The sequence below is a fragment of the Punica granatum genome, chromosome 8 (genome assembly GCF_007655135.1).
Source record: "Punica granatum isolate Tunisia-2019 chromosome 8, ASM765513v2, whole genome shotgun sequence".
In the NCBI taxonomy this organism is placed as follows: Eukaryota; Viridiplantae; Streptophyta; class Magnoliopsida; order Myrtales; family Lythraceae; genus Punica; species Punica granatum.
The window spans coordinates 20,058,024-20,182,687 of NC_045134.1; the positions used below are offsets into that span (position 1 = coordinate 20,058,024).

At 38.3% G+C, this 124,664-nt stretch overlaps 12 protein-coding genes and 3 long non-coding RNA genes across 34 annotated transcripts; 11 read left to right on the forward strand and 4 right to left on the reverse strand.

Moving 5' to 3' along the window:
* Positions 1 to 6,695: 6,695 nt before the first annotated feature.
* Positions 6,696 to 7,931, forward strand: LOC116189186 (B3 domain-containing protein At2g31720-like). The gene has a single exon (XM_031518739.1). The coding sequence runs from the start codon at positions 6,747 to 6,749 to the stop codon at positions 7,725 to 7,727; it is 981 nt and encodes a 326-aa protein (XP_031374599.1). The 5' UTR covers positions 6,696 to 6,746; the 3' UTR covers positions 7,728 to 7,931.
* Positions 7,932 to 12,741: 4,810 nt separating this feature from the next.
* Positions 12,742 to 13,683, forward strand: LOC116188826 (putative B3 domain-containing protein At2g27410). Its single transcript, XM_031518292.1, has one exon. It carries the CDS (start codon positions 12,742 to 12,744, stop codon positions 13,681 to 13,683), a length of 942 nt encoding a protein of 313 aa, XP_031374152.1.
* Positions 13,684 to 18,497: 4,814 nt separating this feature from the next.
* On the forward strand, positions 18,498 to 19,572 carry LOC116188227 (putative B3 domain-containing protein At3g49610). Its single transcript, XM_031517441.1, has one exon. The coding sequence runs from the start codon at positions 18,552 to 18,554 to the stop codon at positions 19,422 to 19,424; it is 873 nt and encodes a 290-aa protein (XP_031373301.1). The 5' UTR covers positions 18,498 to 18,551; the 3' UTR covers positions 19,425 to 19,572.
* Positions 19,573 to 20,000: 428 nt separating this feature from the next.
* LOC116188228 lies at positions 20,001 to 23,373 on the forward strand. Of its 8 annotated transcripts, none has more exons than XR_004152218.1 (4): positions 20,001 to 20,807; positions 21,725 to 21,866; positions 22,018 to 22,762; positions 23,345 to 23,373. It is a non-coding gene; the product is annotated as an uncharacterized LOC116188228 (long non-coding RNA). The 8 variants fall into 8 exon arrangements; XR_004152221.1 differs by lacking the exon at positions 23,345 to 23,373 and having other exon boundaries at positions 20,003 to 20,807; positions 22,018 to 22,329; positions 22,619 to 22,960; XR_004152219.1 differs by lacking the exon at positions 23,345 to 23,373 and having other exon boundaries at positions 20,003 to 20,807; positions 22,018 to 22,329; positions 22,625 to 22,960.
* A 335-nt stretch (positions 23,374 to 23,708) lies between these two features.
* LOC116188226 (fatty-acid-binding protein 1) lies at positions 23,709 to 26,306 on the reverse strand. 2 transcript variants are annotated; one of them, XM_031517439.1, is made up of 5 exons: positions 25,795 to 26,304; positions 25,135 to 25,384; positions 24,650 to 24,741; positions 24,292 to 24,430; positions 23,709 to 23,946 (listed from the first exon to the last, which is right to left on the reverse strand). In XM_031517439.1, exons 1-4 carry the CDS (start codon positions 26,198 to 26,200, stop codon positions 24,294 to 24,296), a joined length of 885 nt encoding a protein of 294 aa, XP_031373299.1. In that variant the 5' UTR covers positions 26,201 to 26,304; the 3' UTR covers positions 23,709 to 23,946; positions 24,292 to 24,293. The 2 variants fall into 2 exon arrangements, with proteins under 2 accessions (XP_031373299.1, XP_031373300.1); XM_031517440.1 differs by lacking the exon at positions 23,709 to 23,946 and adding an exon at positions 23,989 to 24,123 and having other exon boundaries at positions 25,795 to 26,306.
* A 948-nt stretch (positions 26,307 to 27,254) lies between these two features.
* On the reverse strand, positions 27,255 to 30,700 carry LOC116215891 (N-terminal acetyltransferase B complex catalytic subunit NAA20). The gene is made up of 6 exons (XM_031551702.1): positions 30,537 to 30,700; positions 30,321 to 30,411; positions 28,648 to 28,780; positions 28,263 to 28,332; positions 27,670 to 27,730; positions 27,255 to 27,572 (listed from the first exon to the last, which is right to left on the reverse strand). Exons 1-6 carry the CDS (start codon positions 30,612 to 30,614, stop codon positions 27,481 to 27,483), a joined length of 525 nt encoding a protein of 174 aa, XP_031407562.1. The 5' UTR covers positions 30,615 to 30,700; the 3' UTR covers positions 27,255 to 27,480.
* Positions 30,701 to 50,568: 19,868 nt separating this feature from the next.
* On the forward strand, positions 50,569 to 55,434 carry LOC116189148 (DAR GTPase 3, chloroplastic). Of its 3 annotated transcripts, none has more exons than XM_031518690.1 (10): positions 50,569 to 50,973; positions 51,769 to 51,909; positions 52,180 to 52,296; positions 52,915 to 53,058; positions 53,142 to 53,228; positions 53,742 to 53,857; positions 54,031 to 54,212; positions 54,380 to 54,437; positions 54,892 to 55,039; positions 55,117 to 55,434. In XM_031518690.1, the coding sequence occupies exons 1-9, from the start codon at positions 50,839 to 50,841 to the stop codon at positions 55,010 to 55,012; spliced, it is 1,101 nt and encodes a 366-aa protein (XP_031374550.1). In that variant the 5' UTR covers positions 50,569 to 50,838; the 3' UTR covers positions 55,013 to 55,039; positions 55,117 to 55,434. The 3 variants fall into 3 exon arrangements, with proteins under 3 accessions (XP_031374550.1, XP_031374552.1, XP_031374549.1); XM_031518692.1 differs by having other exon boundaries at positions 55,129 to 55,434; XM_031518689.1 differs by having other exon boundaries at positions 54,892 to 55,434.
* Positions 55,435 to 56,150: 716 nt separating this feature from the next.
* LOC116189113 (cystathionine beta-lyase, chloroplastic-like) lies at positions 56,151 to 62,444 on the forward strand. 2 transcript variants are annotated; one of them, XM_031518646.1, is made up of 15 exons: positions 56,151 to 56,404; positions 57,114 to 57,171; positions 57,356 to 57,435; positions 59,355 to 59,523; positions 59,600 to 59,712; positions 59,834 to 59,904; positions 60,081 to 60,172; positions 60,266 to 60,353; positions 60,431 to 60,542; positions 60,731 to 60,827; positions 60,914 to 60,995; positions 61,301 to 61,418; positions 61,565 to 61,672; positions 61,762 to 61,864; positions 61,965 to 62,444. In XM_031518646.1, the coding sequence occupies exons 3-15, from the start codon at positions 57,412 to 57,414 to the stop codon at positions 62,138 to 62,140; spliced, it is 1,353 nt and encodes a 450-aa protein (XP_031374506.1). In that variant the 5' UTR covers positions 56,151 to 56,404; positions 57,114 to 57,171; positions 57,356 to 57,411; the 3' UTR covers positions 62,141 to 62,444. The 2 variants fall into 2 exon arrangements, with proteins under 2 accessions (XP_031374506.1, XP_031374505.1); XM_031518645.1 differs by having other exon boundaries at positions 57,356 to 57,376.
* Positions 62,445 to 70,455: 8,011 nt separating this feature from the next.
* On the reverse strand, positions 70,456 to 71,510 carry LOC116187034. Its single transcript, XR_004151964.1, has 2 exons — positions 71,380 to 71,510; positions 70,456 to 71,225 (listed from the first exon to the last, which is right to left on the reverse strand). It is a non-coding gene; the product is annotated as an uncharacterized LOC116187034 (long non-coding RNA).
* Positions 71,511 to 74,966: 3,456 nt separating this feature from the next.
* On the forward strand, positions 74,967 to 77,756 carry LOC116189625 (serine/threonine-protein kinase 10-like). Its single transcript, XM_031519375.1, has 3 exons — positions 74,967 to 75,080; positions 75,703 to 75,817; positions 76,890 to 77,756. The coding sequence occupies exons 1-3, from the start codon at positions 75,064 to 75,066 to the stop codon at positions 77,262 to 77,264; spliced, it is 507 nt and encodes a 168-aa protein (XP_031375235.1). The 5' UTR covers positions 74,967 to 75,063; the 3' UTR covers positions 77,265 to 77,756.
* A 725-nt stretch (positions 77,757 to 78,481) lies between these two features.
* On the forward strand, positions 78,482 to 81,257 carry LOC116188465 (pentatricopeptide repeat-containing protein At4g02820, mitochondrial). The gene is made up of 3 exons (XM_031517846.1): positions 78,482 to 78,575; positions 78,611 to 78,792; positions 79,541 to 81,257. Exons 1-3 carry the CDS (start codon positions 78,482 to 78,484, stop codon positions 80,795 to 80,797), a joined length of 1,533 nt encoding a protein of 510 aa, XP_031373706.1. The 3' UTR covers positions 80,798 to 81,257.
* A 2,496-nt stretch (positions 81,258 to 83,753) lies between these two features.
* Positions 83,754 to 88,430, forward strand: LOC116187505. Of its 3 annotated transcripts, none has more exons than XM_031516250.1 (5): positions 83,754 to 84,130; positions 84,292 to 84,402; positions 85,157 to 85,364; positions 86,074 to 86,163; positions 87,812 to 88,430. In XM_031516250.1, exons 1-5 carry the CDS (start codon positions 84,017 to 84,019, stop codon positions 87,958 to 87,960), a joined length of 672 nt encoding a protein of 223 aa, XP_031372110.1. In that variant the 5' UTR covers positions 83,754 to 84,016; the 3' UTR covers positions 87,961 to 88,430. The 3 variants fall into 3 exon arrangements, with proteins under 3 accessions (XP_031372110.1, XP_031372111.1, XP_031372109.1); XM_031516249.1 differs by having other exon boundaries at positions 83,758 to 84,130; positions 85,154 to 85,364; positions 87,812 to 88,425; XM_031516251.1 differs by lacking the exon at positions 86,074 to 86,163 and having other exon boundaries at positions 83,755 to 84,130; positions 85,154 to 85,364; positions 87,812 to 88,429.
* A 7,038-nt stretch (positions 88,431 to 95,468) lies between these two features.
* LOC116187050 lies at positions 95,469 to 99,133 on the reverse strand. 6 transcript variants are annotated; one of them, XR_004151970.1, is made up of 6 exons: positions 98,969 to 99,133; positions 98,721 to 98,888; positions 98,479 to 98,589; positions 96,498 to 98,104; positions 96,044 to 96,360; positions 95,469 to 95,977 (listed from the first exon to the last, which is right to left on the reverse strand). It is a non-coding gene; the product is annotated as an uncharacterized LOC116187050 (long non-coding RNA). The 6 variants fall into 6 exon arrangements; XR_004151969.1 differs by having other exon boundaries at positions 95,470 to 95,977; positions 98,721 to 98,851; XR_004151968.1 differs by lacking the exon at positions 98,479 to 98,589 and having other exon boundaries at positions 95,473 to 95,951.
* A 2,648-nt stretch (positions 99,134 to 101,781) lies between these two features.
* LOC116188931 (preprotein translocase subunit SCY2, chloroplastic-like) lies at positions 101,782 to 111,339 on the forward strand. Of its 2 annotated transcripts, none has more exons than XM_031518383.1 (14): positions 101,782 to 102,176; positions 104,348 to 104,827; positions 105,003 to 105,091; positions 105,937 to 106,016; positions 106,132 to 106,221; positions 106,500 to 106,591; positions 108,390 to 108,473; positions 109,107 to 109,248; positions 109,420 to 109,536; positions 109,720 to 109,849; positions 110,125 to 110,248; positions 110,350 to 110,456; positions 110,641 to 110,763; positions 110,845 to 111,339. In XM_031518383.1, exons 1-13 carry the CDS (start codon positions 102,116 to 102,118, stop codon positions 110,728 to 110,730), a joined length of 1,686 nt encoding a protein of 561 aa, XP_031374243.1. In that variant the 5' UTR covers positions 101,782 to 102,115; the 3' UTR covers positions 110,731 to 110,763; positions 110,845 to 111,339. The 2 variants fall into 2 exon arrangements, with proteins under 2 accessions (XP_031374243.1, XP_031374242.1); XM_031518382.1 differs by having other exon boundaries at positions 101,783 to 102,176; positions 110,848 to 111,339.
* A 359-nt stretch (positions 111,340 to 111,698) lies between these two features.
* On the forward strand, positions 111,699 to 117,370 carry LOC116189164 (general transcription and DNA repair factor IIH helicase subunit XPD-like). Its single transcript, XM_031518711.1, is given in 17 exon segments — positions 111,699 to 111,851; positions 112,015 to 112,550; positions 112,893 to 113,173; positions 113,581 to 113,663; positions 113,757 to 113,878; positions 113,880 to 113,970; positions 113,973 to 114,260; positions 114,263 to 114,353; positions 114,494 to 114,609; positions 114,612 to 114,673; positions 114,810 to 114,934; positions 115,323 to 115,412; positions 115,541 to 115,619; positions 115,703 to 115,779; positions 116,321 to 116,429; positions 116,917 to 116,953; positions 116,956 to 117,370. Coding segments are annotated over 16 exon segments (2,265 nt in total). The 5' UTR covers positions 111,699 to 111,851; positions 112,015 to 112,016; the 3' UTR covers positions 117,036 to 117,370.
* Positions 117,371 to 124,664: the final 7,294 nt, after the last annotated feature.

Sequence of the window (124,664 nt, forward strand, 5' to 3'; positions counted from 1 at the left end):
AAGGAGTCGCCACTTGCCATTTTACGACCCGAAAGTCGAGGGCCGGCAAGTTACCCGGGTCTAGGGGTATGGGATACACCTAGTACGTTAAGGCAATGGTCTGTACGGAACCGGAAATTCCGAATTCGGGGGTTCTATTACGTGTGGGCCTATATCCCACACGCTCTTTCGGTACTCTAACTTGCTAGGCTTGCCATTTTATTTATTTACCGCATGATTAAGTTTCGCTCTTCTTACGCGTTTTGACATCGTAAATTCGAAGAAACACTCTGATCATCTACTCTCCGACCGAGATTTTACATGAATATATGTATAATATAAAACCTTACATTATTCTCTCAAATAAATAAAGACAAGCTATAATGACTAAATCCCGGTCGGTTCGCATTTGGCCATGATTTCACTCATGCTCACCGTATAGTTTGGAAAAGACCGAAAATTAAATTAAATGCGCACTCAGTGTATGGGGGTATTGGACCCCGTGATCGACAGTTATGGGCGTTGGACCCAGTGTGAATTGAGTCCTAAAAGATCGGGTTCGATCCGCATAACAATCAAGTGCAAAAGATGTAACAAGCAAGCTCAAATAAATAATCAATGGGGTTTTGTTATCGCCGAATTTACGTGAATTAACTGATTATTACCCGAGGTATCTTGGCATACAAATCCTACCTTAAAACAAGCAAAAAGGGGTGATGGATAGGGTATGTAGCATCCGGCATTATTTTAACGGACTCGACAGACGTGATGTCCATAGTCAAGTCTCGAATGTGTGGGTTGTTTTTAGATTATTCTGTATCGTGACAATAAGGCTTTTACCAATTAAGAGTGTTTTTTCACCTAAAAACCCAAAACCTAACCCTCTATTTGACTATTTGACCATGTTTGATTAAGCCGAGTTTGAGATTAATCCGTTTTCCCATGTTTTAACCCGTTCTAAACACAAACCTACACTAGAGTGACGGCATGACAAGAACCGGTAATCATGCCCTTAAATCGGTAAATATGTGTGTGCATGAAAATCAAGATTACGTTGTACGTATCTCGGTGCTTTTGAAATTGTGAATTTTGAAAAAGGCATGATTAACAGTTCTTGAACTGTCGATGCGATTACAGGTAATTAAATCGGTTCGTGCAATTCATTTAAAAGTGTCAAGTGATTTAATTTAACCAAATTTAACGTCCCAATTATCCCGTATGTAGAATTTTAGGTTAGTTAGAAATTTTCCGAATGCTTCAGTCTACGGATTTCGAGCCGTCGAGATAGTCATTAATTGACCGCCCGATAAACTCTAATTTCCGACATAATCACATAATTACAAAAATGAAATATTTAAATGGGGCACATGCATTGTCGGTGGGTGATCTAAGTAGAAAAGGGCCGGATATTTTAGAAAATGTCCAGGGGACTGAATTGAACGATTTTAAAAGAGCAGGGACTGATTTGAAAATTCTAAAAAAATTGGGGACTGATCTGAAAATTCTAAAAGATTGGGAACTGATTTGAAAATTCTAAAAAAAGGGGAGTGTGTAAAGAATTACTGAAAGTGTCCTAGGGCTTATTTGAAATGAATTTGAAAATCGGGACTGATCTGAAAAATAAAAAAAATGGCCCCAGGACTAAACTGAAACAACTCGGAAAGTTTTTTGGGATGCTTGAAAAATTCTGGGAATTCCAGGACTGATTGGGAAATAGTAAAATGACTGGGACATGATTGAAAAGAAATTTTGAAATTCGGGGCAAATCTGAAAAGGGCGAAAAATGGCCCCGGGACTAAACTGAAACAACTTGAAAAGTTATTTGGGATGCTTAAAAAAAATTCTGAAAAATCCAGGACTGATTGGAAAATAGTAAAATGATTGGGAATTGATTGAAAATAATTTTAGGGTTCGGGGAAGATCTGAAAAAAAATAAAATGCGTCCTCTGGACTGAAATGTGACAAAAGGGAAAGTTCGTAAAATCGAATTCGGGACAAATCCGATCACCCACGCGACCCAAGAACACTCATTTCATATAATATCCATCAAGCAAGCAATAATATTCATGAAAGGAACCCTAATCATGCCACTAAGTCGAGAATTTACCTAGTTTGGAAAGTTGAAGGGCTTCTCTGTAAAAAGTAAAAAAATCGCCGGATGAAATCGGGTCGGATCGGATCGCCCGCCCGAAGGAGAACTCGGCCGGAAGAGCGCTGGGCCGGACTGGAGCGCGTTGGGCCCGGCTGGGCTTGGGCTGGGCCTGCGGAAAAAAAAAGGAACTGGGCCGAGGCCCGTTAACCGGAGGCGGTCGGGATCGGGGGGCAGCGGCGGCGACGGTGCCGCGGGAGGTGGTTTTCGCCCCTGGACGCCGCGGTGAGGGCCGGGATGGACGCCGGTGACGGTTCTGGACACCGCCGACGCTTCGCCGAGGTCGATATGGGCCTCACCGGAGTTAAAACGGTCAGGATCGGGGAGAATTTTGGGGTTTTCCGGCGAGGGTTTTCGAGCTCAATCGATCTTCAAATCCGCCGAAACGAGAGCAAATTGTTCGATTCCTTTCACTGGGTCTTGTTCCTCCACACCCGAATTGTATTTCTGTCCATTTAATTGCGATTCCATTCCCTTTTCCGTTAAGATTTCGGCCGATTTGGCCGAAAATCGCGAAAATCGCGATTTGGGCGTTCTGGGCCGGCGGGAATCGCGGCCAGCCGGCGAGAGCTGCCCGGCCTGCCCGAACTGCCCGAATCGCTCTTTTTTTTTTTTTTTAAATTAGGGCCGGCGGGTCACGGGCAGTCGGTCAACGCTGCCCGGCCTGCCCGACTCTTTTTTTTTAACATATTTAATTTAATTAAAAATAATAATAATAAAAATAATTTTATTTTTTTTTAAGAAAAGGTGATAAATTGGGAAATGACAATTTTGCCCCCCTCGGAGCCGATGGACCGAAATTAGGTGCTGACAATCGAAATACTACACACTCGTCACGGCTCTGCTATTTTCACAAATTATGGAAAATAGATGTAAACACTTACTTACACCACTCGCATTATCAAATTAAAAAAAAAAAGGAAAATCCAACCAAAAAAAAAAAAGAAAAAGAAAGCAGAAAGTGTTCGTATGAATTCCAAGCATGCGGTCATGTTCAAGTTATTTGGTCATTCCGAGGTGGGTGAGCGTTCAATCCCGCTCTCGTCATGTCACGTATACTTAAGCACTTAGGATGATCACTAAGCAACCGATCACCTAATCGTATTGAATATCACAGCAGAGCAATAATTTTACTGAAATCAGATTGGAAGATTTCATATTAACATGGATTCTTTTTCTTATTTTGATTCTTTGTAAGAGTACTATATAGCAGATTCAATGTGAAGAAGGCGTAGTGAACGAGGGAAGCTTAATTGCTAATTGCTGTGACGACATCATAAAGAGAGTCGTTCTATTAATATACGTAATGTATAGATTAATTGCTTAGATCAATAAAGAGTTCAAATTATTTGAGATTAGTTCTCCTTTACGAATTTTTTTTGCAATTTCTCTAAATTTTTTATGTATTAATAATTTGATATGAAATTGTTGGGGATTTGTACTTTAGGGCGGATGGTTTGAAGACGAACGGAATTGAATTTGGAGTCGAAGAAGACAGATTTTGGACATGGTAAATGAAGACGATGTCGATCCATTAACTCGGAGTCAAAGAAGATATTAAACACAATCTTCAATGTTGAACAGTTGCTTCGAGGCACAGATCGACGTTTTTCGAAAGGAGTTGTTTGCCTCCACACTAGTTTGCTAAAGGGTTCGACATGTCTTTTCAAAGATACAACGAAACTTTTGTATGTTCTACGATTAGCAAACTCGTAGAACATTCTAACTCTCTCACTCTATCCTCGGGAATTGTTTCGAATGATTGACACTTTAAATTTGGACACCAACATCTCTATTTATTTATTTTTAATGGGCACAATCGGGGAAAAAGAACGTGTCTTTGGTTTTGAGACGTCTCCTCGAACAAACTTTTATGGTTTAATTAATTAAAAAATAATTCTTTTAGTTAACTATTCGGTCAAATGCACAACGGTTGCATCAAATATATAACCGCTTGTGCCCCCAATTGAAGTCCCACGGTTTCGCTCCAATTCATTTCAGTTAAAACACACGTTGACATATATAATAGTTTCAAACTATATATTTGTAATATATATATATATATATATATATTAGCTTCAAACTGAAATTTCAATTACGCCCACTTAGTACGAGAATTACATTAAGTAATTTACTAGTAATACAAGCCTATTGAATTTGCAATCTACTTTATTCATCAGAAATTGGAACCTATCAATGTCATTTTAGTTTCTTACGTGTTAAATATACATGAATATATATATATATATATTTCTCTATATGAATAATATGAAAAGATTTTCTAAGCTTTTTAATCGATACTTATGTGCTATTATATAAACCCAAAACTCATCCTTTGATCTCAATTTCACATTCCTGAAGTACACTTATCACATAAATTTCCTCCTCATGCAGTGTTTATTTATCATAACGCAACATGATTTTTGCAAACTTTAGATAAAAGAAAAGAGCAGCAAAGAGTTGCGGCAGAGATGGACGGTGGAGCCCAAAGTCGGCCACCATTACTTGGGCGAGGTCGCCGACTGCCTAAGATGTCCCCCAACGACTTCGATTGGGGGTGGTGGCCATTGTTTGGGCGGCCACTGCCTTGGTCGAGGTTGTCGACAACTTCTGAGAATGCCGACGACCTCTTCTAATTTGTCCCAATATTGACAATGATATATTCATATGATAAAATTACACTAAAATGAAAAGGTAAGTTTTAAAAAAGAAAAAAAAAAGTAAAGTAAGGATAAACTTTCATTCACGTCATGTTCTCATTTGTACATTACATAATTATCAAGCGATACTTATTATCATATCGTTGGAACTTAACATAAAATTTTTTATTTATACTCTGACATACGATGATAAATTTCATGGTATTTCATTGTCATTGGCATGATTTAAATTCGTCTTGGTAGAAATAATATTTGATTAAGAGTTATTTGTACCCCTATATAAAGTGAAATCTAAATTTGTAGCAAAAATTGGTAAAAACTAAAAAATAAAAAGTTGCGAAGGAAAAAGAAGGCCAAATATGAAGAGCCAACACATGGCTTCATATGGATTAGGATAGGGACCTGTTTGAATTTGTTGTATAGAAGAAAGATAGATAAATAGATAGATATATAGATAGATTGATTGATTGATTGTGTGAAGATTAGTGCAGAAATAGTGAAAATAGTATGTATCTTTCATACATAATTTTATTATATTACTATTTTTATAAATTCCTCACTGGTATTATAAATTATTGAGCTCATTTTCAATTAAAAAACTCAAACTAATAAGTTATGATATCCAATTTTTTATGAACTCATAAATTTCTAATTAGTATTTCAATGCGAGACAACAAACTCTCAACAATTCTCGGTAGTACTTATGCTGCTACTTAATAAAGCAGAGTATTAAAATTTTTGAAAAGAACGTGTAGTACCGCCCTAAAATTGTGCCATCAATAGTCACTTAAAAATATAATTATTATCATAAAAAATAAAATCCACAATTACAAAGATTCGAGTTGCCAAGAGACATGAAAGCTTCACGTATGCACAAGAACTATCTTCTAACATTACTCTATTAGTCGTATATTGCAATAAATATTGAGGGAAAAATTATAAATTAGCTAACATCCCTCGTCAAATTAGAGTTGCACTGCAAATTAACGTAACAGCATGAAACAAAAACGAGTGAGGTGAACTTGCGAATACTATTAGCCAGCTTACAATATAATACAAGAATATATTATGAGCCAGATAAAATTCAGAATTCAGGTTAGGTTGTGTATATGACTTGAATCAAGTACACAGTGGCAATAAAATGTGTGAATGTGAAGGAATTAGGAGACAGGTGATTGCATTATATTCAATTTGGAGACGAAGTAGGTGGCTGAATGCCACTAGCTAGCATTTTTAAATCCAGGTTGGAAGTTTAAGTCAAGATATACATACATATATATATATATATATGTATATATATAAAAGACGTTGGAACTAATTAAGCGGGTAAAGCCTAATTTTGGATTCGGTAAAACGATGCCACGTGACCATTGTGGATCTTTTGTATAATGCAAGACCTGATTAATTATCGACCCATATATGTAGTAATTTAATATCGATAATTAGAGGAACAAGAACCTCTCATTTTAATAGATATAAAAATAATTATGCCTATCAAGATTGTCGAAGAACAAACTCTCCTGGTGTTGGATTCCTTTCTTATTCTGAAAATATATTCAGAACAAGATTAACATAACAATATTTTCTTTCCGGAAAACTTTGTCAACATATTTTCAAATTTTGTTTTTCTTTTAAATTCTGAAATAGCTATTTTTTTGGGGGAAACAATAGAAGGATCACGTAGAGATATATTTGCTCCAGATTATATTAGGAAATTTCTGATTTCCTCATAATTAGTTCAAATTAGGAAATTGAATAATATTTGCAAAGCTTTGAACTCAGTTTCTGGTAAGGAACTTTTGCCCTAAACAATCAGATTCCCCTATATACTCGTGGGGTATCTCTCGATCTATATATATCCATGTCTGTGTCCAGTATAGAGCATATCTTCTCCTCCTAAATATTTATGTCTTTTCTATCTTAAATCAACTCTCCTCACGTTCTCCGTGAAGTCGACGATGAAGAAGCTGTTGGTGGCCGAGGAAGACGAAGGTCGAGTGATCAGTCAAGATGAAGAAGGCTGTCGACCCATTGTAAAGAAGAAGCGTATGCAATTCTCTGCTTCGGAGATGGAGGAATGGGAGAAACCTCTGTCGTCCGAAGATTTTACTGAGGAAGATACTGACGGTTGGATCAAGTGTGACTTCTTATTTTGCACAGTGAAACGTTACAAGAAGCGAGAACGGCTAATGAGAGAGAAGAGGTTGAAACAGAGTACCCTGTCCCGCCCGATCGACGTCTACTCCAAGACTGATGCTGCTGCTAATGAGAAGCAGGAAAATTCGAAGGGAGGGCCAAAATCGAAACAATCTAGGGGATGCGTCAGAGAGAAGAAAAAGGCCAGCGACGTCTTTGAGATGAAATCAGTACGACTGATCGACGAAGAACGCCAGGAGCCTACACAAACCATGATAAAGAGGCCGAGGAAGGCTGCTGTCGGGACGCCCGAGCCAGACAGGGAGATCCCTCAGGACATCAAGAACAAGATTATTGAGGGCCTGGGAGGGATGCTTCTCAGGAACAGCATCGAGGGCAGTGGAGGAACTGACATTCTACTTGTCTGCGAGAAGTATCTGACTGCGAGCGACGTCAAGAAAGAAGAAAGCCGTCTCTTGATGCCCGAGTCGGTGATCAAATCGTCCTCGTTCCTGAATGATCAAGAGCGGGAATTACTCAAGACCCGTGTCGGGAACACGAACAAGATGAGAGAGATTCCGGTCAAACTGCTAGAGCCCACCCTCACGAGTTGTGATCTGGGACTGAGGAGGTGGGAGATGAGGAAGAACGGGGGCAAGTCCTCCACGGTCTCGTACGTGCTTGCTCGCGGGTGGAATGGAGTGGTGGCGCGGAATGATCTCAAGAAGGGCGATCTAGTTCAAGTGTGGTCATTTCGGGTCGGGCTGGAACTTGGTCTCGCTATGATCGCAAAGCATAATTGAGGGAGAATAGATCAGATCACGTATGATCGATCATTGTCAGTCGGCCACTAATTTGCATGCGGATCTAGAGCTGAAGGATCAATTGATTAGGGTTTCAGGTTAAATCTTTAATTTGTCGTGTCTTTTGGCTCCTAAGTTCTTGAATGGCGGCTTCTTACTTAGTTCGAATTCATGTGGTGACGAGAGAAAGACTCTGACGTCCACCGATTACACAATATAAAGATCGATTTCTTTTAGTTTAATGGATGCTATCGTTGATATTTCTCCTACTTTGTTTGCAACTTTTGTTTGATTAATATTTCCGTTGATCAATCTTTTATCTCCCCTTTTGCATATATATATATATATATGTATGCGAGTTGCAATTTTGGGTCGGTTTCTAATTAAACGGGATCTCCATACGCACTTAATTATGTTATTTTGGCACCAAATTAGAACCCCGAGTTAGTAATGAGATGCAGTTCGTGCAGAAGGACCTTGTTTTCAGTAGAGGATCGAGTCGCCGGTGCAGTATGGCGTGTTGATTTTCGTAGCTACTGGGTTGGACGCGGTTGCTTGTTGGGGACCGTTGTCGTCAAATTCAAAAACTATCGAGTTAACGGCTAGTATAAGCAGAAAAACGAAAAAGGGCCCAATTCAGCCGGTCCAAGCCCTGGACCGACCCGACCCATAGTGAATCGGGTTGACCACTATCAGTAGAAGGCGCGAGCTTTCAATTCTTTCTCCCAATCTCTTTCTCCAATTCAATTCTTCGAAATTTGTTAATTTCATTGAACAGGCGATTGCCTCTTTGATCATTGAACATCGATTAGTTTAGTTGCGTGGAATGATGGGGAACATTGCCCCTCTTGATTTTGTGGGTATTTCATATGTTTGATGGATGGTGGATTTTGATCAATTGGACATCGATTGTTTCTGGGTTTTCCTGCGATATCGATTATTTCTGGGTTTTCTTTGAGAACTCGCAACGATATCGTATTAATGTATTCTGATCGAATGGTTTCTTCAAATGCAGCTTAAATGTTCTCTTGTCCTGCGATATCGATTATTTTTATCACACGGATTTTGGTTGATTGGGCATCGATCAATCCGGCACCGATTATTTCTGGGCTTTCCCGCTATATCGATTATTTCATCACACGGATTTTGATCAATCGGGCATCGATTATTTCTGGGTTTTCCTGCGATATCGATTGAATCTGGTGCAAAGTTGATAGCTTACTTTGAGAACTCGCAACGATCTGTTAATCTCGATCCCCTCCCTGAAACTGATGATAGTGAGTGAAAGTTAGGTGGATGAACTGATGAAAAATTTACCGGATGATTGCTGGAAGTGGGCAAAGTGGCTCGTGTGATTTTGTGATGGAAATTTTTGAAGCTTGGAAGGTGCCGCAAATTTTCGAGCTCTGCAAATCAGTTTTAGCAAATCTGTAGCTAAGTTTGCTTAGGGAAGGTTCCCTTTGGTCGTTTTAGCCTACTTCACTTGTAAGTCAGAACATAGACATCTTTATGTGTCCTGCGTTGAGATTTCAGTGGCAAGGGGAACATTTCTCCTTATGGGCGTGTTGCAGCAATGTCTACTCTGACCATGAATTTGTGCCATAAGTTTTTATTTCATTTTCTTTTTAATTTCTTATGATGTGGCGAAATTATTATAATGCATATTACAGTTATACTATGGGAAAAAATGAAGACCAGGGAGAATCATGGTACAGTCATGTAACTGCAGCCACTGTTGCTCCCGATTACCGGAGGCAACAAGTAGCCAAGAAACTAAAGAATCCGCTTGAAGACATTATTTAGTGACAAAATGTAAGAGCTATGAACTTAATGTTGAACTATCCTAGATTCATCTGTGACCTCTATATCATTAGAGAACTTATATGATTTATCTCCTGCTTGCTTGTAATTTTTTTTTTCTTTCTTTTTCCTTTTTGGTGTGTACCCTTACTTGTATTTTACCTGGAGGGAGAGGAACTTGGTGGTTCATACTGGTGAGAGGCCTTCCGTAGATAGGATTTGGCATCGATAAGATGCTCTATAAGATGCAGGATAATGGGAATCACCAGAGGAAACTGTTATCTGATTGGGGCATATGTCGGTCTCAACAGTTTTCCTAATGCATTTCATCGTGGAAAGCAAGTGAAAAGTCTTCTGAGCAAACAGTTTTACTAGTTAGGTTCTGTAGAAAGAGTCAAAGATTATCTTGTAATGGCAGCTTATTATTGTATAACCTTATAGTACTCCTGGCTTCTTCCGCTTGAATTTCAGCTTTTTAAATGTGTCATAAGTAACACATCTAACAATGATCAGCAAACATGGGAGCTAATCTGGATTATGGATTGCCTTCTGAAGGTGAAAAACTTCTTTTGAAAGGTATGTTAAAACATTCTTCCTACTTTTTCGAATTTAGCAAGAAGGAAAATTCCCGTTGCCGATAGATATCAGTTTTGTGGAGAGGAAGAACTGCAGAGCATGCCTTGTTGTTATGCGAGTTGGGGAGATGAATAGTGTTTGCTGTTATGGGGACTAGGATTGAAAGAGAGAAGATCAGTAGACTCATTATTTGGATAAACGAAATGGTGGATGAATGCAAAATGAAAGGGTCTTGACAGAATTGATCTCACAAGAAAACTGTCCTTCACACTATGGCTTTTGTGGAAGGAGAAGTGTGCTGCTGTGCGTGAGGCAAGGAATCCAATGCCTAATACCTGTTTTTCAGAGGCTCGACAGGGATATTAAAGGATTTGAAAGATAAGCAAACTGAAGGAAAGAAGGCCGATCCGTCGGCACATTGACACAAGGCAGGACCTCCTGAGAAGCTGCAGAGACCGGCGGCAGGGTTCCTGAAATTGAATTGTGATGCAGCTCTTGATATGCAAGTTTTTTTGAAGCTGGAATTGGTGTTGTAGCCAGGAACTCTTCTTCGGGGGACCTTGCGGGAGGCTATTGCAGAAGGACCTTGTGCTGCTGTTGGAGGCCGTGGCCACTTTCGATTAGAGAAATGGAACCAAAAGTTCTATTCAAATTGGCTAGCAGGAGAAATGGACCCATCCTGGCAGATCAGGCGAACTGCCGCCGAGATTAGAGAAAGCAGGATGTTCTTCTCCCATCTACATATGAGTCTGATCAAGAAAAGTGGTAACGAAAGGCAGATTGGATTTCCAATCAGTCCAGGAAGGGAATGAGTGAAGAAAAATTGGGCTTCTATTCCCCATTTCCTTTTCCAGTAACTTTAATTTTAATAAAATGAGGTTTCCTTTGGCCGAAAAGAAAACAATGGGAAGCAACTCTGTTCATTTTTCTCTTATTTACTAATATACTAATTTGCTTATGGGGTTACTTCTTTGTTAGTCCCGCAGCTTGGTTATGTAATCTACAGACGAGTGCAACGCTATTATTCCGGGGAAGAAGATGCATTAGGTAAGAGGAATACCCTTCAAATCTCAACATGTTCTTCATTTTCAGATATGTGAAAAGCGGTATCTCGGAATGTTGAGAAGAAATCTTTTTTCAATCCCTCAAACGCTCATTTACTCGTGACGAGTTGGAGTATGATCAGATACGGTTTCACTCCCCTTCTAAAAATCTTTTTCTTTAGCAAAGATGGTAGCGATCTAATTCCTTTGTTTGGGCCTACAAAGAGCTATTTTAGGACTTGCAATGTTCGGTGTACAAGCTGGACGTGATTGTGTTGGGTCTGAGCAAATGTTCATATCGTATCTCGCAAATCCATTCCATTTTCGTCGATCCTCATCATTCGTGCTCTGTTTATTATCTAGGGGGACTTAACATGCGCTGTTCCGCATAAAATCCTGATGTGATTTCTTGTGAACATATATATGTATCCAATGAGGTACATTGAACGTGCATATATATATGTATCCAATGAGGTACCATTAATCTTTTCATAGGAGAAACTAAGCCGAAGAAAAGTACTCATGCGAATAGCACCACGGAGCGTCCAGTCATTTAACCGGTCCTCAATGGCCAGTCACTATGTGATTTGCACCAGATGCAATCAAGCCGGTGGTATCGGCATTATTCGTCTATTTCCTTGCACTGAATTGTGATTAAGCGTATCCTCTCATTATAGGACATGATTCAGAAACGGAGAACATGACTCCCAACAACACAAGGACGAACAGAAAGGGGAAAGCCTTTTTTGGACATGCAGAATGGGTAAAGCCGTTTAAGTCACGATATACATATAAAAGACGTTAGAATTGATTAAGCGGTAAAACAATGCCACATGACCATTGTGGATCTTTTGTATAATACAAGACCTGATTAATTATCGACCTATATAGGCAGTAATTTAAAGAACATGACTTAGGAGATGGTAATAATATGGATAATTAGAGGAACAGGAACCTCTTATTTTAATAGATGTAAAAATAATTATGCCTATCAAGATTATGGAAGAACAAAACCTCCTGGTGTTGGATTCCTTCTAGCACCATAAGATATGCCGCAGTTGATATCTTTACAAATACGCAAAAGGAAAAAAAAATCACGTACGGCTATTATGTTCTATAGTCAATATAATTTTCTCGGTGAGGTTAACTTATAGGTGTGTTCTTACCTTACTGAGTAATACTGCTTTCTCTCAACGGGTCCTTCCGGGGAGATCTCGATATTTCTTTCCGGAAAATATTGTCAACATATTTTCAAAGTTTGTTTTTCTTTTAAATTCTGAAATAGCTATTTTTTTGGGTGAACAATAGAAGGATCACGTAGAGATATATTTGCTCCATATTATATTAGGAAATTTCTGATTTCCTCATAATTAGTTCAAATTAGGAAATTGAATAATATTTGCAAAGCTTTGAACTCAGTTTCTGGTAAGGAATTTTTGCCCTAAACAATCAGATTCCCCTATATACTCGTGGGGTATCTCTCGATCTATATATACCCATGTCTGTGTCCAGTATAGAGCATATCTTCACCTCCTAAATATTTCTGTCATTTCTATCTGAAATCAACTCTCCTCACGTTCTCCGTGAAGTCGACGATGAAGAAGCTGTTGGTGGCCGAGGAAGGCGAAGGTCGAGTGATCAGTCAAGATGAAGAAGGCTGTCGACCCATTGTCAAGATGAAGCGTATGCAATTGTCTGCTTCGGAGATGGAGGAATGGCAGAAACCTCTGTCGTCCGAAGATTTTGCTGAGGAAGATACTGAGGGTTGGATCAAGTGTGACTTCTTATTTTGCACAATGAAACGTTACAAGATGCGAGAACGGCTAATGAGAGAGAAGAGGTTGAAACAGAATACCCTGTCCCACCCAATCGACGTCTACTCCAGGACTGATGCTGCTGCTAATGAGAAGCAGGAAAATTCGAAGGGTGGGCCAAAATCGAAACAATCTAGGGGATGCGTCAGAGCGAAGAAAAAGGCCAGCGACGTCTTTGAGATGCAATCAGTACGACTGATCGACGAAGAACGCCAGGAGCCTACACAAACCATGATAAAGAGGCCAAGGAAGGCAGCTGTCAGGCCGCCCGAGCCAGACAGGGAGATCCCTCAGGACGTCAAGAACAAGATTATTGAGGGCCTGGGAGGGAGCGAGATTCTCTTTGTGTGCGAGAAGCATCTCACCAAGAGCGATTGTGACCGGAATGAACACCGTCTCATGATGACCGAGAAAATGATCAGCTGGTTGCCCTCGTTCTTGAGTGATGACGAGAAAGAATTCCTCAAGATTCGTGGTGAGAAGAATAAATTGAACGAGATACCAGTCGAGATGCTGGAGCCCACGCTCAACACTTGCAGACTGGCACTTAGGAGGTGGGAGATGAAGAAGCCTGGGAAGTCCTCCTCCGTCGCGTTCGTGCTCGCAGACGGGTGGAATGATGTGGTGGCGCGGAATGGCCTCAACGTGGGGGATCATGTCGAGGTGTGGTCGTTTCGGCGCCTGTCGCAGCTCTGTCTTGCTCTGATCACAACGCGTAATTAAGGAAGAAGATCGCAAAGCGCAAAGTGATCATCAACACATCTGATCAGTTGGCCACTTAGTTAATTGCATGCGGAGTCGAAGCATTATTAGGGTTTAGTTAATCTGCCGGTGTTTTCGGATTGTACATATTAATCGTTAATACACAATGTAGACAAATTTGGATTCTCCCTTACAACATCTATATCTCATGGGAGATGACCTTCTAGCAATTATTGGTTGTGGTAAGAAATTATAGACTTCAAAATAAAAATTAGGAAACTCAATTACATTCAACATGCATGCTTAGTCCAGATCGTGATCGATTGGGAAATTCCCTATTCACACGTGCACCAAAATGTGGGCGAAGTGACGGACGCAGGGGTGGAGGAGCATATCATAATCAAATGATGTATGGCAGAAGTGATACTGATAGATCCACTGCCCACCTGAGACCTCAACCGTGGCGTGTGATTGTAACCGATGTTGAAGAATCGAAGCGGACTTAGAAATGGTTGCAGAGAAATGATGTCTTGAAGGCTTTTTTTATACATATCGGGGAGTGTTAAGCTTTTGGCGGGTACTATGCTATCAGTTTTCTAGGGTTAAAGAAGAGTAATTTTTTCCAAAAAATAGACGGTACTATGAGCTCGAACAAGATTAGCAGAACGTATATGAGACTTGTGCTCTTACTGATCCTACATCATCGGTAATGGTTCTAATGGACAAATCCTATATTTGTTTAAAAGAGCTTCCACATTGACACCGTGTCACTGGAATACGTGGTTCCCCCGCATTTGATACGTGCGGGGCCCGCAAAGCATTTTCTCACCGTGTCAAGTGAATGGTCATTCCTAGTCAAACTAGAAATTGAAAATAATGTTTCAATGGGCGTTTAGTAAAACAAGTACACAATCTAGAAATGAAACATGACCATCCAAATGTAATGAATGACCATTCATTCCGAGGACCAACCTGCCGGGTAGTACTTGCTTAAAAGTACTAATTTCTCAAAATTGCACTTATATCAAGAACTCATATAGTAGACTAGCTAAATGGACAATTAGAATAAATAAGATGCAGACATACCTTCTAAAGGCATCTCCTTTTTCCCTTATTTCGTTTCAATCACGCTAAGTACTCAGAGCAAATTTTTATTCTAACGTCCATATTTGCTATAACAGAAACAATTTCCTTTGTTTACAACTACCTCTATCAGATATATAAATAAATTTAATGAAATTAATTCATTTTATACTTACCAAAAAAGGAGTTAACTCATTTTAATATATCATAGATATTAACTTTCATAGATTGATTTTTTTTTTGGTTCCTAATTATCGGGATCTTATAAATTTATTAGGTATGAGTTATGACGTTAATATATATATATATATATATATATAGAAAATGATTAAATAATAATAATATTTTGCTTAAATAAAAAAAGGAAAAGATGGACGAAAGGATTGAGAGACCGATTAAAACCAAAGATAACATTGTGGAGAAATATTCTAACAATCTAATCACACCCACTTCATCATTATTTTTTTCCATAAATTTATAGAGATAAAAGTTGATTGTAATATTGTTTTGAGAAAAAAATGCACGGGTATCAAAATGACAATCTACTGCTCTTATGTAGGATGCAATGGATAGTTAATTAATATATAGATAGTTAAGATGTTAATTTTGAAATTTTTTAGGATGGTATAGGAAGAAATAAAAAAGGGATGGAAATGAAAATAATCAAAACTTGTGGGTAAAATCAGAAAAAGTAAAAAAAAAAAAAAAAGATGAGTGAGAAAAGGAAATATGGGACAGGTATCCTATTGTAGCTTAGCATTGAGAAACAATAGCTTTACTATATAGAGAGAGATTTTGCGAATTCAATGCACATGAAGTCTAACTGAATGTAGAAAATCGAACGTGAATTTGTTCAAGCGATTCGATACTTATTTCGCTTAAGTAAAGTTTTAGGTTAGAGTATTTGTGAATGTAAAAAATTTACGCTGTGCGAGCTTTATCCCTTAATGGACCGACTCAGATCGACTGTATTAATCGTGGTTTAATTGGACTTCTAAATACTAAGATTTACACCGAAAAAAAAGCATACGAAGTCTATGTGCCTTCTCAATAGAAATCATGGTGTCATCAACCCATGCAAATTTCAATTTTAAGTTTAAGCAATTTATTACAGTGGCATTGTATTCTACAAATTAATTTAATAAATGCTATACAAGAATGACGATCTAACCCCGCATGTCGACACTCTCAATCAAGCAAAATGAATAATGAAGGCAGAGGCTTAATGACTCTGTTGCCAAATGTGGGAGCAAACACGAAATTTCCACTGAATATTTAGAGCGCCCGATTAATAGCTGAAGCAAGATTTAGAATAATTTTCAGGGAGGTTGGAATAATGTGGTGGCGCGGAACGGCCTCAAGGAGGCTGATCCTGTCCAGATGTGGTCATTTCGGCCTGAGACTCGGCTCTGTCTAGCTCTGATCGTGTCACATAATTAAGGAAGAAGATCACGAAGTCAAGTGATCATCAGCATTCTGAAACGCATCCGATCAATTGGCCACTTAGTTAATTGCATGCGGAGTTAAAGCATTCTTAGGGTTCTTGTTGGCTTCTTCGGATTCTTGAAGATTTAGTAGATAAGTAGAATTTCAGTAATTTTCAATTCGTTCATGTGATTCAGTGACCGCATGAATGTCGATAATGGGTGTGAATATTATTAATAGTTGTTTTAGTTCAGTAAAGATCTTTAATTTCTAACTTTCTTGCAACTTTTGTTAGCCTAATGAGCAATTTGTCTAAATTGTGTATTCTAATTATCTTCCTAGCGGGATGGACATCAAATTTTGTGCCAATTAGGCTTTTTTCTTATTACATAGGCGTGAATCTGTGAAGCGTGCCACAATTTCGTGATGGAGATTCGGCTTCTAGCAAGATCGGATCCTCTAAGATTCTTATTGGCAACATGATACTGCATGTGTTTCCGTATATTAGCTGTTTTCTACAGGAGAAGGGCGAGTGGGATCACAGTATGTATACATGTACACATACAATTCTTCCTGTTGGAGTGAGCAAGGTGTCCATGACCCTCATCATGAGGTTTTCTCGGTGATTTCAATATTTTTTTTGTTACAATATTGTTAACATTTTCAGTTCTTGATTTTTTTTTGTCCCTCTTTTAATGTTATATCAAAACAACGTCAATATCATAACGAAAGAGGGTATAGTACAATGGCGCACGAACTCGCTGTCACTAACATATTCCAGGTTCGATACTCAGTGGATCTACTTGTGTCCATTTATTAACTTTAAAAATTTTTATTTTATTATACTAATCTCACAGCCTCCCATGAAACTGGAAAAAAAAAGAATGCTATTGTTTTCGAATCATATATATATATATTAATCGTTAATACACAATATAGACAAATTTATATTTTCTCTTACAACATATATCTTAGGGGAGATGACCTTCTAGCAATTATTGGCAGCGCTAAGAAATTATAGACTTTAAATTAGGAAATATTTAGTTTTCAAAATCCGTATTAGGAAATCGATTGGGAAATTCCTATTTACACGTGCAATAAATTGTAGGCGAAGTGACAGGTGCAGTGGGTGGAGGAACGGATCATAATCAAAAGATGCATGGCAGAGGGGACGGGGCTCGATGAAGGTCCATGGCCACCTGAGACGTCACCGCAGCGAGTGATCGTAACCGACGTTGAAGAATCGGAGAGGAATTAGAAATGGTAGCAAAGAAATGATGCCTTGTTTAGCAGCACGTAGATGAGACTTAAGTGCTTAGTGATCCTAGATCATCAGTAATGGGCAGATTCAATTACAATTAAAAATTCAATTGAGGCGCATACGACTTGCGGATCTTAAAGCACTAGAGAACATATGAGGGTTTTCCGTAAAACCGAGTCTCTTAGAGGAGACATATGCCCCAGCCTTTCGATGTATAACCGGAAGGAAGCCCGATATACAAATTAATTAAGATGAGTTGTAATTTTTCTAGACGCCAATTAGAAGGACGACAAACAAGAACAACGTTTATAACCTGACGTATTAGACGTCAGGTGATTTGATGTGCTCTCTACTTGTCATGTCTGATGGGCAAAACCGGCTGTAATATCAAAAACGGCAATTATATATATGCTTACCTACATATATATATATATATAAGTGTGTATATACGGATATACGAACATATATATGTGTCTCTGTGTGTGTTCTATTGTCAATGTTTCTAATTCTTGCTTAACGTAACTTTAATTTTTATTATTTTCAAATTGTTTTATAATACTAATATATATGATTTAGTTAAATTTCAGGTGTCTCGTTGTATTCCGAAATTTGTGATCCAGTCTTAACTAACAAGTTACATACTACATAGTACGTACTTATAATGTACTTGTTACTAATCAATGGTTGATTTGTTGTTATAAAATGAAAAGATTTCTTGGCAAAAAGAAAAAAAAATGAAATTAGCATATAATAAATAAATATTCTCTCGTGCACGCCCATAATATAAATAAATATCCTCTTGGAATTTGATATATAATACTAGAAAATGACTGCAGCAATAATCATCAGATTTAGAGTTGGAAATATAATATCTTATGTATAGTTTAAATTAGGAAACTAATAGAGATTTCCCTATGTGAAATTTCCTAAATTATATGCGTGAGACATACGGAGCAACATACATATATATATATATATATATATAAAACGGTAGTATTAGTAACCCTTCATCACTAGCTTAGGGCACCGACTTCCCAATCATTGAATTCCGAGATATATTCCCCGTCGTCTCTTTTCTTGATTGCGGGCACTACGTTCAGTTGCCAATTAGTGTGGACTAATGTTATTGTCTGGTTCTGGGAATATGATGAAGACCGAGGAGTTGCTGGAGAAAGACCTGTGCCTCGATGATTTCGACGGGATTGATGACACTCGGGGTTGGACGAGTTTCGATGTCTTGGTGCACGTTTCCTTGGTGGCACGGGATCGTTACCTGAAGCAACAACAGGCTATCGTTGATCAGTACGCTACTGACAACGCTGATGACAAGCGGCAAAGCTCGATGATGGCAAGAGAAACGAAATCGAATCCACCCCGTGGTTGCATCTTGGGAATGACAAAGAAGAGGACCAGAGGTGCCTTTGAGGGACAATCTACAGCACCGACCAAAGAAGAGCCTTCACGTCATCTGACCATCAAGAAGCCGAGGAAGGCTGCTGTACTTGTCTGGAATGTGATGCCCTCCATTGACTTCCGGATCGGGCCAGACAGGGATCTCCCTCAAGATGTCAGGAACAGCATCGAGGGCTCTGGAGGAACTGACATTCTACTTGTCTGCGAGAAGTATCTGACTGCGAGTGACGTCAAGAAAGAAGAGAGCCGTCTCCTGATGCCCGAGTCGGTGATCAAATCGTCCTCGTTCCTGAATGATCAAGAGCGGGAATTACTCAAGACCCGTGTCGGGAACACGAACAAGATGAGAGAGATTCCGGTCAAACTGCTGGAGCCCACCCTCACGAGTTGTGATCTGGGACTGAGGAGGTGGGAGATGAGGAAGAACGGGGGCAAGTCCTCCACGGTCTCGTACGTGCTCGCTCGCGGGTGGAATGGAGTGGTGGCGCGTAATGATCTCAAGAAGGGCGATCTAGTTCAGGTGTGGTCTTTTCGGGTCGGGCTGGAACTCGGTCTCGCTCTGATCGCAATGCATAATTGAGGGAGAATAGATCAGATCACGTATGAACGATCATTGTCAGTTGGCCACTAATTTGCTTGCGGATCAAGTGCTGAAGGATCAATTGATTAGGGTTTCTGGTTAAATCTTTAATTTGTTGCGTCTTTTAGTTCCTAAATTCTTGAATCGATTACCCAATATAAAGATCGATTTCTGTTGATCAATCTTTTATCTCCCCTTCTGCATATATATGCAAGAATCGATTAAATACGTCGCAATTTTGGATTGGGTTCTAATTAAACAAGATCTCCATACACGCTTAATTATTTTATTTTAGCACGGAATTAGAACCCCATGAGATGCAGTTCGTACACTAGGACCTTGTTATCGGTAGAGGATCGAGTCGCGGGTGCAGTATGGCGTGTTGATTTTCCTAGCTGCTGGGTTGGACGCGGTTGCCTGTTGTGGACCGTTGTCGTCAAATTCAAAATCTATCGAGTTAACGGCTAGTATAAGCAGAAAAACGAAAAAGGCCCAATTAGGCCGGTCCAAGCCCTGGCCCGACCCGACCCATAGTGAATCGGGTTGAGCACTATCAGTAGAAGGCGCGAGCTATCAATTCTTTCTCCCAATCTCTTTCTCCAAATCTTTTTCCAATTCAATTCTTCGAAATTTGTTAATTTGGAAATGAACAGGCGATTGCCTCTTTGATCATTGAACATCGATTAGTTTAGTTGTGTGGAATGATGGGGAACATTGCCCCTCTTGATTTTGTGGGTATTTCATACATTGATGGATTGTTTCTGGGTTTTCCTGCGATGTCGATTATTTCTGGATTTTCTTTGAGAACTCGCAACGATCGTCTAAGGTTCGGTCCGGTAAATCGTATTAATGTATTCTGATCGAATGGTTTCTTCTATTCGTGTATTTTATTTTTTATTTTTATTTTTTTGGGTGGGGCGGTTTCAGCTCAGCATATATTAATTTTATCACACGGATTTTGGTCGATTGGGCATCGGTGTTTTCCTGCGATATCGATCAATCCATTATTTCTGGGTTTTCCTGCTATATCGATTATTTCATCACACGGATTTTGATCCATCGGGCAATGATTATTTCTGGGTTTTCCTCCGATATCGATTTAATCTGGTATGGATAACGATCTGTTAATCTCGATCCCCGCCTGAAACTGTAAACACTTCCTTCTCTCATATCTTGCCCCCGCCACTGCTCTGCATTCTTATTGAATGGTTTCTTCTATTGCAATGCTGCTGAAATGTTTTCTGTTCATATCCCTTTGTTTTTTCTTTTGGGGTTGGGCGGTTTCAGTTCGACATGTGGTTCTGCGTGACGGACTTGGGGAGACGGCCTGATTATTTTCATGTAACTGAAGGCCCCGGCAAAGCAATCGAATTTTGGGCTACAGTTAAGCTTCTTTCCCTCCCTCTGTCTGTCTAATGTACACTCTTCCTTATCGGGAATTGTAATCGCTTATCATAATCTTGAATTTGAGTTCAGTCTATTGATGCTCTCTCGATTCAATTCGGTATAGTAAAATCCTGGATTTGTGTTCGGTTTTATTTGAGTGTGAGATTGGAAATTCGGTGCTATGTCCGTGTTTATTACGGCGAGGGCAGTTGGGTTCCTACTAATAGATAAAAATGAGCTGTTGGTACTTGGGTGAATTGTAAACGAGTCTGATCGGTGAGTAAACCATGCTGCAGAGGTGAAATTATTTGAGTCAGGCATGCCTATGCTGCAACTAACGATAGATTCAATAGAGTTGTAATGTCGAAGAGGTATCTGTCCTTTTCTCCCACTTCCCCCTGCCTGAAGTCTGTCCTTGCTGTGTAATATGTGGGAGTGGAACTATGAGTTTGAAGCGTTTGCAGTATTCAATCTTAAAGGGGGAAGTAAAATGATAGTGAGTGAAATTTAGGTGGATGAACTGATGAAAAATTTACTGGATGATTTCTGGAAGTGGGCAAAGTGGCTCGTGTGATTTTGTGATGGAAGTTTTTGAAGCTTGGAAGGTGGCTGCAAAATTTCGAGCTCTGCAAATCAGTTTATCATGTAACAATAACATAATCTATAGCTAAGTTTGCTTAGTAAAGTAAGCATCGCAAGGTTTCCTTTGGTCGTTTTAGCCTACTTCACTTGTAAGTCCGAACATAGAGATCTTTTTCTGTCCTGCGTTGAGATTTCGGTGGCAAGGGGAATTTCTCCTTATGGGCGTGTTGCAGCAATGTCTATTCTGACCATGAATTTGTGCCATAAGTTTTTATTTCATTTTATTTTTAATTTCTTATAATGTGGCGAAATTATTATAATGCATATTACAGTTATACTATGGGAAAAGATGAAGGCCAGGGAGAATCATGGTACAGTCATGTAACTGCAGCAACTGTTGCTCCCGATTACCGGAGGCAACAAGTAGCCAAGAAACTGATGAATCCGCTTGAAGACATTATTTAGTGACAAAATGTAAGAGCTATGAACATAATGTTGAACTATCCTAGATTCATCTGTGACCTCTATATCATTAGAGAAGTTATATGATTTATCTCCTGCTTACTTGTATTTTTTTTTTTCCCTTTTTGGTGTGTACCTCAATAAGATGCTCTACAAGTTGCAGGATAATGGGAATCCAGGAGCTCCACAAGGGTTACTCGGTCTCAACAGTTTTCCTGATGCATTTCATTGTGGAAAGCGAGTGGAAAGTGTTTTGAGCAAACAGTTTTACCAGTTAGGTTCTGTAGAAAGAGTCAAAGATTATCTTGTAATGGCAGCTTATTATTGTATAACCTTATAGTACTCGTGGCTTCTTCCGCTTGAATTTCAGCTTTTTAAATGTGTCATAAGTAACACATCTAACAATGATCAGCAAACATGGGAGCTAATCTGGATTATGGATTGCCTTCTGAAGGTGAAAAACTTCTTTTGAAAGGTATGTTCAAACATTCTTCCTACTTTTTCGAATTTAGCAAGAAGGAAAATTCCCGTTGCCGATAGATATCAGTTTTGTGGAGAGGAAGAAACTGCAGAGCATGCCTTGTTGTTATGCGAGTTGGGGAGATGGATAGTGTTTGCTGTTATGGGGGCTAGGATTGAAAGAGAGAAGATCAGTAGACTCATTATTTGGTTAAACGAAATGGTGGATGGATGCAAAATGAAAGGGTCTTGACAGAATTGATCTCACAAGAAAACTGTCCTTCACACTATGGCTTTTGTGGAAGGAGAAGTGTGCTGCTGTGCGTGAGGCAAACTGAAGAAAAGAAGGCGGATCTGTCAGCACATCGAAACAAGGCAGGACCTCCAGAGAAGTGGCAGAGACCGGCGGCAGGGGTTCTGAAATTGAAACACAAGGACATACAGAAAGGGTAAAGCCTTTTTTGGACATACAGAATGGGTAAAGCGGTTTAAGTCACGATATAATTTTTAAGCCTTTTTTGGAACTGATTAAGCGGGTAAAGCCTAGTTTTGGATTCGGTAAAACGATGCCACGTGACCATTGTGGATCTTTTGTATAATGCCAGACCTGATTAATTATCGACCTCTATATGTAGTAATTTAAAGAACTCGACTGAAGTGATGGTAATAGTATCGATAACTAGAGGAACAGGAGCCTCTCATTTTAATAGATGTAAAAATAATTATGCATATCAAGATTATCGAAGAACAAACCCTCCTAGTGTTGGATTCCTTCTAGCACCAAAAGATATGCCAAAGTTGATTTCTTCACAAATCGTGAATATATTTTCAAATTTTGTTTTTCTTCTAAATTCTCAAATAGCTATTTTTTTGGGGGAAACAATAGAAGGATCATGTAGAGATATATTCGCTCCAGATTATATTAGGAAATTTCTGATTTCCTGATAATTAGTTCAAATTAGGAAATTGAATAATATTTGCAAAGTTTTGAATTCAGTTTCTGATAAGGAATTTTGGCCCTAAATAATCAGATTTCCCTATATACTCGCGGGGTATCAACACTCGCAAATTGGCACTAAGGAGGTGGGAGATGGAGAAGCCTGGGAAGTCCTCCTCCGTCATGTTCATGCTCACGGACGGGTGGAATGATGTGGTGGCGCGGAATGGCCTCAACGTGGGGGATCATGTCGAGGTGTGGTCGTTTTGGCACCGGTCGCAGCTCTGTCTTGCTCTGATCACAGCGCGTAATTAAGAAAGAAGATTACAAAGCGCCAAGTGATCATCAACACATCTGATCAGTTGAAGCATTATTAGGAATTTTGTTTGCTTCTTTAGGTTCTTTCCTTATTAATTTCGTTCATGGCGCTGCTAATTGTAATTTGAGGGATTGGTAGATGAGTAGAATTTCAATATTTTCAATTCGTTCATGTGATGAAGAGACCATATGAATATAGATAACAGGTGTGAACATACAGAAGATAGATACACCTCTCAAACATTCGATAAGCTTTTCCAAGACAAAGAATTCTGCTTTCTTGAATTTTTCTGGACGAAACATCGCGTGCATACTCAACTCTTGATTAGCGTGTCTTCGGCCGATACTATGTCTGATAAAGTTCAGATGATGAGTTCCCTGCAATCCAGTATAAAACTCAGTTAACTCCGAATCTTCTGCTGACAAAGCATGGAATGGAGCTCAATTGCAAGTGAGTACTGTACTACGGCAATATTTGGCTCCAGAAGCAGCCTGCTCGTGCCTGTCACCAATCTTTCAGTAGAATAACAAAATCACCCCGAAGACTAGTCCGTCCTATTTTCAGAAACTCCCACAATCGGTAAGGTGTTTCATTCAAATTATGAAAGCCTTCCAGGTGTTTTTGCAATTTCTCGCTATAGGAATTCGGAAATGGTTCAGCAACCTGACTCTAATCCGCTTGACTTATGACCCGTTATTCAGTAATTACTTTCATGTACTTACTGTTACTGAAGAAGGGATGCCAAATTCTGCTTCACGTCTTCTCTGGCTTGCTTATCGAAAGAATCGTCTCCTATATACAAGTCGAGAATTGACCGGCAAAGTAGCTTGCTCTCGATGCTTCCCACTTCCTTCCCATCAACTGCAAAAGATTCCAACAAAGGAACGTATCCCTTGAATACTAAATTCACTATTTAACCATCACCATATCTGCTCAGTTAAGATCCAACACTACTGCACGCGATAGACTGGACCATAAGTCAAGCAGTAAGCCAATTCTTTACAATCCTATCTGCAAGCATTTACTAATTCTTTTATCAATCATTAAAATTACACTACTACTCTGTAAAAAAGATCTTACTTGTTGTGCGAAGCACGTGGCCTCGGTCTCTTGAAAGATCTATCACCGATCCCCGTGGGATTTTGTACTCATCCTTGAACTGGGAAGTAAACCTGCACATTCATTTCCGAATAAATTGAAACAGGCTGTTGAAACTTTTAACAGGTAGAGAAAGAGTAGACAAATAACATAGCTGTGTAGCAAAAGGCCCGTAATTGGCCACAACCAAAGGAACATAACAGTTCAAAAGCTCTCACTTCTGACATTCGTAAAGTCCAAATGTCGAGATCAATATGAGGACAGGGTACAGATATAACTGAATAGGCAACAGAAAATGGTTTCCCTTTCTACGATGACTACTTCCTTTCGGTTTCCATTTCTTCACAGCAAATTTGGCAGTAATCAAATATCACTATTTTAATGTTCAGAGTATGCAATAACAATTGAAATGCCACCAGCAATATGGCGAAAACAAATCAGTTGAATATTGCACCAGGGGGCTCTACCTTTGTAGCAATTCCTTATTGTCTCCTTCACCGAACTTTTTGAGTCTGCTTCCTACGGATTCCTCAAAGGCGCTGCGAACAGATCGAATGCTCAGTTTCCCGTAGACTATCTGAAGCCTGACAGTCATGCATATATCGCTTTCCATGAGATCTTTCTGGACCCCTTTGCTTTCCTTCAGCTCGGCAGTGGAGAGTTTCCCATATTTCTCCTTGAGCAGTTTATTTACGTCCTTATCGTCAGCATAAACACCTTCACACATGACAAAATCTGCCAGTTAGAAGAACATCACCAGGCAAACGAACCATCCTTTACGGCTCAAGAAGAAAAAATCCACCTGGAATCCCCCATTACATCACATAGTCCCTAGTCCATAAGGCTACTAGCAAGTAGCGACCGAAAAGAAATCGGCACCTAAAATGTCCGGATTTATGCTGGCATTCCTTTCCGAGATATCTCACTTCCCCTAACCTGTACTTTTTAAGTGGCCTAACTCCCATTAAATTCATACATACCAATCATGAACTGGATATCGAACTCAGGCCACAATTTTGCCACATATCGTATCGAACAATCCGATCGTATCTAGAGGATATTCCAAATCCATCCACTGCCGCAAATTGTAATCAAGAACTTATGTTGGGATTGGATGAAATAGTTACCAAATGCGTAGACATCAATGTTCTTGAGCCCCAACAAGCTCTTCCTCCTCAGCCCGATGCCGAGAAGCTTCCTCGACCCGCCAAGGACCGAAGGGAACGAGAATCCGGTCTTCGATTCGACCACCGGAGGGGAGCTGCCAGCTAAGGAGAGTGAGCCCCAAGCAGGGAAGGACGAGCGCGCGGGCAAGAGAAAGCCAAGGGCGTCTCGGAGGAACGGGTGCTGCTGGTGTGGGTTCTGGAGGGCGGCGTAGACCGTGGCTCCGGCAGCTGTCGCCGCGGCGGCGGCACAGGCAACGGTGACGGAGAGGGCGAGGTTGGAGGCGGAGGGACGAGGGGCGGAGATAGGAGGCGGCTTCTTGGGGGTGGGGGGCTGAGAAAACGAGAAGGGAAAGCGGAGGGAGACCATGGCATTGGTTGGGTGTCTGTCAGCCGACAACAGTGATCTGCTTCTTGAAACTGTCCCCCCCAAAATCTTAACTAAACGCTTGGCCGTTCTGATGATGATGAAATGCGATGGCGATGATGTCGATGTCGATGACGATGTTTAAAGTGGGCACGTGTTGCTTTGCTTGTTGACTCCTTTTGCATTGCATGCATTCAATCATTTTACAATTCTCCGACGTTTTTTTTTTTTTTTCAGCCGATCCTACTAGCTTCGCTCCAATCAGACCGGGTCATTAAATAATAAAACTTTTCCATTCAAAGAATTTTTTTTTATTTATTATAAGAATCAACCTCGAAATTTATTTAAAAAGAATGAGTGTCATACGTACCGCTTAAATCACTTTTTATTGATAGTGTCCAACTTTTTCTATTCACGGAATTGAACGGCGCATTTAGTTTTCGTGCACCAAAAACTTTACTTGTAAATATAACTTTATGACCAGAACTAAATTGATATTCTTAAGCAATAAATTAAGTACATCTCATCTCATGGCCTCGCAGGAAAAATCATTCATACATTTTTTTTTTTAAATGATGCCTTGTTGGGAGAGATATGGGTGAGTATTATATGGTAGAATCAATTGGTTGGTGTTGGTGGGAAAGCTATTTGGTTTTGGAGAAATCTTTTCTTGTGCTCGCATCCCGTCAACCTTTTGCAATACTAACTACCATATATATAAAAAGAAAAAAATTCGAAAAAAAATTAATTCAACGGCTTGCAGAGGGTTCTTTTAAAGAGACCGAGTCATCATAATGTGAAGTAATAATTATATTTTATGTTTTTAACGGAAAAATAAGTGAAGTACTCTATATAAGCTTGAAATGAGATTCATGGCATATCACCTTTATGAATCGTGCAACCAAATTATCGAAAGAGTCTAGACCACATTCAAGTCATTTAAAATACAGCTGCATAAATCCAATTTGTGGTTGCAAACTCTCATTAGACAATCACAGACAATCACAAGAACTCACATCCAACAAAACTTGTGGGCAAAATTTTGAGATTTTGCGCGGTTGCAAGAGATATTCGATCTTCCTGAGGTAGTAAACAAAAACACGAGTTACAAGAGCAAGTAAAGATGTACCGAATACAATATGAACATTTCCTTACCGACCCAAAACAGTCACATTGAAGTCGTTTGAACATCGAAAAGAGTCCGAGGGAGCTCTTTATAGGTACAATCAATCTTTGCCAAACAGAAAAAATATTTTCCAGAAGAAAAGGGAGTGAAACTGCATCTAATCATACTCCAACTCGTCGGGAGTGACCGGGCGTTTGAGGGGGACAATCGATTTCTTCTCAACATCCCGAGATAATGCTTTCCTCATATCTGAAAATGCAGAGCATGTTCAGAAGAGTTGAGAGGGATAATTATAAGTAGTTAGTGCATGGAATCGAATTGCTAAAATTCGAAGTGAATTCCTCACCTAATGCATCTTCTTCCCCGGAATAATAGCGCAGCACTCGTCTGTAGATTACATAACCAAGCTGCAGGATAGAGGAAAAAAAAGAACGATAAGCAGATCACTAATTAGTAAAATCGAGAAAAAAGCACGCCACATGTTTTCTTGCCATGATAAACCTACGTAATATGCTCATTATTTTATGACACGTTATAAAAACTAATATTCAAGTGGAAGGACCCAGAAAGACTAGGAGGTTATAGAAAGATAGAGCAGCCATTTGTAGATTATCTCCAACTATTTTTTAGAACCCTTTTGGGTAGATTGTTTTCTCAAAACATTTTTCACTTATTTTCCACGATGAAATGCAAAGTTGCTCTTTTCTTAGTCGGCAAAGAAGAATGAACTGACTTGAGGAAGTGAGAAATTTCTGAAAGCACCTTCTAATCTCCTGAACAAGTACTATAAAGGAAGAGCTCTTTTGCAATGAAGATGAGGAAAAAACAACAGCGCATCCAAAATATAAGACCTTGCGGGAGGGGGAAAGAAACAAAAGAGGACAAACAAGTTCTTCAAATGCTTATGAATTAGTTTCGAGTGATTAAAGAAAACTTCACCTTTTCATACATCTTTATGGCTGGTGTATTGGATGCCCTCACGAATAGATCGACAAAGTAGGCCTTATCACTGCGGAACGAGACAATAGAAGGTAAAAGGAACAGAAATCAAATTCATCTGTACAGCTTATACACCAAGTAGAAACAGATACAATTTGGAAGGAAAAAATTATTTTTAAAATATATCTTATGCATTATACTATCCTAATTTAAGCAGTACACAAAAATCAACAAGTTCCACTGACATGGTCAGATTGGTCAGCTTGCCATTTAACAAAAGGTTCAGAGGTGGAGGATACTCTTTCTGATAATACGCACAAAATAAATCATAAAAAACTGCAACAGTGAATTTAGGACAGTTCAACATAATGTTCATAGCTCTTACATTTTGTCACTAATTTCTTCAAGCAGATTCATCAATTTCTTGGCTACTTGTTGTCTCCGATAATCAGGAGCCACAGTCACTGCAGTTACATGGCCATGCCAAGACTCTCCCTGGCCTTCAACTTTTCCCATAACTGCAAAATTCAGACATAGTATTATAGTTTTGCCACATTAAAAGATAAACCAAAGAAAGAAAAACTTCTGGTGCATATTCATGTTTAGAACAGAAATCGCGCCAACGCTTCCACAAGGAGAAACATTCCCATTCCCACTGGATGCAAAATAATAGCCGTAAAGAATCATCAAGACAGAATCAGCAGGACAGAAAAAGATCTTTAAGTTTCTAACTTAGAAATTAAGTATTCAAAATCAACCAAAGCAAATTCTTATAAAGCAAACCTACAGATCCTCACCATCATCAATCATTGAGAAAACTACCACATTTCGACATAATTGAACAGAGCAGTTCTTTTAACCTGCCTACTTGGCTATGCAAACTTAGCTATATTACATGATAAATTTGTTTGCAAAAGTTGAGAATTGTTGGGATGGTATCACATCTAAATGTAGATAGAATACTAATTGCATCTACGGATATTATATACTAATTTAGTGAATGACCTGCAGTTGCAATAACATGACTTAATTCTTTTGGCCGAATGCCATGACTTAATTATCTATGTACAAATTGCAAAGACCATCTAACATAGTATAATTTGAATTTATAGTTGTTCTAATCAAGCGGGAACTTCAATTGAAACATAAGCCCAGGTCTCAGGAACAACAAGCCCTTCATTTTAGTCCTGTAACCATGCAAAGCTAGCAATCCCTGAAGTTTTATATAGAATTTAGAGCGAGATTGAAGGTGGCTGCAACTCGCAGTACTTCCTAGACTTCCATCAGGATATCATGCAATGCAAACCACTTTACCCGCTTACAGATGTCATCCGTTCAATTTTTCATCAGCTCATCACGTCAAGTTTCACTTACTATGAGTTTGCTTCTCCTTATTAAATCTCATGCAGCACATACTTCAAACTTCAAGTTCCATCCCCACATTACAGTTATGCAGATCTTAGGCCAAGGACAGGGGAATCCCCATACAAGTCTGCTACATCTATCATTAGGCGCAGTAAAGGTGTACGCGAGGTAAACATTTCACATATGCAACAAGTTTACTCATTAAATGGACCCTCTGGCGCTCAAATTTTTATCCTGCCCGAACATCCATCAACGAACAAAGAGAATCATTTATTAACAACAAATTCTAAACATGTAATTAGCCCGCCCATGCCATGATAATCACAGATGTTGCATCGTATTGAATCGAACCAAACGGACTGAACTGAAATGAGACTGAGCTCAAATTCAAGATTGTTGAACATCTATCATTTCAACTCCGAGCAAACAGCTGATCAAGAACAAACCATTTATTAACGAAAACTTCTAAACCTGTAATTAGCCCGTGCCCTTGCTGTGATAAAACATAAACCTTGCACCAAATTTTGCCCATTTCCACACTCAAATGAAACTCTGCTCAAATCCAGGATTACTAATATATATCGAACAGAATTGAGAGAAAGAAACATCAATAGACTGAAATCAAAAGCTATCTCAAATTTATTAGTGACAGTACAATAGAGAGAGAGAGCAGACGGGGAAAGAAGCACTAACTGTAGCCCATGATTTGATTGCCGGGGGCTTCTGCGACGTGAAAGTAATCAGGCCATCTCGCCAAGTACGTCATGTAGAACGACATGTTAAACTGAAACCGCCGCCGGCCAACCACAAAGTCCGAGCAACAAAGATTGAACGGAAATCAGTGAAAAGCTGCCATAGAAGAAATCGTTCAGGCTGAACAAGGTGATCGAGGTTAAGAGGAGCTGTTACAGTTTCAGTGAGGTGATCGAGGTTGACGGGAGCGAAGCGTAGCAGATCGTTGCAGCAGAATCTACGTATCGTCGTCATCTTCGCCCTCCTCGTCCTTCTCCTTCCCTGTCTCCTCTTCCCTCTCCTTCTCTCCCGTGCCTTCCCTTCTGTTTCGCCTTCGCCCATCCCATCCCATTTGACGGGCCTTATATGGGCCTCAGCCACCCTTGGGCCAGCCCAAGGGTGACAACCGCGTCTTGAGGTGACAAGATGTATCGTGTCGTGTTTAAATAGGTTGTTTCTAAATGGATTTGTATCAAAAAACTTCAAACCCGAACACGACAAATTTAATAAACATGTCAAAATTTTCAAACACAAATACGACACGTTTAATTACGGGTTGACACGAATACGACACGTCTAACCCGTTTAACTAAGTGTATCTATATGTGTATGTATATTTACGTACATGATATGACACTATTAACCGCGTCTCACTCAACAGCAGGAAAAATCAACACATACTGCTACACCGCGACTCGATCCTCTACCGGAAAAAAGAGTCCTAGCTTTTGAACCGTACCCTACTAACTTGGGGTTCTAATTAAGAAGATTGATATGAAAAATATGCCAAATTTACTGTGAAGAAATGGAAACAGAAAGGTAATTAATCATCGTATTAAGGGAAATCATACTATGTTCCCTGTTCATAAATGTTCTTGATTTTGACATTTGGACTTTACGAATGTAGGAAGTAATAGCTTTTGAATTGTGATATTCTTTTGTCATCCTATCAGTTTTCAGGTGAGGCCGTTTACCGGAATTTTATCATCCCGCTTATCTTTTGTCTACTCTCAGTTCACCTTTTAAAAGTTTCTGCAACCAGTTTCAATTTATTTTAAAAAATGAACGTGCAGGTTTACTTCCTAGTTCAAGGATGAATACAAAACCCCACGGGGATTGGAGATAGATCTCTCAAGAGACCGAGGTCAGATGCTTCGAACAATAAGTAAGATTTTCTTTTTCTTTTACAGAATGGAAGTGTGATGATTGATAAAGAAAGTAGTAAATGCTTGCAGGCGGGATTGTAAAGAATTGGTTTACGGCTTGACTTCCTAGTCTGTTGGGTTCAGTAGTGTAATATCTTAACTGAGCAGATATGATGATGGTTAAAGAGTAAATTTAGTATTTAAGAGCTGTGCTTCTTTGGCAAAATGTTTTGCAGTTGACGGGAAGGAATTGGGATGCCGTTTGATTCTGGACTTGTATATAGGAGACGATCCTTTTGATAAGCAAGCCAAAGAAGACGTGAAGGCTTGAAGCTTAACTTGGCATCTCTCCTTCTGCTCTTCAGTAAGAGTAAGTAAATGACTGTAATTACTTGATCATGGGTAATAAGTAATGCAGATTAGAGTCAGGTTGCAGAACCACTTCCGAATTCCTTTAGCAAGAAAACTGCAAAAACACCCTGAAACTTTTCATAATTTGAACGAAACTCCTGCCCGACCTCTTCCGTGCCGGATAGCCTGGAGACAGAACTCAACCTTTTGGTAATAAAACTGCCTTGTCATGCTTGACATTGTCCTCGAACAGCCAAATCCAGGCCATGCTATTCCCATCCTTGACCCTGTCGATCACTTCTGGCCTCAGAAGGCTAAGCACGAAGGCCAACCAGTGGACAAGAAACCCTGGGAGTTGGTTGTTTGACGGAGATGTTGGGTCATTTTGTTATTATACTGAAAAATTTGGCAAGGGGGCACGAGCAGGCACTTTCTGGAGCCAAATGTTGCCATAGTACTCACTTGTAGATTGAGCTCCATTCCATGCCTTGTCAGCAGAAGATCTGAAGTTAATCGATTCTGATACTGGATTGCAGGAAACTCATCATCTAAACTTTATCGGACTAGTATCGGCGGAAGACACACTAATCAAGAGATGAGTATGCACGAGGATATTTCGTCTATGAAATTCAAGAGAACGGAATGCTTTGTCTTGGAAAAGCTTATCGAATTTATGGGAAGCACATCTGTCCTCTATTCCCTTTAGGTAAGTCCATTGTGTTTGAATTGGGGGTCTTGTTCATTGTAGCTGAATCATGTCCATATAATGGAACGATACGCTTGATCCCATTTGGTGCAAGGGAAAATACAAATAATGCCGATTCGATGGAATGATCGACTTGATCGCATTTGGTACGAATCAAATCATGGATGGCCCCTCAAGGACTGGTTAAATGACTGGACCGTGGACGCTCCCTGGTGCTACTCGCGGTAGAACTTTTTGTCCCCCGAGATTTTGCATCCGAGACACTTGGATTCGTGACGCAGCGTACAACGCGGGTAACCGTCACAGACCCGTTGATTCGCGCACGAATACCGAAACTACAACCTTCTATACCTGTTGATTTTACGAATACCAGGAAATAGGCATCAAACTTGAATCTGAGATTGGACAAAGCACGAAAGCTCTGAATTTTATTGATAATCCGAAAAGACGACTCTCTACTTTTGCCCTAGGGCTTACATCGTTTAAATAGAGAAAACGAGAATATATCGAAAGAAATAAAAATATTCTTAAAGATAAACTATCTCCTAAAATATCGAAATATTCTTAAAGATAAACTAACAAAATATTTTTAAAGATAAACTATATTCTAAAATATCGAAATATTCTTAAAGATAAATTATTTCCTAAAATAGAAAAAAAAGCCCTAATTAACATAAAATTGCCCGTTTGAGGCCTTAAACAATCGAATTCGGCCAAAATCTCGTCTTTTCACAGCCAAAAGCTATGAGTTTTGCTCTGGAGGCCGTTTCCTTCGAGATAGGGTTGTCAGAACCTATTTTTCTCCAAGTACCGACTTGCCAGGTCATCTGCCGCATCATTCTCCCATGGGTGGAGAGAATTCGCCCTCGAATTCGCCCTAGGAGTTTAGAGATAAAATCAGCAGCATGATTTTCCCCATGCCCATCGAAGTCAAAATCAAGAATATATTCCATTATCTCAAACTGATAAACGACATTGCTATCGAAAGCTAAACGTGGTCCAGAGCGGGTGCAGTCAAGGTTCCCACTATCAAGATTCGACAAACATTCACCAAGATCCCGCAATTCCTTGATAGATTTAGTTATCGTCACCGCTGCCCCAATCCCAATTCTTGTCACAGTCTCCTCCTCCTCGTCGAACTTGGGCTCTCCATCGCCTCCCGCTACAAAGAATGCTTCATCAGATGGATTCTCTTCGGAGAACAAAGTTGCGCCCCCTTCAAAATTGGAATCATACTCGATTTCCTCTCGATCAGGGTTAGAATTCATATTAGGGTTTCTCCGATTCTGACTCTCCAAAAGTGCAGCCATTTGCTGTGTGAACTGCTCCATCATACGATCCATCCTCTGCTCCATCCTCTGATCCAGCTGATCCAGCTGATCTAGCCTCTGCTCTAGATATCGCATATATTCACAGTCATGAACATCTTCCACACGATCCCTCCTCCTGAGCGGCATCGTTGATCCAAGAACGAACTTGGCTTTGATACCAACTGACGCAGCGTACAACGCGGGTAACCGTCACAGACCCGTTGATTCGCGCACGAATACCAGAACTACAACCTTCTATACCTGTTGATTTTACGAATACCAGGAAATAGGCATCAAACTCGAATCCGAGATTGGACAAAGCACGAAAGCTCTGAATTTTATTGATAATCCGAAAAGACGACTCTCTACTTTTGCCCTAGGGCTTACATCGTTTAAATAGAGAAAACGAGAATATATCGAAAGAAATAAAAATATTCTTAAAGATAAACTATCTCCTAAAATATCGAAATATTCTTAAATATAAACTAACAAAATATTTTTAAAGATAAACTATATTCTAAAATATCGAAATATTCTTAAAGATAAATTATTTCCTAAAATAGAAAAAAAAAGCCCTAATTAACATAAAATTGCCCGTTTGAGGCTTTAAACGATCGAATTCGGCCAAAATCTTGTCTTTTCTCAGCCAAATGCTGTGAGTTTTGCTCTGGAGGCCGTTTCCTTCAAGATAGGGTTGTCAGAACCTATTTTTCTCCAGGTACCGACTTGCCAGGTCGTCTGCCGCATCAATTCGTGCCTTAGATTGTCAAATATCCATAATGATCATCAACCGATCGACAAATCTCTTTGACATTATAACTCTGCTAAATCTATCATTAGCCGGAGCAAAGACATGACTGAGTTGAACATTTCACATGTGAAATCTTCCTCCCTTTTTTTCCTATCATCACGACTCTGACCGAGAAGAAGCAAATTTTAAAGTTGTGATAATAGCTTACCCTTGCCGTGATAAGCATAGTCCTTGCAACAAATTTTCAATATCACATACAAATGAAACTCTACTCGAATCCAAGATTACTAATATCGAACTGAATCAAGAAATAGAAAGCAAAAATGGGTTGAACTCAAATGAAAGTGAGCTCAGATTCATGATCATGGCTTCGACAAAAAAGACAGGAATAAAGCAAATTAATTATTGACAACCCATTCCACCCCATTTGAGGTTAGTCGAAATGGTCCGGACCTGGGCTGCAGCCAGGCAGGCCCGGGCCTCGTCGAATATGGCCCTCCACGTTTTCTGCTTATACTATCCCAATAATAATAGTTGTTAACTCGATAGCTTTTGAAATTGATCAACCAACTGTCCACGATCAACCTCATCCCCTCGAACAGGAAAATCAATACAAAATTGTGTTTGTGCAAAAACATTACAATTAAGTTTTGAAGTGGTCTTTTTAAACTTTTCTTCTCATTTTGCCCTTCAATAATATCATTACAATTTGTCTATTCATACAAACAACACAAGTGAAAGCAACTTCTCACAAAAGCCCTTACGTACATGTTTTAGGACTAACTATAATTTGCATATAACTCAGTTTTTTATTATTTTAACTAGAAATTATGTTTTTCAAGAATAAACCAAAAAGATTTTCTTTTTTAAGGATTTCACAGAAACCTGTAAAGAGATTCTAAAATTTCATTAGGGTAATAAATCTAATTGTTAAATATAATAGATGCCAATTAACTCGTATAATTTTGAAAATAAGTACGAACAATTAAAATTAAGTACCTAGCACTCGAGAACTTATCTATTTATTCTTGAAAGTTTGCATTCATACGTGTGATCCCCAGGTGCTTTGTCGGTTCTCTGATTCGATGTGCTCCCCAAACGATAATCATAACTCGGGGCAGAACGAGGTACTTACAACTGCCCCTCTTTAGCTCAACGTCCATAGGGCGATGGGTCAAAAACAAAAAGGACTCGCTCCAAGATCGGGCTTGGCTTGTTATTCGAATATTACTCTCGTGTCCCTTTTCTTAAATGAAGGTGTCATACTTGAAGGACTTTTGAAAAGAATAAGAAGTCACGCATGGCGGTTTTAAGAAAAACTAAATTAGACGATCCATGTATGAAAGGATTTGAAAGTTTAAGTGAAAACTGGTTATGTATGAATACATTTTTTGATGATCACGCACATGGGCGATTTGAAAATCGGTCACGTGTAAACACAGTTTAAAAGAAGCTAAAAAATTTTGATAACGTGCGAATCATGATTTGAAAACATTTTTAAAGTTGGGATAACGTCCGAAAACGATTTGAAAATCACGCACAAGGACGGTTGGAAGGGTCATATGAGAATCACTGTTTAAGAGGTCCCATGGGAACCACGATTCGAAGTCACATTTTGAAAACGGCTTGAGTCATGCACAAGGGCGGTTCGAAAGTCACCTGGAAACCACCGTTTTGAGACCACGTTAAAAATGGTTGAAGGTCACGTCCGAAGACGGTTTAAAGTCATGTCCGAAGACGGTTCAAAGAGGTCACGTGAGATTCATGATTTTGAGTCATGTTCAAAAATGGTAAGGTCACGTTCGAAGACGGTTTAGAGAAGTCACGTGAGATTCACGGTTTTGACAGTTTAGAAAAGTCACGTGAGATTCACAGTTTTGAGTCATGTTTGAAACGGGTTAAGGTTATGTCCGAATATAGTTTAGAGAAGTCATGTGAGATTCACGGTTTTGAATTCTCAAGTTTTGATCACGTTTAAAACACTTTTAAATTTTGGTCACATCCCAAGACGATTTAAAAATCTTGATCACATCAAAAGACGGTTTGATATTTTGATCGCGCTCGAAAACGATTTTCTTGAAATTTTTGATCACATCCAAGGGCTATTTGAAATCTTGATCATGTCAAAAGACAGTTTGACATTTTGATCACATTCAAAAACAATTTTTCTTAAAAGTTCTGATCACGTCCAAGGATGATTTGAAATCTTGATCATGTCAAAAGATGGTTTGATATTTTAATCACGTCAAATGATCATTTGAGATCACGTTGTGAAAATGATTTGAATTTTTTTCTCCAAATTCTTGGTCACGTCCAAAGACAGTTTTGAAATCATGATCACATCAAAAGATGGTTTGAGATCATGTTGTGAAAACGATTTGATTTTTTTTTCAAATTCTTGGTCACGTCCAAAGACGGTTTTGAAATCTTCATTGCGTCAAAAGATGGTTTGACATTTTGACCACATTCGAAAACGATTTTTCTTGAAAGTTTTGATCACGTCCGAGGACGGTTTGAAATTTTGTTCACTTCAAAAGACGGTTTGACATTTTAATAACTTTTGAAAACAATTTATCACGTCCGAAGGCGATTTCATCACGTTTGAAAACGATTTTGTCACGTTCAAAAATGATTTTGAAGTTTGAGGTTGACTTCTTTAGGGTCTTCAGGAGATCGCTAAATCTGGATCTTCTTGGGGTACTCAAATCATTGGAGCTTGAATATGGCAACGCGTTTCCTTGGCGAATCTTGAGATTGTGATTTCTGACTGGTTAAACTCTTTTATGAGAGTTGCAATTTCTGTCAAATAAATAAGAAAGACAATCGGTAAACCCATAAACTGGGCGAGGGACTCAAGAATTTTTTCACTCACATCTCCGACACTTTGTTAAAAAAGGTGAGCTTTTTCCTTTTCCTTTTTTTTTGTTTTACGTAACCCAAGATTCATTTCGGGATTCCTTTTGTTTGAAAATCGTTTTGAAACTCTTTTATCGGCCAAAACAATTTGGTTGGAAACATGCCCCGATGTAAAGGGTTTTTACAAATGATTTTCCTTATTGTTAGCCAACAGGAGCACTCTTGCGTCTCATAGAATGCTACTTGAATCAAGAAATAAGATTGTGAAACGATACCTAGTGGTTCATTTCAATAGGCAAGGATCTTGGGAATTGGCATTTGCCTTCCCAAAGACAATTTTTTTTTTTTCAGCACTTTTCGCTTATGCTAACTGTGTAAGGATAATTCGTCTCATTGAGCAATCCTGGATATTGGAGCAACTTTTGCTCACCATTGGTAAGATCACTAAACTCTCATACTCACTTTGACGAGGTTGATTCTTCTCTCAGTCATCCCTCGAATCTTTGAGTCTATGAGGACATTTCAAGAGCTTTCAACAAATGTACCTGACGAAAATTTCGATATACATGTGCATGACCAATCATAGGGGTCTCCAAGGTGTGGAAGACGTCGTCGATTTATGAAGAAAATGTCATGGTGGAAGGAAGGTATGCTTTTGTGGATTTATACTATCAGGCCTGATAGTTGCCCCATTCGTCACCCAACTATCGTTCATCTCCTATAGATTTTAAAAAAAGAATGGGTTATCGTGTATGATATGATGCGAAATACATCATGCTTTGGATGGGATTCAACACATAAGATGGTAACAACAGAAGACGATGTTTGGGAGACTTATGTTGCGGTAGTTTATACTTTATCTATTTATTGTTATATTCATCTACATGTAGATTGATGATGTTACAAACGCTCTCGTGTTTCTATTTTCAAACTCACAAAGAAGCCGCTCCATTTAGACTAAAAGTTTTTCCCTATTTCTAAGAATTATCTTTGATATATGCGAATGATCGAGCTACTAGAAAGGATGCTCAAGCTGTTGAAGATTTTCTTAAAGAGATGGAGATTGAAGATATGACAAATGAAGGAAAAGATGATGTTAATATTTCAAATCAAAATGAATCTACTGATGTGAATACCCCCATGTCAGAAGACACTTCTCGTGTTCATCTGCCACCTAGAGAGGAACCAAGAAGCATAGTTGTTAGAATCGCGATTCAGATCGTAGAGGTGTACGATTCTATGATCTAAGGGGTGGCTAGCGATTTTTATTCCATGGCATAGATCGGAAATGTACGATCGTGGTTGAATCGGAAGGAAAATCGCAGAATCATAGAATCAGGCCGATTCTGCGATTCTGATCTAAAGTCGAGCCAAAGCTCAACTCATAGAGCAGCCCAACCCTTTTTTCCCCTTTTCTTCTTCTTCTTCTTCAATCAGTTGATTGTTTGTCACTCTTGTTCTTCAGACTTTGCCCTAAGCTCCGACTGCTCCAAAACACCTGATCGTTTGCTTCTTCGTGCCTTATTCCGGCAAAGGAAGTGCTATACTGCTTCTTTGTTCTTTCTCTGACGGTCGCGAGCTCTACTTCAGTTCTACGTCCTCGAGCTTCCTCGAGCTTCTTCAAGCTCTGCTTTAGCAATTGGCTTTTTCGAGCTTCCTCGAGCTTTTTCGTTCTTTCTGGTGCTTTTTCGTTTCCAAGCTTCCTCGAGGTACTGCTCTATTTTGTCATCGAGTTTTTTGGTTTTTTTTCGTCCTCAAGCTTCTTGTTTTCCTGCAGCAATCATGAGAACTTCAACATTTCTCGGGAAAATTTTCTGCATCAGCTCATAAGTCTCTGCAGCTCTTTGATAGTCTCCAACCTCTAAATAAATGGATGCAAGTTGAACTCGCAGAGCAATATTTTTCGGTTTTGCTGTAGTAGCTTTTGAGAGGCAGTGTTTAGCCTGGCCACTGTTTTCTTGTTTTCTGCATTTAACAAAATAAAAAATAGTCTCACTGCTATATGACTATGAAGTACAAATCCGACGTGAAATATGATGAATATGGAAATAGGATAACAACGAGACTCCGAGAATTTTACATGGACCAAGTGTACAACAGCTCCCATAAAGAAGAGTCTTTTGGCTTAAGGCTTTCAGCTTCCTGTTCTGGGCTTAGGTCTTTGTGATCCTATGAAATAAATTTTCTTTTGAATTATTAGTCCTCAGAGTGATCTATATTCAAGCTAAAATAACAAAATAAAAAATAGCCTCATTGCTATATGACTATGAAGTACAAATCCGACGTGAAATATGATGAATATGGAAATAGGATAACAACGAGACTCGGAGAATTTTACATGGACCAGGTGTACAACAGCTCCCACAGAGAAAAGTCTTTTGGCCTAAGGCTTTCAGCTTCCTGTTCTGGGCTTAGGTCTTTGTGATCCTATGAAATAAATTTTCTTTTGAATTATTAGTCCTCAGAGTGATCTATATTCAAGCTAGTTCTCTATCTTAGGTCTCTCGTCTTTCTCATTCGACTGCTGCTGTTGGTACTAAGACACAGAGGGACAAACTACAGAGGTACTTGCTTAGTTTATCTACTCTTTCTCGTTTGCCATTGTCTATTGGTTGCCTATGTCTTCTTTAGTTGTTACTGAACACTTGTTTGAAGTGTGAACTACTAAATGATTGTGTTGTACACTGCTGAATACTTATGCCACTACTGAATTGATCGGTTGAGTTGAGTTTGTGTCGATTTGTTGAGTGAGTGATTGTTGAGTTTGGGTTAAACAGAGATGGCTTCTGCAAGTGGATTTGGGAGTGCATCAGCAAGTAATACCGAAGTACTGACCAAATCTAAAAAAAAATGCAAGTAGAGTTAGAGATGATCCAGCATGAGTACACGGTTATGAAGTTCCTAGAGAGAGGCTAGATATTAAATGTAAATACTGTGTCAAGATAGTTTCTGGAGATCCCTATAGATTGAAGCATCATTTAGGATATACCAAGATTAACGTGACACCTTGTCCACCTGGTCCTGATGATTGAAAAATAATATGCTCACGATTTGTACGCGTTCAGAGGATCTTACAATGAAGAAAAAACAAGCTAGTAGTTGTGGGTTGGAAGATGATGATGTTGTAAACCTTGATAATGATGATGAAGATGTAGGGGCTAATGTAAAGAAGAAGGGAAAGGAAACAATTGGAATTTCTAGTTTGTTTAAGAAGAGAAGTTTGAATATTCAAAGTAAGCAAAAGCAATCAACAATTAATCAGATGATGAAGAGAAATTTGAGATGGGATGGGTGCATGCAGATTGCCCTTATTTTTATACAAGTGCAATTCCATTCAATTGTGTGAAGAATCCCGAGTTTGAGAAGATGTGTCATTTGATTGGCAAGTATGGCATTTGATTTAAACCTCCATATTATCACGAGATTAGAGATAAATATTTGAGAAAAGAGGTTGATAATACTATGTCTTGGCTTGAGAAGTATAAAATTGTGTGGAGAAAATCGTGGTGTTCCATTATATCAGATGATTGGACTAATAAGAAGATGAGATCCATATGCAATTTCCTAGTGTATAGCCCCAATGGAACAATTTGTTTTACTTCCATTAACACATCATACATCTCCAATAGTACAGATAAAGTATTTGAGATGATAGATGCTATAATAGAGCAAGTTGGGGAAGAAAATGTAGTTCAAATTGTCACGGATAATGCTACCAATTAGAATGCGACATGTGAAATGTTAATGACGAAAAGGAAAAAGTTATTTTGGACTCCTTATGCGGCTCATTGCATAGATCTTATGCTGGAGGATTTGGAGAAGAAAATTAAGGTACATTAGCTGATGATAATGAAGAATAGGAAGATCATGATCTTCATTTACTCGAGAACACTCTTCATCACGATGCTGAAGCATTTTACCAAGGGCAAAGATTTGATTAGACCGATTGTGACTCGCTTTGAAAACGTTCTAAGGACTATGTTTGCATCCAAGCAATGGAAATGGAGTCGATTTGCGAAGTTAGAAGGTGGAAAGTATGCGGAACATGTCGTTGTGGATAATAACATTTTGGAATAATGTTAATACATGTTTGAAGGTTGCATATCTTCTCATTAAAGTGCTCTGCATGGTGGATTCGGATGAAAAGTTCGCGATGACCTTTATTTACAATGAGATAGAGAAAGCTAAGCAGAAAATCAAAGCAAATTTCAAGGATAATCGGAAGAGGTAAAATTATTTACAAGCTACTATATACTTAGTCTTTAATTATATTTGAAATTTGTAAGTACCTAATAATGGTTTATTTCATGATTTTAGCTATGATCCTATTTTGAAGGTTATTGATGAGAGATAAGAGGTTCAACTTCATAGGCCATTGCATGCTACTGCTTATTGCATGAATTCCAGTTGCATTTCTCTTCTGAATTTAGAGCTAATAAAGAAGTCATGCGTTTATTATTTAAGGTTATGGATATAATGCTATATGATGAAGAGAGGGATAGGATTGATTTACGACTTGATGAATTCAAACATGAAAGAAAGTTCTTTGGATTCTCATCTGCAAAGTCTATGAGGTTCAAGAAGACATCGGTAGATTGGTGGGAGTCATAATAGTAGTTTGATTCTTTTTTGCAATAATAATAGCTGTGAAAGTGATTTGATATTTTTATTTTGGCAGCTATCTTTTGAGTGTTGTGATAATTGGTGCAATGGAATAAGCTATGAAGTTTCTTTAGTGTGACTGCTCCTTTTTGTTGGTGGAAGAATGAAATAATATTTGCAAGTGATGTTTTGTCAAAGTATGGAGCGAAGCTATGTAATAGGCTGGTGGTGTTGCCGGAATTATGATTAATATAGCTCTTATACCTTTTGAAATGTGTAGTAGATGCAGAAATGACGCAATTGTTTTGTAAACTTATCGTCCATGAGCAATAATTCTTATTCTTGTTAGGGGTGAAACATAAGTTATGGTGTAAAACATGGTAATAAGTTTGTATATAAGTTTCTAGGGTTAATTTAGGACAAAATGGTCCCTGAAATATGCACCTCGGGACAAGTTCATCCCGGAAATTTAATCAGTGGACAAATAGGTCCGGACGTTGCAAACGTTTGGACGAATTGGTTCGGACATTGCAAACGTTTGGGCGATTTGGTCCTTCCGTCCGAAAACAGGAGAGGTCCCTGACGGATTACCTCTCACAGCTGAATTTGCCGTCCCTTGCTGTAAACCCCCAACCCCCCTCCCCTGCGAATTTCTTCTCGCCCCAATTGCCACAGATTGGAGCTTCTCTTCTCCGCCTTCTTCCCCAAAATGCGATGAAACCCTATGCTTCAAATTCTGGACAAAGCTTGAAATTCGATCAAGCTTCCTTCTGCAATTGATAGTTTCGTCGGTGAGTTCGAAAAGCTGCGCAAGGAGGTCAGTTCAGTTCGTTTTTGCCAACGTTGAGCTGATTTCAGCTCATCTCGAGCTGGAGATCCTGCGCGAGGAGTGCTTCTACATTGTAAGCTCAGTTCAGTTCAGTTGTAAGCTTGAGCTCATCTCAAGCTGGAGATCCTGCGGAGGGAACCTTCTTCATTAATATTGGGTTTTTTCCTGCTGCATTGTCGGGTCAGTTGAAATTCTAACTTGAAATTTTCAGGGGGGATTTCATTTATTTCTTCTTTTGTGTGTTGTAACCAGGCGGCACTATTTCCTGTACTTGGGGAGGGAATTGTTTGGGCATTCCTGCTGCAGAATGTGGCTTTTTGGACTGTGTTTGTTTAGTCGTAATGAGACGATGATAATTGTGGTTGTAGATGTTCTGGTGTAGGATTTGTATCTTACATTGCTGTAGGTTGAAAAGGTCTTGATTATGTTTCGTTCGTCTTATTTGGGTGGGGAATTTCTAGCAATGAAGGTGATGTTTACGTGTATGAAATCATTGATGCAATAACTATATGGTTACTTCAGAGGTAGTAACTTGTTGTAACTAGGAGTCGCATTTAAAGGCCATAATTTTTAGTAAAACAATGACTTCGAATATCCCAGTTCCGCACCAATCATTCAGATAGAGTGGATAAAATGTTTAACAAGATCTGAATAATTACTTCTAAAATAAGTTAAGAAAGTCCATTCATCGCCCTCATACATATAAAAAACAACGCAGCTAAGCACAAGCTGTATGATAAATAAAAGTGATGGGGTGGCACAATCGAATATATTGCCAAAAGTTTTTGCAAAGCTCTTCCAAATTTGGAAAATAATAATAATAAAAGTCAAGGTAATATACTCCCAGGTATTTTGCTTAAAAATATGTGATATACTTACCAACAATATATATATATATATATTTGTAATTAATTTGGTATTGAGTGAATTTACTACAAGTTGAAATCATTTACTTTTCATGTATGATAAAACCATTGTCAAAAGTAATTCACTTCCTAGCAGTTGATATTATAATATCCTTAGTTTCCTAAGGCACTTTGTTGTGAGGGGGTGCTTACGGTTGTGAACTTTTTATGATTATTAATTCGTTAACTAAAATTAGTAATTTTGTATCTTTTAGATTTTATAATTATTTTCTTATAAATAGTATTGATAATTGAGATCACCTCTATAAAATATTTTCAAGGAAGAGAAGGGGAATAACCCCGAGAAGATCCGGGAGACCCAGTGGGTGCAGTTGTTGATTTGCATTGCACATGGCTTCCAGGTCAGTTATACGATTGTTTGTTGAGAGATCTTGCCCTTTTATGCCGCTTGCCAATTATGAATGTGTGGTTTAGCATTTGCAATCAAATTATACTTTGTGTTTGGCATGAGGAGATGGATTTTTTAATTGGTTTTATGAAGGAATGATGATGAGGTATGTGAGGAAGAAAATATTGAAGGACATGATGTAGATGGGCAAGAGGATCATTTTTCAGTATGAAGGTACTGAGCATGTTGATTCAGAAGTTTAGTGGGATTCAGAATATATATTCAATGAGGATGCTGACGGTCATTTGGATGAAGAAGATGAGCATATTGGTGATGGATCAGATCCCGAAAATGGAGAGCATATAGTTGTGAGATTATCACCAACAACAGCGGATATGGTCATCTTTAGTGATGAAGATGAAGGCTATATTTCAGAAGAGTTAGTGGACAAATGTATCTCTGATGATGAGAAGAGTGAAGGGGAGTTCAGAAAGTACCCCGAGTTTGATGAGAATGCCACATTTGGGGAGGTTCAATTACAGTTACACATGTTATCCCCAAACTTAATTATGTTCAAGAAAGCTGTGACAAATTATAATATAGCAGTAGGAAGGGTATTCAAGTTTATGAAGAATGACAACGAAAGGGTTAGGGCAAAGTGTAGATCGGAAGGGTGCAAATGGGAGATCTTCTGTTCTTGGAGTAATGAGGTGAAAAACTTTCAAAGTAAAGAAGTTCGTGGAGCCACATATTTGTGCTAGGGGGTTCAAAAACAAGTAAGCTAATAAGAAGTGGTTGGCTACTCAGCTTGTTGATGAATTAAGGTCATACCAGACAATGTCAGCACATGATGCTTTTGAGTGGTTCAAGAGGTATAGAGGTATTCGTGTAGATGAACACATGTTATACAGAACAATGAGGTTGGCCAGAATAATTGTTGAGGGATTTGAAAAGTTGCAATATCAAAAATTGTATGACTACTGTGAGGAACTTAGGAGGCAGAATCCTAATTCTACGTTTGGTTTGCAAGTAAATAGACCTACTCTAGAGTTGCCACCAACATTTGATAGGCTATATATTTGCTTTAATGCAAATGCTCAAGGGTTTCAAGCAGGATGCATACCCCTCATTGGGCTGGATGAGTGTTTTCTAAAGGGGTACTACGGAGGACAGTTACTGTCTGCGGTTGCTCAAGATGGCAATCAACATTTCTATGTGATTGCAATAGCTGTTGTTGAGCAAGAAAGTAGGGATACATGGAGTTGGTTTTTGAAAAATTTGCTTGGGGATATTGGACAGTACAGTGACAATGGTTGGAACTTCATATCATATCAACAAAAGGTACCTATCAACCAAGCAACTCTAAATTTGTTAATATTAACTAAAACCAGAATTTTATTTGACAATATATATTCTTGCAGGGTTTGAAATTGGCTTTGGAGGAATTATGTCCTGGCGCTCCACATAGGAATTGTGTATTGCACATATGGAGGAACTTCTACAGCAAGTACAAGAACATGAAACTAACCAAGCAACTCTGGAAATGTACAAGAAGTACCACAATGGTGGAGTTTGATCAAAATATGATGATAATAAAGAGAATGAATGAGGATGCATGGGCATGGCTGAAAAGATTCAAGCCCGACGCTTGGAACAAAGTTGGATTTAGTGATTATCCTAAGAATGATAATCTACTAAACAATACTTATGAGCAGTTTAACTCGAAGATTGTGAAGTTTAGAGGTAAGCCAATCATTACGATGCTTGAAGAGATTAGATGTTATTTGATGGGGAAGATGAATAAACACAGATTGATGGCAAATAGTTTTGTGGGTCCAATTTGTCCAGTAGCACAAAGTAAGCTAGACAAGTGTAGAAAAGATAGTTCATATTGAACCCCTGAATAGGTTGGTGATGCAGTGGGTTACAAATTTCAAGTATGGAAAAGGCCCCAATGTAAGGTGGTAGATTTAGGTGCTGGGACTTGCAATTGTAGAATGTGATAGTTAATCGGGATACCATGTGCACATGCTATTGCTTGCATGGCTTACAATAATTTGGAACCCAAAAAGTATGTTCATTCATGGTATTCCACTGAACGATGGAGAGTCACTTATGTCCCATACATTGAACCAATTACTGGTGAAAATGACTGATACTACACTGAACTGCCACCAATTGAGCCAACTGCATTTAAAAGACCGTCTGGAAGGCCTAAGCAAAGGAGAAGGCAATCTGAGGGTGAGGCAAGCAGCTCATCCAAGGCAACAAGAAAGTATGATGAGACTCACTGCTCTAGATGTGGAAAGGCCGGGCACAATGTTAGGAGATGTACGAAAGAAGCCAATAATGATGCTCCAAATAAGAGGGGAAATAGAAGAACAACTAGGGGTTCTAATGCATCTGATTTACAGGTATACTAATTGTTTATTATGTTAACTATGATAAACTCAATTGGTTTTGTCTTATAAAAGCTCTTTTGCTGTTTTGGTAGGTTCAACCCCCATTAGGTCCCTTAGGCCCCTCAGGCCCCATTGTAGGGTCTCAAGACTCTATCATCCTCAGGTCTAGCGTATCTGTTTCAACTTCACATTCTTCTGCTTAGGTTGATTGAATATACTTGAAAATTGAAATTATTTTTACTTAGGGAAGCTAACATATAAAGCATGTCTTTATAGGTTCAAAGAAGGCCTTTTAGCTCTGGAATGAGGATACCAGCAAACCAAGGTCCCAATTGGAGGCCTCCAACACCATTTAATCCATCTCCAAGTCCAAGCACATTTCCATTCAGGTTACCTGCAGCAATGATGGGTAGAGGCAATTGGAGTACTCATACTTATAGACCCCCCTCCTATAAGGCCGAGAGTGCTTCCACAAGTTTCAACAGCTTCAGCGTCGACTTCCCATTCAAGCTCACCGCAAGGATCAAACACTATCAGTCAAAGATCTTGAGGAGTTAGTGGACATAACAGTTTTTACTGTTTTGATTGTAGTTTCACCGAATTAAATGTCAACATGACCTACAATAGTTGTATGTATATGGTTCTATATTCTGATGAAGAAGTTCATTTGGTTTTGTATTCTGTTGGAAAACTCTCTTTTGTTATGTATTCTATTGGAAGATAATCTTTTGTTAAGTTTTCTATTGGAAAAGTGAATTATGTTATGTATTCCATTGTAAAAGTCTCTTTTGTTATGTATTATTTTGGAAAAGTGAATTTTGTTATGTATTATGTTGGAAAAGTGAATTCTGTTATGTATTCTATTGAGAAAGTTCATTCTGTTATATATTATGTTGGAAAAGTTCATTCAGTTATGTATTATGTTAAAGAATTGCATTCTATTATGTATTCCATTGTAAAAGTCTCTTTTGTTATGTATTCTGTTGGAAAAGTGAATTCTGTTATGTATTCTATTAGAAAAGTGAATTATGTTATGTATTCTGTTGAGAAAGTTCATTCTGTTATGTACTCTGTTGGAAAAGTTCATTCGGTTATGTATTCTGTTGAAGAATTGCATCCTGTTATGTATTTTGTTGGAAAAGTAAATTATGTTATGTATTCTGTTGAATAGACAACAATAACTGAATGGACACTTAGAATAGGCAACAATAACAGAATGCCACAAGAATTGCTAAACATTGTATTATATTAGCAATAACAGAGTCATCTCAATACAAATTAGAATATCACAATCCTACAGTATCCCATTTACACGAGGAAACACGTTACAATATCCTAAGACAAACACAAACTAAGACTACAACAAGGATGAAAATCAAAATGCCACATGCAATCTTTAGCATTTTGTTTTCATGTTCATACAATTGAATTTTCTTCTTCATCTTCTTCATGAGCTTGTTATCTTCTCCAGTTCAGGGTCTTGCAGTCTGCTGCACTTCAAGCTGCTCCTCGTTATCAACCCATTCAAATTTTCCACAGGTAAGGTCGCTTCTTTTCCATAATGGACAACCAAGGAAACGCCTACCATAACTTTGTTTCTTGGTTGATGTTTGCAACAAGAGCTTCCTTCCACAACCACACAAATTGATTGATTCCTCAACCCATGAAGAAGCTGTGCACTTTTGGACATATTGCTTTGTCCCACTCCATTGGCTTCCCTCACCTCCCATAATTCTAGTAGCAAATTATCATCGGCAGCAAATTCTCCAACAACATATGCTCTAGCAAATTCAACAGCAAAGCAACAACAACCAACATATTTTCAGCAATTAATGTAGGTATCACCAAGGTCAGATCATTATCACTCGACAACTATGCGAGTATCGAAAAGTAGTATATTTTTACTGTTCAGGTAAGTATTTCAGAACATAAATGAGAAGCTGATGACGAACAACAAAATTTAGTTGCTCCCTAGTTCAGAGCAATTTGTGATACCTACATTAATTGCTGAGATAAAGAGAAACTCATGATTCAATAAAGATTCAAATCATCTTCTGGGGTAGAATTCTGTTATGTGACCAACTCATGATGTATGGAGCTCATGCAGTACAGAAAGAACAGGTGAGGATAATAAAAACCAAAACCAATCCAACGCATGGATAAACCAAAACCAATTCAGCAGCAGCAACTTCCCTAGCAGCAAATTCTCCATAAACTCTAGCCAATTCAACAGCAAAGCAACAAGACACAATTCAATCATACAAATCAAATGAACAAGCAAGATCGACAGCCCCAAAGTCCACACCTTTTTCGAGCAATTAACAACACAATTGCAAAATCTATGCAGCAACAATGGTTGTCCCTTAACTTCTAATCCACCCCACAAAAAGAAAGAAAACAAACTCATGATTGCACACTTCAATCAGGCCAACAATTCCTTTTCATTCCGCCTGCTTTCCTTTTAACCAAGAATCAAATTCCGATCACTGAGCTGGGGAACAAGCTCACTAAGCTTGTACCTGATGAACAACCTCATTCCTTTTCACACCCATCTCCGGAGTCAATCAGAACAAGCAGTACCTGATGAATCACTGAGCTGGGGAACGCAAGAGGAGCTGCCTGAATCCCAAATCAACGATCTTGAAACCTCCTCTGAGCTCGCTCTTGATTTCCTCAAGTCTTCTCGGAGGTCAAACTCATCGTTGCCCGACCTGAGCTGCTGTCTCCGATAGAACGTCGAGCCAGCAGTTCACAAAACCCTAAGCCCTACACAGCGACAGAACAGAAAACCAAGTAGCGGTGCCGATAAGTGATCAAACTCACCTTTGCCTGCCATTCTTGGAGCTCTGGGCCGCGAAGTTCCCAACTACTCACCAGCAGCAACCACAATTTCAACTTCTCATCGGAAACAACCACCAGCAACCATGATTTCACCTTCGGATCACGGACAACACATTCAATTGCAGAAAATCTTGATGTGGGTGGGGGAATTTGACGACTGAATCGGAAGAGAAGGCACCTCAATTAGGGTTTCATCGATTTGGGGCAATTTTGACCGGGAAATCGAGTTGAGCAGGGGGGCAAACGAAGTTCATCACGGCGTCTGGGGTTTCCGTCAGGGACTTGCGTTTTTTCGAACGTAAGGACCAATTCGTCCAAACGTTTGCAACGTTCGGACCAATTTGTCCACTAATTAAATTTCCGGGATGAACTTGTCCCGAGGTGCATATTTCAGGGACCATTTTGTCCATTTTGTCGTTAATTTATTATCGTTGCTTTATCAAAAATATGTTTTGTGTGAAGGTTGTTCTAAGTAGGGTTATTTATCATTAGAGGCACCATCCTTAAGTGATCATTATTTTTATTAATTTATATATTTTTCATAAAAATTAAAATAATAACTTTTGTAATTTTTTTTATAATTAAAATAATTTTTACTATAATAGTAATTTATATTTCTAATTAAAATAATTATTCTTTATTAATTATTTAATAATCGTTAAATAATAATTTACTGTAATTTTTTTATTAAGAGAATAATTTTATTAATTATTAAAATAATTATGCTTATTAATTTATTAAGATAGTAATTTATAATAATTATAATGAATAAAAATAACACTTTTTATTCATTATTATTAATAATGAAAATGTTAATAATTTTATTAGAATAATTACTTTTATTAATAATTAAAAATTTAATTTTCTTTAATTAAAATAATTATTTTATTAAAATAATTAGTTTTATTGATTATTTAAATTATTTATGTTTTATTATTTAAAAAATTGCCATCAAAGTTATCGGTTGTTAGTTTGGCATGATAGATATTTTTGTCTTTTTATTTGTATTTCTCTTCTTTTCAATTTTTATTCAAGCCAATTAAATTTGAGAATTATAATTTTTCAGTTTTATTATTCTCTTTAACTAAACAAATAAAATTTTATCAAAATTTTTATTTTATTATTTTTCTATTCGAATCCATATTTTATCTGAAGGTTTCAATCGGAGAAGAAAGACGAAGGCTACGCTTATTGCTTCTCTCCCCTATTCTCATTTCTGTCCCAACCTCATTGCTTTCCCCTCCTCCTCCCTCAACCGCCCACGGCCTCTTGCCCCCAGGCGCTGCTCCTCCGACAACCCGAACCTCATCTCCATATCCCGGCGGTCCTCGCCCCTTCTGCCTCTCCTCAGGCCTTCCTCGAGCCTCATCTCCACGTCTGTAAGCAGACATCCTGCTCCTCCGTCCTTCTCACCCAGAAGCTGAAGGAGAAGATGGCAGTTCAGCTCTCCGGCCTGTGGCTGCAGCACTGTCCTTTAATCCCCCTCGGCCGCCGGACGAAGCAACTCTGGCTCCCGACACCCTCCGCCTCCATGTCCTCCTTGTCGGCTCCCTCCTCCTCTATTCAGGCAAGCTCCCTCTCTCCTCTGTACCGTCACTTCTAGTTCCTGTTGAACTTCTTGTTTTTAGCCTCTACACGCAGTTTGGGAAGTTCTGCTTGTTGAAGAAAGCGCTAGCGTCTCCCTTTTTTATTTTTATAAATGGACTTTTAAGGGTAGTTCGCGGGGGGCGAGGAGAGGGGAAGTTGAGGGGATTTCACATGAGATAATCTTCTCTCAGATTTTGAAATGGGCAAGTGGTAAATGTGAGAGAATTACTGGAAATTCGGGAACCCAGTAGCTTGGCCGGCGCGGTATTCGTCCCGGTCCTCTGAAGATGGCATAACAATGCTACTTGTCCTAAGAAGATGGTTGAAGATGTCTCCCAATTCATTGTTTATTCACTTTCCGGGATATGAAATGGTTTTGAAATGGGGAAGTGGTAAATGTGAGTGTTTTATTGGAAATTCGGGAACCCAGTTGCTCGGCCGGCCCCGCATTCATCTCGGTCCTCTGAAGATGGCTTAACAATGCTAACCTGTCCTTGGAAGATGGTTTAAGATTTCTCCCAATTCATTGTTGTTTCACTTTCCCTGATAAAATCTTGAAACGAACGAATACATAAAGTGGGCAGCGTAGAATAATAGACATTACGTGGGACTTCTATTGCTATTGAAGCCCTTTTTTATATATTTTTTTGTTACCTTTGCTTTTGTTAACGGCCTCTTTCTCCTTACCATTTCCAAGTTTGCGAAAAAATTATCAAGGAGTTTGGGGTGTTAAGTGATGGTCAGAGCATGATTATGAGGGAAAATGCTTTTGCAGATAGTTGGCGGAAGGAATTCAGGTTGGCATGGACAGGGGAACGTTAATCTTGGTGGCGTGTCAGACTCCGAGCAAGAATTCAATTGGGTTGATCTGGATGCTGATCTTTATCACTGGACAAAGGGACTGCGTCCTGTTCAGGTATAACGAAAAATCCGTCACAGTAGGTTGTTGATCGATAGATGCAAGGCATGTGCATAAATTCTAATAAGTTTACCTAGGTGCAATAAATTTATGTGTGGATCCTATTTTCGATGATTCACTTATTAGTACTTTCAAATCATTTCACCAATGAATCATATCCATACTCCAATTGGCTGAATGAACTGATTGGGGATTCATTTGAACAGTGCTGTTCAAAGTAATGATTCGAGTGCTCATGTTTTTGGCCATATGCTGGCATTTTTGTAGTGGTACCCGGGTCACATTGCCAAGACAGAGAAGGAACTCAAAGAACAACTTAAGTTGATGGATGTTGTGATAGAGGTCCGAGATGCCAGAATTCCCATGTCCACAAGCCATCCACAGGTCAGTTCTGCTGTTTCAAGCCAAGAGAAAGAACATAACTGTGGTAATAGATGGTTCTCGTCCATCGCTCTTTTCTCTCTCTCTCTCTTTTAATTTTCTTTTTCTATGGATCCTCTGCTGACTCAAACATTGAAGAAACTGGCACAAGCAGAAAGCATCTATAGTAACTAGAAATGGCAGATATACACGAGTTGGCACTGTTTCTTGTGGATAGCTTTTGTGTGTAATCTTGGACATTTGTCTTTGGTTCTAGTGCATCTTATTTATGTACGTATCAATTTCGTGCATAATCGTGGACATTTTTTCTTAATTCTATTACATCTTATTTATGTCTCTTGAAAAGTTACTCTTGCCTCAATAGATATGTTGCAGATAATCAAGGACCTTCACTTTTTTTGTTCTTTTTTAATTACATTTAGCACTACCCCCAAATTAGGACAAGAAGGCTACCGCACCGTTTCACTATATATGAGTTATGGAGATTGAAATATGAGGTGTATACAGTTTTACAAAAGCTGTAATATTGGTTGTTTAAGCTGTTAAGTCAATGCAAATAACTGTTTTATTGATGTGTATACTCCAATTGTAATTTTTCTTCTGTTATGCTGACATGAATAGATGGACTTGTGGCTCGGTAATAGAAAAAGAATCTTAGTGTTAAATAGAGAAGACATGATATCCACGGCCGACCGCAATGCTTGGGCAAATTACTTTTCAAAGCAAGGAGTGAAGGTTGTCTTTTCGAACGGGCAATTGGGAATGGTACTTACTTGTCAAATGTCCCTGGGGGTAGAAACTTCTTTATTTTTCATTTTCCATTATTTATGATTTGTTTAATACCTCAGGGAACCATGAAGCTAGTCTGTCTTGCAAAAACACTTGCAGCAGGCGTAAATGTCAAAAGACGAGCAAGGGGTTTACTTCCTCGTCCTGTAGGTTTCTCTGAAACCTTTTTTAAGATAATAATTTGTCAATTTATGATGCTCTTCATCAAAGTGTTTATAATTCAATTGGAGAGGAATTGGTTGGGCTTTTCTAAATCAACAAAATGATTTAATGGGTCTGATCTGACTTATATTTGAATATAATTTATCAGTCAGCTAGTAGGGTAATTCGCTAAATCGTCTAATCAGCAAACTTGACAAGCCAGAAAGGAAGTTACAGGTTTTCAGCTTAAGCTTTTGATCAATTGATCTCCAGCCATTCTGTCCAGTGGTTAGTTCCAATTACTTGCCATGCAACATTTGCAATGTAAACCATCCTCACATTCTTAAGCTGCAGTAGAATATTGGACTTATGCACAGTTTCTTGGTGATTTTGTATAATTGTGGTTTATTAATTGCCAAAAAGGTGCCATAGTTCCATCAGAATAAAGCAGTCCAGGAAACTTCAGTGAGCAGAGCAGCTGCTTTCATGCTTACATCATCGCATTTTGTTGCCAACAGGTCCGTGCTGGAATAGTTGGGTACCCAAATGTCGGGAAATCTTCTTTGATTAATCGTTTGCTGAAGCGAAGAATGTGTCCAGCTGCTCCTAGACCTGGTGTTACGAGAGAACTAAAGTATTTGTCTTATCATTTTCTCTTTGAAATATAAATCAAATATTTGAACATTAGCTTCAAATAGATAGAGATTCAAAGTCAATTATAGTCCTCCAAAGTCCATATGATCAATGATGTTAACAATAGTGTTGATATTATTTTCTGGTTTGATTTCATCGTCTTTACTCTACAAGATGGGTGAGATTTGGGAAGGATCTTGAGTTGCTCGACTCTCCGGGAATAATCCCTATGAGGATCAGCGACCAGTCTGCTGCTATAAAACTTGCCATATGTGATGACATCGGAGAGAGATCCTATGATGTTACTGATGTGGCAGCAGTTCTCATACGGATTCTCTCGAGGCTTCCTGCAGCGGGTAATTCAATATGGCCCTGTTTTCTGAACGAGTAACCAATGCAAGATAATAATCTTTGGCTATGTTTCTACTTTCTTATCTTGAGATGTATAATGAGTGTTTTACTTGACCCAGAGCACTGTTGCATCATAATCCATTTGCTTGAATATGTCTTCTGTTATTTCCAGGTTTGAGTGTCCTTCAGAAGCGCTACAAGATCGATGCTGATGGTCATTCTGGACATGTGTAAGTCGATTTTCCTAAGGCAAACTTATTTTCATCAATGGCCTGATGACAAATGAGATAATAGTTAAGCCCGTGTCTTGAGGGACGATTTGGGAAAAAGTCCTAAGGAAAACTGAGAAAAGATATGTAAGGTGCCAGCAGCTGCTTCGGTACAATCAAAATATTGTACAATGAAATACAAATTATAATTTCGTGCAATTATGTTTCCATTTCTATTCACCAGTGTATCTAATAGGCTACTAGTGTCATAGTACATTTCGACAGGTGTTTTCTGATCAAATCTTATTCCTATCCGACTGAATTTAAGAATAAAGGAACCTAAATTTATTGCTCGCGCCAGAAACGAGTCACCAGAGTCATTTTGGAGCCTAAGAAAGGTCTCTTATCGAAGTTTTTGTTGCTTTATCTATAAATGTTGGACTAATCCATTCTCTTGATGTCTGATGTATTGCAGATTTGTTCAGAAGGTTGCTCTGAACCTCTTCAATGGGGATACACACCAAGCAGCTTTCCGCATTCTGACAGATTTTCGTAAAGGAAAGTTTGGTTGGATTGCACTGGAGAGACCTCGTTGAAATCATCAACATCCCATCTCCTTAAATGTAAATGATTTGTGGTTCCCGACACTTCTCAACGATCGGGACTCCTACCTATCGCGAATAACTGAAATATTTTGCAGGGACTCATGAAGCTTTTCTAAGATAAGGAAAAGAGGAGAATGTTAAGATCATGAAAGAGCGGTGCTGGGCACTGAATTAGCCATAATTGATGTGGAGCCCTGCGCCTGCCATAGTTATACGGATTTTCGGCTCGATTTATCATGATACCGAGGGAAACTCGAATTTTTAGAGGAAGTAGTCGGAGGAAGGAGCCGATCAGGTGTCACCCTTTGAAGGAATCGAGCTTGTATTGTATCGGTATAGCTGTAATGCTAAGATAACAGTGTTATACACGCACACATATGTATATATATGTCCCTTTCAAGTCTTACGGTGTATCTTCCATACTCTACTGTTTTTTTTTTTTTCCTTCCTGAATAATGCATATTATTATTAATAAGGATCAACTACATAAGTATTAGTTTGGATACCCTTCAAAAGTATAAAGCGACTAAAAATTTGACTTTGCGCTAAATTGGCCAAGTCATGTGCAAAGGTATTATCTGACCAGGAATAAAGGATAAAAAGCGGGCTAGAAGGATTATGGAGGTGTGGTTTTGGATGATTGTTTTACAAATTTGTATGATATAGTCTTTCGTAACCCTTATTATACCAATTTGTATAATAACCCTTTCCCTTATCTGAACAAGCTCTTAAGATCATATTTACTTTCAGGTCGCAGAAGGCTCCGGCAATTGAATCATAAAAAAAAAAACTGAATTTACTATTTCGCTCTTGAATTGGTCGGCAAAATGCATGGAGGACTACTTAATACACTAATAAATTGTTGTTCGACAAGTCAAGTTAAGCGGTAAACATAATCGAAAGCAATGATTTGGACAGTAAAAGCAGTATTCGAGTTGGCTCCCGAGCCCGAAAGCAATCTGAGCTTGCCTGAGGGCTTAGGATTAGTAAAAGGGAATTGTTGAAACCGTAACCGTTATTTCAGTTCTGCTGACGTAGTCTTGCAAAAATAATTACAATAAATTGCAAAACAACCCCTGACAAAAAGTACAAACATTGCAAATAAGCCCCTCCTCCATTCTTCCAATCGGCTGCTCCCGCTTGCCCGCCTGCCTGCCTGCCTGCCTGCTGCTAGATAGATACTTCCTTTACCGTCCGGCCGACCACCAGAGTCGAATCCGGCGTCAGTCCATCTGGAAGGATAGGAAGAAGAAGAAGAAGAAGCATTCACGACAGAGAAGCTCGGAAGCATATTCACAACAGGGCTTGTCTGCTACCCTCGCCCTCTCTGTCCAATCGGTTTTCCCTTGCAAATCCAATCCTCGGCAGAAACACGTTCCTCAGGTAAGCAGCAGCGACTTTGATTACTTGCTTTTCCTTCCGTTCTTTGCTATCCAAATGACATTGAACTGAATCATAGAAATTATGCCCATACGTCTGACATCTAATTTAATCTATGCGTAAGAAGTTCATACAACATTGGAAATGAGGGCTTACAAAAATTTTCATCTTTCTTTTCTGTTACGGGTTACATATATCCTTAAGAACTTCATAGAGCATTTGAAAAGACGGCTTTTTGGAAAAAAAAATATTCATTTTTTTTTTGGGATCTACTGTTAAGTGATATACCCTGAGCCCATATCAACATTGCCCATATCATCAATATGAGAAATCTAAGATTTGTTGGATTACCATCTTCAACTGTTCTTATTAAATAAAATTCTTATGCCCAAGTTTTTTGCATTGTAACTGAAAGTTGCCATAGATTCTTACATATGAATGAAAAAATGTACACAAAATCTCAGATTATTAAGTGAAATAGCATACCTATGTCATACCCCCTGATTGTTCTGAGCTGTTAAGGGACGCTTTCTAAGCTTACATATGAAGGCTTTGCTTTCCTCTGTTATCTATGTTGTCAATACATTATCCTGTGAAAGCAAATTATTGTCCTCTTCTATTTACAATTTGTACTCATCTGTTGTTAAATATTAATATACACTTCTTGAGGCACAGAGGCTAACTTTGCCTTCCCTCTTGACCTGCTTCGTAGGGTTTGTATGATGTCATTGTCAATGGGGATCAAAATTATTGGGACAACTGAACACCAGGTGACTATACCTCTGTCCCTCGACCAGATGCACTTTTTTTATTTTTTTCAAACTGTTCGCCATATGACTGCTGCCTGCGCTATCCTGTGTTTGAGCTATACTAATGGAATGAGCTCAGCTTTATGTTGAAACAGCTTTTCATTTTGGTTTCTTACTTTACGCTTCCATTAATCTTTGTCTTCAGGTGCTGGCATATGTTTCAGAGGTATGTGAGATTGTACTTCCTCAAGTTAGTCGATCATGAAACTCTTAACATTCAATCAGGTATTGTCTAACATCATACTCCAAATCTTTGTTATCTTTGGCTGGGGGACACACGTAATGAACTGAAACTGAAAAATATAGGTATTGAAGTACTTGGTGAATAAACGAATAAGCGAGTTTGCTCCAAGGCTTGAAAGCAATTGCGCATGCGTGAGGGCTAGTTTTAATTTAAGAAAACATAATCTCGTGCAATAGTAATTTGAAGGCACGTTTGAAAAATAATTTAGGACTGACTAAAACATTATAAAGTAATGTTATTAGCGTACCATTTGTAGATTGATTAAGATAATGTCTTTTTTCCAATTATTACTTGATATTTTGGTCTGTTGTTCATGTTCAACGTTTATTCTGTTGGCTGTTGGAAAAGATGTCATTGTCGAGTTGAATAAAATTAGCCAGTCTTCAGAACGAACATTGAATGGAAAAGATTTAGATGTGATTTGAATTTGGTGAGTAGAAGAAAATGGGCAGTTTTTTGTCTACTGGGGAACTTTACTTCCCAGATATTGGAGCTTTGATTAAAGTTATACTGCTGCACCAATAAGAAAAAGAAAAAGGAATCATGTGCTTACCATTAATCTGTATCAAAGTGAAATCATAAAGACGTGTGAAAAATTACCTCATCTATTCGTTAATTGTTTATTTGACCCTCATATATTTAATTTGTTAATTGTTTCTATGTACGCCTTCCATGCATAGCGCGGGTATCCTCTAGCTTCTTATAAGTTATCCTTTGTTGTCCTTTTCATGCATATTAAATTTGTCTGAAGTGTTGGACATTCATTAGATGCCAATGTGATTGTGATAAGATAGAATAATCCATTGATAGAGTCGCCCCCCATGTAAGGGAGATTTCATATTCGCAAAGATAAGAACTTAAAACTTTATGATGCATTTTTCCTTCTGTTATGAAGAAACAATTAAGAACAATGTTGAATCTACAAATCACGAAATCGCCGGCTATGTAAATGCACAAACTCTGGTATTCATAAAATTCGTCTTAAAGTTGTATGAAGGAGCTTATACAGTCATTTACTTGCTCTGTGATGTCCCTTCTCATTGTGTATTGTTCCTTTCCTGCATTATATTAGTAGTTAGATGTGAGAGGTTGGGTCGGTTTAGTTTGAGAAGCAAAAACAATAACTTGCTCCTACTTGCACATAGATCGATATTTAGACTTTGTACTCTGCAAGATGCATCCACTTTATTGCAGACCTCGTCCCCTTTAATCACCAAGCAACTCCCTAGCCAAAAACCAGATAACCCATTAGACAACATTCCTGTAAATTGGATGGTTGATCCAGATAGTAATCGAAAAGAAGATTGTTAAGCTTGCGTTTGGTTTTCGAATTGGATAAGTGATCTAACTCAACTTGATTTTGTGCAATGATTATAAGTGTTGACAAATATATTGATATGTGAGAATATATATATATGTATGTCTATATAAGATGTGAAAGTAGATGAGAAATTTATTATTAAAAAACTGATTTTAAAAGTGGTTAGGGAAAAGTATGAGTGTGAAAGTATTATTAAATAGGAAGTTTAAAAATGGTTAGAAAAAAATATGGGTGAGAGTATTATTAAATGGAAGAGAAAGACAAAACAATAATGATTATATTGTTGAGTTTGGAGAAGAATAGAGTTGAGTTAAGTTGAGTTGGAGCAATTGCACTGACGATGCAAACTTGTGGGCTATATTGTCCCATCAGGTTTTTATTTCCAGAATAACACTGCAGTGTCCCATCAATTATTATTATTATTTTTAACTCTTTTAGTAAATTCCTTATTAGTAGCTAGCTGCTGCCACCCGATTGTCCGCTGTTCTTTTTCCGCTGCTTGCAGAATCTGGTTGAGGTTATGGTATGTGGTCGAATGTTCCTGGATATTGATTCTGATTCTATTGGGTGCTTGTGCAGGACTTCAGGCTCGCTAAGCCCCCGTCAAGTTTCCAGTTCAAGAAGGAAGTGAATTTTGTGGGAAAGAGGTTGCTGTTGTTTAAGAAACTTGTACCAAACTGTTCCAAGGACAGAGAGATGGATGTGAGCACTTCTGCTTTGGCAGACGGTGTAGCTGAATGTGTAAATGGTCAGTCTTTATATTTCTGTGTCCCGCTTGTATTTGAGCTTCTGTTCATTGGTTAGCTTACATGTAGTTTTTGCAGATGTTGATGTGAAGGAGCCGAGCATATCAACGCTTTTGATGAATTTTGAGAGTAAGTTTGATCCTTATGGTGCTATCAGTACGCCACTTTACCAGACAGCTACATTCAAGCAGGTACATATGTTGAAATAAAGCATAATATGGTTGCAGCTTTGGCAATAGTAAAGGTTAGTCTTACTTGGTTGCTTATTATAACTCAGACTTCCTCATATGTTCCTGGTGATTTATGTAGTAGCCTTCAGCAACAGAAAATGGTCCGTACGATTACACCAGAAGTGGGAATCCCACTAGAGATGCTCTTGAAAGGTGTGATTTTGCTTATCTTCTTACATAATGCTTATGGTCCTCTCAATTTCGAGCCTACTTGTCTCTCTCTGTCCCCTTCTCAGTTGCTTATTGCTGTAGTGTCATACACTTCCTTTTTCATTTTCTGGATTTTATTTTCTTTATATGTTGACACTGTTTTTTGAAATAATTCCCAGCCTCCTAGCAAAGCTTGACAAGGCAGATCGTGCATTTTGCTTCACAAGTGGGATGGCTGCTTTAGCTGCTGTCACCCATCTTCTTGGAGCAGGTTCTCTGCTTCAAACAACTCATTGGGCAAACTTACTTTAAGTTTAGCCAACTCAATATTTTCTGTAGTAATAGTTATAAAACATTGCTTCAGGTGAAGAGATCGTTGCAGGAGATGATATTTATGGTGGCTCTGATCGATTATTGTCACAAGTAACTCCTAAAACTGGCATAGTGGTGAAGTTAGTATTTGGTTTCCATTTTTCTCGTTACTTTTTGGTCATTGAACTACATGCTGATGACATTCATGGTGTTGCAGACGGGTAAATACAAGTGACCTAGATGAGGTTGCTTCTGCTATTGGTCCTAAGACCAAACTTGTGTGGATAGAAAGCCCCACCAACCCGAGAATACAAATTTCTGATATTCGTGTAGGCAATCTTGCTCTTGTTCTTATTACCTGTATGGCGTCCTGGAATGAAAGAAAACGTGATTTTATGACTTTATAATTAATTAGCATATTACCATTTCAGTTGTTAAGTTTGTTTTGCCAAACGGGCCATTACTTCTTTCCGATGGTCGCAGCCACAGTCTCTAATGACAAATACTTTACCTCCAGAAAATTGCAGAAATTGCTCATGCGTGGGGTGCACTTCTTTTGGTGGATAATAGTATAATGTCGCCCGTCTTATCACAGCCTCTGCAACTGGGGGCAGGTGCCAAGAATATCACTTTTGATGTGGTTGAAATTTATTTAATCTGCAATAATGCTATTTCACTCTGTCTTTCGGCATACTTGCAGATATTGTCATGCATTCTGCTACTAAATTCATATCTGGGCATAGTGATGTCATGGCTGGTGTGCTTGCAGTGAAAGGAGAGAGGTATGATTCCTATAACATACTTGGATAATGTGAAATCTAAACCGTTTATGCTCTGATAACATTACTTCAGGAAGAGGAATGTTTTAAGTATATTGGTTTCCAGATAATGGCCTTATTCTGTGAATCCATTTTAACGTGGTGGTCTTTATCTCATGCTAGCTGTGCCGGTACTCGTCCTTGTATTCCTTCTTTTCATTGAAATGATCTTGCTTCCCAAGATGTGCAGAACATTATCATTCAGCTCAATTTGGCTGGTGAATATCTTCACGTTGTCGTGACTTCTCTGTTTTCCGAGAAACCTCCAGCTTGGCGAAACAAATATACTTCCTGCAAAACGCAGAAGGCTCTGGTTTGGCTCCATTCGACTGTTGGATCTGCCTACGAGGTATCAAGACTATGGCATTGCGCATTGAAAAGCAGCAGGTCATTTTCTACATGAAACACATTGTTATTTCGTTTATATATATACATATATATATATATATATATTTTGTAATATATGTATTGTTACCCTCACAGAGATGTTTGGCCTCTAGTCTTGAAACTGGTGCTCTCTATTTTTCTTTCAGGAGAATGCACAGAAGATAGCTGAATTTCTATCTTCCCATCCGCTAGTGAAAAAAGTAAATTATGCTGGTCTTCCCAATCATCCTGGCCGGTCGTTACACTATTCTCAGGTTCCTGCACTTGTCGCTTAATCATAACAAGATGCTCGTACATCCAATATAACCTTTCCAATAAAAAGTAATGAGGTTTATATATGCAGGCTAAAGGTGCAGGGTCCGTACTGAGCTTCTTAACAGGATCAGTGCCACTCTCAAAGCATATTGTGGAGACTACCAAGTACTTCAGCATAACTGTCAGCTTTGGTAAGAGCTTATAATATTTGTTCGTAGTCGGTACAACTAAAATAAAATAAACCTTTCATTTTGGCTTTCATGGCATGAGATTTGATTTCTTCATCGGCAGGGAGTGTGAAGTCTCTCATAAGCATGCCCTGCTTCATGTCCCATGCAAGCATACCGGCTGCAGTCCGTGAGGCTAGAGGCTTGACGGAAGACCTCATTCGAATTTCCGTTGGGATTGAGAATGTTGATGATCTGATTTCTGACTTGGACAATGCCCTCAGTACAGGGCCGTTATAGTTGCTGCCCATGGACTTCCTGTCCTGTCCATGTTACGGAACCCCACTCTCACATTCCCTGTTCAGAGTTGGTCTTGCACTTCTGATTGTTATAGACGATGATTTGTCCCCTTCACGGTGGGAATTCGCATTTCGTAATGTAATTTATCTTAATATTTTTGGTCTTAGCAAACTGGGTAGAGCAGTTTCAGCAGGAAATGGTATGCACTCGGGATTTTGAGATATTCACACAACATTCTAATGTTACAATAAACAATCGGGTCGACATATAGATTTTCTATGCGAAAGGCTAATTTAAGTCCTCAGCCTTTACTTTCCTTTTATTTTGTAACATAAGCAAATTTTTGGGTTGAATCTTGTTTTGAACCTTTTGCATTCGGTTCCCTGTTTGGTCATTTGATCATTCGTCAATTGAAAAAAGCAATTTCGGCATATTTCATATAATTAAAATGATAAATGATCTTTTATTTTTTTAAAAAGAAAATTATAAATAGAAAAATATAATATCTTTTTTTTTTGAAAAGAACTTGAAGGGAAGTGGGAGGATTATATTTCATTCGTGATTGCCGGAGAGAGGGGGTCTCTAGGAGGGTGTCCTTTTCCCTTAATTTAAGGATCCCTAGATTAGACGAGAAGGGAGGCCAATCAGATCACTCTCTTCCTCAACCCCTGTGAGGAATTTCCTTTTATATTTTTATTTTTAAAAATGATTTTCCATTCAAACAAAAATGCCGCATCAGCATTTTTCTATTAAAAAAAAAAAAGAGGGACAAGGATCAAAAGTGAAGCCTATGGAAAAGGTGGAGGACAAGATGCAACCCAAAAATGTTTAGGATGAAATACAAAAGGGTTGATGATTAAAATTATCTAATGATATGGCATAACATATATTTTAAGAGAGAACAATCATGTAATATATATATATACACATATATTTACACTTATATAAATACACAAAAGCAGGGTTAAGATTGGTTACATAGCCTCAAGACGCTCGATTTCTAAATGAAATGTTTTCGGATCTTTTAATTTTTATGTTAATTTTTAACAAAAATGACTTTGTTTTAATTTTTAAAAGATATTTTATAATAGGATCCAACTTTCTTATTTTTAAAATTTAATAATAGTTTTTAATAAATATGAGTTTTAAAATCTTTAAAAGATATTTTACGATGAGATCTGAATTGGACATAGTATCTATCTAATTTTCTAACGGGAGATTGTTCGTTTTACAGTAATTAATAAATCACAAACTTTCAAATTTGAATTTAAAAAATTGAATGAATTTTTCTTTATTATATATATTGATATACTAAGTATTTTTGGAACTTTTTGAGAAAAATTTATACTATACATAGTATTTGATAATCTTGAACTTTTATTCAAAATAAAATTAATATATAATTATATAGATATTAACAATAAATACATATTTATACATTCGATATAAATATATTAAAATAAATATATATATTTCTTTCTATAATATATTTGTTGTGCGGGTATGATTTGTTACTTCCTTTATTGGTCAAATTCAATTAATATAAGTGCTAATATGGTATATTTTAATTGACTATAAATTATGCTTATTAACGGTTTAAAACACAAGTAAAAATATATAATAAAATTGATAAAAAGAAAAAAAAAGATCACATGCAATGCACGGACTTTACGTCTAGTGTATACACACATGTAGATACTTAGCAAGAGCTAGAAAACTTTTAATTTTTTTAAGAATTCTTTAATTGTATATTATTACATATAAATAATACGGACAAATATCTAAAATATATTGAAGATGCCACAAATAAATATAGTAAAGGTGTGAATATATTGATAATACTAGTTTATTTTGTTTCTTCCTCTTGGCCTTCTAAGGAGCGCATGCAAAGCGTCTGAATTTATTGATAAAGTTCATACACAACGTCTGAAATCTGAATGTATTGACAAATTTCAAGTTGACGAACCATCATTCACTCAGTATATGAACAAAAAGAGTATTACCATTTCCTCCTATTGCCATCTCTCTTAGAGTGTTATCATTTCCAGCTCTTTGGGTGGAAAAAGTTTGACGGCCTTTTTATCATTTATTTTTGTTTACAGGTGATACAGTACATTGCAAAGGTCTAAAAACCTACTTATATAATAAAAATTGGCAAAAAGAATGAATCTTGAGATGCTCGTGTGCGTTGCACGACTGATTGGATGCTCGGTTCTATTTCGTCTATGAACAACGATAGCGACCAATCAGGGCAAATTATTGCAACCCGAAGTTCTCATATGGCTTTGCTTGTCATCATTGAGGTTTTAGATCAGCTCTTTGATATAAATTCCGCAAATTGATACATATACTGCATGAGTCTTATTGTGAAGTGTTTAGATGCAGAACTCTCAGGGCGTGAAGAATAATCTTCCTGTGAAGTCCACGATGCATACCTGGTTCGAGAGGAACAGGTTGGATGAACCCGAAAAATGCACGTGGTCGCGTTGTCCCCGGGCATGACTATCTTCACGCCCTCAGGCAACTCAACTTTTCCAATGATATCAGCCGTCCTCATATGGAATTGAGGCATGTAATTTGAAAAGAAAGCAGTGTGCCTCCCGCATTCATCATGTCATTTTGGGAAATACTATAATCCCAATCCAATAGCTATCTAAACAAAATTATTTTGTTTATGAGTTATTTTGTTCAATCTAATTGCTGTATTTTAAGAGAAGTGATAAGAATTCCCTCCGAATAAAAGAGGGTGTACTGGAATGATTACACCTTGATAACTAAAAAAAATTACAGATTCGATACTTGTTCTGAGATTATGCGTACCATTTATTAGTTATTATAATTTTATTTTATTGTATAATAAGTCCATAGGCATGAGTTGATACGAAAATTGAACTTTTATTTTATATTTATTCAAATACACTTTTATAAGAGACCAATACTCATCCTATTTCTCTGCCTACATTGGTCTGCCATGGATGGCCTAATGGGGCTTCTATTTATAGAAGCCAATCCGATCTAGGAAGCTTCAAGTGGGCAATATTGCTTCTAACAATGAGAAGATCTTGTCACCCTATCCTCTGCTCTTTGTCAGACAAGTTGAGCGTTTTATCTTCTCTAAATAGTCGAGCAAGTGAGGCAAGAGTTTTCAACGATTTATGCACAAATTCTCTTAATAGATTATAGGACCTTGGAGTGGACCGACAAATTGATCAACTATTTATACATATCTTTCGCCCAATCAACGTGTTATATGTGTCTTTCAAATTAATTTAACCACCAGCCTCTATTGTAAGTGAAAAAAAAAAAAAACACCCTCCCGAACTTCACCAAGTGCAAGATTAGCTGTTCTTTTCCTTATCCAACTTACTAAACATGACATACAATTTTTTTACATGGGAAAGGCTAATTTTGATCCTTAACCTCTACTTTCCTTTTATTTTTTTGACTTAACCGCTTGTTGGGTTGAATATCGTTTTGAACCTTTTGCATTTGGTTCATTTTTGGTCCTCTGATCGTTTGTCAATTAAAAATAGCAAAAGCAGCATATTTCATTTAATTAAAATATTTATAAAAAAATAGAAATGTATTGTTTTTGAAAGGAACTTGGAGAGAAGTGGGAGGATTATACATCCTTTGTGATAGCTAGTGACCTCGTAAGGGAGAAGGGGTCATCGGCAGAGCACCCTTTTCCCTTAATCAAGGGATCTCAATCTGGCTGAGATCCCTAGATTAGAGGAGAGGAAGGCCCGTCAGCGGCCTCCTCTATTCCTATGAGGTCATCAGCGATCACAGAGGTTGTGGAGACCATGGTGGTAGGGACGGATTTAAGAATTTTGTCCAATGATAGTGAAGTTTAAAGAAACTCTATATCGTAAAATCAATGAGGATGAAATAGGATAATTTTATTAAAAAATTAATAAATTTGACACATCCAAATAAAAATTTTGTAATTTTTCCGGAGTTCAAGAGGGGCGAACAACACCCCCACCCCACCCCTCTCTTTTCCTTTAAATCCATCCTTGCTCGATGGAGTGGTAGGGGCCACTGGTGAAGCCCCAATTGCCCCTCCTTCTCCTTCCCACTTCCGAAGTTCAATTTCCTTTTATATTTTTATATTTTTATTAATTTTTAAAAAATAATGGATAATTAAGAGAATGTAGTATTAAAATTTGAATTGAATGGTTATAAAAATTGAAGAAAAATGGAAAAAAGTAATAATTGTGTTGTTGATTTTTATTGTGGAGTGAGTAGAGTTAAAGTTAGAGTTAAAATTTTAATAATTTGATTGCAAAACCAAACGAAAAGTTACTAGAACTATCGAGCTCGGTTCCAGGGCATCCATGGCGGTACTTATTTTCCAGGCAAGCTCGTCATCTCCAGTTGACCAGCCCCAGCAGAAAAAAACACTATTCCTGACTCATTATCACCATAGCCACGTATTCTGTAAAGACAACAATCCTCCGAACAGACTTTGATCAAATAGAACACAGACTCCAGAGCAAATTTTAGCTTCTCCCCGTTGCTAAGGGGAGAACTATTCCTTCGTTTTTCTGCTAGCTGTTTCGAGCCCATGAGTTTTGGGTTAGAACAAGCCCGTAGAAATGCATTTGAAGCGTATGCTTTCACATACTGAGTTGAAGGAACACTCACGGTCTTTCTATTGTGAGGGTCATAGCTCGGGATTCCCAGCTTGGTCTCAATCTTTGCCTTTTGAGAAAGCCATTTTAGGTTTCTCACCATGGACGATTACGACGTGCTTTGGGAAAAAGGAACTTTACGACGTCCATAATCCCTTCGGAATCAGTGTTGGGGACTGAAAGACAGCCGGTGAACCAGTCCCAGAAAGCATCATCTACGAGATGGTTCTACTCGATAGAATGCGTTATCCAGAGATTCCAGATGATATAATGCATCATTCCCATCCTTTCATGCTAGGGAACAAAGAAAAAAATTTCCATTATTGGCGCATATAATTGCAAAAGGCAAATACCCGAACCTGGCATCGAACATCAGCCCGAATGTCCCCGTCCAAACCAATTGTGGTCGCCTTCCCAGACATTTTAGCTTATGTCCTATTGTTTTAGCCACACAGTACCTAGAAATAGAAACAATTCTCCAAGTCAATTGTGGCATTGGTTGGGCACTTTCTTTGCATCTTTGCGACTGCTGTAACTAATCAGGAATTTCGGTGAGAGAGATGATGTAGGCATTCAGGAACCTAACCTTCATCATCATATACACCAACAACTGAAAAGGGACAAAAATTTTGGAGATCCAAGCCTGAAGAGGCGAAACCAGAATTGTGAACGCATGATATACATAACCGGAAGATAAAATTATGTGGAGAGTAGATCCACTTCGACTGGCAATGCTTCTAATTACATAAAAGACTTGATTTTTCGCTACCATAAAGCAGAGCTTCAAGCCGAATCAGGAGACCGGGAATTTCCTTTTCACGTTTATTTCAAAGCCGTTTCCGTACAGCACGGTACCAATTCTAGCATTGTTCAATTTCAATATACAGGGCCTCATTCAAATATTGAAGTTATTGCTTGTACCGTCAGTCCAAATCCTAAATTTGATTCTTGCCCATCTAAATCAACAAGATCCACTGCTACATTGTAGATATGACCAGCACAGTGTAACCAAAGTGGAGCTACCGTCACTTAGATGGTTTCACCATCATGTGAAGTAAGCGGGGCTGGCCCGACATGATCCAAATGGCTGCAGAGTCTCACTACACAATCAGAGGTCCCCGCGCACTGGACAGGACATGTACGATGAAATGGCCAGAAGAAAAATGGGAGCGTGTACTCTGAAGCTATTATAGTGAAAAAATAAAAGAACAATCTTTCATTGTGTAAATGGAGAAACATGAATTTCTGACTACTTTGAAGCAGCAGAATATCATCCTGAAGCAATTTAAGTGATTGCAAGGCACGATACAGCAAGAAGAATTCCCGATATGAACCGATATGGATAACCGATTCCTTCTCATGTGACCTAATTAACAAAAAGCATGCCACCTTTTTTTCGTGCAGTTGGCAATATGCTCGGGAGTGAATTGTTCTTCTTCTCATCTTTGTTACCATAATGCTCTAACATCAAATTTTTTTCTTTTTGATAGTTTATAATGATTCATTCATGAGTGAAAAAATAAAGTACACGGCATAGAAAGCCCTTCAAACAATAATAAATGGGGGGCAAAAAAAAAGAGAGTAACAAAGATATGGAGATATTGATTGTGTTTGTCTAGATTTAAATCGGATGTGAGAAACTCTGATATTATTAGCAAATCCCTTAGATTGTTTAGCGACTAAGGAAGGAAATTAGACATATCGTCTCTAATTCATGATTTAAACCTAGGTCAATCACGACTATAAATAGATGTGGAAGATAGGATAAAAGGCAGGAGATCCACATGTGAGGAAATTCACCGTATTGGGTGATGAATACTTAATCTAAAAGTATTACCCTGAGTTGCTGGCTCTATCCAAGAGCTTGCTCTTGAGGAAAAATGTAACTACTATTAATTAGTGAAGTTGTTTTGGAGTTCGTCTTACCATTTATCCCCACGTCAGGGTTTTTCATGCAAAAAAATTCGCGGTTTGATTGTTTGAGCATCCTTTCCCGACATTTTACGTGGAGTAGATCCACTTCAATAATGAAACTACTGACACTGATCTCTCCATCCCGTATTTTTTCCTGCGCTCGTCCTACATTTTATGTTCGTTGTTGCCACCTCCGGAAGGATCCCGTTTATTACCGAGGTACGCTCAAGACTCTCCCCCTCTAGCTTTGTTGCAAAAGTTGTTATTGCCAAATTTGAAAACAGATTCCTAAGGCTGAATAGGATTTGTGGACGTGAGGACCCTCCCCGCATGGTCATTATGGGGGATCCTTGTAATTGGAAGGACACCGAGGTTCTTGATGGCTAGACTACAATTAATAGTATTGTGCTGAAATACTTAATTAGGTGATTATTCCCTTGGAGGATGGTGTATACAAAAAAAAAAAAAAAAAGCAAAAGCCAACACGACCAGTTGCACTGACTGAACAAACATAACAGCCAATCATACTCACAGACCATGAGATGGAGAAGTAGAGAAACGAAGACGTACGTACGTAAGAGACATGACACGAGCAAGACAAGACCGACAGTTTCTTAATTCTAATCAGACCGCGTACAAATTTGAAGCGCACCCTGCTCCTCCTCCTGTTGATCGCCCCGTCGCACTTCATTCCTTGTAATTTTATGGGAAATATGTGATCTCCATTTGTCATAACGTATTAACCTGAAATGAGCCATCAAGAGCCAGACCAAGGTTAGGAGCTCCCCGCCCGTACTCAGCGATTGGATATGCATATCTCCTCTGCAATGCCTCGCCGCGTATGTCAGCATCTCCACCGACGCTCGGGACGTGATTGTCCACCTCTTTCCCTCCGGAAACCCCTTAAGATTCTCGGCCAATTTGCATGCACGATACACTAGGGATTTCTCTTCAATTTTTCCTTTGGATTCGAGAACATTCGTGCAAGCTTCCTTCAATGTTCTGTCTCCTCCTCAAAGAAAATCTGGTATCTGCTTACGAGCCTGCTCGTAGTAAGCGACGAACATACCAGATACCATGGACATCATACCAGGCTGATAGACCATCAGGTATAGCATGTAATCTGACAGGATCTTGCTGAATATTCGTTCCTCGGTTGCGGTCTTCTCACGGGACCCATCCTCCTCTGTATTGTAGCAAAGCTCAGTAGCAATATGCCACAGAAGAAGATACTCATCATATTCGACATCTTTGAGTTCCTCGGGTACAAACTCCTCCACTCCATTCTCCATTTTGGGGGACATTTTCCGCAGATTGTCGAATATGAACTCCCACAGTTTCTTGTCAAAAGGACACCTAGATACATATATGGCTTTATCAAGAGCACGGCACCTGATGCCAAGCTTATCGAGACAACGACTTAAAGCGAATTGATAAATATTTAATTCCAGCTGCAGCCCATGGTAAACAGAGGATCTTCGTTATGCAGGCTCGGCATCCTCCATGTGGCTTGGAGATTGCTCTGGGAGGAGAATCCTCGAAAAAATATACATGTATCATACACGTTGCGGTGAACATCTCCCTCAATCGGAACCTTCTTCAGCTTCCTTATACAGATGTCCAAGAGATAACGACCGAAGTGATACAACATATTACATGGTTTTGAGGGCGTGCATTCCGTGCATTGTTTTCTGTTTAATCAGTGGCTGCGAAGACTTCCGAGTACAATGTACTCGATGGCAGAAAATTAAGTCAAGCACAAGGGGTACAACAAACAAAGCATAGCTGATTCCGATGTCAACATGATTAAAATCTTGCTTCCCAGCATGAGCAAACGTGCCGAGCGCAACGGCACCCAAAATCATGGATATATACCAACAAGATGCGCCACAACGATCCCGGAACGCCTCTTGGTTAGTGAAAAACACCTCGTACCTGTAACTCAGTTCATCCTTTGGCGAGATACCACAGAAAGCCGCCACGCTCTCGTCCACGATCTGCTTCTGACCCTCGTCAAGGGGCTTGTATTCTAGGTTAACAATGAGTCCCTTGAATTTTCGAAAATAGTGGTACGCAACATTGAGCTTATCAAAATATCCAAGCGATTTTTCTCTTTGCTCAGACAGATTAGTGAAAGTCCTTCAATATTGTCCTCCAGTCGGTAAGGGTGTCGAGAAGTCACAATCCCTTTCCGGTACTTATCCAAGGATGCAGAATACATGGAGAACACCCGATAACCATAAGAAATGGAGCCTCCAAGAAGTGAGAAAATGGTGGGGACTAGAAGCTTGTTGTTGAGGAGGGTGAAAAGGAAGGCGTAAAAAACCGTTGCGAGCTAGACTATGAAAACAGCAACGTGCCTGATCCACAGCTCATTATCTTCAAGAGAAAACGCTTTGACGGTGAAGGTGCCACCGAGGTGCCTCAGCAGAGTAGGTGCCCATAATGCCAGGACATCGTCCTCCCGCCGACGAACATTCGCCGAATTGCCGGAATTCCCCGTGCTGGTTCTCACACTCTTCAGGAAATGGAAACTAAGGGGTTCTCAGCAGCCAAAGCAGGGGGTGCATATATCATTCAGAATTGCAGGAAAATCGATGTGCGCAGACGGAAGGAATAGATGGAGGAGATGGAGGAGGAAGAGGAGAATGAGAAGGAGGAGGGGGAAGGAGGAGGAGGAAGCTTTACCTCACGCTCGAAGCCATTGTTGAAGGTTCGAGCTCGGCTCAGCTCTCTCTGCCTGAGGCTCACTGTATGAGGCAACGATCTGGGTTTTGACTGGATTTTTTTTTTTAAAAGTGTTTTGACCTTTGAGAGAAATTACATATGGAACCGACATGTAATTAGATAAGAGATAGGGGTGCCACTGCAAATAAACGAGATGTTCCGGTAGAGCAGAGAAAACTATGAACATTTTCCGCAAATATTCATTTGTATATATATACATTACACATACATGCTTTGAGGAAGAGCCTTCAAATTTTGAGTTATTATAAGTAGGATTCTTTTGAGTCGTGTAAATGGAGAAAATCTACATGCGATTCGGAAAATTTTACCTTTTATCTTGTTGTTAAGTAACATAATATCTTCCGCTAAGAAAGTGACGTGACGAGAGATAGCTTTAATGGATCTCGAGCATTGCCGGTCTTCATCCTTACATAATGAATGAAGAAAAAAGTTCAAACTCCTCCGAGGATTGAGGAAAGATCTTCAAGGCGAAGATTGTCACGTGAATTGGAGCTTGTTTTGATATAGATGGGAGAGAGAGGAGAAGAGAAAAAAATGTTTCTCATTTTATCTCCCAACTTTTCCTTTTTTTCCCGAGGCGGGTACGTGCTTTGGCTTTTTTAAATCTAGGACTCCTTATCAAAAAAGAATATGAGTCACGGCATCGTGGCGCACATTTTCCTTTGATTAATGATTTCAAATTTGATATTTAATGGGACTACTCATACTTATTTATTAATTACTTGAAATTTATATCTTATTATAGTAGATCATGACTTCCATTATTAAAAAATAGATAAAATCTAGGAGTGCTTAAAACTATCTAGAAAACTAAAACTCGAGCTGATCGAAACTAATTCCAAAATTCAGATATCCAAAATTTGGTATTGGTTACGATGTGTTTTTTCTTGGAACTTCCTGATGTTATTTGGATTTTGGTTTTTAGACTTAAAAATTGGAAAAATCGAACTGAACCAGATGATATATATTTGATTTTTCTTCATTTATGGCCCTTATAACTTTTATACAATTTACTAAAGGTCATTGAGCTGACAACCCAACTCAACTCATATTTCAAGTTAATCACGAAATTTACACCCAAATTTTTTTTTATCACGTGATAAAAATAAATAAATAAATAATGCGACACGCAACCCCGAGAGGACTTTAGTCCATATCTAACTTTTCGACAAGTAATGGATTATTATTGATGATTGATGGAGTTATTAAATTTATAACGTGTATTCGATTAAACGATTCAAAAAAATTGCATGCAATATATAAAACTAACAGTAAGAATAAAATACTTATAAAAATTAAATTATAAATAAATGAAGTAATTATTATAAAACTTTGTCAAATATTGTAAAATTGGTTTTGGAAGAATTTTAAAATAAATATTGTTCAAATAAAACAAATAGTTCTTCATTTTTATTTGAAAAAAAATAATGAAAAATAAAATAAGATTTTTATTATAATAAAGATTTAAAATAAATATTTTAAAATAATATTATGGTAAGATAAGTATTATTTATTGTTGGTTTATTATTTAAAAAAATGAAAAGAATTGAGAAAAAAAAAAAAAGACAATGGGCCTGCTCGAAGAAGATGGGGGAGGGGGGTGGGCGCCCTCGGCACCGGCCACTGCCCCCGCGACGAGATCGCCAGCATCATCAGAGGCTGTCGGCAACTTCGTCTGGGCGGTGCTAACAGCTTTTACATTTCAGCTGATGACTAACAGCTTCATTCTTGTCTGCATTTCCTCTGAATTTAATCTTTCGGGCTTCTTGGAGTTCCATCAATGAACTGCAGTCTTCCTAGCAAATGTGAAATGCCCGAAAATTATGGGGCTGTGCATTGGGAAATTCTTGTCTGCCAATTTTGGGTAGCAATCATATAATCTCACTTCCTCGTTACTTTGATGCTAAATTGGGTGAAAATTTCTGCAAATTGTCTCTTAGGTGAAGTGATTATGATAATTATAAGATGAGAACAGTTATGGTGTTCCTGTGAAAAGACAGAATGGGGAGATCCGAGTGGGTGGTGGCCTCGGCGCCGACCCCCACTGCACAGACGAAGTGGCTGATAGCCTCTGATGGTGCCAGGGACCTCATCTTTGGGGGCGGTGGCTGGCGTCGAGGCAGCCACACACCAAACACCCCCCAATCTTCTTCTTCTACATGTTCAATGTTCAACCAGTCTATTAAACCCATTAAGATTTAGGTACACGTAAACGACTTTACATGTGACCCGATCGATTTGTGACGCCATTGAAAGTCTATGTGTGAGAATATTGTTTTCAATATTGGAAGAACTAAAAAGAAATAGCATTCCACTATAGAACATAATTCCATTGTAGAATTTACCTTTCCTTTTTGCATAGTTGTACTCTTTCGAGAAAATTATCAATTTGGTCCTAGAAAGGTCATAATGTCATTAATTTGGTCCTTCAAAGATTTTTACCCTTAATATGGTCTTTCAAAGATCATATTGACATCAATTTAGTCTTTCAAAGATTTTTACCATAAATATGGTCCTTTGAAGATCATACTGCCATCAATTTAATCCTCCATTAGAAAACGGTTAGAATTGTTTAATTTCGTCGAATAATTTATAAAAAAATATAAAAAATATAAAAAAAAATTTAGACAGAAGAAAAACTACTTTTTCTCAATCTCTCTTACACTTTTTTTGTAACAATCAGTCTGTATATGTTCATGTTGGGAATGCATGTGTCTGCTTGGTTTCTTTATTCTTCTTATCTATATCAATGGGAAAGATGAAGATGAATGGAGATGGAGATGGAGATGGAGATGGAGATGGAGACTATTAGACGATTGATAAAACCACAACGCATGTGTTGGAGTGAGAAATATTATCGATTTTTTGTTTCAACGGATATATATTTTTCTATTTTTATTTTTATATTTTATAGAAATTATTTGGCGGAGTTAAACAATACTAACGATGTTTCTAACAGAGGATTAATTTGATGGACATAATGCTCTTTGAAAGACCATATTGATGACAAAAATCTTTGAAGGACCAACTTGATGACAATATGATCTTCAAATGACCAAGTTGATGGCAATATGATCTTCAAAGAACCATATTGATAGTAAAAATTTTTGAATGACCAAATTGATGACAGTAAGATCGTTGAATGACCATATTGATGACAAAAATTTTTAAAGATCAAATTGATTGTAATATGATATTTGAGGAAACATGTTCATAGTTTTCTCTGCTCGACCGGAACATCTCATTTATTTGCAGTGGCACCCCTATCTCTTATCTAATTACATGTCGATTCCATATGTAATTTCACTCAAAGGTCGCCTTGTTTGATTTGTAAATGTTATTTTAGAATCACAATTCTAACTTAACTTACTCACTACAAAATAAAATAACTTATATAAAGTCAAAGAGTGAACTCTATTTATATATTTTTTTTTCACAATAAAGTAATATAATTTATATAAAATTAAAGGATGATATTTTTTTTAAATTAAAATCTGATTTTAAAATTTTACAATGATACACAACACAAAACACTTAAAAAAAAAATCCTGTCAAAACCATGATCGTTGCCTCATACAGTGAGGCTCAGGCAGAGAGAGCTGAGCCGAGCTCGAACCTTCAACAATGGCATCGAGCATGAGGTAAAGCTTCCTCCTCCTCCTTCTCCTTCTCCTCTTCCTCCTCCATCTCCTCCATCTATTCCTTCCGTCTGCGCACATCGATTTTCCTGCAATTTTGAATGATATATGCACCCTCTGCTTTGGCGGCTGAAAACCCCTTAGTTTCCATTTCCATCTTGTTTAGCTCAGAAAGTTCCTTCTTGGTTTCCGGGAAGATGCGACTTTGATTGATCATTGTTTGCGATGAGTTCCGTGTTGCTGTTCTTAGGCACCGAATTAACTATCAAGGCTATAGAATTTGGGGCAATTCTCCTATGTTTTTTTGGCAAATGTTTTTTCGGTCGCAGATGAAGATTATGCGTGATTTAGAGGAACGCAATTTAGCTGTGATTGCTTTTGTTTGTGAATTAATTACTATGCTCTTCAAGATTCTTCTTTTTCAGTGTATGCGAAGCATCAGTTTGTCGAAAGATTCATTCTTTATTGCTTCAGGATATGTCCTGTTAGTTAACGAATCTATGGGGACACGGTATGTCAAACTCTGGGAATCTCGAATATACCTGTGGATCAGCCGGGAAGTCTTGGTTTTCTTGTTCTCTCTGAACTCGCACAGTCATTTCCTCACTCAATTCTCCTGTTTTAGGGCCACTGTGGGACTTTTGCTTCGCGACATCGTGTCTTCACAGGCAGACATGGAGAAGCTGGAGAAGAAGAGCCTAGAGGAACTTGATCAGATGGTCTATCAGGAGATGATGAAGGTGAGTTTATTTTGTTTCGATTAGAATTTAACGAACAATATTTTTGGGGTTCTAATGGATTTGCAGAATATATATTTATAACTTAAATACCAACAAAGTACCGAATGCTATGATTGGTTTTAGAGTTAAGTAGAGTTGAGTTTTGATTTTAATTGGGTTGTACTGTTTGTGTTGTTGAATTATGAAAAAAAATGTGAAATAGTAATAAATAGTTGAGAGAAAGTAATGATTGTGTTGTTAAATTGAAGATAAGTGAATTTAAGTAAGGTAGAGTTAAAGTTAAAATTCGTTTGTGAAACCAAACAAGACTTGCAACGGAGGCCGCCATGTTGATCCTAATGTCAAAATGGTTATTGTATGCAACCTAAGCCATCCTCTGACTAGCTTTTGAGTTGCAGTACAAATCAAATGAAATCATTCAAGGTCTCTTGACTCTTATCAAATTAAACACCGTATCATCAGTTTCCTAACATTCCTGCATATCACCTTCTTTTTCCTCTACTCCAACTTAGTACGTCAATTGACTCATTACTTCCAAATTCGCGGAAGGAAGAACACAATTGTATAAAAGAAGCTAGATAAAAAAGAAGTAAGTTCAGCTGCATACTTAAGCATGCCCATAACCTATTTGAGTACGAGCTGAACTCTTAACTCGGTTTCCTATCCTCACACCTCGATATACTCTCTGCCTGCTCTGTTCTCATCTCCTTCGCGGTTCTTCACTCAATGTCTGTTTTCATCATTCTTCCTCATCTCTGTTGCCGCCTCGATCTCTCTCTTCCTCCTTAGTTTCTCTGTTCGATCAGATAAAACCCAGGAACAGAGTAAACTAAAAGACTCACATGGTGGAAAAAGAATGATGTGAGGGGATAGGGCGTCGCCTAGCCAAAGCATTTGCATTAGAAAATATCATATGTGTGTGTGTGTGTGTATCCACGGGTGCAGTGGGGGCTTCCCCACCTGTTGGTGAGGTGGGTTCTTCTTCAGCGATGATGATGTTGGTTTCTTCCACAGTTCTGTTTTGTTTTTTGCTTTCCTCTTAATTTTCCACTGATCGTTCACTCTCTTGTAGGCATTGCAATTTGGTAGATCCCAGAGTCAAGCCTTAGCTTCTCTTAGAAACAAGGCGGGCAGACTCAGTCAGGATTTGGTATTAGCTTCAGAGAACAAGGAGAGAGTTCAACGTCACCTGCTTGAGGAGTGCAAGTCCCGCCGGAGAGAAAGGGAGGAGCTCCAAAAAAGCACTCTGGAGTTGGAGGCGGAGAAGGACTGCTTCATCCGAGAGACTAGGGCATTGAGAGACCAAAATAGGTTGCTTCAGGCGGAGCTCCGTGCTAAGGAGTTAGGTGTGAAGAGGTTGCCTGAATCTAATCTCAACATTGAGGAGGAGCTTATAAGAGGACTCGATTCGAGGAGGATGCTGACGAGCGAGCAGTCTGGAGGATGAAACCAGTTCTTAGGAAGACTTACTACGAGCTGCGCAAAGTTTGCTGTACACAGCCTCTTCGCTCAGTACCGATTTTTGATATCCTTTCTCAGCATCAGGATGGTCAATCATCGTTGAGGGAGGATGAAGAGCGAGACGAGGAGATTGATAGTCTGGACTCAGACGAAGGGTGGCTCTGTGATGACAACGACCACGCGCTCCTTGAGAATGGTGTCCCCAAGGCCAAAGTGGATGGTGCTGGCGACACCATCTCCACTCCAGCCGCAATCAAGAGATCATCCTTGGTAATTGATCCAAAAAAGCCGAGTAGATTAGTGGGTCGCAGGGATTTAGGATTTTAGTGTCAGTTGCACGCATTCGTTTATCTACTGTAAGCATGTCCTTGTTATAGAAATGAACTTGTTATGTTGCTCTACCGGAGTTGCAGTATCGAACTTTGTGATGGACTAATTTTGCTGGCCGCCGTTAATCTTCAAGTTCTTTCTCAACAAACTTATGGTTTATAGTATATTCTTTATAGTATCCTCACCCTGCAATCCCTGTCGGGTTTTGCTTATCGTGGCCGCAGATTTTGTCACCTCGATGTAAGTTGTTGGAGCTGCATAGGTTACCTCTCGACAAGACTAACATGCTTCGTTTGGTTTCGGAATAAGATTTCAATTCTTCTCCATTTCATTTGCATCCAAATGATATAGGTACGTGGATATAGAAATTGATGGAGAATTTATTATTAAAAATTTATTTATAATCATGATCAGGAAAAAGTATGTATGAGAATTTATATTAAATAAAAAATATAAAAAATAATTATGTTTAGCACTCCTTGGGAGGGTTTTCGAGTTTATTATAGTCTGGGCGATTCCGGTATCCATGAATGCAATCGCTTTGGTTGGTTTTGCATTGAAAGAAAAATGGACAGGAGGGGAGAACCAAACCCACCTGTGCCAGGCTGTTCGAGGGGCGAGGGTGTATGGGGGCGGGAATGTCATTTACATGTCATTCATCTGAAAGCCCATATGTCCATGGGCCGGACCCAGACCCGGACCCGGACCCGGAACCGGACCCGGACCCAGACCCGGACCCGGAACCGGACCCGGAACCGGACCCGGACCCGGACCCGGACTACGAAAATCCGCGAGGCCACTTTTGGGTTATATTCGGCCTTCCTTCATCGGCAGCGCCGACTGTGAGTGTGGAGAGAGAAGAAAATGTTACGGATGCTCCGACGCTACACTCGCCCCGCCGTCTCCGCGGCCGCCCGCCCCTTCTCGGCCGCGCCAGCGGCGGATGGGGTGGCCTCTACCTCTGCCGCCCCTTCCACCGGCGCAACCGCAGAGAGTTTGTCCGCCAAAAACGCAGTGGCGGGAACACTCTCGGGAAGCAGCTCCTGAGCCTGGTGTACGCGAAGCGCAGCGCCATCGTCACTATCCGGCAGTGGAAGGAGAAAGGGAACCAGGTGCGGAAGTACGAGCTCAACCGAATCGTTAGGGAGCTCCGCAAACTCAGGCGCTACAAGCACGCCCTCGAGGTCAGTTCCCTCTGGCTTTCCAAGCTTTGCCGATGCTGCGAATTGCAATGTCCTGCACTAACTGCCGATGGATTCAATGTCCTGACTTGTGATTGTGCGTAGAGGCAAATCATAGCTCCTATGAATTGAACTCTAGTTTGGCAGCTGCTATGATATACTAGGTATAGATTTTGAATCATTGTATCGTGCTTTGTCGATTCAGTTTCTTGCTCCTGACCAGAGGATTGAGATTTTGGAGTGTATTTGAGTTACTCGAGTACTAGCCTAATACTGTTTATGTCGGTTTTTCATTGATGATGTTTAAAATTTGAAATTTTCATCCACTTTGGTTGTGTTCATTGATTTGAGGTGTGCTTGGTCCTTTTAATTTCATCTAGGCGAAGCCTGGAGATAAAATTCGTGAAATTACTATAGCGATGCAATGAAATGTAATGCAATTTCCATTTAAAAGGCTCGTGCTTTCATGTATGGTTCTATTTGGAAGTGTTCTCCATTTCTTCATGAAATGCATGGCATTTCATTTTCATCGTCTTCTGCAAGTGAAGCAAACACGATGTTGAAACTTCTTCAACAAGAATAGTATGAGCTGTATAAGATTCGAGGGTTCATATGTTGCCACCAACTTGGCTTGGAAATTATTTCTTTTAGATGGGGGCCTTAAGCTCTTGCTGCATTCGGCCCTCGGCTTCTGCATTCTGCAGATAATTAACAAAATGTTTTATAATCGTTGCATGTCTGCTTTCTGCAGATATGTGAATGGATGACTTTAGAACAAGATATCAAGTTGTTACCTGGTGATTACGCTGTCCACTTGGACTTAATCGCGAAAGTCCGAGGTTTAAACAGCGCAGAGAAGTTCTTTGAAGATATGCCTGCTGAAATGAGAGGCCAACTGACCTGCTCAGCACTTCTCCACTGTTATGCCCAGAACAAACTCTCTGAAAAGGCGGAGGCTTTGGTGGAGAAAATGAAAGAATGCGATATGCTGAAGGATCCTCTTCCCTTCAACCACATGCTCTCGTTGTACATTGCTTGTGGGCAACTCGAGAAGGTTCCTAGTGCAATTGAAGAGCTTAAGAAGAACACCAAACCTGATGCTGTCACTTACAATCTTTGGCTAACGGTTTGCAGCACGAACAATGATGTTGAGACTGCGGAAAAGGTCTTCCTCGAGCTGAAGAAGGCGAGAGTAATTCCCGACTGGGTAACATACAGCATTCTAACCAACCTGTACGTAAAAAAGGGACTGTCCGAGAAGGCAGGTACAACTTTAAAGGAGATGGAGAAGAGGATTTCACGCAAAACTCGAGTTGCTTACTCTTCTCTTATCAGCTTGTACACAAACATGGGAGATAAGGATGGGGCCCGTCGGATATGGAGGAAGATGAAATCATGCTTCAGGAAAATGAATGATGCTGAATATACTTGCATGATATCTTCGCTCGTGAAACTTGGGGAGATTGAAGAAGCTGAGAAGTTTTATACTGAGTGGGAGTCAGGTTCTAATACTGGCGACCCTCGGGTTGCTAACTTACTTATCGCTGCTTACATAAACAATAACCAAATTGAGAAAGCAGAGACCTTTTGTGATCGGGCCATTCAGAAGGGTGTCGATCCATGTTACACTACTTGGGAGCTCTTTACATGGGGCAGTCTAAAAGGTGATCATATGGATAAAGCTTTGGAGTATCTGAAAAAGGCCATTGCAAGTGTTAAAGAGTGGAAATTCGACAAGAAATTAATTGGAAAAATGCTGGAGAAATTTGAGGAGCAAGGTAATGTAGAGGGCGTGGAGGAATTGTTGGCTGTGATCAGGAAAGCCGGGAAGTTGAATGCTGAGGTCTATAATGCGCTTCTCAGAACCTATGCCAAAGCAGGTAAAATGCCACTCATCATCGCTGAGCGGATGGAGAAAGATGGAGTGCACTTGAATGAAGAGACCCATGAGCTTATAAAGAAGACGAGCAATATGTGTGTGAGCGAAGCTTCATGCAGATTTTCTTAAATCAGGATAAGGCTTAATCATGAGACGAGTGAATGACCAATCGCTAGATGGTCCTTGTAGAATCTTTGAACACTCTGCTTCACTAGTGATTTTCACCTAGAAGCAGGAGTGATTCAGTGCATCTTTGCAACAATAGGCTTGCCGAACTCATGCTAAGGAGGTAAGCACTTGCGATGTAAGTTCAACATAACAGGTTCAGCTTGAGAAAAAGGAATCCTTTGGCAGACTAGTTTATTGTCCTCTGCACACGGATATGTAACTTATGAGAATTAGGGATTGCATACAGTCGTTGTCACAGATAGAGCCTGTCATTGGTAGTTGGTGTTTGGAATGTAAGCTTTTATCCTGTATTCAAGTTTTGAACTGCATGACGGAGACCTTACATAGCCAGTCATTTACAGCATGTGTTGACACAACTTTAGTTCCGGAAACAAGTAATGCTTTCTATCTTTCGTATCGATGCGTTGATGAAGTGATAAAGATTGTGTCATGAATATGAAATGGTTTGCAATTTCAGGGTCTTATTATATTCTTTAGCCGGGTAGCAGATTATCCATTCTGCGAGCATTAAATTTGCATGGAGGAATGAATGATAGTCTGAGGTATAGCATTTTCAATCTTGAAGAGCAGGTTGGTGATGTTACACGTATACAAGCTCAGTGCACTCAGCTTCTGCTTAAAATCATCGTGGTTGTATCTGTAACTGCCGTGTAAGTGATTCATGCAGGTCGATTACAGGCTTCGACACTGTAATCGTCGATTCACAGCCAATCATGGGATTTAGATGGACCAGTGACTGTTCAAAACTCGAATCCCCAAGGTAGGAAAGACAGGTTATCCTTTTTCGATCGGAACTCTAGCTGATGATGGCAGATGATGCATTTTATTTTATGATAGGTTTAAGTACTTGGAGATGTTGAAAAAGCATTTGCATATGTAAACATGGGAGAGCTCATTTATCTGCGGAGTTGGTCAAAGATGTTGGTGACTGCTGTGTGGTGGGACAGGTGAGGTTGGTTAAGAAAAAAAAACACCACAGCACATATAATTTTATCTATCTGTATCTCTCTCATGTCATGCCCGTCTGTTTACTTGTGTACCGAACATAACAATTTGTGTGTCATCGTCTTATTCTTCTGTTATTTTAGCTGGTGACCGAATCACTTATGGCAACCTTCCGATCTAAATTATAGTTGGGAAAAATATGCACACGTGATCACATCGGCGAACTTTCATCAAACCGAATGCACGGATACAACCTATCTAAAAAGACAATAAAAAAAAAAAGGAGAGAGGAAAAGCGAACAGCGAGCTCGTTTGCTTACTTGAATCTGTTAGATTCATCATCGACTTTAAAGTCTTAATTGAATCTGTTAGATTCATCATCGACTTTGAAGTCTTATCAGTGTAATCCATATTTGGACGAGTAAAAAAGCCATCCATGTTAAGTTTAGCACATTTTACTGGAATTATCTTTTAACATTCCCCACTGAAAATTAAATTTGAAATAGATCTCGATGCGAAGAGTGAGTTTCCTTATCATCTTCGCCAATCTGTTGATAGTACGTACAGCCTGATCAATAAATGATGCGTGCCAATGACCTTTCCTTTTCAGATTTTTTTTGGATAATTTGGAATATATATATATATATATAATCAATTTCGGCGTGAAAATTAATTTAAACTAGTCTTCTCTCCCGCGCATTACTCGAGCCTTTCTTTTTATACATTTTAATTAATATTTAGTCAATATATTTTAGAAATATAATCAATAGTTTTTCAGTTAATACTTGTTAAATTATAATTATGAACTTACTACTAATGATGGAGAGCAAGTAACATGTGAGAAAATTAAGAATAAGTTTAAATTAGTATGGTAGATTATATAATAGGCCTTACTTCTTTTCTGTTATATTTTATGTATAATTATTTAATTATAAATTTATAATAGTACTATCACACTTACCAGATAACATAATATTATATGTTATAGAAAAGATGTTTAGAGATTTTTAAATAGTTGTTTTGCAAACTCAAATTCATGAATATCTGTCCAAGAGAGGTAAAACCCACATGCATCATCACATTTAATCTTACTATTGACGAAAATATGAATAGATTATCCATAATGTGTTGAGGATTTATAAAGGCATAAATTTTGTATATGTTCTTATTAGTTTACTTCAAAGTATTTTAGTTTGTATATTTTTATTTTATTAAATTTCATCTGTTTATGTTTATGCATTTCTTATAATTAAAGACATTGTCACCGAAAAAATTGTGTTTTTGTCACAAAAAAATTATTACTTGAATTTCTACCAAAAAAAAAATTACTTGAATGATGACATTCATTTCTTGCAACTAGGGACGGACTGAGGGGGCTGGGGCTAGCGGCCGCCTCCTAAAATTTTGACGTTATATAGAAAATGATAAAATGACAAAAAATTTCCATTTTTAATTAAATTACTTATATTTGCCCCCTAAAGGCTTGCCTCCCTTGACCAAAATCTTGGGTCCGTCCCTAGTTGCAGGAGGCCGAACTAATATGTAGAGAGAGATGGGTTGTGGAAATTTTAATAAGATTGTTTAATTTTCAATAGATTTGATAAAATTTTATGAGAATAAAAGAGACAATCAACCATGAAGCAATAATTCACCCAAGACGCTTATGTGACATGCTCTCATTAAACAAATGAAAGTCTCTCGTCACACGATGTTTAGAAATCTAAATTAAATACCTATAATAGATGGATAGGCAAATGGAAATTGGAGAAGTATTGGAGCAGCCAGCAACGTAGTGGTGAGGGAATAACAAACCGAACCAAACAGAGAGGGAGGGGTTTACCGAACCCAACCCAATCGACGTCTCCACATTCCACGACATCGTACATATGTATGTCAAATACTTTTGAATTACGAGTCATAATCGGTTCTTGTCAATCGGGACGGGTACGTGAATGATCCATAAACCCGGGGGGCGGGACCGATCGATCTCTTTGTATATAAAATGGGCCACCTAGTGAAATTTAGTTAAGATGCAGGTGACTAGAAGTTGGGAGCTTGAAAGGCTGTCTGTCGTCTCTTCTCCTCTCACCTTCTTTCCTCCCAATCACTCCATTTGGTAACGTTCCCAAAGAAACATAAGAAGATCAGTCCTCACGGCACAAGAGCCTTCTCTCTCTCTCTCTCTCTCTCGGCTCTCGCGCGGTGTCGTCTTCAATGGCGGAACCAGTTGTTATGGCCGGAGGCTTTCAAGAGGCCGGGATGAGGCCGTGGCCAGCTCCTCTTGATCATCATCTTGTGCTTTCTGATGAAGCATGCGAAGCAAACAAGGTCTCTCTCCAATCAGTCTGTCTCTCTAGGGGCACTGCCATTCCCGTTATTGAAAACCATAACCAAAACCTCTTAATTCTAGACGAGAGTTAGATGATTGAATTATATGTACTTTTTATTATTTAATAATAATCTTGGTTTTATTCTTGCTCTTTTTTCAGGAATGGATTAGTCGGGGTGGGCAAAAACAAAACCATTACGACGACCATTACCGTCACAATCTACATCGCCATCGTCCTCGATTTCGGGCTGAGCCGCCTTCGCCACCGCTGGTATGTTGGAGTAGTTAACCGCTTTGGTTCTTAGTTGCATCGATGACCGATTTAGTCCTCGATTTCGAAATAATTGGTTGAATTTATATATTTTTTTTCTCCAATTCGAAGAGTAACAGTGCCAAATGTCGTGAGTGTAATTTTTCTATGCATGGCATATTAACCTCACGAGTTGATTAATTTCCTCATCAATTTTAGGAATTGATTACTTTTATATTGGCACATTCTTTTGGAATGGCCGGATATTTTTCTAATCATCAAATTAATTAATGCCAATTTAATTTGCATGGCGTTGAGTAAATGGATTTGATGCAATGACAAAAGTAGCATACTGAAAATGATGATGGTTCAATCCTCATTAATGAGACTTTTGTACTCTTTTATTTTTATTTAATTATTCTTTATACAAGGCCGTACATCTCTCTTATAACTTAAAAAGAAACTTTCCATATCCTTTTTTCTTTTATTGGGTAAAGTATGCCTCGCAAATAACTGAAGATTTATGGCAGTCTCGATGATTATTGCAAAAAAGCATGGGCAACCGATCGAATTGAAATTATTCTCAAGTATCATTTCCCTAAGTATAAGTAAGCAGATCTTCTCTTGCCTAAACCTGACGACTCAAACATGTACGCATGCAGTCGTCCTGTAGTACTTGCACGTCCAGCTGGGTCACTTGATCCGATTGTGATCGATGCGACCGGTTGTCGATTGTAATAACATTTATGTATATACCTTTTTGGGCATGCAGCAGAAATCAAGCTCATCATCAAGGGCTCGTCAGCATCAACAAAGGCAGAAAATACAGTCTAATATTGATCGGGCGGCTTACGGAGGAGGGCAAGGAATGCAAGCATTCTTCCTTAATTCATGCCCAAGATCATCAAGTGGGACCGGCGTCTTTCTTCCTCAAAGGCTTGACACTGACAATAATAATTCCGATTCTTTGAACAGGAAACCTGGTAATATATATATATATTATATATATATATATATATATATTTCTTGTTCATTTTATTTTATTATAGGGAGTCAATATATATATATATATATGCGTCTCGACACCATTTTTTTTGAAAAATTCAGATTGTGGTTGATTGTATTTTCGACTAATCGGGGAATCTGATTCTGTTCGAGATATTCGTGTAATTGGCATGTATATCATGAGCTGTCTGTGTGTTGATCTTTAAGAACTAAAAAGTTTTCTTATTGCGGAAAATGTTTCAAGTTTTTCCAAAAACAAAAGAACATTACAAAAAAATTAAATAATTTCTCGATTCTACTCAACGCGTGGACCTGTATATATACCTATCTAGCTTGCATCTTCAAGTTAGCCGATTATCCATTTTTTTCTCTAACAAACCAAGAATGTCAATTTGCTTTGTGGAAGCAGTAATCGCAATTTAGCATCGTGAAATCGTTTATTTACATAAGTAATTGGGTACACGTTTAAACGTGTATGTATGTCTTTAATAAAAATATCTTAAATATCGCGTGTTATGCTCATGTGCATTTTCTCTTTTAGTGTGAACTTAGCATACATGTGCAGAGCAATAGACTTGTATCTCAATTAAAGTGTGAGCAGTCCCTTAAAATAAGTTATCTTAGTATGGCTCATTTTCAGTGAAGACTACATAGATTTGCTTAATAAATTATACATTGATTTGGCAGCCTGTGCACCGGTCCTCCTCCCGACCCGAGTCGTTCAAGCCCTTAATCTTAACGTGCATGCACTTGGCCTCCAAATTTCACCAAGGCAAGGTACATCGTTTTGTAATTATACTAGAGAAAGAAATATTTCGATTTTGACCAAAATTAACTATATTGATATATAGGGAAAGTTATACATTTGGTCTTCTAGATTTGAATGCTTTTATATTTTAGTCCCTTTTTTATTGTTTTGATATTTTACCTTTGAATACTTTTATGTTTTAATATTTTTCCTTTTTTTTTTCATTTTAATCCAATACCTTTAAAAACTTATCTATTTTCGTGCTTTTAGCAATTTTTTTATTAGAAAAGATTTTAGCTTTGATCCTTAACCTTTTAAAATTATTCTTTTATCTTAATTCTTTTTTGTTTAATTTTTTTCTTAATATTAAACATTTTTTTCCTTATATTTCTACCTCTCAAATTCTCATAAAAATACCCACACGATATTTTGAAATTTGTAAAAAAATTATTATTTGAAATCCAGAAATAAAACGAAATATATCAAAATATATATTGCAAGGGAGGACGGTAAGAGAGGGAGAGAGGCGACAGTAGCCGGTAGGAGACGAAGTCACAGTACCACCCTAGGGTAGGTTTCCTTACACCTACACCTCCATCCACGATTAGACTCGCAACATCATTCCCTGCATCAAGGTACCATGTCCTTGCATAGTGTGTCACTACCAAGTTCATAAGTGTGGTTTGTGGTTATTGAACCACAGTCGCCTTCTTTTTTTTTGTTTGTATTTTTCCATTTTTTTACTCGCAAATTTGAAGTACTAATTCTCTTAATACAAATTGCCATTACCTCTACTAAGATCGCCTACGACCTAAACGCTCATTCCTGCTCATTCTCTCGACTAGGTTCACGGTTTTTGTTTTATTATTTTGATATATTTTGTTTTATTTTTAAAATTAAAATAATAATTTTTTAAAATTTAAAAATGCCATGTGGGCATTTTATGAGAATTCTAGGGGTAGAAATATAAGAAACAAAACTTTTAATATTAAGATAAATTGAACAAAATAAAAAGTTTAGGATGAAAAATAACTTTAAGAAGTTAAGGACCAAAGTTAAAATATTCTCTAATAAAAAATCTGATAAGAGGATGAAAATAGAAAAATAATCAAAGGTATTGGATGAAAATGAATCAAGAAAAGGAAAAATGGCTGAAATAGAAAAGTAATTAAAGGTATGGCATTTAAATGATAAAAAAATAGGAAAATGACGAAATTAGAAAAACATTCAAACCCAAAGGACCAAATGTATACTTTTCTAATATATATAATTGAACAAGCTCTTTTTTTTTTGTGAACAAAATCGCATCGTTTCGATTTGTTTCACACATATATAATTGTATTATCATTTTATTTCCTTGTTTTCCGATGTCTTAATGGCCCATAAAACTATATGAAAAATTTCATTGTCCTCCGATAGATATTAATAGAATTACAAACATAATGTTTTGATTAAAAAGATATACACTATACAAATAATATATATATATATATATAGATACCTATATGGTAGCTCATCAATAATTCTTATTTTTCTAGAACTTAATTGGATGTAGTCGTGAAAATAAAATCTTTCCATGTTATTATTTCAAGGGAATTACGGGTGTTGTCAGCTTATTGAGTGAATTTAATCTGGTCGAAACGTGAAATTGACCCTCCACCTATGTAATTATTTCAGATTCAAAAGATTACAAAGGGATATCTGGAGAGAAAAATTCAGGGAAAAAGAAAAACAATGTTATCGGAAAGGATACAACTCAATGCTGCGTCGTTTCAGAGAATAGAAGTTCTCCCCACATCTTTCTTCCCAAGGAGTGGACATACTAGCAGCAGCTCCATGCAAAAATGCAGAGACAGTCCATGAAACAGCTGAAAAATTATTTTCATATTAACAATAATAAATTTAATTATTATTGTTCATGTGCTATTGATCCTTGTAATGATAATAATAATTGGCACTACAAATGTCTTTCTTTCTTAATTCTGTAACATGTTCCATGTGATCCATCATTGTTTTCTTCCTTAATATGTGCAGTTTCACCCCATTTTGTTCTCGATTTCTTCCCTCCTTGTACTCTTTTCCTCTCCGATCTCTATCATGTATATTCTCCATGAGTTGGTCGCATTGTTCACCCAGTTTAGATCGTTTTTGGTGCTACTATCAGTACGTGCTGGTCAAACTGTATCCCGTGAACACCCCGCGAGCTAAGATGGTTGGTGTTACTGATTCCGATTGCTCATGGGAGCGTTCCTGATCACACCATATACTATTGGTCGAATACTTACGGTGACTTTTCTGAGCCCTTTTTGTCTTGTACTCTTTGCCGTATAGATTAATTGGTTTTTAATTGCCCACCTGAGCACTAATTTGATGTTCATAACCGAACTTTTGTGAGTATATTCTCATCGATTCAATGTCCTGCTGCTCTCTACTCACCTCTTATGCCTCTTGAACATGTTCAATATTTTTAACAAGCCTTCCCAACTATTACGCACACAAAATTTTTCAACTATGTGCTGTATGAAGAACTTGATGCTGAGGATGTGGAGCGCACATGTGACGTGTGACGTGTATAGGGAATGTTAACCTTCTTCCCCACGAGAAGTTCTCATTTGCGAAGATATGGCTCTTAGCTGCCCAGTTTGAATTAAGGCAGCTTAATGTTGAGGGTGCACGGCAAATCTTAGGTATGCAATTGGAAAGGGCTCTCGAAGACAGATTTTTAAGAGGTACATCAAGATAGAGCTCTAACTCGACAATATAAATCGTTACCGAAAGCTATACGAGAAATATTTGGAGTGGTCGCCTGAGAATTGCCATGCATGGAGTAAGTATGCCGATTTATTAGAAAGCTCACTATGCGAAATTGAACGAGCTCGAGCCATCTTCGAGCTTTCCATCGTACAGCCAGCACTAGAAGCGCCATAACTTCTTTGGAAGGTATGCTTCGAACCCCATCCAAGGAGCGCAAGAGATCAAATGCTGAATATGGGAAGTCTTCTCAAGTAGCTTTCAACCAAATGGAATGTCGGAGGAAGATAACTTCTGTGAGGTCCTCACTTGTGGGGAATCAGTTTTCAAAGATAGCTTTATTTCTTGCAAGCCAATTAGTATGTAGAAAAGTAAGTTCAAGCACTTCCTCTGCAACGAGACTCGACCATTGCTGGAATAAATCATTAAGAGAAGCTGGCGTACACCAATAGAAACCCCACCAGGACAAAATAAAATTCCGAAGGCTCCAGGAAAGATTACCGAATAAGAATAAGTGATCAACATCCTCCGGAGCCACCTTACAAAAGATACAAGCTAATTGATTTGACGAGAAAATACCTCTTATCAATTAATTCACCTTCGTATTGACTTTATCTTGGATGATCAGACAAGAAAAGAATACTACTTTTGGAAGAGCTAATCCTTGCCACGTGATTGAGAAGGAAATGTTCGAGGAGAGTGCTCAAGATGAACCCAATAAACAATGAAGAGATTTCACTGAGAAGGAACCATCTGTAGTATGTTTCCTAATGATCTTATCACAAGAGCCCCTAATTAATGTGCAACAAGAAAGCAACACAAGAAGCTGGTTACTTAGAAGATCTTCCTCCCAGCTGAAAGAGGACTTCTCCAATGAAAGCACCAACACCATTTATCATTTTTTTTTTATTTGTAGCCATAGAAAACAATTGAGGGAAGCTGGTATAGAGGGGTACCACTGATCTAGGAATCCACCAAAAGTTAGTAAGAGTACCATCACCAACAAATATGAACATATTGCGGAGCAAAATGTCTTTAAGCAGAGCATCATGCAAACAAGACTTAGATGTGGAGTACAAGTGCTATCAGACCAGTTTAAGGATATGTTAGTGATCCCCTTTGGTGATGAAAGATTACGGATGACACAAAGGATTCGTTTCCACGATGAGTTACTCTCAGAATTGAATCTCCAAATCCATTTGGAGAGCAAGCCTTCGTTTTTATTATCAATAGAGCTAACATTGCTCCACCTAATTCCTTTAGAAGCTGAATGTTGTCCAACCTAATCAAGCTCATCTTCTTTTCATCAGCGTAACCTCTCCAGAGGAAATGCCTAAAGATTTTGTCTAGCCTTTTGGTGACTGTAAGCACCCAATTTTGGCTTAGACTTGGTCTCTAATAGAAGTAAGCTCCGGGCACATTATCAGTCATGGAGTGGACTCAAACCAAAGAGCTTGCAAAGGGATAAAACTTAGAAGACAGTTTTCCAGACACAAAAGATAAGTCCTTGAGTGCTATCATCGGGCAATTCTTTATATAAGGTGCCATTTTTAAAATAATACGTTGGTACTAGCACCATCATCAACAGACATGAATATATTGGAGAGCAAAATGTCTTTAAGTAGAACATCATTTAAACAAGACTTAGATATCGAGTACAAAATGTTGCTGGACCAGTTTAAGGACATGTTAGGAATCCAAATTGATGATGAAAGATTATGGCTGACACAAATGACTCGTTTCCATAATGAGTTGTTCTCCGAACCGAATCTCCAAATCCATTTGGAGCAGAAAATTTTCGTTTTTATTATCAATAGACCCTAACCCTACTCCGCCTAATTCCTTTGGAAGCCGAATGTTGTCCAACCTAATCAAGCTCATCTTCTTTTTATCAACGCAACCTCTCTAGAGAAAATGCCTAAAAATTTTCTCTAGCCTTTTGGTGATAGTTAGCATCCCATTTTGGCCCATACTCGGTCTCTAATAGAAGTAAGATTCGGGTACATCATCAGTCATGGAGGAGACTCAAACCGATCAACTTGCAAGGGATAAAACTAAGAAGACCGTTTTCAAGACACGTAAGATAAGTTCTCGGGTGCTATCCTCAAACAATTCTTTATTTACTGTGCCACTTTCAAATTAATCGGGTGGTCGGTAATATTTTCCTCAGGATTTGCACATGAGTAAACCAATTTTCTAGGATAACGTGTAATTCCCTGAGGTTTTTATTTTAAACCCCAACTATCCATAGTTTTCTGTAAAAATCGGCACCTTAATTATTCTTGATTGATAAAAACTCGAATACATTTGTTTACCACGTTTTATCAAATAGAAGAAGGGTTCAAGACAGAGAAATCAATATTCTCACATAGCAAAAAAATATTCATTTCGGGGTATCTTCAATCAAATTTTACTTTACGACTCTGAAAATATTTTTCAGCAATTTTTCTATGCTAAAATGTGCTTAAAATCTAAAAAAAAAGAGGTAGAAATGAAGTTTTTTAAGAAGTACAGAGACTGAGGCGTTATTAATTCAGCTCGAGCTATAGAACCAGTTTCGTCATTTTGAAAAATTAAGGTAGGCTCACGTGTATAGAACTACCTTCGCCTGAATAGTATCTACAAAACCTGTATGGTCGGGTGGATACTATCCACGCGAGCTGGCCAACTGGCCCGATCTTATCATACTAGCCAGTTGATGCTACTTGGACCACCGGATTTTGAAAATCATTTTTTAAATTCACTCCCAGACTTTTGGTATTTACAAAATTACCTCAACTCTCTTTCTCTATAAATAAATACCAGGTTATTTTCAGAAAAAAAAAAGGAACTTTTAGCCATTCTCATGTGCTGAGACTTTGCCAAAATTAACCAAAATACCAAAATGTGATCCTCTAACCAAAGTAGCAAAGAGCGCTTGTTTGTAGTCCTAGGAACCTTCCTTGGAGATCGATTTGTCCGAATTTTGTTTAGAGAAGGTATACCTTGGTCAGCCCCAATCTGAGATCGTTAGCTCGAGTTTGGATAGACTATCTACTTATTCTTTCATTTTTTAAGGTTACATGAAAATATATAGTAAAATCTCAGACTTTTCTTTACTTCCCTTTATTTTTCGAGCTTAATACATGCACAGTGATGGAATGATGATTTTAAAATGCTTTAAGGTGCGTTTGGTTTGTAAGTAACATTTTAAAATTATATTTTGATTTTGAAAAAGAGTGATATAAATAGTTATGTATGGGCCCATCCTTTGACTTTGTATGAGTTATGTGATTTTGATTTTGAAAAAGAGTGGTATAAATGGGGCCCACCTTTTGACTTTGTATGAGTTATTTTATTTCGTTGTGAGTAGAATTAAGTTAAAGTAATATTTTAAAATCTCACTTTGAATCCAAACGGAGCAGTCATCCCCAATGGGACCTCTTCAAACTTGGCAAAGGAAGAGAGGTCGGGATGGCATAAGTAGCTTATTTATATTGTTAATATGTGTATATATATATATATATACATGTGTGTAGTGTGTAATACGTGGTAATCGTTGGATTTCTTCATATACTCCCATATGGACATATTGATATCGAAATCTCGAAAATGGAAGGAGAGGTGGGAGTATTTGTGATAAATTAACTTATTTCATGTATATATTTAAATTTATGTTGGATAATGTTGAATGGTGATGAATGATGGTTGAATAAGGATAAAAAAATTGGACTTTAAACTAGTGATCTGAATTTGGGGGCTCCAGTACGATCCTATCGCTCATAAGCAATAGTTTCGCTCGAATCGGTACTCAATCCTCCGGTTCATGTTCTAACTTGTCAATTTAAAAGTTTAAAGTCCAATTGTTTTATCCTTAGGTCAATCGTTTAAGACCCTTGACTTAAGGATAAAATAATTGGACTTTAAACTTTTATATTGACAAGTTAGAACATGAATCGGAGCATTGAGTACCGATTCGAGTGAAACTATTGCTTATGAGTGATAGGATTGTAATGGAGTTCCCGAATTCAGATCACTAGTTCAACCCCATCAAATAAGTCAATATGAGATTAGTATCTTGATCTCGTAGTAGATTAAATAGGTGGCTTACCAACCTATGAAAATGGTTATTGGCTACTCCAAACCGATCCCAAGTATTCAGACTACTCTAAACCTTGAGTTGGGTCGGGAACTCTCCCCCTCGACAATGATTGTTTTAGGAACGGGAAGATGGAGAGAAAATAGACGGGCAAGCTAGGCAGTATAGATTTCAAGAGAGTCAAGCGATCACCAAAGGAAAAGAATTTACCTCTCCAAGAAAAGAGTCTACATTTGATTTTGTCGAAGATAGGTCTCCAAACAGAGACTTTCTGAGAAGAGATACCCAAGGGCAACTTAAAGTAAGAGATGGGAAGAAAATCGGGCCTGAAAATAAGTCTTTGGCAAGGCTGTGCATGAGATCCTAATGGACACCAATATCGACTAAAGAGCTCTTAAAGAAGACCAAAGATTAACTCGAAGCATCTCGAGGTTCTCTTCATATTATGTAGCATCGAGGAATCATTGGAGCAGAAAATCAGAGTTTCACAAGGTGATACCATTAATGAGATGCATTTCCTCAGGTTTTTTCATCAACTGGTAGAATCCCTTAACTATAATTTTGAAAAACAAAGGGAGAGAGAGGATCCCTTGCTTAAGACCTATTTCCAATGAGGATTCCTCCACCGAAAAGCCATTAACTGGTGTTTCACATAGAATCACGCAATCCTACTTTCGGTGCCTACTAAGGAAATCTCTCATGAGATCAAGGTTACCGGTTGTGTCAGGATGCAGTCCCAAGGATTGATAGCGAAACTACCAGTCGACCTCACCATGCTAGAGCATAATGCCACGGCTCGAAGATCTACAGGTCTAGTCAGTAGCTTAGTTTAAGAGAGATGTCGTTGGAGTGGTTGACGATGACGATCAGACGATTACGCGGCCCGAGGATTTGGCCGCTAGGATTCTCCCCAAATATGAATGAGTGCTAACAATAGAATAATATCAAGGGAGACGGCTATAAGCTGGTCATAAAATCAAGTAGCTCATGGCCTGGATTGGCTCGTGAAGGATTTGGATAGCTTCACGGCTGAGTTAGCCGGAAGTGGGATGAAGCGTTGGGTTCGGCTAATAGAAGCCGAAAGGGTGAGTGTGGGTCGGAACCTTAGCTTATGGAGACCTCCGTGATCAGGAATCAAGGTGAGTAGAAGGATATGTCGATGGATCAGCGGTATTGCCTCGGAAGGCTATTGCATGATAAGGTAAATAGTGCGAGAAAAGTAGATATGGAAGTGCGATGCGATAAAGAAAAGATGAAGATAAAATGTGCATGGCGTAAAGCTGTTTTGTGATTGATGTCGGCGGTGGAGGGATATACAATAGACAAAATCGACTTATAGAGGCTAACACTATAGTGCCGCCCAAGCCTAGGAAAATGGGAAATAACCTAACAAACCAAGTAATTAGCTAACCCTATAATTATGTGGGAAATAATATTCAAACACTAAACTAATGAAGAAATAAACATCTAGCTAATACTTGGAGAATAATTATCCATGAATACAAGGAAACTAAATAAAATGAAGGATTCATGGCAGCATGTCCATACTCCTTGAAATATATTCTTCCATTTCCAATATGGACTTTCCTTCTTTATGTCTTCCTTGTTTGGCTGTGAGAATATCCATGCTTGTAAGAACACATAGTCTTCCTTGTATAGACTAATCTTGTTGCACACTCAATATCCTCCATATTTGGGCAATATCTTGGACACGTCACGTATAGGAAATTTTCTAAGATGAAGAAGTCGTCCACATTCGTCTTTATCTATGCTTGGAAATAATCCACAATCTCCATCCTCATCCGCCCATCCATTTCACAGCGATCTAGATCGGGTGTTGCTGCTAATCGGATTGGTCTTGTCATGGGTTTCAATTGTGGGCTATCCTCCTCACATGGGCCGATCTTGTGGGTTTCATACGTCTAGGCCTCATTTACCGTGAAGTGCGAAAAATGAATATAAACAACAGGCACATATTCTCTTGCAATCGAGAGGTATTGCATCATCCAACATCTCTAACGAGTCCTGAATCCCATGGAGAGCAAGACTTGATCAAGGAATTGCCACGAAACGCACTCAAAAGCTTTTTGAAAATCGATCTTACAGAGAAACCCCTCTTCCTTGGTTTTCTTCAAGTATTCAATCAATTCAGAAGCTATCAGAACACTATCAAGTAGGATTGACAATTCGTATCATGTCGTGTTTATATGTGTCGTGTCTAAACGGACGCGTGTCATAACCCATACACGACACGATTATTAAACGGGTTAGGTTTTAAAAATACGAACACAACCTGTTTATATCTGTGTCAACCCAGACACGGCATGTTAAATGTGTTTATCGAAACGTATCATAATTACTATACGTATCTATATACGACATGATTATTACACGGGTTAGATTTCGACTTGTTTATCGGTGTCAACCCGGTTAGCCGAACACAACATGAACCAACGTAAACATACCTACCCCTTAGAAAACACGACCCCACTACAAACATTACTTTCTGTAACTGTAAGCTACCTTTTATTACAACTCCACAGACATGTAGATCATGCATCTCATCGCTTTGAAAAAGCAAGCTCATTGTTAATGACAATTAATGCAAATATTAAGCAAGCTCATAATCTTTTTCCAAGCTAACTTAACACGGTTAATAACAGTCTAAGAGTAACAAAATGAGAAACCAAACTTGATGAACTTCGCCATAATTTCATCATTCAATAACAAAAGACAATAGTTAAATTAGCAAAACATCGGGCCCTCATCCAGCCAAAGAAAAAGCCTAGCTCCATGTGCCATCTTCAATGGAACCTAAGATAACAGAATCCTTTGCGACCAAACATGTGAAAGATACTTCAGTAACACTCACATGATAAAGAAATATTAGCTTTTTAAAAGCATTACTAATTTTTAATTAACCACAGCATTGGACCCCTGAGTTGATGGCTCATCGATAATATGTAAGTTCATCACATCTTCAGTGAGCTGATCCATGGAAATTCCATAACCATCTACATTCGAAATAGAGAAAGATAAACAAAAGAACTTTAAAAATCAAATCTGAAAAGCATACTTACCAGTTAATCGATAAAGCCAATCTCGAGAGCGCATGAGTGCTTCCACAAGGTCGGGTTTCAAAGAACTCCGATATTGATCAAGAACATGACCTTCACAGCTAAATGCTGCCTCGGAGGTAACCGTGGATCGGGGAATACTCAAAATATCACGAGCTATCCTTGCAACTCTTGGATATCGTTAGGAGTTAATCTTCCAGTAATAAAAAATGTCCGGGTCCGTCCATCTTTCTATCGATCCTTGTCTCATCTAAGTGCTTTTCCAACTCAGACTTTTTCGAAGATGTTGAATACTCATCATCATCGTAATCATTGAACTACTGATAAAAAATTGAAATAATAATGAGAGACTAATGAAAACATATTTCAAGTGCAAATGACAAGAAGAAAAAGAAAATATATGGGGGACAAATATAAATATTGACAAAGTAATACATAACATCATTAAAAAATTTACCTCTAGCATATCTAGCTCAATTGACTTTTGATCAGGATCTAGGAGGAACTTCTCTTTTGATGGAAATATTCGATTCCCCCTCTCATATGATGTATATTCTTCATACAACTTTTTGTAACTCTAATCCACAATTGAATTTTATACCTAAAGTCCAATAGCACCGCTATCGATAAAATGACTAAAAATTCAGACCAGTACTTTTAAAATTTCATTAGCATCCTCAACGACATTACTCTCAAATCTTCATCTGTCCCGTCACTATTATCCTTGAGCATCACATATGTTTTGAAAGTGGAAGGAAAGTATAAATTTGCGGTTGGATACTTACTTCAAGAAAACAAGTTCATAATCTCATAGAAAACCCCTAAGAGCTTTTTTATTTTCTCAATTTTCTCTCACTCTAATGAGGTAGGGCAATTTGTATAATAAGAGTCACTTATCTCTAGGTGGCGAAATGCACGACGATAGTAGAATGCACTTTCAAGCATAAGAAAAGTTGAATTTCAATGAGTAGGGACATCTTGTCTCAAGCCTTTTTTCTGATTCAAAGATAAGAGTTTCGCACATTCAAGAAACTTTTTTTTCTAACTTGAGAACCTTTAATATACTCGACACTCTCTCGCACTTTGTTTACCACAACATCAATCTCTTTTAGTCCATCTTGCACAATCAAATTAATGATATGGGTACAACATCGTTCATGAAAGAATTCACCTTTGGCTAGGAGTGCATCCTTCATATTTAAATGCGATCTCAACAAGCCCATGAAAGTGTCATTTGCGGAGCATTATCCAAAGTAAAACAACCTTCCCTCAATACCCCACTCAGCCAACAAAAAGGTAATCGTGTTGCTCAATGCCACACCAGTATATGAAGGTGGCATCAAGAAGAAATTCAGAATCCTTTTTTGCAAAATCCAATTTTTATCAGTGAAATGTCCGGTCAAAGAGAGATACACATCAGTAGAAATAGAGGTCTGCGAATCAAATGTCAAACAAATCCTACCACTAGCTTCCTCAAGCAAGCACTTAACCCGTGACTTCTCTTTTTTGTAAACCTTCAACACATCAACCTTTGCAGTGTTTCGAGATTTAACGGGCACACACTCACGCAAATATAAGAATACTACTCTAATTCCAACATAATCCACAAAGACAAGAAGTAAATCATGCATAATAATGGCAGCAATTAACAACTCATGAAAGCGTTTAGGATCATGTAGCATTTCTTATAGAAATATCATGGTTCATGAACAGCTAATCAACATCTCGTGTATCCTTATGAATGCATCTTTCATTATGCCTTTTCAGATTTCTTGTCCCATATTGACTATCACAAATAAAAAGCGAGCCACACTTCTTGCACTTACAACGGGTCTTACCATCAATGATCTTTTCTGTCAACCGTTCATAGAAGTGCCACACAGGAGATCAGTCTTCTTTTTTGCTTGCCTTTCAATGTCCTTTCGTGAGTTCCTATTATAGTATCTTTGATCTCGTCTCCATCGAGCTATCCTACATCATCATCTTTGTTTATCATGGCCATGGTTTTTTCTTTCCCAGAGGATTCCAACTTCACCTCCAAATTATTTTATGAACTCATTATTCCTAAATAAAACAGAGAATGAGAAACATGTATCAGCTACTAATGTTTTACTTGCAAAGTTCATGCAAGCTAGAGAGACAAAATTAATGTTTGAGAAAGTAATATAGGCAGAGAATAGATAGGGCATATAACTCCACCTTTATAGTAAGGAAAAATAATTTATGCAATTATTTTGATGCTCAATCTTACAGCTTCAAACATGTCAATGTAGTAGGTAAATAACCTTAAGCTTTGTAATGGGATATCATAATAACCTTTCAATTCATTATACTTTTTCCCTTCTATATCACCTTTTCATATCAAAGAACATGAAGAGTTCATTTCATTTCCTAAAGCAATGAAAGTATATGGAAGAGCAGTGAATTGATAAATTCACCCCATCTCTGATCTATGCAACTCCTTCGAGCCCTCGTCACTTCCTTCTCTGTAGTTCATAACCAAGGGCTTCGAATCAGTAAGGGCCATCATCTCATCAATCCCCAATGTTCTACAGGTTCACAGGTTTCACGTTTCAGTTTCCTCTGATCCTATGAGCTAGTGAGCTGCTGAGTAGGAAACTGCAAATCGTTTATGCAAATCGGCCTCCAATCATACAATCTATAGTCAAGAGAGACTCACCAATTAGCTGGTGGAGACTCCACGGAGAGCTGGTGGAGCGAGAAAAGGGTAGGAGTCGAACTCGAGCTTGACGAGTTCTAAGTTTTAGCTGTTAGTTTAAAGGGTTCGCACGACCTTCGGTGTCCACGACCCTTCCGATCGGGGCCGTGTCGGTGTCGCACAAAGAGACTTAAATGGAGTTAGGGCTCAGTTGACAATCGAAAACTCAATCCTTCTTCAATTGACTGAGAATAGAGAGAGAGACTCACTATGGGATCACTACATCGCGTCGGGGTGGGATCACTGTGGCGCTTGGAGTGGTTGAGGGCTCGAGGTTGTCTCTCCGTCTCGTTTGCTCTAAGTCGTCTTTGAGAACATTTCTCTCTGTTGAGAAAGAAAGAAAGATAAAACTGAGGAGGCAGCCGTCGAAGGAGAACTGGAGAAGGAGAATAGATTAGCTATTAGGGTTAGTAAGGTCGTTTTTGTAATTTTAATTATAAATGGATTAACAGGTTACATGATTATAACAACACGATTTATAATCGGGTTACACGGGTTCAACTCGGCAAGACACGCTTATTAACCGTGTCTAAACGAGTTAGACTAGTTCAGACCGAATATAAAAAATGCCAAACCCGAACCCGTTTAACAACGTGTCGTATCCAAGTCGTGTTAACGTGTCGTGTTAGGAATTGTCAACCCTACTATCGAGTGGTTGCCGCCTTTTCATGTAACCATTTTGAGACTCGCTGATCAGATTAGGCATAACATTTTGCAATCGACACGAGAGAATCTTTGCAATGATTTTATAAAGACTGCCCACAAGACTTATAGGCCAAAAATCTTTAAAAGAAGAGGTACTATTAACTTTTGGAATGAGATAGATGAATGAGGAGTTCATTCCCTTACGTAAGACTCCGGACGTAGGGAACTCTCTTACCATGGCAACAATATTAGGCTCAATAATATTCCAAATTTCCTATAATTAAAATTCATACCGTCAAGTTCCGGATTTTTCGACCCTTTGTAAGACTGTACAGCAAAAGTGATCTCATGAATCTCGAAAGGAGTTTCAAGAGTAGTTGCAACTGAGAAAGAGATAGACTTGAAACATAAGTCTTGACAGGAGAGCAGATTATCCGAATGTCGAGAATACAGAGACTTGAAGTAGTCCATAGAGTGAGCAAGATGTGTATTTGAAAGAGCCATTAGTTAAGCTCACCTCAGAGTGAGCAAGATGTGTATTTGAAAGAGCCATTAGTTAAGCTCACCTCTTGAGCTGAAGGACAGGAGGAAATTCTCTTAGAGGAAGTGGCTAAGCTTGGAGAGCAGCTTTGGGGAGCTCAAAAACTGAATTTGATCCAATCTAAGTTGCCGAAGACGCTCAAGAAGAAGAGGCAACTTATGACTAAAGATGGTCCAGCTGGGTATGTGTCGATTTTCAGGTTTTAAGGCCCGATAGATTTTTGCTCTCATTTGATGGTTTTAATGCACACTACATGAGAATTGGAAAAATGGTTGCATCTTTGGAGGTTAGTCTGATTATGGCTTTTCCTTTGGCTTGTTTTGACAAAGATTTATCATTCTTTGTACTTGGTTCAACTTGGCTTGATTATACCTGTTCAAGTCGAAAATTGCTGACGGATAAATAACTAGAAAACCAGACGTACCGAGGCATTGTTCCAAGAAAATAGAAACTAACGCGACACTAGCCAGTCTTACCGATACAGAGCTTCGTACCATGGCTTCGAGAGTTTGCGCGACTGAACTCCGACTGGATTTCAAATAGATTAAGTGGAGATTGAATGCGCCTAAGACAATCTTGCGGCTCGGGAATTTAGCTGGTATGAGTTGTCTACTATTTCTTTGTGCTACTTCCATCTAGAGTAATAAGACACAGCTAATGAGGTCGTGTTGATAGTGGGTATCAACTATTTGGCCAGCCGAAAGATATAAGCCTTAGGTCTGAACACTTGACTCGATGGAAAAGATAGCCCGGAAGCCGGTCCTAAGAATGATGTAACCACAAAACTTGAAAGATTCGTAGCGCGTGGATCTTGGCCTTGGAAAGCAGAGAGAAGCCGCACCTAAGTTCGAAAACCTAAGCTCGGGTGGAAACCCATTCCTTGCCTAGAAGCTCGAAAAAAGGTCGAGGATAGGTGCGAATGATCGGCGGTTGCAAGGAACTAAATGTGCATGGTATTAAAATGCTAAAAAGGTAGATATTGAATGTGCGATAATATAAATGCAACGAAAGTAAAGTGCTAGAAAGAAAAGACGGAAAAAGTGTAAGGCTACATGGATAGTTGTGCCAAGGGGGCTTACAATGAACTTTGCGTTCGATATTTATAGGTGTGTACATGAAATCTTAAGAAATCTATCCAAATTGGATGTCCATAATAGACAATATCGGAATATTATTTAAAGAGGAAATATACTCCTAACCTATCTAGAAACTAGATACCTAAAGATATCGAAAAGATATTCGACTTATTCATCATCTAAGCTCAAAGATAGTTGAGAATATCTATTCCTTGCTCACCAAGAATAATGGGCTGCCATATGACTGCAATCATCCACCGCCTCTGTTGAAGGAAGACACGCCCATACATGTATCTTCATTGTGGGAATGGGCTCTTCATTAGGCTTCCATCATAGACTTGGACCTCACTCATTGCTTGGAAAATTTCAGCCTAAAACAATCAATTGGACTCCAATTAAAAATCAATTCGGGTCACCATCTTCTCCCGGAACGGGGTCTAAATCTTTGCGAATCCGGAACCAACGACCATATTACGTGATCCAAGGATTTTTAAACGGAGTGTAGAAATTAGGTGTAAACAATACTCTATGCGAGAGTAAGAATGCTCATATCACGTTTTCTTCATAGAGATCGGAACAAGAGAAGTTGGGTTGCACTGAGACAGTTGAAGAAACGATAGGGAGCAAATTGCAACATCAGAAACAGTTATGGGGACAAACCAGCCCAGATAAATATCCGAAACCCGAAAACCCATTTTAGATTCGGACGGGTTAAGGCCATCTTTCTCATTGGTTCTCGGGTCTGCCTCGCGCTCTTCCAGCCACCTCATGGCGCTGCTCCTCCGATGACCAACTGACTGATCGCCGCCGGTGCTGCTCCGACCGCTTCCGAGCATCCTCCGGTGCTGCCTCCTCTCCCCTCCTCCTGCTCTGGTGGTCCGAGTCTCAGGCTACCGCCTGCTGCTCCGACCCGAACCAGAGCTTCCGCTTTCCGGGCAAAAGCAGAGGCGCGGAGGCCAGTTCAGTTATCTCCTCGCGTTCCTCTCCTCTGCCTTCATCACTTTAGCTCAATCCGCCTGCCAATTTCAAGAGAAAGTTCTTCAGAACTTGTTATTTGCTCGCGCACTGTGAGCACGGCGAATCATTCCGTGTCCATGGAGGCAACCCGGCTCAGCTCCCTTAAACCCTTTGCTCTTAAACCCCGCAGGCACCGAGGTCAGTTCTCCATTCCTTTCTCTTTTTTCTTGGACTGAGAAGGCTTACGGAGAGATGGACAAGAGGAGTTCACATAACAAATTGATGAAGTAGCTTATCTTACGAAAGCTGCTTTGCTTAATCATGAATCTTTATGTAAAGACCGTTCCTTTTCATGATTTTTGCTAAACCTCGTCAGTTCTGGGTTTTGGCCTGTTTGCTGGGATAGGAAGATGGACCGATTTCACCGGGAAGTAGGGTGCGTAATTCTGAGTCCAGTGGTTGTGTTTTTAAAATCTGCAGTTTAATGGAGCAACGGTTAACATGTGGTGCAAATTGCTCTTTTTTATTCATTTGGCTGCTGTCTCTGTTAGCTTTGGATCATGTGTGTGTCTGTTGCAGAAAGTTGATGCTTCTAGTGCTGATCTTCCGAGAATTCTGTGCTGCGATGGCTTGTATATTGGAGTACTATCACCCCTGTGGCATGAAGTGAGTAAAGCCATAGAGCCTTAGTTTGGATGCTTCGTAATTAGGGAGAGGAAAGGAAAGAGAAGGAGAAGAATGACAGGGAAAGGAATGGACTGGAAAGTATATGAAAATAGGCCCTGTGTTTGAGAGAAATGGAGGGAGAATATACTTCTCCAAATTTACCTCCCAATCCTAGAAAAGCCTCGTATGGAAAAAAAGAAATATGTATCTCCTGCAAATTGCAACATCCAAACAAAGTGCATTTTTTTCCTTTAGATCTTTTATTCTAGCCCATCTTGACTCTGCTTCCTTTGCAGGGCATGGAACTAGACCTGGGGGAATTGCTATAGAAACTAGTCCTTCGGATTAAGCCTAGTGTTACAAGATGCGTGAGATTGGTTAGATTATAGCAATGTGGCAGGATGACTGTAACCCTTTTCGTGTTTCTTCAAACCTGTTTTTTTCAAGGAGAACAAATTCGGTTCTTGATTGGAAGTGCTTTTGATAGCTCAAAAGTCTATTCCCAGAGAATAGGCAACAATAATAGAGGTGTTAGACTAAAAGATTATTTCTGCAGAGGAGGGGAACATCTGCTTTGATGAGAGCAAACACCCTTTATGCAATATTCGTAGTAGTGGTTGCTAAGATAATAATGGAGCTATGAATTGAGAAAACGAGGAAGCATAGACTGGAGGAGGAAGTTATATTGACTAGATGATTGTTCAGAGATATATATAGAATCTGATTTTCTTAACTTAGCAAAGTACTTACTATTTGCATATTTTGATATGAGTACTATGATGGGAAATAAAAAAGGCACGGTAAAAATGGTTGATGATTGGAAAATATATAAAAGGTCATTAATGGACAACATGTAGGGGCTGAAATTGGTTGCTTTGGAAAGCGTGGGGTATTGCACTAAAGATTGGAGAAAATCATCACTTGTAGTGAACTGGACTGTAACTTGGTTAGTGGTTTAGCTGGCAAGTCAATTTATGAGGTTTAGGGCCCTTTAGTGTCATGCACTCACTTATGGGAATCCATATAAAGACTTATTGTGCTTACTTTGTTCGATATGATTTGTATCTTTTTGGTGTCTTTGGTTTCTGCACTGATAATATAGTAAATTCGGAGAAGACCTTACTTTGGATTATCAATGAGGTTATTGCCCTCATTATAGTCAAGTGAAGTGTGGACTCCTCTATGAGGCCATTACTATTAGCTGGAAACTGGAATTCGGGATAATTCTGAATTATTTTTAATTCGTGCGACTGCATCAGGAGATCTTATATAGGAGGATAACATAGTACTATTGATTTTGCTTGTGGAAAATCATTCTGACTCAAAAATAGTAGATGTGGGTAAATTTTGTTGCACTTTAATTTTTTTGATGTATGTTTCAATGTTGCCACAACACTCTTTTAGATATTGCATATGTCAACCAGTTTTTAGTTCATAGTACTAAATGAATAGGAGGTCTTATTGGTATTTGTAATTTCTTTGGAAATGATTGGAAACTTGAGGTATAGTTAAGGGTCATTTGTACACAATGGTTTTCAGTCATGGATCTCTTTGATTATATTTAGACTGCCGAGAGTTCAGCTTGAGCCTTCTTTTAGGTTCTAAACCTGAATATGTTTTAATTTCTACTTTAGTTTTTGTTGTATGATTTAGCTTTCCCGGTTCTTTCTGGACTTATTTTGTCACTTTTCTGCCTGATACAGGACAAGATAGTGATAAGGCTTCTCAGTTTCATTCTCTTTCCTTTTCTCGAACTCCATTGTCCTTAAGAACAACTTATCGACAATCAATTAGAAGACAGACACCAATGCTTGACAGATATTTTCTCTCAAGATCGAAACAGGAATTGGCGATTTACTGTTCTATGGATCAAAGTTTATATCTTCAATCTATACCAGCGACATATGATGGTGGGCAAGACATGATTAGTCAAGAAATAAACAGTTCTGCTAGTCTCCAGCCGGAATCTAGAACATACCAGAATAGATTTCTGAACCTTGTACGAATAGGTTCAGTCCTTAATAATGCTGCCGAATCATTTTTCAAGAGCGAGATTCGGCGGAGATTATTTGTGACAGCTGTGTTAATTGTGATGAGCCGTGTTGGTTATTTTGTCCCTCTACCTGGATTTGACCGAAAATTGATACCCCAAGACTATCTCACCTTTGGCTCCGCATCTGTAGGTGAGCTCCACACATATTTGCAGCATCATTCATCAAGCATGTTAATAGATAATGATGCACTCATACATGATTGATGCATGATATGCACATGCATCAATGCTTTTAGCATCATTATGACATTATAGAATTCATGTATGTTCTGATAACTTTCAGTTTTTTAATTAATTTTTGGCAGATGAGCTTGGTGATTTTGCGGCGGAACTTAAGCTCTCGTTTTTCCAACTTGGAATCAGTCCCCAGATAATTGCTTCAATTATTATGCAGGTGCATCAATTGTTTTTTTGGTCTCTCTTCAAATTACACTCTGTCACTGTGATGTTCTCAAGCATTAATCACGATACTTCTAACCTTTCAAGTTTCATCCAAAGTGGTATAACTAATTGACAATGAGTACAACCCATGCTGTCTTTTCAGAGAAAGAAGTGCAGCAAGTGCTAATTGTTGTAAAATCTCACTTAAAAGCTGCACACTTTTGCGTGTTCATTGTGTTGAGTCTTGATGGGTTCCCCCTGCATCAACCATAATTATCAAATCTGGTCAGACATTGGTTGGAAAAGCATAATATTGGTTTCCCTAGCCCATATATTGCCACCTGGGCTCCCTTTTTGAGCTTAACTATTGGGCTCATGAACATCTCAAATCTTCTGATCAGATCTCTGTTCCGGATTATGAGATAGAATAAGCCCCCTTTGCTTCCTTTTGTACTCGAGAACTCTCTTTACGTGGGAATCATGATTGATATTCTTATCCTCCCAAATAAAAAGATCTGTTGGACATTGAACTATTTATTGCTCTTACTATAATAATTCCAGAAGGTATAGATATAAAATATATAGGATTTTCCATTTCAGTCCGGGTTGAATAAAATGATCCAGCTGGTTCATCTTGGTTCTGTGGGTGAACCCTCTGGTCACAGCCCAGACCTATCTGTTCTTCTGCATATGGGTCCACATTCAGTATGTAGACTGGTTGGACTGATAGATCTGGCCCACTTTCAACTAAAATGATGCAGAGTCTTGAATCTTTCTCTGCATTGTGTGTTGTCTGACAGATGTGAGCTTGTCGTTATTATTGTCTAGGTGCTTGCTTACGATAAGCTGAATTTGCAGGTTCTTTGCCATGTTCTTCCGTCATTGGTGAAGCTCCGGAAAGAAGGCTTGGATGGCCATGAGAAGATTAAGAGTTACATGTGTGTGCACTAATTTACTTTAGCGCTGCAGGATTCTTCTTCCCTATGTGAAAGTTTTGTTTCTCTAGAGACTTTGATTTGAGCGTTTTCAAACCTTGTTAGTTCTCTTCTGCAGCTGGTGGATCTCTCTTGGCTTTGCAGTACTACAGGCTTTGATAGTTTCATATTCTTCACTTCCATACTCAATCTATGCATCCAGCAACAGGTTATTTTCTGTTCTAGTTTCAGCCTTTTTCTCTATGATTCTGCTTATCATCAATAAAGGGGGTCAGATCAAGAGCTTATCATGCATTGGAAAATTGTGGGATTAACTCCTCAACGAAGATTATGCTTTGAGAATTATTGTCTTTGCTAACTCTCATTCTTTCATTTTCGTGAAGTTCCGGGCATTTCTTTTGTTTAAAATAGGTCTGGATTTTACTTGGATTATTATTTATATTTATAAGAGTTTTGTGCTCATTGGATAATTGTTGGGATTGGCAGTTTCAAGCATGTTATGGTGACAACTCTCTTACTGGTCTGTGGTGCGATGACAATGACATGGATATGTGATACAATATCGGAATCAGGATTTGGTACTTTTCTCTGCTGGTTGATTTGGAATTATCATTTTGTTTTCTGCTTTATTTGATCCTTTATTTTTTATTTTCTGTTATTTTATTTTTTTACTGATACATTAGAACTGATCGTGATTATATATAGTTGACTTGTTTGAATTTATATGCAAGTGTGGTATTTTCTCTGATTTATCTTTTTTCACCTAAATAGTCTCATCAAGACTCTGGTTTCATCTGATGCAAAGGAAGCTCTGTTATATGAAATCTGTTATTTTTCTGCCATTACTATATATATTAGATTTACATTTGTACTTGAAATCTCAAATAAAGTTGATATTATCACCGAGGCACTTGGGTTTTTTATATAAAGAATTTCCAGATTTATATATGATAACACCCATGGACACCTTTATCTCACTGTCTCTTTCTCTGTTTTCTGTTGTCATTCCTATTTACAGTGAAGCCGGGTTGGGGGGGGGGGGGGGGGGGGGGGGGGGGGGGGGCGGGGGGCGGGGGCTCAAGGGCTTTGGACGCCTAAGGCAAAATATAAAACTAGGGCCTTTTCTTCTTTTTAATAAAATTTGTAGAATTTTTTATTTGAAATTTATTTTCTAGCTTTTTGGATGCATAATTACTTATCAAATTTTTATATTCAATTTCTTCTATTCCTTTTCAATTGATAACATAGCGAATCCATTTAATCTTTCTTGAGAAATTGTGGATCTTTGTAAGATTTTATTAATTTTAGTTTTGAAAATCTTCTTTCTGCTGAAGCAAAGTTATAGGAATGGTTAAACATTATTCTATTGGCAATATATGTATTAAGAAAAGAGTCAATTTTTTTTTATACAATTAAGTATGTCACTTGGAGTCTTATATTGTGATTGTAAAATTTCTTTCAAAACTTGTAATTTTGAAAATAAATCTAAACCATCAATATCAAAATATTATCACGTTTTAGGGAATTTTCAAGATTAAGACAATGCTCTTTCAGTTTCTCGTTGTCTAATGATCTCAATTTTTCAACACAAAATAAAAAACCAAAAATAAACAATAGAACCTATAAACCATATATATATTTAATAAAAAATTCAAATTAAAAAGAATAATCAAAGTTTAGAATAATATAACCTTATTAATTATGAAATTTGAAGGAGATCACTTGCTTCAACATGAGAGGATTGCTTAAATTGGAGGAGTGTAATTTAATAGAAAAAATGAGAAAATAGTTGTGAGAATTATGAGAATTTAAAAGTAAAACAACTCCTAAAGGAGTAAAATTTGAACGTTAAAACATTGATTGAAAATTGGTAGTTGGTGATATTAAGGAGATTAATGTTATAGGAGATTAAGTTACAAAGGTAGTTGGAGATATTAAAGGAGAGAAAAAAAAATAGATAATAAAAGAAATTGAGTAAATAATTAAATATGGAAGTTATGATTTATGAATTTATAAGTAGAAGAGAAAATTGAGGAGTAATTAGATAATGTTGACTAATTTAATAAATGAGGCCTTAATTTTATTTTATTTTTTAAATTTGTGAGGCTTTGATTGTTAAATAATTTTTAGATTCTTTTTATAATTATTAAATATGATAATTAATAATATCGTTACAAACCTAAAAATTAGGGACCTAATTTTTTGTGGGGCCTAAGGCCTTCGCCTTCCTTGCCAAATGGAAGAGCCTCCCCTGCATTGAAGATTGCACTGCTAGCCTTGGATTAAAAAACCATTTAAAAAAAAAAATCCGACTACTTCTCTGATCTAAGATGGCTTGTTTATCTTTCCACGACTAACCTCTTGTTAATTTTATAGGTCAAGGTTCCTCTCTGATCATATGCGTGGGGATATTGACGGGTTACAAGGAGACATTGTTCAAGATGCTATCTCAGCTCTCAGGTATGTCTAGCTCTTACTGAAATGAAATTTAACTTTGGACGAAAATTTTGGCTCCAGCCAAATGTAATACAGCCTTAATTAAGTGAAGATTTGTTTTTATGTGAATACTCCTTTTTCTGTTAAAGTCAAGGATCAACATGAAAGTTTTGATTAGAGTTTTCTCATAAATATTATTTGCTTAATTAGAAGTTCTTATGCAATAGAGAGCAATGCTTTGACATTTCTCCTGTAGAACAACCTGCTGAAGCCTTGAGTAATGTGTCTGGAAATTTTATTCTGAATAGGCAGTGAAAACTATGAGAGAGTTATATCTTCGTTGCTCAGTTGCCTTAAATTAATTAGCGTTCTTGGCTAGGCTAACTGAAAGATCATTTGATTTTTAGAATTATATCTAGTAAAAAAGGGTGGCCACCCTTTGCCCTACCAGGAGATGATGAAGCCACCACATTTGGCATTTTAAGATATAGTAGAACTTCTTACTATCATCATTGAATTTCTGACCTAAGTAAATTGACTTAAAATATAGGTTAATCTTGCAGATAAGACCTTTCAATTCATTCAACTCGCATTTTCCCAATTGATATTAAATATTCCATAACCTCAGTATTGGTTCTGTCAACATCATTATTGCAGGAAGTGCCATGAATTGGTGGCCTTACATGCTGGCAGTGTTGGCTATTTTCACCATAGTCACAATGTGGGCAGTAGTAGTAACTGAGGGTTGCAGGAAAATTAAGCTGCAGTACTATGGCTTCAAGCTTGCCTCTTCTGCAAGGTAATGGGATTTTCATTCTTTTATTCCCTTTTTCGATTTTTGATTCTGAATATGAGATCTTGTTGCAGTTTATATGTTTATACGTTGATTGAATTTTTCACTTCAAAGTATTAAGTTGCGGCAAGTCCTCTGAGCAGAGGATTTAGGAATAAATTTCTGTTTTGCTGACAGGGACGACTCCCCAGTTACAGAAGTGGAGCCCTATATTCCTTTTAACATCAATCCTTCAGGGATGCAGCCTGTCCTCACCACTTCGTATCTCTTGGCATTTCCCAGCATTATTGCGAGGTAGATCATCTCAGCTAATTGCTACTATGACTTCATATTTTGCCATTTCTTCTGACTGCTGTTTTCTGGGAACTGCTTTGCATTGGTTGACTTTGCATGAAATTGGAGTACTTTGGAAGAATGATACTTTGAACTAAGGTATTTTGGTGGTTCAATGTTTCTTATATTGGTCCTCTTCTGCAGTATCCTTGGTTCTCCTTTCTGGGAGCATGCGAAGGAGATTTTGAACCCTGCGAATTCTATTGGTGCTGAGCCTTGGGTCTACTATTCAATATTTGCATTTTTTGTGTTCATATTCAATATCTTTGACATTGTAAGTACCTCACAGCCTATGTCCTTTTCTTTAATGGTTCATTAATTATTAAATACCAACACGGTATAATCTTTCTTGATGCGTGTTCCTCTCCTTGGTTCTTCTCCTTGTCAAAGTTTGACAAGCAAAACGATTTAGCCGGAAAAAAAAAATCTATATATATATATATATTAAGAGCCGACTAGAATTAGTGTTTTACACGTGACTTCTTTGGAGAATGATGCTTGCCAAGTCATGCTATTTTCATATATTCTTCACTTGGGAATTCATTTTAGGCCAATCTGCCCAAGGAAATAGCCGATTATCTGAACAAAATGGGTGCTCGGATACCAAACATTAAGCCGGGGAAAGCTACTGTAGAATACCTAACAAAGATGCAGGCATCCTCCCGTTTTTGGGGTATGACTTGGTACTCAAATATTAATGTCTCTCTCAGAAAATGTATGTATGCTCGATTGCTTATCTAGTTTTGGATTTTTCTCCTTGGAGGAATTCTACAGGTGGCTTATTATTAAGTATTTTGGCTACTACATCGACAATGCTGGATCAATACTTGCGGCATATCAACGAGGGATTTGCAATCGGGTTGACTTCAGTTCTCATCATAGTAAGCAACAAAAGCGACTCCTGCTGCTTGTTTGTCTTCATGGCGTTTCATTTCAATTCAGACTAATTCGAGTTTTGTGGAGATCACGTTCCTGACTTTAATCAATTTCCTGTCGCAATTCAAATAACTGCGTTCGACCTGAGGTAGCCTGATTACAATGTTAATATGGTGTTTGGTGGTGTAGGTGGGCTCAATTATCGAGCTAAGAAGGTCATATCAAGCGTACAACGTGATGCCCAGTTTAAGCAAAACCCTCAAGCGATATGGCGTATGATAGCTCCCCGAGGCAGAATTTCTTCATGTGCATGTAAGACTTCATTTTTGTTTTCTCGGAATAGACCTTGAACTCGTTTTGCCTGTCTAATAGCTATACATCCTCCTCTGGTAGCAGATCAGAAGCTTTGCATATCAAGTCTTTGTTGGTATGGAGGAACCCTGTAGGAAAATGAGGACTTCCAGAAATCTGAGATCTGTTGCTGTATAAGCGATATGATGATTTCATCACAAATTTAAGTCTGTTCTGAAGTGCCAAGAGTATTTGAAGCACACATTGCCCATGGTTTGAGCAGACTTTAGAGGGCTGATTTTAGGAGCAATGTTCTTGTGAAGGAACAGTTGATTGACAAATTGAATACCACGATCGGCCAGCCTCTTAGAAAGGGTAGAGGATGTAATTTTTGGTATGGATGGGAACAACAGGGTGATACATCATACATGCGATGAGAGGATTAGTTGGATATTTATCGGTTAGCTTTGATCCCAAACAATGTCAATGTATCAAGTTAACATTCCTCGAGGTCTATTTTGTGCGTCGAGCTCTTAATATGTATGCATATATACGATTCTACTGATAAATAAACCCGAAATTCTCATTTCATTTTTATGTATGATGTAAATTACTTCGGTCAATTCGTCTAATAGAAGAATTTATTTACTAGGTCCTATTGTGCAATAATTTGTTCATGACGCCTCCTATGGGCCTGCCCGTTAATCGGGTCAACCTGGAAACCGAACCGAACAAAAATTCGGTTCGTATATACGGTATATATATGTGAAAGCGATCTGAATCGACAACTGAAATATTTGGACTTTGGTCCATTTCAAAGCCCAGCCCAATCTCGGCCCGGCCCAGACCACTCCCAGCCCAGCCCAGCCCAGCCACAGTCCCATTGGCTTTGACTTTTTTTCTTTTTGTTGTTTCTGGTTGACTCGCGCTCCGCTCCGCTGCCTCAGTCACGCCTACGACCGCCACCCCGCGTCAATTTACAGTCCAACTCTCGCTACGGCGGCTCCACCCCACCGTGCATCGTCTCCCTCCCTCCGTCGTTCCGACCTGGTGCCAGGGCCTCAGGCACCCGCCACCGCCACAGAAGGCCCTCGATTACCAGTAACCAGGTTCGTATGAGGTCCGCTTGCCTTACTCGCGAAGCTTCAATTTCGTGTTCCTCTTTGGTTTGATGAGCAGTCCGATGATTTCTTGCCGTCGGGAGCTTCTGATAGTTTGATTATCGATGAGAGTTGACATTTGAGGTGTTCTCTGTGTCTCTTATGATCACAGCAATGAAGTTCCAAATCGAGGACGTGACGGTGTACTTCCCCTACGATAACATCTATCCGGAGCAGTACTCGTACATGGTGGAGCTCAAGCGTGCACTGGATGCCAAGGGCCACTGCCTCCTCGAGATGCCCACTGGCACCGGCAAGACCATCGCCCTCCTCTCCCTCATCACCAGCTACGCCCTCTCCAAGCCCCAGTCCCCGCTCAAGCTCCTCTACTGCACCCGCACTGTCCACGAGATGGAGAAGACCCTCGCCGAGCTCAAGAAGCTCCACGATTACCAGGTCCAGCATCTCGGCCCTGCTGCCAGGATCCTCGCCGTCGGCTTGTCGTCGAGGAAGAATCTGTGTGTGAATCCACGGGTGGTGTCTGCGGAGAACAGAGATTCGGTGGACGCTGGGTGCAGGAAGCTCACTGCGAGCTGGGTCCGGGCTTTGGCAGAAAAAAATCCTAATGTCCCGACTTGCGAGTTCTTTGAGGAGTACGAGAGGGCAGGATCGGGGGCTGTGTTGCCTCCCGGTGTATATACGCTGCAGGCATGTATCTGGTGCAAAAGCTTTGAACTTTTTTGTTTTCAAGCAGAAGCCGCTATGTGGCATTCATTGTTGCTCATTCACACCCGTGTGAGATTGTCCATCAAATAACCAGGCAAAATGTTTCTGTAGGAACTGACTTTTGGTCGGTCATGCTCAACTTTTATTATTACATATGGAGTTACTACATGACTTCATGTCCTTTTGATTTGGGTTATTGTCACTACCAAGTAATTTTGTCATCACCTCTTGAATTGGTCTTGACTTTGACTATCTGATTACATGATTTAGCATGACGCATATCTTTTTGATGGGACCTGAATATGTCTCTTTCTCGATTTGTAGGATTTGAGGGCATTTGGAAAATTGAAAGGGTGGTGCCCGTACTTTTTGGCCCGGCATATGGTGCAGTTTGCTAATGTGGTAGTGTACAGCTACCAGTATTTGCTCGACCCTAAAGTGGCTGGGATCATTTCAAAGGAAATGCAGAGAGAGTCTGTTGTGGTTTTTGATGAGGCGCATAATATCGATAATGTATGCATAGAAGCTCTTAGTGTCTCCGTGAGAAGACAAACCCTTGAAGGGGCAACAAGAAATCTTTCAAAAATGGAGCAGGAGATACAAAGGTATGTTTACTGTTTCCGGAGGTGATATGTTTATATATTAATTCTTACAACCATAATGTTCTTAGCTATGCACTGCCTGCTTTTACTTATGTTTTATATGCATCATTCTTTTCTATTGCTCTTGCTTTTTTTCATCTTTCGTGAAGCAAGATAGGAAACTAACTTATATGTTAAATGGCAAAGCTCCTACGAAAGTTGAAAATTTGATGTGGGTTTATTATGTTCTTGCATCATTCTCTTCTATTGCCCTTGCTTTTTTTCATGTTTCGTGAAGCAAGATAGGAAACTAACTTATATTTTAAATGACGAAGCTCCTCCAAAAGTTTAAATTGTGATTTGGGTTTATTATGTTCTTGCACCTTTCAAAATACGCTATCTTAGAATGAGCTGTTTAATATGGTAGAAAGGTTCAAGGCCACAGATGAGAGTAGGTTGAGAGCAGAGTACAATCGGCTTGTTGAGGGATTGGCACAGAGAGGAGACTTGCAAGGTACGTGTGTGTGCCGTTGTTGTAGAAAGGCGAACTTATTCTGTCAACACATTGTACTGAAGTATCCTTGTTGCGTTTTTCATTTTTGTACAGTAGGTGATACCTGGCTTGCAAATCCTGCATTACCTGATGATATCCTGAAGGAGGCTGTTCCAGGAAATATTCGACGAGCAGATTTTTTTGTACGTGTGTTACGTAGATTAGTCCAATACCTAAAAGGGACGGTTGGAAACAGACAGTGTTGAGAAAGAAGGCCCTGTTACTTTTGTTGCTTCCATAAACAATCATGCTGGAATTGACCAGAAAACTTGAAGTTCTGCTATGATCGGCTGCACTCTCTCTTGCTCACACTAGAGATAACTGACACTGATGAGTTCTTGCCCATACAAACTATCTGTGATTTTGCAACACTTGTGGGCACATATGCTCGTGGCTTTTCAATTATTATCGAGCCTTTCGATGACAGAATGCCAGATGTACGAGACCCTGTACTGCAGCTCAGTTGCCACGATGCTTCTCTTGCGATAAAGCCCGTCTTTGACCGCTTCCAGACAGTTGTTATAACATCTGGAACTCTGAGTCCGATTGATCTCTACCCCGTCTTCTGAATTTTAATCCTGTAGTTAGTCGGAGTTTTACAATGTCCCTGACAAGAGATTGCATATGCCCGATGGTCCTTACCCGTGGAAGGTAAAGTATATACTTGAACGCTATTTCATCAACAATCCATTTTATGAATTTTTATTTTCTGTTGCAATCCTCAATCTTATTATGCAATATTTAGCTTTATGAAGCCTGTAAGATTGATGAATTTCTTTCTTTTATTTCAGTGATCAGCTGCCAGTTAGTACCAAATTTGACATGCGAAGTGATCTTGGAGTAGTTAGGAATTATGGGAGGCTCTTGCTGGAAATGGTTTCGGTTGTTCCTGATGGGATTGTGTGCTTCTTGTTAGTTATTCTTATATGGACGAAATAGTGAATAGTTGGAATGAGACTGGGATTTTGAAGGTAATTACATTGTCCGGTCCCTTCTTACCAAGTATTGCCTTCTGTATCTCAGCCAAATACGGGGAAATTTCGCTTTCCTAGATTGCTTGGTCTTGTTATAACATCATTAATGATGTGATGCATTCTCTTATTGTAGGAAATAATGCAGCATAAGCTTGTCTTCATTGAGACACAAGATGTGGTTGAAACCACATTGGCCCTCGATAACTATCGTAAAGCTTGTGATTGTGGGAGAGGGGCGGTCTTTTTCTCTGTTGCAAGGTACCTGATATGATATAATAGTTATTTTTAACAAAATAATATGATGCAGTCGATAATCCCCTGGAACCAGCAGACTCTTGCCATGCACATATCTATTTTCTGGCTACACATGTATTTTACCCCTATCATCCTGGACTTTGACGACTTGAAAGCAACTCTGACTATATCTCCATCTTCACAATCTCATTCCAGCAAGTTGAAATATTGGGAAGACCCAATGCCTCATTGTTGTAGGATTTTTCCTGTTAATTTGCTCACAGGACAACTTGCAACTACTTTGCTGTGTCAAAAAATTCATGTTGTGGGGCCCATGGTGCCTCTAAGATCTGCTCCACATCTTATAACTATGATCTTTTGTCGTATATTTTATTCATCTCTACTTTTGCAGGGGTAAAGTGGCTGAAGGAATTGATTTTGACCGACATTATGGGAGGCTTGTCATCATGTTTGGCGTTCCCTTCCAGTATACATTGAGCAAGTAAGTTTCAACATGCGACTCTGATGTAATGAATACTTTTCGTCAAAAATGGGAGATGGAACGATGACATTTAATCTGCTTGGTTTATGGTGCTTGGCCCTTGATTGGAAATCTAAATTCTTTTGCAGAATTTTGCTGGCTAGGTTGGAGTACCTACGTGATACATTTCAAATAAAGGAAGGCGATTTCTTGACTTTTGATGCCTTGGTATGGTTCTTCTGTTTGCTATGTTCTTTCCAATTACTTTAATGGGAGTGTAACAACTTTGTATTGATACAATTGTCTGACAGAGGCAGGCGGCTCAATGTGTTGGTAGAGTAATTCGATCAAAGGCTGACTATGGGATGATGATTTTTGCAGACAAAAGGTTAGTGCATATCTTCTTGAATTCGCCTGACATCCCCTAATTGTGAAAATTTCTTCTAGTGTTGATCAAATTGTTGACCCTGTCACATAACAGACAAACTTTTTGTACTTAGATGTGATTTATTTACTGAAGTTCCAGTGATGGGTTTTGTTATCTCAATATTTGTACTTCTTTTGCATATCCCTTCTAACCAAATTTGCAACCCCCCTTGGTGCATTTAGTAATACAAACGAAGAATTATTATTTCAATGGTAGAAGCTGTTTTTTTCACCAAATAAGCCTTCTTGTTTCCGGATTCTGCCGCTTCTGCTGGCAGTTAGGCCAACCATGTCAGCTTCAGTTGACTAAGTCAGTGCAACTTATCTCAATCTTTGTTGTACATATATGAGAAGCTATAGTCCTAAAGAAGTACATAACTAATGAATGTGTCAAAATATGTCTAGTTTTACCAAGAGCTGCTAGCCCCTCCTGTTATTAATTGCCAGCACAGTTGGATTTCCTGTCCTCAAAGTATTTTAAGAAATGATCAAACTATTTGCAGGTATAGTCGTCATGATAAGCGTTCAAAACTGCCTGGGTGGATACTGTCCCATCTACGGGATGCACATCTCAATTTGAGCACTGACATGGCTGTGTATATTGCACGGGAGGTATTTCCTTTCTCATCTTACTTCTTAGCTCATCTTATATTTGAACGATGCGAAGAGAAAGGGTAGTATTTTGCTAAAGAACTATTCGTTTGTTGGATTTCTGTCCATGTTTAGCTCTTGTTTCAATTCTTCTCAAGTTTATGTGTTCGGTTCTTTCAGTGTCTGAATTTCTGATTGATGCCTAAGTACATTATTTCTCAACTGATGTGTCAGCTTACTTTCTTTTCTTAAGAAACTGCTGAATAATGTGCATTTGAAGCTAAGTGTATTTATTATTCTTTGAGCTAACTTTGATTCTCTTTGCAGAGCTTAAGTTGTCTTACCCAGTATGCAAACAATTTATAGTGTGGCTTATCAACTGATAATCTGCACGTTTAGTCAAAGAAAATTCCTTTACTTCGGAGCTGCTCGCTTTAAAAGCTAGACAGCTAGTACAATTTCTTCAATTTTATGACACTAAATTCTCATTGAAATCTGTCAAGTACAGTTCCTTCGGAGGATGGCCCAGCCGTATGATAAAGCCGGTGGTGTGGTAAGAAAACCCTTTTATCCCAAGAAGATTTGCAGAAAATGGTGGAAGGACACATGAATGAAATGTTGTATTGAAGATTTTAAGTTTATTTTGCCACCCACATCTAAGTCCATGGTACTCATTGGGACGGCCTTGGAGTGTCGGGAAATTTTGTTCCAGTATTGGAGTTATGGAGAAAGTTTAGCATATTATGGGGCATCCTTGGTCCAAATTGGAAAATTTACTTTGGATTTCTCGTAACTTAATTCGCGGTTAGCCTTTTTTGTAGGCTTATGGGTAGTACATGGTTTGGTTTTTCAATCTCGATCTAGTACGCAATGTGGCAATATGGGTGAAATTATATGTTTTCCTTGTAATTTGTCCAATTCTGAGCCTAGTGAAGGGAAGTGATTACTTTTTGGTGAGTTAATGTCGTCTTACATCAACAAAGGCATCATGACGAAACTCTTCTAACAATTAGCTGCCGTAACAACAGATCAGAAAATTTGCAGAAAATGGTGGGAAAAAACCATTTCATGTTATTGCCATCCACATCTCAGTCCATGGCACTCATCTGGGCGCGCTTGATGATGTCTGTGTTGGAAAATTTTGTTCTAGTATTGGGGTTATGGAGAAGTTAGCATATTAGAGATCTTCCTTGCGGCTTCTAATTAGGAGGTTTACTTTGGATTTCTTCTAGTAACTTAATTCATGAACTGTGGTTTTACTTTGGGCTTATCGGTTGTACATAGGTTTGATTTTTGATCCAAGTACAAGAGTGTGTCTATACTGGCATAATTGTTCATACCTTACAATTATATTTTTGTGGGGGACAATATTTTGTCCAGTAACTTTTCCATTCTGAGCCTAGATGAAGAGAGAGAATTGCTAATGGGTGAGTGAATTTTATCTCATTTTGCATCAACAAAGATATCTCATTTTAACAACGAGGTTTTGTTCTGGAGCTGATCAGAAACTTGGAGGACATCACTTCGTCAATGGGATGCTCATATGTTCTGATTTAGTCCTTTCCTCCAGTAATTGTGGTGTCGGGCCAAACCACGAACGAGCATTCACTTGTAGAAAGCGGCATTATTCCAACTGATAGGTGATATTATTACACATTCGCTGCTGTTATTGAAATGGAAGATCCAAGTCCTGCATAGTCATGTGACGGTGTACGTACTACATAGAATTGATCGGTGAACCCCACTGTGAAGCAAATCTAGCAAAAGTAAGAGCAGGAGCATTCCCGGCGAGCAACATATAGTGCATTTTATCGATGAAAATGTAGTTTATATCTGGGTGTAGGCCTGAAACCTCAAGATCATCATCCTCTAGCTGAGGCATTTACCTTTCTAGTTAGAGACCAACGTCTTGGGGCAACGATTGGTTATGATATTTGGGTAAAGGTAAATTATATGAATATTAGGTCGCCCTTAGTAAACGCGAAACGAATGATGGACATCGATATGTTCTCTAGATCTGGCAGGGCTGCAAAACAAAGGGGAGGAACCAAAGAAATGTATCAATTTTTACCCATCTCGAGTTTTTTTATGTGTCGGAATGTGTTTGAATCTGCTGGGTGAAGAAGAAATAACTCCTATTGAAGAAGAGGCTATAGGTTAGGGTTCTCTTATATTTGAGAAAAAGCTTCACTATTTCTTCCTCCGGAACTTGTGTTCGCTCGAAAATTCGATCTCTCTTGTTCTCCCATAGTGATATCAATTCGTTCTGTGACAAAATATTCTTTGGAAGCTAGAATATCACGACCCGGTTAGCTGTGGAGTCTCAATCATGACACTTTGATCGTGTATCTGGCAACATCTCTTCATAGTTAAGCTCAACTGGTGGAAAGAAAAAAAACAAAAGTTGGATTGAAAATCAAATGCGGTAACATAGTCGAGCTAAATAACAAATCTTCCTAATGTTAAACAGAAGATGTTGTACCCTTTGCATCGCCAGTTCCATAAACGATCACAGCATTCCTATGTTCTGATGGATGGAAAAGATAATTAACAAAATGTGCACACTAAGCAAATTCGCAGCAATGCAAGGAATGCCAGCAGGTTCTGCTGCCCTTCTGATACGTTTCTTCTTGTCTAGGAATGCTTGGAATTGGAACAAAAGAAGCGCCTTATTCCTGTCTTCTTCAACGTCGAAGTCCGAAGTAATGAACCTCTAGTTATACTCCGAGAACACTGATCATTAAGATTTCAGAAAAAATAGAAACAGGAATAGATGATACTTGCCAAGCTACATCCAATTTCATTGAGGTATTCAGCAGCCTTTTATCAGCTGTCCCCGAAGGTGCTCTGAGCACCAGTCCCGATTTACGAGCCCTTTCAAGCCGAGGGTCCTATTAAGATGGGCTTATTTATTACTTTTCAAACATATAAATCAAATCCTAAAAAAAACTATATATATATATATATATATAATGCGATATCAAATTAAAAAAATACTTAACATATTATTAAAGTTTTAATAAGGACCATCATTATTTGCAGACCCATATGGTCAAGCTAGAATAAAGCATCTAACAATGCTTTACATGATTCGTTGATATACCAGCATCAAAGCCATCTTCCCTGAACATTTACTTGCTAGGAGAATTGCCGTCAGAGAGAGAATAGTAACAATTACTTAAAAATCTCATATTTTATTAGTAGTACTCAGAACATAAAGAAATTAGAAACTTTTATTTGTATATATTAGCTAAAGAATAAAACGGACAGCAAGAAAGCTATCTAAGATAAAATGAACTGATTCGCTATTGAATCATTAATTATTATATTACCTCTTTAAAAGGTTGTGTTTTGGGCTCATACTCAGGGTCCAACCTTCACTTCTCAAAACATCCAAAGCCCCTGAAATTCCCAAAACCAGCAAATCAGACTTTCAAGAAAAAGAAAATGTCTAAATCAAGATAACGTGGTGAGTAAAACTTAGCATTGACCATCTCGTCTTCTCCTAGAACAACCCCATAAAGAAGAATTGAATATTGTTAATCAATCAAAAAGAACATTTCAGCAAGGAAAAAATTGGTCATGGATAACACATAATAGCTCGTCCTATCAAATAATTAAGACGATTGCAAGTAATATGTAGAGTTACAACTCAAGCAATGTTGATCAGGGTTCCTCTCAAATTACTTGAAAACTAAATGAAGACTATGCATATCATCGAGATACCGCGACCTTTGGCTAAAGTAAGTAACCGGTCCATTAACCTCTAATTAACCAATATACCAGCTAAAGCCAAGGCACCATTATCGTATTGATTCATATTTAGTATGATATTGAAATAATCAGGTCCCTAGAAAGTGACAGAATTTACAACGTTGAGAGAGTCAAACATCAACTTGGGAAAAATGCAATAGAGCATTTTTCTTAAATCTAAAAGCGTAAAATTGAAACGACTTGACTTTGCATTGCACATCATAGATAAAAGCTAATTTCTTAACTCATAGCAGATTTTTGTTATTCTCGAGACCAGAAGTATAGACAACCCTATGCACTTTTCCCCAATTCCACTAAAGATATCAAAAGTGTCTGTTGCATCAAGCACAAAAGTGATGCTTATCATTATGGAATTTTGCACAATATTATCTTCGCACGAGCAAATAAGTTAGCATGCTACATCAAGGATCGGAATTTATCAACTAAAGGAAAGATATACTCCCAAGAGTTTAAGATCAACTACTTTATCAAGTTGCTACTCTTTCTCCATATCAACTGGATCATTTTGAAGTGCCCAAGGAGTAAACGGAGGCAAAGTAGCGGGAGTTTCATTAGAAGAGGAAAAAGACTATGAAATGCTGCACAGGTCCATCCTGTACATATCTCTAGAAATGCAATGGCATCTAGTCAAGCACGCGGGTGGGCATAAGAAAAAGAGATGCTGGTTATACATATTCAATAATTCCAAGGCCAAAAAGATATTAAGGGATATTTAAAATCAGATAAGGAACAATAAACTCCAGAGGAAACAGATTAAGTGGCATATTAAAATGTGGTTCCAGCATTCATTCTGCCTAGCATGCAGCCGGAATAGGAGAAGGACGATGCACTAGCGGCCTTAGAAGTGGTGCAAAGACTTAATATGCATTAGACAACGATCAAAAATAGGATGAGACAATGAATCCAATCAATTCTGCCTAGATACCATGAATCGTTGCACAAGAATAGAAACATATTAAGAAGCATGTTATGACGTCCTTCTAGCACCAAGCACGCTGCAGGCATGGGAGAAAGACGACACAGTGGCAACATTGAAGCGGTGCAAAGCCTTAAAATGCATTGGCCAGCGCTAACTATAGGTTCAACCATAATGGGCGAGCACAAACCTGTGAATGAATCCAATTGATTCTAGATGTCAAGGCATCTGGGTGGGGAAGGATCGCAACAGCACCGTCTGTATGCGACGAAGGAACAAGAGCGGAGGGAGGGTGGAATTGGTAGGCGGAAGAGCATAGGGGGGGAAGAACAGAAGCGCAAAGTCAAAATCGTGCAGGGGAGGATGAAGAAGGGAACAAGAATGTTAGGGAACAAACTTATGTAATGAGGCCCAATGGTTGTTAAATAAATGCAAGGGGAAATAGTAAGAACGTTAAGAACTGAGGGACTTTCTTTATTAAATATCCAAAGTTAGTTTGTCAGAAGGGAATGTCTGCGGGTGAAGAGCAGCATGTATCGTCAATCATCATGTGAGAAAAAGTAATATCATCCGCCTTCTTCTGAGTTCATCTTCTTCCCCAAGTCTTCTTCTCCCCTTCTTCTTCTCTTAACGTGCTACTGTGCTATTGCCTTCCTTCCTTGTTCTGCTCTTGTCGATCTGTCCAGTCTATTACAAAGAAGGCACAGGGAGAGGTGGCCGCTAGGTGCTTGCGGATTTGGCGGGCGCGGGCAAGGAGAAGGAGGAGGGAGCAGTTAATTTGGTCAGGCGTGAACAGGTAGCAGGAGGGCTGTGTAAACATGCTAATCTTTAAAAGCAAAAAGGCGGCACAAACAATGTTCAAATGTGAAAACACACGACGTGAATGCACACGAAGAAGATTCTCTTTTTTTTATAGGGTAATAGATTACTAGCGAACCCATACGTGCGTTGCATACTCATAAATTGCAAGAAAACATATATATAATTTAAATTTCATGAAAAATATATAATTAATTACATAACATCTTTAATTATTTATTGGTTGGTTAAAAATGCCAAATCAATAAATATGGAATTACTTAACATCATTAATTTATATTGATAATTTTTTATTTAATAAAACATAATTGATTGTATAAAAAATTATACATGATTAATTCGCTTCTTTGTTTGCCAAAATTAAGTCGATTTACTTTAAAAAAAATTTTTGAAAAATTAAGGTTAACATACGAAGTGAAGGTATAATATTTTAACAATGCACATCACCAAACTATTATATATTTATTCTGACTTTTGAAATAATTAATCGAAGGAAAGAAGAAAAAATATTTCAATTCTAATGTTCAATCCAAAAGAAATTGTAATAATTATTCATTTTAAGTAAATTAGTAATTTAATATTCTTGCTGTATAGATCATACAAAAATTTTAAAACACCCATAAAGAAAAATGAGCAATAGATTAATTGATATAAAAAAGCCCTAGCAAAAAGCATGAACAAAATCATGATAATTAAGAGCGAAAAGAGTGAACACTGTTAAAGACGATGAAAGAAAAGCAAATAAGAAAAAGAATCGTCTAATTGCTAATAAATCTAATTATTTGTAAAAAAAATTGCCTTTAAAATAATGAATAATTATTGCTAATATTCTTTTGTGTGTGTATCACGTATAATTTTAATTTATTCTCAATTTTCATTTGATAAGTATAAAAAAAGGTCAAAACATTAAATATTTTCTTTTTTGGCCAAAACGTTTACTTTGGTGTGACATAACATTTGTTAATATTTAAATAAAGCCTTTTGATTATTTTGAATACTTTTAAGCTTTAAAAGTTAAACCTAAAATTTGTAAATTCTAAAAAAACAAAAAAAATTATATATATACACATAAAGAACAAACTTATGCGAAAAAACGAAAGATAAAGGCAGATCTGGCCAGTATTGTCTCGTCGAAGATCACCACCGCTCAAGGTGAGGTCGTCAGCCAGTGGTGTGGCTGCCGACCAAAGGCCCCCACCCCTTAATTTCCTACTTCCTATGAAAATATGACCAAGAGTACAGACACAAAGTTATTAAAAAAAAAGACAAAAGACAATCATATATTTATCAAAATGTAGAGAAAAACTTATATAATATAAAAAGAGTCACATCAATGAAGAACAACAAATAAACAGTTACTTGAGAATCACATGTAAATATATATTTTTTAATTTAAGACAAAAAAATCTACAAATTATAAAAGAATAGATAATCTTATAACAATTGAATTACCTTTTCGAGATATAAAAACACAACCATTAAGAACTTCAGGCAACAATGTCGAGAATCTTCTGAGACTTTTTAATAAACTATTTAAGAGAAGAGTTTTAGAGGGTAGAGGAAGTTCAAATGATTTTTTATATGTCTATTTGAAAATTGAAAGATATGAATAGCCGAAATATATACAACTCTTTGAATAGTCGCATCCTTTTAGGTTAACATCACATCCTTTCATGACTAGAAAATAGTATTTCATCAAAAATGAAATAATATTTTAGATTTATCTATACTAATCTAACTATTAAATAATTATAGTTTTCTCTTTAGTTTTCAGGCGTAGCATTTATATGCTTTTTTTGTTATACTAAAAAGAGATAATTTTCTAATAAAAATAAAAAATTAAGTGATGTGTGAATTTCATTTAGCCCTAGCGGATGCAAGTGACTCTTAAAAAGTTGTTTCACTGGTATTGTATGAGAAAACAGACATTAACCAAAAGGTACGATAATTTCAATTATTAATTTGGCTTTGTTAATTATGTAAATGGGCAAATTTGTAATACTATTATTTAAGTAAGGGTGAAATGGAAAGAAATATTAGAGAAATACCTCATACTTTTATATGTAAGACAAATACAGTGCTTGAACATCATTTTGCCCCAATTATAAAGTGCTTCCAATCAATTTCGATTCCTTATATTACAAATAAAATTTTCTAAATGACAATTTAATAGATTGAGTTCAGCACCATAAATGATGTTCCCTCGTCACATGGATAGTTAATGCAAGTCCACATTCAAATTGCAATCATAATATACTAGAGGAAGACACAACTAGAAAATTGCCAATTACAGATGGGAATTTATAGGCAGACAATACCCGTATATAATTGAGACGGATTAAGAAGTGATTACAGACGAAATTATTAAATGCGCGTGTTGAGATGGAAATGTCCGTCTCTAAATATTATGGACGGAGGCTGAGATGGAAAAGGCCGTCTCTAAGTTATGTATCCCTCCAAAATCCCATCTCAAATCTCGTCTGTAAACTGTACAGACGGAGTATAGACTGATTATAGACGGATATGATCCGTCTCAAGTTTGAGACATAAATTCCGTCTATATTCTGTCTATAAAATACATTTGTAGTTAGTCATAAAATTCGACAAAGCAGATTATAGTACAGAGAGCAGCTTAGGAAAAATATAACAGCTCTGTTTCTTTCTTCCACAGCAGCGAAAGTCACCCCTTTTCCTACACCTCGACAACTCGTATACAAGGGATCTTCGAGGGATTTTAAGTTCCATTC

Excerpts from the sequence above, each read along its gene's own strand:
- LOC116189186 (XM_031518739.1), top strand. The coding sequence starts at position 6,747 with ATGAAGAAGCTGTTGGTGGCCGAGGAAGACGAAGGTCGAGTGATCAGT.
- LOC116189113 (XM_031518645.1), top strand. The coding sequence starts at position 57,121 with ATGATGTCATTGTCAATGGGGATCAAAATTATTGGGACAACTGAACAC. Across the intron at positions 60,173-60,265 it reads CACCCATCTTCTTGGAGCAG|GTGAAGAGATCGTTGCAGGA; the intron begins GTTCTCTGCTTC and ends ACATTGCTTCAG. Across the intron at positions 61,673-61,761 it reads GGTCGTTACACTATTCTCAG|GCTAAAGGTGCAGGGTCCGT; the intron begins GTTCCTGCACTT and ends TTATATATGCAG.
- LOC116188227 (XM_031517441.1), top strand. The coding sequence starts at position 18,552 with ATGTTATTGTCTGGTTCTGGGAATATGATGAAGACCGAGGAGTTGCTG.
- LOC116188931 (XM_031518383.1), top strand. The coding sequence starts at position 102,116 with ATGGAGGCAACCCGGCTCAGCTCCCTTAAACCCTTTGCTCTTAAACCC. Across the intron at positions 102,177-104,347 it reads TAAACCCCGCAGGCACCGAG|GACAAGATAGTGATAAGGCT; the intron begins GTCAGTTCTCCA and ends TGCCTGATACAG. Across the intron at positions 106,017-106,131 it reads GAGAAGATTAAGAGTTACAT|CTGGTGGATCTCTCTTGGCT; the intron begins GTGTGTGCACTA and ends TCTCTTCTGCAG.
- LOC116188226 (XM_031517439.1), bottom strand. The coding sequence starts at position 26,200 with ATGGTCTCCCTCCGCTTTCCCTTCTCGTTTTCTCAGCCCCCCACCCCC. Across the intron at positions 25,385-25,794 it reads CATTGATGTCTACGCATTTG|GTGTTTATGCTGACGATAAG; the intron begins GTAACTATTTCA and ends TCATGTGTGAAG. Across the intron at positions 24,431-24,649 it reads CCACGTGCTTCGCACAACAA|TTGATGGGAAGGAAGTGGGA; the intron begins GTAAGATCTTTT and ends AATCTTTTGCAG.
- LOC116188826 (XM_031518292.1), top strand. The coding sequence starts at position 12,742 with ATGAAGAAGCTGTTGGTGGCCGAGGAAGGCGAAGGTCGAGTGATCAGT.
- LOC116188465 (XM_031517846.1), top strand. The coding sequence starts at position 78,482 with ATGCTCCGACGCTACACTCGCCCCGCCGTCTCCGCGGCCGCCCGCCCC. Across the intron at positions 78,576-78,610 it reads GGTGGCCTCTACCTCTGCCG|GCCAAAAACGCAGTGGCGGG; the intron begins CCCCTTCCACCG and ends GAGAGTTTGTCC. Across the intron at positions 78,793-79,540 it reads GCTACAAGCACGCCCTCGAG|ATATGTGAATGGATGACTTT; the intron begins GTCAGTTCCCTC and ends TGCTTTCTGCAG.
- LOC116189625 (XM_031519375.1), top strand. Across the intron at positions 75,818-76,889 it reads TCTATCAGGAGATGATGAAG|GCATTGCAATTTGGTAGATC; the intron begins GTGAGTTTATTT and ends ACTCTCTTGTAG.
- LOC116187505 (XM_031516249.1), top strand. The coding sequence starts at position 84,017 with ATGGCGGAACCAGTTGTTATGGCCGGAGGCTTTCAAGAGGCCGGGATG. Across the intron at positions 84,131-84,291 it reads AAGCATGCGAAGCAAACAAG|GAATGGATTAGTCGGGGTGG; the intron begins GTCTCTCTCCAA and ends CTCTTTTTTCAG. Across the intron at positions 85,365-86,073 it reads TTCTTTGAACAGGAAACCTG|CCTGTGCACCGGTCCTCCTC; the intron begins GTAATATATATA and ends TTGATTTGGCAG.
- LOC116189148 (XM_031518689.1), top strand. The coding sequence starts at position 50,839 with ATGGCAGTTCAGCTCTCCGGCCTGTGGCTGCAGCACTGTCCTTTAATC. Across the intron at positions 51,910-52,179 it reads AGGGACTGCGTCCTGTTCAG|TGGTACCCGGGTCACATTGC; the intron begins GTATAACGAAAA and ends GCATTTTTGTAG. Across the intron at positions 54,213-54,379 it reads CTCGAGGCTTCCTGCAGCGG|GTTTGAGTGTCCTTCAGAAG; the intron begins GTAATTCAATAT and ends TGTTATTTCCAG.
- LOC116215891 (XM_031551702.1), bottom strand. The coding sequence starts at position 30,614 with ATGACGACGATACGTAGATTCTGCTGCAACGATCTGCTACGCTTCGCT. Across the intron at positions 28,333-28,647 it reads GAAGAAATTAGTGACAAAAT|TGATAAGGCCTACTTTGTCG; the intron begins GTAAGAGCTATG and ends CTCGTTCCGCAG. Across the intron at positions 27,573-27,669 it reads CGGGGAAGAAGATGCATTAG|ATATGAGGAAAGCATTATCT; the intron begins GTGAGGAATTCA and ends CTGCATTTTCAG.